The 136940-nt window shown below is 41.5% G+C and overlaps 1 protein-coding gene across 3 annotated transcripts; it reads right to left on the reverse strand.

Moving 5' to 3' along the window:
* Positions 1 to 23201: 23201 nt before the first annotated feature.
* On the reverse strand, positions 23202 to 120315 carry LOC118596204 (regulator of G protein signaling 7 binding protein). Of its 3 annotated transcripts, none has more exons than XM_036206948.1 (6): positions 119532 to 120315; positions 118428 to 118594; positions 54885 to 55015; positions 44080 to 44224; positions 38468 to 38538; positions 23202 to 28767 (listed from the first exon to the last, which is right to left on the reverse strand). In XM_036206948.1, exons 1-6 carry the CDS (start codon positions 119694 to 119696, stop codon positions 28676 to 28678), a joined length of 771 nt encoding a protein of 256 aa, XP_036062841.1. In that variant the 5' UTR covers positions 119697 to 120315; the 3' UTR covers positions 23202 to 28675. The 3 variants fall into 3 exon arrangements, with proteins under 3 accessions (XP_036062841.1, XP_036062842.1, XP_036062844.1); XM_036206949.1 differs by lacking the exon at positions 119532 to 120315 and adding an exon at positions 119283 to 119355; XM_036206951.1 differs by lacking the exon at positions 119532 to 120315 and adding an exon at positions 119043 to 119122.
* Between the last annotated feature and the right edge of the window lie 16625 nt (positions 120316 to 136940).

Genomic DNA, 136940 nt, shown 5'->3' on the forward strand with positions numbered 1-136940 from the left:
AGACTAGCAAATGTTTATAGTGAGACAAATTAAAACACAATGTGATAGAAGTATGAAGGGGTAAGAGCTTTGAAGTGAATTATATAAGAGACAGACTTGGGTGGAATACAGTCTGACGCATATTTGCTGTTTTCTGAAAGTGTCCAGTTCTAGACCTAGTCAGTGGAACCCTAGGTTCACATGACTGTTGGACATTGTCGTCCTGTTTCGTCTTTCCGTCACTCAGCTGGTGCAAACCTCCTCGAGAGCCTTTGTTGGTTGGTTGGCAACCACTCACAGTGTACACTCTCTCAAGAACTGTACTGTGCCATCAGGAGCTGCTGGCCCACAGTGTTTCACACAAGGGGCCTGGCCTGTTGTTTCCTGTCAGATCAGCTCTGTGATGTTATTCTTGCCCTAGGGTTCCCCATTGGATCAAGCAAGAGCTAGATTTTCAATTTCCACATCCCCACCTGGGTTACAGCCCTCCATCTTGCTTTCCTTCCTCCTCCTTTGGTTTTGCCTGAGGCCATTCTCTGTGTGAACTGCTCACACATTAATTCCCACCTCAGCTCTGTTTTCAGGGGCTCTGACTTAAAGGATCTCATAGTAGTCTGACTAAACCAAGACAGTCCTCCCCTTGCTTCTGTCTGGAGCTGTGCGTGCTCCCCAGTGGTGGCTGATCCGTTCACCTTCAAGAACAGTTTTCTTCTGAGATTTTTTTTTTCTCTCTCCATCTCATCACGTATGTGGCCCATTTAGCACCTGGCGCTAGGATGGTTTTAGGGGGCCTAAAAGGTCTTTGTTCAAGAAAATGACTTCATGAGCTGAGGGAGGGCTGAAAGAGCAATCTTCAGGGCAGGCAAGGCTCACATTAATGAGGAGGATGCAACACAAGGTTGACCTGCATAAGAATGAGTACCCACTTGGTGCTGAACCAGGAAGGGTACAAGGATCAGGAAGAATAGAAAACTCTGATGTGAAGATGTGAGAAAATTACCAATGGAAGAATTGTAAAATGACCCTAAAGCCAAGAGTGCTCAAGAATCATAAATTGTGCTGTTCTGTTGTTACCCAGAGGGCTCCCATTGAGCGAATTTAATTTGCCAGCACAGATCTGTGGGGGTGACAATGGGGAAGGTAAGGGCTGCAGGAACTCCAGTTTCATCATCACCATGTTGCTGACTCCACAGCATCTTTTCAAGGGGGTAATAGCGCAAGGGTCCTGGCATCAGCTCATAGAAAGTAAATGATTTACCCTGGAGAAACTCACAGAGGCAGAGAGAAGCAGCCCCGATGTGAAATGGACTCAGGGCAGGTCTGCTACAAGCCTTCTTCCCCTCTAAGTGGACTAGGAAAAGATGACTGAGGAGCAAATAGAGAAAAGCTGTCATGTGAACACAGACAAACACATAGACACACATCACACATCACACACACACACACACACACACACACACATTTGTGACCTCACAGTATTAGATGAAATTCTGGTAAAATGGAACATAAAGCATCTAAATTTCCAACATGGTTATATAACCTTTATTTGGCTTTCTGTTTTTTTTTTTTCTTTCTCCTTCTCTCTCTCTTTTTTCCTCCCATAATAGACAATATCAGTGCCTATTAGTGCTGGCCTTGGGAAGATTAAGTGCTTTTAGAACGTGTACCCTGGGATAAACAAAGAACGAGCATATCCTGGTAACAAGTCAGTTTCCTAGGAGGACAGACTTCGTTGTCTACCCAGTCCTCTAAGGTTTGCTCACTTTCTCACACCTCATCTCAAACGCTTTCCTCATAAGGACTCTGCTAGCCTCCTCCTGGTCTACACGAGCTCTTGGCTCTTTGAGCCCTCTGTAGCTTACTATTGGAAGAGATTTTAGGATTAGGTTGTGCTATCTTTCCTGTTGTTATATACAATTAGAAACCATTTTGGAAAATGTAAATTAAGACAGATGGTTGACAGGAAGAATTCCAAGAGGTTTCCCTGGCCATATCAAAGGAAAGCAGTCCAATTCATAATGACTTTATATGTTCTCCAAATAAAACAGCAGCATAGCTTGTATCAATACGTAAGCCCTTTGCTCATATTGACTCATCTAATATTCACTATGGCCCTACCATCTTTGTTGCTAAAACAACTGAATCACAGAGATGCTAGGGAATCTCATCTAAGGGAGTGCAGAGGCCAGATGTGAACCCTAAGCACTTATGCCAAGTTCAGAGTCCATGCTCTTGGCAGGGAAGATGACCAGTGGGAGGAGGGGGAAAGGGGATGGGAATGGGAGGTTGAATACAATCAAAATAGAATGATGTACATGCATGGAAGTGTCATGATAGAACTGTTATTTATTTATTTATTTTTGCTAAAAATTTTTTTGATAGAATATAAAACTGGAAAGTCAGGGAGGAGTACAGTTTCTTAGCTGGTAAGTCATATAGCCTGGTGTGAAACTTAAAAAATCGTGGTCTACAAATTCCATTCTTCAGGCAGGCAGTGGTGGCTCACACCTTTAATCTCAGCACTTGGGAAGTAGAGGCAGGTGGAGCTCTGTGAGTTTGACGCCAGCCTGGTCTACAAAGAGAGTTCCAGGACAACCAGGGCTACAACAGAGAAACCCTTCTCAAAAAAACCAAAAACACAAATAAGAAAACAAACAAAAAAACAACAAATCCACAACAACAGAAACAAATTCCATTCCTCTCCCAATAGCATGCCATAATCCCTCATTACTAATAATGATTTATTGTCTTTCCTTTTGTCCTGGATGCCTCTACTTCTATAAACTCTGCTTTTTTAAAATGGGAAGTTTATGTAATCATAAACACTAACAGACCCAGGCCTTTAGCATATGTCTTATTACTCTACATCAAGCTTCAAATGCCTTAAATATATACCACATGGGTGCCGGAATGGGTCTCAGATTCAAAAATATATTTAATAAGGTTATTGTTAAAACCCAGCTTTGACAAAGGGTAAAGCAACCATAAGTGCATTCCGTCACTCCTGTGAGTAGAGACATGAGTGAAAAATGGGGAAGGGGTCAACTGAAAGTTGTCTGTTGCCTTTCAATTTGTCTTTTTATTTTAGTAGTTTATGTATTCCAGGATGATCAAAGTTCCTCTGTATAGTGAATATGTCATTCTGTGCATTTCTTCTCATTGTCCTTCTTGGATGTTCTGGCAACTAAAGGTAAGAGTTAATTTTTCTTTTTTTAAAATTATCTATCTATCTATCTATCTATCTATCTATCTATTTATTTATTTTGAGCTGAGAACCAAATCCAGGGCCTTGTGCTTGCTAGGCAAGCGCTCAACCACTGAGCTAAAGCCCCAACCCCAAGAGTTAATTTTCATAAGCTTAATCTTTATGTTGCTTTGCATGGTGTCCTGTATGTACTGTAAAGACTCATTGAATTAGCTTGACTAAGAATGCTAGGTAGACATTACATCTGTTTCCATGTGAGCAGGAAGTAGAAGAAAAGTGAAGAAGGATCAAACAGTAACGGAAGCAATGTAAAGAGAGAACTACTTTCCAACCTGTGGATTCAGAGAAGGTGGTAAGGCATGGGTGGATGCCGTGGGAAGATGTGTTTGCTTCCTGGCATTCGTACTGAAATCCTGACTTCAATGTCATGGTATAGGAGGTCCGATGAGTGGAAATAGTGGAAATGGAATCTTCATGAAAGGGATCAGTGCCCTGGCAAGAAGGGAACTTTTGGGGCTGGGCATAGTGGTGCATGCCTTTAATCTTTGCGTTTGGGAGGCAGAGGCAGGAGAATCATTGTGAGTTCGAGGCCAGCCCTGTCTACAGTGAGATATGTGTGTGTGTGTGTGTGTGAGAGAGAGAGAGAGAGAGAGAGAGAGAGAGAGAGAGAGAGAGAGAGGAAGAAGGAGGAGGAGGAGGAAGAATAGAGTAGAAGAGGAGAGAGAAGGGAAAGGAAGAAAAGTGGAGAGAAAAGGAGAGGAGAGGAGAAGAGAGAGGAGCAGAGGGGACAGGAGGAGAGGAGAGGGGAAGGAAGGAGAGGAGAGTGTATGATTTCTCCTCCCACTATGTCCCTGCAACCCTGTAGTCTGCAACCCAGGAGAGGCCCTTCACCTGGACCTGACCATATTATACTCTGACCTTGAACTTTGAGCTACCATAACTCTGAGGGGGGAAATCCTGTCATTTTTAAGCCTCCTCATCTATGCTGCTCTGTTGTAGCAGCCGGAATGTGCCAAGACAGAAATAGGCAGACTGGGAAGCTGTTAGCTCTCTCACTTCAGAAGACACAAGGACAGGGAGTTGCTGCTTTCATCTGGCAAGAGTCACAGCCCAAGAGGAAAGAGTGACTTGGAGAGAGAAGGCAAGAACTGGTAGAGCAGATGCCTTGACCCTTTCTCTTCCTGGGAGTCTGTCTCCTGGAACAGCATCCCTTTGGCTGGACCAATGTGAGATCAAACGATGGAGCAGTTCGGGTTGGAGGGTAATTCAATGGGCATGCAGAGACTGTGCCATAGGTCCATATACCTCAGTTTAATTATTCTTTGAGTGACTGCTGACGGTCTAATATGTCCAAAGCACCAGATCCTCTTATGTGGGAGAAACAGAGATGAAAATGATGTTGCTCCTGTGGGAAGTAGCTATTTATAGTTTGGAAGGGATTCTTAATGGGTTACAGTGAAGAAAAGGTTTTACCTTTTCAAGGGTTCCTAATTGTGTGTGCACATAGTCAAAATGGGCAGGCAATGGCAAGTGACAGTTTGTTCTTCTGTGTCCTCCCACCGGTCCATTTTAGAGGCTACCTGTTTAATTCTACAGCTAATCCCCATATCTTTGAACATATGCTTACATGTGCACATTGGCTGAACAACTGTAGACATTATTAACTTCCTTCAGATGATTTCTCTGTGGAAAATAGCCCCAGAGAAGACTTGAATTCTGCAACAGTTTTAAACCCACCTCTAACCTATAGTCAAGATCATCAGCCAAGAGCCTCCAGGCAGTGTAACCTTCTCACAGTTTTGTTAAAATTTACTGTTTTGCAGCAAGGGACAGAGAGTTTAAAAGTCAATTAGTATTACAGTAACTCACAATGAAAAAAAAAATAGCCTGTGCTCCCAATCCCAGTCCATCTCCTTCATCTCCAGATTCTAATTTTCAGCCTTTTATCTCTTTCTTCTCCTGTTTATATCCAGGTCTCTATGTACTGCAACATTTTTATATAACATGTACCAACACTGCTCATAATAGTCATATGGATAAGACGATGCTTGCAAAATAGTTTGTCTCTTTCTTTGACTCTATTCCTTTTAGGGTTAAACTTAGCCTGGTTGAAGTTTCCAAAGAAAATTCTATACATTAAAGGAGGCCTCTTAATGGCCACAAGAATGTAATAGGTCTATTCTTGAGGTATGTACCAACTGTAAGTGCTAACTGATGCTCTAAGTTTCTTTAAGGAACCTTGGGTTCTTACTACTTAAAGATGGTCCCCACCAGGTGTGGGCACATGCCTGCAATCATAGTATTATCGAGGCTGAATCAGATCATAAGTTCAAGAGCAACTTGGGATACACAGTGAGTCCTCATCTCAACAGACAGAAAAAGAATCAAAATAGACAAGTCTATACAGGGGCATTTCACAAAAATGATTTTGTTTTCTGATCTTTATTTATTACTGTATGCTCTTTTTTATTTACCCAATATCACATTCAGTTTTTCAACAAAAGAAAACACCATCTAAACCAAACCCACCCTAAGCCCACAGCCTTCCACACCAGTTTTCTTGCCTTGAATATTGTCATTTCCCCCTACAAGGACAGGTGAAAGTGTTTGTCTTTAATAGTTCCTTTAGAACTCAAATATATTCCATAATGTAACACTAATTTTTATTTTTTCTAGAACCACATATTGCTCTGAGTCTGTGTGCTGTGTCCAACAAATTGGCAAGAATATTATGTTCCAAAGTTGTTTTTCAAAAAACCGATTCAGTTCCATTTCTGAATACCATACTTCCCCATCATTACAAAAAATCCTTTTGAAAGCATTCTTTCTGCTAAATGGTTTGGTGTGGTGTCTATTTTAAGCATATGAGCAAGCAAATTATTTCCTACATGAGAGCAAAATGTTTAAATTACAGATGAAAATTCCATCCAGTTCCATAAACCTTTGTCAGAGTGGATGTGGGTTTACTCATCACAGACAAGATGTTGAAATATAGAAACATCTAAGGAGGACATTTCAAGATTAGAAACTCATGGTCTTTGGAGTGACACACATATGGAATAAGTAAGATATGAGGTATGTGGAATTGAAAAAGGTGGGATACGGGCCATCAGTGTTTGTAGTTTCCAGAATATGGAGACATCAGTGTGGGCTGAAGTAGTGGATACCTGGTTTCATGTGGTTGTTGAGGTCAGAGAAGCCTGAAAACAGTCAGTTGAACACAGGGTTGTGAAAGCAGGATCCAAAAGAGAAAACTGAATGAACCCAGCAGAGACACTATGGAGTATGGCATTGCAGTGGTTTGGGTTATAAGGACATTCTATGACCAGTGTTTCTGATGACACATTAGCTTGAACCTATACAAGCACACTTAAAAAGTGTACCATGTGCCAACAAAGCTTAGCCACAAGAAAGCCTTTTGTGCCAAGGAAAAATACAAAGTGATTTAAAAGTAGAGATGGTTATCTCCAAGTGAGCTCAAGGCCCTTTAAATGCGCAAGGCTTGCACTCTTCCTGAGAATTTTCTACGCACCAACTTGGGCTTATTTGTATTATTCCATTCCCCCTGCTTCTCCCCACAACTCTATCTCACTCATTTTCCTTCCCCTTTACATTCTGGCCGTTCCTCCAGGCACTCTGGAAAGACTGGAGGAGCTGTATGTGGAGAGCCACTCATTTCAGACTTGTGTTTCCCCATGCGTGGCTTATTAGATTTCATGCTTTTGCCAAAAGAGAAGCTGCAGGTGCTGATCTGAAAATAATGTAGGTGTATTTTGAAGTGTTCCCAACCAGTGCAAGATTTGAGCTTTGAAGACTACCTAGAGTCCAAATAAATACGGGGGAGTAGTGAGTCTACATTCTCTTATCGGTAGGCGGAAACAGATCCATTCATGGAAAAACAATTTATCAAAAGACCAGTTTGCTGAAAAACCAATTTGCTGAGCACCAGCTTACCCAGAAAGTGATTTATGGATGAGCAATTAGCTGATTAAGTAATTTATCAAAAGATCTATTTGCTGAATTATCAACACACCAAACATCATTCTATTAACTCCTATGGCAGAACAACGAATGTATTCTTCCTATCAACCAAAGTGCAAGTGTAATGTAGCTATTTAATTTTTTAACCATGAATGTAATCGCACCTATAGGTACATCTCTTCCATATCCAGTCAGTCTGAGTCATGTGGACCGGGGAACCTCAGGCAAGGAGGATTTCTCTCTGTTACGATTTTAACTTAGAAGTAGGTGCTTTGAGTTGTTGAGAGGGTTGCCCCCCTCCTCCTCCCGCCCCAAATTGTAGAATGCAAGGCTCAGCAGCCACCTCTGGGAAGGCTGTCGCTGTCGCTCCACTCTGTCTACTTGTCTTTCTCCCTAGTGACTTTAGTCCAAAAGGCGGTGGGTAGACACAAGTCTTGCCTTCTGGAATTTTATTTTCTCTCTTCATAATTTCCTGGAGGCTGAGATCACCGCCGTCTCACCCACTCTGTCTTGCGAGACCTTCCCTTCTCCCTGGTCCTTCATGTGGAGGGGGCTTCTCACGCCCCTCCACCCTTCAGTGGGGCTGGAATGGCAGAAGCATGGCTCCCTGCCCGAGAGCTTGATTGATCGGGGAGGAGAAAGACCAAGTAAACAGAGTTTCATTTCGTTTGTTTCCTATCTAGTGTCTTCTGTCCTCACCTCAGTTGGACCTGCGACTTCCTGTACGGCCTTGCTTCGGGGAGCAAGCAGGAATGGTAGCTAGATTTTTAGGAGGTTACATGGGGAAAGCCGACGTGTGACGGAATCAGCGCCAGTCCCCCCGAGTCAGGCTAAAGAGGATCCCACACAAATTCATTAGCCGCCGACTTCGTCACCGGGAGGCAGCAGTACAACGTGGGGGGAAGGAACTTGTGGGTGAGAGGGTCACAGGTCTAATCAACTCCCCAAGGGGTTTGTGTGGTGACGTCATGGGGGGGGAGGAGGATGAGCCCGAGGAGCTCTGAGCCGCAGCGTTTGCGAAAGGTGACGCCGCCGAAAAGAGATGGTTGAAACGGAAGAAATGAAGACCCGTCCCAATGGAGATCAGACCAACAAACACTCCCTGGGTGCACCTGCGCAGTTCCTTTTACACTTTACAGCCACTGGCTCCTCGCAGATGCTACTCAACAATCACTCTAATTCGTGGGTGTTTTAATTTTAGGTGTTGTATAGGTCACAAATATCAAGTGTTTTTTTCTTTAATGAGGGAATGGGGTTCTTTATTTCAATTTATTTTCCATCTAGTCTCCTTACTTTCTTTCTTTCTTTTTTTTGTCCTTTTTACCAGTAGATATTAATTATGCATAATGGCTCTCATTGTGAGATTCTCATGCACGTAAACAGCATTTGAGCGTATTCATCCCCATCCCTCTCTTGTTTCCTCCCCACCCTGCCATTGTGCTGCTGCTGCTGCTGCTGCTGCTGCTGCTTCCCAATTAGTCTTCTGGTCCATGTCTTATCTCTCTTTTTCTGCTGTTGTTTTTGATGACCCAGTGAGTCGCGTCAGGGTTGCCAGCATATTTCATTAGTAATTTTGTTTCTGGAGTGTGACAGAATGAGGTAGAATTACAAGGGCACACAGGCAATTGTGTCCAGAGCCATTTCCCCCCATCTGTGTCCATGCCATCTGGGCAAGCCCATTTGTACACACAAATGGTTCTTCTCTTTACTTCAGTTCCTCAGAGACCCCATTTAGCTTCTTGAAGTCCAGGGGTATATTCCTCTTCTAATGTCAGGCTCTTTCCAGGGCGAGGAGGTGAAGGGCTGTCCACAATAGTTCCACCACTGACGAAGAACTGAAGTCTCTGAAATCTGAAAAGGCTTGCTGCGTTTTATTCTGTTTTAGACTTGAGAAGAAAAAGGCCCTCTTCCAAACACGCTGTATGCCAGCTTCCATGTTTTGCTTACCCCTTTCAGAGAGCCGCCTCTGAAGAGAATTGTAAAGCCAAAGAGCTTGAACCCAACTGAGGCTGGGTTGGGAAATGATGCTCAAAGGGCAGAGTTACAGAGCCTAGAATCAAGAATGATTCTCATGATTATGTCTTATCTAGGAAACAGTGAGATGGACTTGCCACTGTCCCTTAAACACAGCACTAATCCGAGTTACTATTTAAAGAAATACTCAATAGTGTCAAGCAAAAGGCAGTTTGGTGGGGCCACTTTCACAGACCACTGGGCGCCACATGTGACCAATGCGCACACCTCCCTCACCCTCATCACCAGCTGTCCTGTTGTACTTGCGACCGAGGAGCTTTCCAGGAACTAAACAAATTAAATTCCTCAGAAATATTCAAAATCAAGGCTCACAAAGTTGCTAGACAACCAGGCTTGGCAGATCATCATACTTTTCAGACAACTTTAGTTCCAAATTCTGTGATTTTAATCCCAAATGCCTTCTGGTTCATAATGCTCTGTGAAATATAAAAAAAACTGGACATGTAGATAATTGCTTTCTGCTAAACAGATGTGTGTTGGGAAAAGAATTTTGTGTTTTGGGAAACTGGCTCTACTTATTTGCTAGATGAATAGTGTATAATTAATTTTGAATTTGAATTAGTGTGAATTAATTTCTGAACTTATTGTTACACAAAATGAAAATAACCATCACATAGGATTGTGACAGGATTAAGTTATATGAGTTAAGATACTTTACATGCTTTAAAATATTTTGAATATGTGAGATATTTACTTAGACATTCCTGTAGCAATGATGGAGTAACAGAAAGTTATATATTTTTCATTCTATCATGGTAAAATTTCTCCTCAATATATTCTATAGTTTAGCAGAATTAGAAATAGTTGCAGTTATTAATAGTTATGCTCCATACACTGGAGCACAAAGTACTGTACTGCCATCTTTTGGCCAAACTGTAAACTACCAAGTGTAGGTAAATAGATTTTCAAGATTGAGAATAACAGGTTATTTGTTAAATGGTTGAGTAATATGACTATGGCTCCTGCTACATAGAATCTGGGGGCCTCACGACAAAGCTACCAGCTAGCTCAAATGGAAGGAATTGAGTCTAAAATGAAAAATACCCCCCAAAGATCAGTGCTTACGGAAGAACTGGCTGCTGGAACGGTTTCTGTTAAAGTTGGAAGGGACATTAGAAGTTAATCCTTGCAGATGGCTTCCTGTCTGCATCCCCAGAGGAGAATTCAGCCTGGGGAGTTAGTAGTGGGAAGAATAGCAGATTTCAATTCTGGAAGCTGTGTGGAAAGGAGATAGAGTCAATCCTTGGCACAAAGGGAAGACCAGAGACATCTGGGCTGTGCAGAGATCCGTTCATCCTCGTGTGAGTCAGCAGCCATGTGGATGGACACAGGACACTTGTGTTCAAACCAGTGCCTTTCTCATCCTTGGCTCTGTTTCTGCACTAAGTAGAAATTAGAGGCACAATCTAGTTGTTTCCTTCACATTCTTTTAGGAGTAGGAGTGCTTGCCAGTATCCCTCCACTTAACAACGCATCCTTCCGCCAGGCAGGACCATTCAGAAGACCGGAATTGGAGGAAACCTTTTAAAAGATCCTGTCTTTCTTCCCCAGGCTGTGCAGGTTGTACCTGCAGCGGAATCTGAGCAGATGTTTTGTGGATGGATTTGAGCAATATAATCAGGACTGATTTGGGAGCGTGTGTGCAGGGGAAGAGAAAGAAGAGGCCGGAGGCGAAAGTCAACAGTTGCACTTTATACCTCCAATTTTTGTGCTATTTCCATGTCACTGAGAGCTCCACAAAGATCCTTTGCCTCATCAAACTTTAGTCAGGGTTCTGAACCTTCTCCCAGGTGTATCTGTACACCCCCCCTTACAAAAACCCACTCTTCCATCACTTTCAGTGGATGATCAAGTCCTCCATTTTCCTTTGATGTCTGATCATATTGGCCTGTCTCTAGCAAGAATCTCAATAGATTGGATTAAACAGACCCTTCCTCAGCCCCGATGTTGGTTGTTAGTAATTTTCCATCTACTGACTCCCTTCTCCGTGGCTAGACGTAACAACTTGCCCTTGTAGAAGAAACTGAGGCCAATCTCTTGTCCTTATGCAAAGTGCTGTTCTCGGGGCTCCTATACTCACCTCAGGGTCCTGAATGAGGTGAACCTTATGCCACGTTTTAGCAAACATTATTGAACAGTTTTTTGCTGTATCAAACTCAGATGATACAGCTGACATTATCCCCAATTCTTCTCCTTTTTCCAGTTCACACGCTGTCTCTCTTTAGTGTCACCTCCTTTCAAGACACACAAGCTGGCTGTGTGTGTATCTTGGGACAAAGGTTCTCAGGGCCAGCCCTTTCTTGTCCTCAGACTCTGCTCTCTTAGGCCTTGGCTGAGCATCAGTGGAGTCACTTCCTGTTCAGGGTTTGAATGGTGGAAGGGGTGAGTTGTCAGTAGGGTTCAAGTGTAACTCTTTGGGGTTGGCTTGGGAGGTGGTTGTCAAAATTAAGCTTATCTCTAAGAGTTGGCCGTGGGAGGGAATGTGTATTCCTCTTTATTCTTGTCACTTAGACCCTAGGAGACACTTAAATTCATCCCCTGGCCTGGTTAATGAAAAATGTCCCTCCCACCTGGAGAAGGCCTCTAATAGCTTGGCAGATAGCCTTAGAAAATCTGGTGCTATGGTAACAGATCCTCCTAAGGCAAACTCCATTTTATCCCAGAACAAAAGCCCTTAGGATGTAGCAGCTGCTAAGTGGGTCGTCCTGTTACGACAGCTCAGGAACCTTTCAGCTACTGCATCGAATTGTTGAGCTATGGATTAATTTAGGACTAATGAAGACAAGACGCTTCTTAAAGTCTTTAGCAACATTCTTTGTCAAACCCACAGAAGTCTTAATTGTTAGCCCCCCCAAATATACCTTCACTTCAGTTTGGCGTGTGAGGTGGTACAATCATTGTCCATGGGTTCAGAAATGATAATATTGATTCTTTAAGCGAGGTATTAATTTGAAAGGACATGAGGGTAACTTTTGTGACATGATAGCCTTATAGATTATCCAGGGTGTTCACACCTTAGCGTACACAAATGCACACAGTACTGTGCTAAGATTTGCACATTTTCACTCTGTGTAAACTGTGACTCAGTGAGGTACTCTTTCCCACCCACCATCTGCCCTTCCGACTTGAATTGCATTTGGGTTTACTAGCATTTCTTTCAAAGATTATCCCTTGGGGATTAGAGAAGTCTGAAGCATCTTAGTTGAAAGGAACAGGCAGGCGGTAGGAACTTTCCGAAGGCAGCCGCCTCCACTTTGTAACTGTACTCAGGCGTCAAGGAGTGGCACTGTTTCAAATGTCACAAAAGTACACCTCCACCTACTCCTTGTCTGTGCCTGGCTGGAGCAAAACCCAGCTTAGCTACACAGTGTCACATTGCATCTGTTCCCACTAGTCTCCAGTGTCCCCTACAAATCCTTGCAATTCTGTTACATTTCATGAGGAAATTTGGTTTTTACTTCTGGAGATTATTTCATACCACAACCCTCTCTCTTCTAATCCATAGCATCTTTCAGCTGGCACTTTACTTCTTATTTCATTAAGAAAACTGGGTGAATTGCTTCATGCCACTGGTGGCTTGACCTGACTACCTGCAAAGTTTACTCACATACTGGCCTTTTCTCCTCCTGTCTTGAACTGTGAGTCATTTCCAGACCTGGCTCTGTGGACAATTAACAAACATACTAGCCAGGTATTGTGGCTCACACCTGCAATTCCTGCCTTTGAGAGGACGAAGCAGGAGAATTGCTGTGAATTTGAGCCTAGTTTAGCTACCTCATGAGTTTCAGAGCAGCCTGAGCAATAGAATAAAAACCGTTTAAAAACATAAACAAAAATAGCTGGGCAACTGTGGCGCACGCCTTTAATCCCAGCACTTGGGAGGCAGAGCCAGGCAGATCTCTGTGAGTTTGAGGACAGCCTGGGCTACAGAGCGAGATCCAGGACAGGCACCAAAACTACATAGAGAAACCATGTTTCAAAAAACCAAAATAAATAAATAAATAAGAAAGGAAGGAAGGAAGGAAGGAAGAAAGCAACAAAAATGTAAAAAGTCAAAACAAAACAAAATAGCTTGATGACCAAGTCTCACCCTCAGTTATTGCAACTCAATGATTCTTGTGTGGAACATGTTTATTCCCAATCCTTTTCATTAAAAAACGCATCTGTATAGATTATTCTATCTACCCTGTGCCACTTAACACCCCATACCCTGGATCAAACCAAGGGTTTCTTGTCTTGCTAGGACAGTGGTGTACCACTGAGCTCCATCCCCAGCTTTGCGGGGCTTCTTTGTAACTTCTTGAGTGAAGTCTCCTCTCTCTTTACTAAACCAGTCTTAACAGCTCTCAAGCCTGTTCTGCTGTTTTCCTCTACCAACACCTCCTTCCTTTTAGCTGCTCCCCTTCCAGTAAAACTCCAAGTACTTGTCTGTACGGGTTTCTCCATCTCGGAGTCTCTCATTCACCTACACGAGCCTCTGTCGATCAGTGATGTTAAAGTCATCAAAAACCCCAACATGTCTCTCACGACAGCTGACTGGTTTTGCTTTTTGTGAGCATTTGACACATCATGTTTTGCTGACCACCTTTCCACCAGGGCAGGGCTTTCCATTCATCCTTACTAGTCCTTTTCAGTGTTCTTTATTAGCTCTTCCCTTCCCCCGAAACTTTAAACCTCAGATGATCCCTCTGGCTCGCTCCCTGCCCCCAGTCTCCTCCAGCCACACTCCTTCTCATGGTGAGACCACATGTGGGCGGCCCACACTGAATGTCTTGAACTCACATCTCTTTTCTAAGTGTCACACTTGTATTTCATTGCTTTAAAAAACACATGGAGGGCATTCCTCTCTTGAAACTCTCACCACTCCTGGGAGTTCTCACTTTCCTGTAACAAACCTGCATTTTGTCAGCTTAAGACGAAACAAAGCAAACAAAACATTGATATAATCCTTATCTTACTCTCTGTTTTTATAAAAGTCAGACAAAGACATTAGGTACCAGAAGGATCCTAGGATGCTGATTCCAAGGATGGGACTATTCACTAGACAAATGGCACTAAGATTTCTGGTCTTGATAGTAGGTGAACACCAAACGCTGCTGTGTTGTAGCACTGAATGGCCATGATATTCCTTTCTGGTAAAATTGAAAAGGATAACAAAAAAAAGAGAAAGTGCTTTGGCTTTGGCATGGGACAACTAGCAGTTAGGAGGACTGTGGAACTGGGTGGAGATGAGGGAAAAGAACAGACTAAAGGCAATCCATCCATCCATCCATGCATCCATCCATCCATGCATCCATCCATCCATCCATCCATCCATCCATCCATCCATCCACCCAGTCCATCCATCCATCCATCCATCCATCCATCCATCCATCCATCCATCCATGCTTCCATCCACCATTGAAAGTGAAGTGTGTGAGTCGGTGGATCTTTTGGGAAGAATGTAGAAAGCCTCATTTTCTGTAGCTGGAAGGCACACATGCCAGAGTACAAGACACTATAATTAACTGTGAGAGTGACAGAGTTCAGAACAAGCTGATTTCCCAAACACAGTTGGAGCCCCAATGAAGATGGAGAGATGGAAAAGGAACTACTGGGTATTCCAGTGATATTTTGAATCTCCAGATTCTCCTAAACCTGCACATCCCCTCACTTTGTGGAAGATTAGGTCCACACATACCCCTTTGAAGGCAACACGCTTGTCTATTGAGACCGAGGTCATCTTATTCAAGGCATTTCTGGGCTTCCTTTCTTTCTGCAGCCAGACCGATAACTGGGCTGGACTAACAGTGAACACCTGTTATGCTTTTAAATGGAAGTACTGGGTTGTTCTTCTAAGAGATGGCTTACAGGCACCCACTAGAGACCAGAAAAACGCATCTAGCAATACATTCGAAGTGACGTAGATGAAGGAGTGACAGATAGATATATGGGGAAATTTGGGAACAGTGTTCCGTGACACAGGGTTTAGTACTTCAGTTAAGGTCTTGGAAGATGGTTTCAATATGCTATTATTACAGCACTTATAACAGTGCCTCTCAACTTTCCTAATGCTGTGACCCTTTAATACATGTTCCTCATGTTGTGGTGCCCCCCCAACCATAAAATTATTTCATTGCTACTTCATAACTGTAATTTTGCTACTGTTATGAGTTGTAATGTAAAAATGCAGGTATCTGATATGTGACTCCCCAAAGGGTTGCAACCCACAGGTTGAGAACCTCTGACTTAGAAGCTTGGAAAGAGTGATGGCTGGAAAGTGCTCCTTGGTATACCAGAAGTACCCTGGCAAAGCACAAAGGAAGGGACTGGAAGGTTCGGGTAGCTGAACTTGCTGAAAAAGATTTTGCTATGACATTGGAAAGCCTCTTTTTCTTGGGAGTGCCCAGGGACACTTTATTTTTCCAGATGATAAAGAATGTGTGAGGGAGGGGACAGCAGCAGCAGGAAGGGACAAAAAGGTGTCGATCTCTGTAGCTCAGGGATGATCGGGCTCCTTGGAATGGTGAAGATGGAGGCATCTCGGGTTGTTAGCAAACACTGAGTGAAGATCTAACTTTCTGAAGCAACGTGGGCATAACTCCCATAATGGGCATTAGTGTTCAAATACATCAGGAGAGACAAACCTGGGGAATCATTTGAGGTGGCTTATGATGATCATGGCATTCACATGGGCAGCACAAGTAGGCATGCCCATCTGAAGAGCTTAAAACTCAATAACGATAAATAGAAAGCCGACATCACAGTCTCTTCTCAGTTTTTACCCATGAGCCTGTATCAGACCTAGAACTCCTCCATGGAAAGAGGGGCTACATGGTCCCCACAAGACTCACAAAGTTTATACAGCAGTGCCCTTGCTTCCCCCAAGTCCTTTCCCAAAGAATCATGTAGCCATTTGTTCTGGAAACCATACAATAGGAAAAGGTGGTTTTCTGCATTTTTTAGGGCCTTTGGAGACATGAGCTGAACTGACACTTACGTCCCAACACCTGCTGGGGAAGAATAAATCGGGTTCTGATGTGGACCCGACTCACAGTGTGACAGTTGTTTTTACAAGCTTTCTTCTCCTTCCAGTTCTCCAACTTGTCATTGGAATGGACGTACTTAGCAGTTGGCAGGACCAGCACATTGGTCCTTAGCCTGGAGAAGAAGAGTTAATGTACTTGGAAAAAAAAAAAAAAAGAAAGACCTAATAAACATTCCAGAAATCTGTTCTCAGCAAGAAGATCCAATCTGCTACCCAAGGGTAATGGTGGAGATACCTGTATCTCCTTTGGTAGATCACAGCAAGGTCAGTAAATAACACTGCCACAAGCTGATCCCAGAAGCCCCACTGGTAAGCGCTGTGCCTGTGTGATCTCTCTACTACAGCTTAAAACAATGTCAGGTACCTACATAATGAAAATCTAACCAGGCTACAAACATCCCTCTTCATTGTAATGATAATGCCCCTGTTATAGGACAAATAGGAGAATTTTGAAGAGGATCAGGATTCTAGAAGTCCCATGAGTCCTTAGTAAGAATTGCTGCTTTTACCTTCCCACCAACAAGTAAATGGGCTTTAAGAGTCCTCTGCAGAAGGTTTCCTGAAAGCAGGTGAGCCAGAAACTCATCAACTCACAGACAGACTTTTAATAACCGGTAAGTGTGTGTGTGCAAGCTCACGTTTCGTGCCTTGGTGCTACAGGCCCTTGTCCAACAGTGAGGACAGAATGTGCCAGTCAAGTCCCACGTGTGCCTTTGCTCAGGGGACATTTTTTGGAACCAGGTTTCTTGACCTCTAGTTGACCTCATGTTGACAGCACTCTACATCATCACTGTATAACATTTTTAAAACACAGATTGCATACCTCAGATATGTTGTATAGCTCCATGTCTTCAGAAGACCTTTTGGGACAGTCCTGTCCCTCTCTGGAAAACCTCACTATGGTTCATAAAGGCACCATAGAAGTCCATTAATCAGAGTGACTTTCTAGGGAAGGTCACATTGGTCTATTAACTGGATGTTGTGTTCAGTGGACATGATGAGCCAGAGTGCTCTGAGTTTATGGATGAGATGCATGAACTCCAGGGAAGGGGTAAGAGTAACCACTGTAAACATATGCTATGTTAGTCAGGTCATTAGGCATTGAGCTGTTTGTGGAATGCTGGGATATTCTCTCAGAAGAAAAAGTTAGTTCGTATCTCTTGATCTTCCTGCCAGTAATGAGGAAATATGAAGCCTGATGAGCTAAGGACTGTAGGAAGCTTTTTAGGATCTATAAAGGAAATATATTTAGTTCCAGAGGCTTTGGGCCTGTGGACTCCTTGATTTAAGAACATTGAAATGGATTTATGACCTCTAGAACAGTTAACATCATGATTTGTTTTAAGCCACTAAGTATGTGGCAATTTGTCACCAGGCTGAAGAATGTCTACCCTATTGTTACACAGACATCAGCTGCTGTGCCTTTGACACAAAGAAACAACTTGGGAATGAGGACACCCACCCTGACTGGAATTAACCCTTTTTCTGAAGAGCTCTGCCTTTACTGTCTGTAGCATGTCAGCCAACTCCACTCTCTATGGACTCACAAGGTCTCATCTCCATGACTGTGGAGACCTTCCCCTCCCTCAGCATAGGCTGTGCATCAGTGAAAAGGGGCTGCCTCTCCTGTTTCATGCCACGGGTCGCATCTGCAGAGGCTCCATCTAGTGGAGAAATTTAGAACACAAGCCCTCTGTTCACTGAACAGCCACGCGGACCTAGAGGCTGCACCCCTAAGGGCTTTCGGTTTTTACTGTCCTAACTCCCTTCAGGAGATGGGGCATTTACAAATAACAACCCTCAAATGGAGAAGGGCTGCATAGTGGACAGGCCCATCATTCTTTTAGTTCTTTACAGAAATGTACAGAAAAAAAGAAACAAACCCCAAAACACCCTGTTCCCCAAACATAATGTCCCTAAGTCTAATTGGGTGAGGTTAGGAGATGAGGGTCTCCTTCCTACTTTCTCTCAAGGGACGTTAAAAAGGAGTAATTCTGCTTTCTCTGAGCCGGTTGAAGCCTTTCTTTCCCTCTGCTGCTCTCTAACAAACCCCCAGTTTGAATGTCAATCTTAATCCATGAACCTTGCTCCTTTTTCCTTAACAGTAATGGCATGCCTTTTAAAGGAGACCCTTGCACCATTAGTGATCTTTGTGAGGCTTTGCATTCCTTCTGTCAAAGCCCATTCTATAGTCTATGGCTCTCATAGGGAATAGATGGAGCTAAAAGGCAAGGCCTAGAAGTAGAAGAGGCCTTTGACTCACTGAGGAATCCATGCTTCTTCCTACGTCTTTCAAGTTTGTTGGTTTGATGTCCTGGACCTCAGAGAGGAGAAAATGAGAATCTTAGTGTGCTTAAAGCCACAGATAGTCACTTTAGCTTCCTCCTGCCAATAAACTGGTGAGTGACCCTTGTCTTCATGATGGGAGTAGAGGTGGCTGCTACTGAACCATAATGGGAACACAGAGTAGTATGTTGGGCACACAGGAGGCCCGTGGGTTCATTTGTTGGTGTGCCCAGGCATAGATTTAATGGTGAGTAGAAAATTACAGCAAATACAATTCAATAATTGTATGGTGACGAGGGTCCCAGAGCCCAGATGTGATGGAATGAAGGGACTCTAGACTGGATGGCAGAAAAGGTAGCCAGCAAATACCAAGTCTATAATCTTGGGGCTAAATATGTGTATTGGGGCTAAGGATTGTTCTCTTTTTGTATATTTCTCCAAGAACTATGACAACAAACTTTAGAAACAGCTATACCTAGTCGGGATAAATACACCTTGAAGAGTGAATGCATCTCATCAGTGCAAGGATGAGCTGCAGAGATGCTGTGGAACCGGTCAGAGACCTTAGCATTCATCTTTCAGCTGCTGTGCATGGTGGTTACTAATAGCAGTAAGCATTCCTTACCATCTAGTCTTTGTCAGACTAGCATTAAAGTGGCTACATTATTTTTAAGACTTTAAAACGTTTTATATATATATATGAGTGTTTTGTTTTCATATATAAATTATGTACCATGTGTCTACAGCATCCACAGAAGCCAGAAGCAGGCATTGGAACTGCTGATACTGGAGTTTCAGACAACTATGAGCCGTCATGTGGCACTGGGAATCGAACCTTGGTCCTCTGAAAGAACTGTCGGTGCTTTTAACTGCAGAGCCGTCTCTCCAGTCCTAGGGGTTATGTTTTTTCATACATTTGTATGCAACTGTAGTGAATTCAACTTCTTTTATTGTCTTGTAGTGTCCAGTTGTATGAGTACATCACAGTTTACTTTATGTGGTCTGTTGGTGGGTCTTGGAATTATTTTCAGGTGTTGGCTGTTAGAAATAATGCATCCCTCTACCTGTCGCTGTTCTGTAGATTAATACTTCTGTACACTGTGAAAATGTGTGGTTAATAAAAAGCTGGCTGATCGCTAGGTAGGATTTCTGGGGCAGAGAGAATGCTGGGGGAGAAGGGCAGAGTCTGAGGTGTCATGAGCCAGATGCAGAAGAACTGACATGAGAAGTCCATAGATGAGGTAAATGAGCCTCAGGGCAGCACACAGATGAATAGAAATGGTTTAATTTAAGTTGTAAGAGTTGGCTGGAGACAAGCCTAAGCTATCGATCAAGCATTTGAAATTAATAGTAAGTCTCTGTGTGATTATTTGGGAGCAGCTGCTGTGATACAGAAAAACTTCCTCCACCTACATCTTTGCCAGCACTAACAAATTTATTTCTGATGGACTTAGACACAGGCATGAAATTATTGTGTCATATCATACATGAATGAGTGTTCTAGGACAGTAGATGCTAAAAGTTTTCTAAAGTGTTTCCTATGTGCCAAAATACTCCTTTATGTTCTCATTATGATTCAGCAGCCACCCCTACCCCTGACATGAGGACTGGGGGTCAGTGTAGTGGATAGCCATCCCAGCATTGGCTGGGAAGTTCCAACCCCCATTGAGGCTTCGGTAATGGTTGCACCCACAAGGCGGGGCTGAGAAGGAAACGGAAGACAGGAGATCGGAAGGGGAGGTGCGCTTGGTCCGGGGACCCTGGATGGTGGAGGGAGACCGAGCAGAGTTCTCCAGAGAACACCGCCGGACTGCCCTATACCTTTGCCAGACCCTGCAACCTACCCCTTCATTGTAAGTTACCCCACAAAATAAACCTCCCTTTTAACTACGTGGAGTGGCCTAAATAATATCACCAATAGGTCAGTCACCCCCATAAGTAAGGAAACTCTTTTCATTGCCTGCCAGTTTATTGGCATGAGGTGACCAGCTGTGGTAAAGTACACTGATACTCTCATCCTCTCCTCTTGAAGACCTAGGACATTGGAGCTGCTGTTCTGTGGATGTGAAGATGATTTTGTGTTACCTGCTGGGAGCATCAGTGATTTCTCTTTAACTTTCTGTGAGGAACTAACTTGGGGTTGATTTTTGCATATGGTAAGAAGCAGGGGTCAAGGTTAGCTTCTTTCACTGGAAACTAATAGATATGTTGATTTACTCTCTCACATTCTCTTATGTTTTTGGTTGTGAGCCTAGCCTTTAAGGGCTGAGCCATCTCTCCAGCCCATCTCATACATTCTCACACGCCTTCCTCTTTCTCTTTTCTTCTGACCTCCCCGCAACCTCCTTTTAATATCAGGCTCAAGTCCAGGGCCTCATGCATACTAAATATTCTGGTTGTCTTTCTGTTGATGTGATAGAACACTGACAAAAACCATGCTGGGCTGGTGGTGCACGGGAGTGTGTGTGTGTGTGTGTGTGTGTGTGTGTGTGTGTGTGTGTGTGTTCTTTTAGCTTACAGGTTAGAGTCCATCTCTCGGGATGCCACCCACGAAAGCAAGGCAGAAGCTTGATCCAGAAACCAGAGAGGAATGCTATCTGTTGGCTTGCTTCCTTCAGCTTTCTTAGCTACCTTTCATATACAACTCAGGCCTACCTGCCACAGTAGGGTGGGCCCTCCAGCGTCAGTCAGCAATTAATAATCCCAGGCCAATCTGGTGGAGTCACCATCCCTGGTGACTCTGAGTTGCTCCAAGTTGATAGTGGAGGCTGACTATGACAGTAAGCAAGGTTTCTACTCTACGAAGCCTTTGTTTTAAAAACGGTAGGTAAAAGTTCCTTCCTGCTCCCTCTGGCCTCCAACAACATCATTGAAAAATTTTTTTAAATTTATTTTTTAAATCATAGAACTTTGGTCCTAAGCAGATAATTAGCTTGTCATGTGGCTGAAGTTCATATGATATTGGTATTATCCATTCCTTATTCTGAGGAAACTGAATGTTTAACAAATAGGTTATTCTTTTATTTACTTATTCATTATTTATTACTTTATTTTTATTTATTTAATATTCATTTATTTAGTGTTTTTTTTTTTTTTTTTGAGATAGAATTTCTCTATATAACAGCTCTGGTTGTCCTGAAACTTGCTTTGTAGACCAGGTTGGCCTCAAACTCACAGATATCTGCTCACCTCTACCTCTCGAGTGCTGGGATTAAAAATGTGTGTCACCACCGCCCAGCTAAGTGGTTCTTCTACATACAGGTTCACTTTATTAATGTATAAAGACAGATATGGCTTGATTGATTTTCATAGGTAACAGTATGGAGGTAAGTGGTCTGTAGTGGGTAGCCCTTCCAGCTTTGACCTGGAAGTTCCAACCCCCACTGAGGCTTCAGTAACGGTCACGCCTACAAGGTGGGGCTGAGATAGGATGCTGAAGACTCGGGATCCAGATGCATGGGCTCTCTTGGTTCCTGGACCCTGGATGCTGGAGGTAGACCTAGCAGAGTTCTCCAGAGAACACTGCTGGACTGAGCCATACCTTTGCCAGACCCTACAACCTACCTATCCCTTCACTTGTAAGTTACCCCACAAAATAAACCTCCCTTTTAACTACATGGAGTGGCCTTAATTATTTCACCAATAGTGGTCTAAGCCTGTGAAGAAACTTCTGAGGCTGGGCATCGAGACCCAAACTTCTAATCTTACTTACTTGGGAGTTTGAGGCAGGAAGTATGCCATTTCAAAGGTAGCCTGGGCAAACCAGTGAAGACTCTGACTCAAAAAGTAAGCAGAGTGCTGGAGATGGAGCTCAGTGGTAGAGCACTCACTCACCTGGTGAAGCCCAGTACTGCAGAAAAGAAAAGCAACAATAAACACACAAACTTCTGTGATTCTGTTGTGGATGCATTTCTGGATCTAGGTGATTACTTAACCACCACACTGTTTCCAGAAGGAATGGAAGATGGGCACCGTGTCAACAGTGTGAAGGGCATCACTCCTGTGGAAGGTGACATGATTTTGCCTCATCCTATTGCTAGGCGTTCAGTTTTGGGGTCGTGCTCATACCCATGAACATCTGGGAAAGCCAGCCTTTACACGAGGCGCTCAATACCTCTCAGAAATGTGGATTTCTGTTACCAAGGGAGAGAGGGAGTGGATGTTGGAACATTGGTGAGAGCACCGTTCTTGGTGGCAACATCCTGAGACGTAGTAGGCAGGGTTGCACAGCCCACCAGCGAGCCCAGCACTTTGCCCTTTGGAAAGCTTCTTGGGGTCCATTCCCGTTGGAATTTGTAGCTCTTTCTTGGGATGTGTGGACACTTGCAGGGGTATATGTGTGCGTCCAAGCACAGACTTGTATCCTTTTATTAGAAAAGAAAACGATCGAACGCTGTTTCCTTTGGTCTTCCTGTGGCGGTCAGATGAGTTGGGTTTAGAGACTGTTGCTAGTGAAACGGCTCCCGAAGACCTTTCATCTCTCCTCTGTGGGTTCCACAGGTTTTCTCCCCCCCCTTGCTCCCTCCCTCTCTCCCTCTTCCCTTTCATTCCCGACCACCCTCTCCTCTATCTTCTTACGTTGCCCTGGCACTCTGTCTCCACATCCCAGTGCTCACTTGTGCCAAGGAGTAAGCCAAACGAGGTTGGAAAAGACGGGAGGGAGGCGAGGACAAGCGACGACTCTAAATGTTTGCTTTACATATTTTTTGAACTTTTATTATTAGTTTTTATTACACAAGTAATACATGTTCATTGTAGAAAAATTAGAAAACACAGAAAAGCAAAAAGAAAAATAATCACCCATAATCCCACTACCCATGGTTAACTACTATTAACATTGTAGTGTATGGCCTTCTAGCTTTCTTATGCATATGTATATATATACATACATAGATATATTTATATGTGATTTTCTTTCTTTCTTTTGTTTTTTTTTTTTTTTACAAATATTGTATCATACTATACATACTGTTTTATAACATGTTTTTCATTTAATATATATTGTCAATATCAGTGTTTATTCCCTGAAAAAATTATACAGATACTACATGCTCACTGTGAAAAAGTCAGAAATCACAGATATGCAGAAAGAAAATACAAGTGCTCCTAATCTCACCTCCCAGAGAGAAATCCTGCAGGAGAACATCCTTTCAGCCTCTATACGTGCACATGTGTAGGCATGTTTGTAAGAGGGTACTTCTCCAGAAATTCCCCTACTCCCTCCTTTTCTCCCTTTAACAACACAGACTGCACATTTCAATAAATACACACGGTGAGCATTCTTAATTAGTGCACAGTATCCATTGAGATAATATACCATATTTAACCATATAAATGTAGGAATATTTACAAAACATCTTTTCTTGTATGACTTTTAAAATAATGAGTAAATGCATCTCAGCTCGCTTTTTTTTTTTCCTGAATGTTAAATAACATAATTGCATTTATTTAGTGTGTATGCAGATTAGAGGCTAACCTGCCGGGGAGTCAGTTACCTCCTTCCACCATGTGAGTCCAGGGGGTTTCTAACTTGTTTGGCGGCAAGAGCCTTTCCCTGTTGAGTCTTCTTGCTGACCCATTGCTGAACATTTAAAAGGAGAATTTTCCCTAATGTGAAATTACTGAGAGTGCTTGAAAAATATATAGTACCAAAATATTTTCTGGAAAGGTTGGATCAGTTTATACTCTTGTTGACTACAAGAGAATGTTTATATTCTCTTCCTATGTTTATAAGAGAACTTGAATGATTTATACACGTGCCTTTCTGAGTTGTTCATATGTGCAGTTTTTGTTACTAGTAAATCCAAATATGTTCAGTGTTATCAGTGGATTATTTTAGCTTGTGGTATATTACTTATTCCCTTGATTCCTTTTCTCGATTGGAACCTACTGGAAAGTTTGATTCGTTCTCTGAATCACAAAATAGTTTTTATGCCATTCATTCACTATCCACTCATTCAGTGACTATGTTTTCATTATTTGGTTTGGGCACAGCACTACGTTAGGAGATGAGAGAACGGTGATAAGCAAAATGTGTGTGATGGTTGCCATTCATACTTTCAGTTCAGTGGGATGAACCAACAATCATACAAGCAGTACTGGAAAAAGCACAGGACTTGTAAACCATTGAGACCTCCCCAAAGTGCTGTGGCCGCTCATATAGTAGAGCTCGAATCTCTTCCTTGCATGGATCGCAAATATTATTTTCTCTTAATTTGGCTTAATGTTTACTGTATAGGACTTTTACATTCTTTTAAAAAGTAGTGTCAGTCCAACCCATCCATCTTTTCTTTATCACTTCTTCCTTTGGTATTATGCTTAGAAAGGCTTTTATCTCCCACATTAAAATGACATCTTCACAGATATGATAAGTCTTTTTCATGTTTGTTACTTATTCATACATTTTAAAACGTGAACATTTATTTCATCTAGAATTTATATTGGTTAAGTTATGGATCCAATTTTGCTCCCAGGAGAGGTTAACTAGTTATTTCAAATAACTTACTTAATTATCCAAACTTTCCTCATATTTGAAGTATAGTGAACTCAGTTATTTTCTGTTATTGAATGTACTGTGGGTGCTGTAGTTATTTATAGCCATTTATTGTGAGGCTGATATAATAGCACTGTTCTTTCTCATTCTACCTATAGTTACAGCAAAGGTAAGTGTTTTCTGTTGTGCTATTCTAGAACAGATGGAAAACGCAGATATTGTTTAGGAACAGATGTGTGGAGAAGGGACTTAGGCTGCATGATAATTCTTAATTATTTCAATCCTGAGACTTTCACAATCTGGAAGTCTTAATGGACTCATTGTTAATCTGGTCCATTCACAGGTTTTCTAAAATAAAGGAGATGCTTTGAGTATTTGCTTTGTGTCAGTTTGAAGCTTAGCTTCCACTAGGTGGCAGTATTGCTTAAATCTGAGCATCCTAACTTTTCACTGGAGTAAGGAGGGACTCTGTTGGGGTGGGGCTTGAGAATTTTTCCTGGCATTAGGGCCCTGCTGCTTCTACAGCTGTCTTTGTACCTGAATAATGAATGGCACAACAGGGCAGGTTGCAGCAAGTCTGCATCTAGACGCTAAACATCGGGGGTGGGGGGTGGGGTGTCAGACATTAAAGTGATACTTTGGCTTTAAGGCTATTTCATATGTCTTCTCCAAAGGAGGCTTTGGGCCCAACCCCAACTGATTTAGAGCCCAGGAACTTGGTTTTAAACAATACATTTGTGGTGGAGTCCAGATGATGTTCACTTTGATACATGGTGATGTTTTACAGGTTTCCCACAAAAAACAAACAAACAAACAAACAAAAAACCAAACCAAACCAAACCAAAACAAAAACCCAACATGTATTCTTTATCATATGCAGGAAAAATTAAAAGAGGATATAAAAAGTATGGTGCTAAAATGAGCGTGCACCACACATACACACACAAAAAAAATGTCATCCTTTTCTGTCTGATGCACGTGTGTTTGTTTGTGAGACAATAGTCAGTGTTTTCTTCTACCCCACGTCAGCCGGTTGCTTCTGGAAGTGCAAAGGCAGTTTCCTGCAGGGAGTGGAGGCTGCAGAACTTTATCTCATGGAACCACACCTGAGAAAGTCCACTGGCAGGTGACAGGAGAGAGGGGCAGCTCCTACTGGATGCACTTGGCATATCTAAGGGGAGGTGGTGAATCACCGTGGCAACCACTCACCAACATAGTTATCAGAACGTTGATTACTAAATGTTGCTTTAGGACCCGCTACTGAATGGTCGTCTGTAAATCTTGGAGTGTGTCTATGGGAACTATAAAACTGAGCAAAGGCTGGGAAACAGGCACAGAATAAAAGATAAGGTGCTTGGGCTATATTACCTTAGATACGGAAGTCTGGCTGGGTAATTAGACAGTTCCTATCTCCATGAATAGCTACCATGACCTTCTCAGACATGGAGGTGAGACCTGAATTTTTTGTTTTTTAACAGTCTTTAGTTGTACAAAGGACAATTGCACAGAAGGTGTTATCACACTGAGACTAGAAGAACGAGCACAAATGAACAAAGCAGGAGCGATTTAGGTCAGGCCTCAACAAGGGTGTGCAGCTCACAAGGGGATTATCAGTTAGTGAGTTTGCAGGGATTACTAGGAATGAGGCTGAAGTGTAGGGATCAGTGCTTTCAGAGTGCACAACAGAACAGAGATGGGAGCTGAGAACATGCCATTTAGAAATGATAGCTCATAAATGAGATAACCTCAGGGGTTGTCTCATTTGAGATGAACTGTATTCGGGAGCGAATACTAAGCTTTATTCAAGATGGCGGGCCAGGTGAGTCAGGAGGAGTTCCTTGCTTTGTAGAGTCTTTAAGAACACATTCCTTCCATTGTTTCATGAACATTTCGATTAAAAAAAAAAAAAACTATAATTTTCTCACACAATTTGTCAAAAGTACTTCTTTTACTGAATTGATTCATACTTGTAACGATGCATTAGTTACCAGCTTGGTGGAATGTAGTGTGGGGTTCCAAGAATATGGTCAACAGTAATCGGTGGAATTGAAATACAGACCAATGATAGACTTTGGAGGCCTTTTCCATCCCTGAATTCTTGGATAGGAGAAAATCAAGTGCTGTATGATTTCCTTTCTAGATATTAGGTTGAACTACTTGAAATTGCGATTTTTTTATATAGGTCAAAACAGTCAAATATCACCCATTTCATAGAATTCAACCCAATACAATAGTTATCCATGCTTTCCATCTTCTGTAAGGTGAAAGGCATTAGAATATTTTGTTCTTAGGCCAGGGCATTAGTGTACACATAAGTGCCTGCCTACTCAGGATGGCTTTAGAGCCATTTGAAGTTAGTTTGATCCTCTCAAGATTGGACACTGGTACCTCCTGTCTGACATGAAGATTGTCCAGAGAATGGAAAACAAAGCAAGAAGTATGAAGATTCATCTTTCAACTCATGGGGAATTCTGCCTGGGAAAAGTCAAAGGGAGGATAGAAGGCAAAACAGGATTGTACTGGATAACAGGTCCAGTGGAAGAAGCGCATAACAGAGCCGTGAGCAGAGAAACAGAGCATGTGGCTCCCTCTTTCCTAAAGTACAGTATTGCTTAACGTGTCCTGCTCTCAAGATGCTAAGACATTAAGACAAGACACAGAGTAACACTGGAAAAGCCATATCTGCATAGTCATCTAAAATGAGACAAGCTAAGCTTAACTAAAACATTTTTCATTAACAATGTAAAATATTAAAGAGTTTTATGATCTGAGCTAATTCCAGCATGCCCTAAAAGATTTAACATTATGCTGATGTGCGGACTCCATGCTTCAGATTTCAATTCAAACAAAATGTGATAATATTCAATTTTACATCTGAGGGTAATTGTATATGTTACTACACCATTTCCTAACTGGATAACTTCATTTTCCAAGAAGCTTAAAAAGACACCATTGGATTAAAAGAAAATTAGTTGCCCATATGCATTGTACGAAGATATTAGGATTCCTGTGTATTTACAAAATGTATTTTTCACATGTGGTTTTGTTGCATTATAACTTAAGATTTTTTTTATGTTGACACTTAGATTCTGACAGAATGGAAGACTATATGTAAATGAGTGCAGAGAAAGCAACACATGAGGTGGTGTGTGTTTGGTTATAGTATTTCTAATGATACTCATAGATCACATTTTTAAACAGTTTTGCTGTTTTAAATAGATTTCTATGTTTAGAGACATCTTTCATAGCTGATAAATTGTTAACATGAAATCAGCAAGAGCTACAGATATACTATTATATGTGAAATATTTTTCTCTGTATAATACATTTAAAAAACCTTTAAATAATTTAAAAATCATAATTCTTGCATCTGTCATGGCATGGTTCAGAGCAGACATGCACAATGTCAACTTTTTAAAAATCCCTTTAAAAACAGGCTGTGCCTTTTTGAATCTGTTCTTTTTTTTTCCCCACGATGGCAGCTGCTTTCAAGTGTAAAATCATTTAAAAGGGCAGGGAGAGGTGGATAAAAGTAATAAGGAAGCATAGAAAAGGTGGCCAAAACCATTCTCGGTGTTCCGCTGTATTCTCGGTGTTCCGCTGTGTGGAGGCTTCCGGCTCTGGAGTGTTTTTCAGGTGATCTTGGCTGTGAGTTTCCAGGGGGAACCACCTAGCTTGAGACAAGACAACACAACCCGAAGAACCTTCTCTTCCGTCTTCTCACCATGGGGTAGGGAGTTAGATTCAGAAGGCTGCTGTCATCTGTGATGGACAGAACGTACATAGGAGTAAGGAACAGGCAAAATAAGCCGCTACTTATCAAGTGGCTTTAAAAATCCATCACCCTGTCTACCACACTCCAAACCTCAGTGATGTTAATATTTTCGACCAGTGAGAGGCTATCTCAAGCACTGAAGAACTTAATCAATACTTTGTTCTTAGAGGATATCCCTAGCAGTGCTGTTAGAGGCTATCATCCCCAGAAGGACTGAAGTAGTGTCCTTGGCCTTCTCTCATTAGGTTGCCTCCATCAGTTGGGGCAACCAAATACATCCCCAGATCTGGCCAACTGTCCCCTGGGCCAAATATTCTAAGACTGAGAATCCCTGTTTACAGTTCAATTGAAACTGCTCAGAGACAACCCTTCAGTTGGGAGAAGTTGTACATACCTTAATAGAAGCAATCCAACATCTGAGTACACTTGGCTGGTTTTGTAAGCTTGCCTTCTGTGACCCTCATCCATCCCTCAACCTCACTAAACCTTGATGTCCAGTGTGTGAATTTGGGTTTAATAGTGAACGATATTTAAGTGAAGATTATAATGAACTAACTCAGTTAAATAGATAATTTAACTGTTTTCCTTTGCATTGGACCATTTTCTTGATTCCATTTTACTTCCTTCATGTCTTGGGAAGAAATTTCAGCTATTTTCTGTTATGTCTTTCCATATCTATATGTGCATATGTATGGAAAGGCATATATGTATATATACACACATATACATAAGACATATATATACACACATAACACACACATGTGCATTAGGTTAGATTGATAACTACTGAATCAACACTTGGGGGTGTGTGTGTCAAAGTTTTAGCATAATAACAAGCAGAGGAAGAAATGAACCAGAAGGCTAACTGGCTTTCCCGAGCTGGGTTCTTAAAACCTACTGCAGTCTAAAAGGAAAGGAGTTAGGGAGGTTCTGGGAGAGCAGAATTGGCAAGCAAGGGTCTCAGAGACCAGAGGACTGCAAAGTATTAGCTGGAAAGCATCAGCAGGGGCAGAACTAGCACATGGTCTTGAGGTGACAAAATGGATGGCTGTCAGGTGGCTTTTCAGAGTGTGTGTGAGGGGTCCCCTTTCCCATTGCCAACCTCAAAGGAGATGGAACCTTGGCCAGGGGCACTGTCCAATGTTAGATGGTGGCATGGATACAGGGAGGGGGCACCACAGACTGACTCTTTTGGGCTGGTTTGTGGTCAAGGTTTGCATTTCTTCATTACAGAGCCGGGATGCTTAGGAAACCGTTGAGGACAAAAATAAACCCTGGCTTCCTGATCCTCTCCTGAAACGGTTTTCATCCAGGTACCCGAGGGCCCTCATCTTTCCTAAAGTCTTTTAAATGTCAACATGTTATGCTTATTAGCAAACGAATACTGTTCACCCAAACTGACAGGGATCTTGGCACTGGTTCAATTTGTGATAAATTTAGCTGTACCCTGAGATGCATGTTTAAAGCAAAGGAGAAAATGGACATCCAGCTGGGCACAGCAAATGACTCTAACACAGCCCCCTTTTTGTCTCCAGTGATTAAAACCCCCATAAAACTCAGATTCTTTAAATGTGGAGAAAAATAGGTTCATTTTTATCCTTTTAATTGTGAAAAAATAATTTGCAATAATCTGGGCATCAAGATTTTGAGAGCTAAGACTACAATCTCTTTCTTCTATATTTAACTTGTTTCAAAAGAGTTAGGAGGCTGGAGAAAATGCCAGGCCCTATGCATGAGCATGGGCATCACCGTGCAGGGAGAGCTCTCAGAGGCCAATCATATTTTTAGAAAAGAAAGGAATCATACATAACTCAGTCTTTCATCATTTCTGGGACTCTTATTTTAACTGCCAAATGGTCAGTGAACTTAACCTAACTGGATGGGGCTTTGAAGAGTAGCTCAGGATCTCTTTAGATAATGGCTACACTTCCTAAAATTCAAGTTGACTGGCAATTCAGGACTTTTTGAGAGCAGAGTCATCAAAGCTAGGAAGATATTTACAGACAAGAATGATCTCTCTTTCTTACTGAGTTATATGATTCTATCATATAAATTCCTACATCTTCCTTCATTTTTCATGTGCACTGTTCACATCACATAAAGAAATGTCTACTGTACATTTATAAAGGAAAGTATGTATGCATGTACTGTTGCCATAGGCTATGTCTTGCTATCTTTTTTTAATTTTAAAAGCACAGAGGTATCATACACAAATTTGAGATTTTCACAGACTGTCTTGCTTATAGTAAATAAACACTTCTTTCTGTAGATGAGCCTTTTATGCTATTGAAATTCTTCCTATTCAATCTTCTCTGTAGGGGTGTGTGTTTGTGTGTGTGTGTGTGTGTGTGTGTCTGTCTGTCTGTGTGTTTGTGTCTTGTGCACACTCGTATGTCTCAAACACACACACACACACACACACACACACACACATGTATATACATCGTATCTATGCTGCATAGATATGTTTTGCTCACAAGTGGACACAGTCTTAAGATGGGATGGGAAAATGCTGACATTAAGCAAAGGTCATGTTACCTATTAAGGATGACTACTGGCTTGGGGGTGTCTTGGATGTGCGTTTTTCTCACCTTTGCCTAGAGCTTGTCTGATCATCATCTAGGGCTGAGGAGAAACAAGAGCTTGAAAATCCTTGGCACAAATCCAGACCAGCTTTCTACAGCCTAGGAAAGCCATACATGTAGCAAGCTCTACAGTTCATCAAGCAGCAAAGGTTCCCCAAACCCTTTGAAGCTAACTGGACTCCAGGTAAGGATGTCTCAGCACTTGGACTAATCCTGTCTCTGAATTTTGAAGGGCTGCTGAAAGAATGTGAGCAAAATGGAATATTTCCTGACTCATTGTAAAAATCTCTGGGCAAATCCAGTTGAACTTGTGAAGAAATTGTTGATTTTTACTGTAAATATATGTTTGTTTTGTTTTTCAAGACAGGGTTTCTCTGTGTAGCTTTGCACCTGTCCTGGATCTCACTCTGTAGACCAGGCTGGCCTTGAACTTACAGAGATCTGCCTGGCTCTGCCTCCAGTGTGCTGGGATTAAAGGTGTGTGCCACTGCCACCTGGTGTATGTTTGGATGTGATGTGCTAAAGCTCCTATTAGTTTTTTTTTTTTTTTTTTAAATACACAGTTTCACAAAACTGTAACTAAAGACAGATTGAAAATGAAAAGTGAGAAAGGAAATGGAGGAAAAAAAATCTAGGAGAAAGTGAATGGAAGGATAGACCAGGAAATTTAATTGTCAGTAACTCCAAGGACCCTGGAATCTCTTAAGAAACGATGATGCTGTTTCTCCATTATTCGATTTCTATTTGCTAATATTTGCTATGTACATGACATTTTGAGAAAAAAGGCAGACATAAAACTGAGAAATTTTCAAATTATAATCTGAGTTTAAAGCTGTGTTCTCAGACACAAATAAGATAAATGATTAGAGAGGAACTGTGGTTGTCATTGTCCAAATTCTTCTAGTCATATATATATATTTTCATATATACAAATATGCATAGGGAACACATTTTGGAGGACTCAGTATAACAACTGTAGTAGCATCATCTGAGCCCTTTGAATGTACAGATTATTGACTTCACGCTGCATGTTTCTCAAACAGTGGGTGTGGTGTGGAGCCAGAAAAGCAGATTTTCCTTACACGTTCCTAACGCTACTGATTGTAGTAGTACTTTCTCGTTGGGACCACCAGCCCCCAAATAATGATATGGAGATTTATTTTTGATTATAAAATCTTGGTCTTAGCTTAGGCTTGTCACACTAGCTCTTATAACTTAACCAGTTTCTATTAATCTACATTCTTCCATATGGCTTTCTACCTTTCTTTCATTCTGTTGTCTGTTGACCCCTCCATGTCTCACTGGCTTCTCTCACACACCTAGATTCTTCCCAAGTTCCTCTATTTCCCTGGAAGTCCCACCTAACCTCTTCCTGCCTACCTATCGACCGTTCAGCCCTTTATTTAACCAATCAGAAGGTGCCCTGGCAAAGATACATCTTCACAGTGTACAAAAAGATGAGCCTACAACAACCAATTTTGCAAGTCCTAAGAGCAGACATTGAGAGCTAGTAAATTAACAGAAGACCTACTAAGTGCAAGGCTCTAGGATATGCTTAATTTGATTGTCAACTTGATGGTGTGTAGAATCATCATGAAAACAAATCTCCAGATGAGTCAGTGAGGGTTTATGTGGATGTCATTAGTTTGGGTGAGAAGATCTACCCTATAGGTGGGCACTAGTCCTCCATGAGGCCCTGGACTAAGTAAAAGACAGAGATGAGCATCCTACTCATTGTTCTCTTTTCTATGGGATCAACTTGACCAGCAGCTGCTGATGCTTAAAAGTTACCCAAATACGCCCACTTTCTCTAGCTTCCCCACCTTTACATGTGCTTCCTGCCCTCTAAAGCTTTCCCGTCTGTCACACTTCCCTGCCCTTATGGACTGTATCCCCTGGAACTGTAAGCCAAAGTAAGTTGTTTTGTCAGGTGTTTTTAGTACAGTGATGAAGTAAGTAACTGAAATACCCTGTCCAGAGTAGCGAAGATAATACCAGATGGGTTTGAAAAGAAACATGGCCCCTGGCCTTAAGGAACTTTTCTTGTCTCTCACTGTGAGACTACATTTACAAAAGCACAAGAAAGACCCCCAATACAGTGCTATTTGTGTGTGGGTGTGGGGGGCAAAGGTGTTACTTCCATTTAGAGAAGAGCACCACTCATGGAAGATTCATGTAGGCCTTGGTGATCACTCTTGGCCACAGGAATGAGAACTTGTGTGTTTGTTCAAGGGGTAGGCATTCTGAATAAAGGAGATAGTATGAACGCAGACACAGGGCACCAATGGCAGCCTAGTTCAGGTTTAAATAAACAGTCTAGTCAGGGTGGACTAAAAGGGGTAGTGTTGTGGGAATTCACTCCACCAATGACCTTGGAGTATCTAGCGGGATAGAAAGGCCTGAGGAGGGGCCGCATGCTTACTCTCTTGGGGTGGTCAGAGACCGGAAGGCTGGTTCCATTCACCCCCAGGCAGAATGAAGGACAACGATGGCTGTTTACTTTGTTCTGTATCCGTGAGTGTATTTCTCTCCATTTTAAAACCTTAATAAATCCTTGATACCCTTTAATGGACCCGTGTGGATTCGCTTACCAAGTGGTACCCAACATTAAATTACCTACATTGGCCCACAGTCTCTTTCTTCTCTGTGTTTACATATGCTTCCCTTCCCCCACATTCTCCCCTCTTTGGTTGATTGGTCATCTCCCCTTGGAGATTAGCTTCAGCTGCTTATTTATATGCATTTTCTGACTGCCCCGTGCTTCTGACTCTCTTCCTGTTCCCATTCCTTCTATAAACAATTATCTGGGTAGATTAACTGCTTCTGACCCCATCTTCTTGCCATGCTAAAAACAACTGTTGATGAAAATCTACATGTATTTACCCTTGCTATCTCTTTATCTTCTGCTCATTGAATAACTCCCCTCAACCAGGCTTCCCTGTCCCCAACTCCAAATCGGGTGCTTTGCTGTCACCATCAGTGACTACCTTTCTTCCAAATCCTTCAAATTTTGCAGTTTTTATTCAGCTTAATCACCCTGCATAATTAGCCATTCCTTCCTCGCAATTTTTTTTTTTTTTGGATTCATTTTGCAGTGCTTTTTTGAATCTCTTCTTCGGATCCCTTTGTGAACCGCTCTTCTTTCCCTTCAAGCCTTACATTTTTGCATCACAGAGCATTCTCTTGGCAAATTTCCCGTGGACAGTTGCAGACGTCTCCAATGACCGCTGTTCTGAAGATACTCAGATCTGTTTCCGGTTTCCCTGGATCATGTCTTCCTTCAACACTATTAGTCATTGAGCATCACCCTTACCTCCATCTCCAACACTCTGGTTATGGTCTACCTTGAGGGCTCTTGCTTCCTTTTCTCCACTTAATGACCGATGCCGTCATTCACTCTGCTATCGAAGACTGAACCCAGATTCATCCTTGATTCTGCTTGCCCTCTTATGAATCATATCTGACCTGCCATCTCATCCTCCTTAGTCCCCTGACATTATGTAATATCTGAAGCATGTCTCGTCTGGAATACAGTGCTTGCCTCTTAACTTAATTCTATTCTAGAGCAGATTCCGTTCCTATGGATTCGAATGCGTGCTACCAACAACTGGATTCCACACACGAGTGAAGACACCACCACATCCCACAGACCTCATTAAGTCAGAATTGGAGCAAAAGTGAAACTGTTTTTCAGGCTTAATCTATTTCTGCTGATTTGTTTTGTTTTATAACAGTGTGCATTTAGAAGAGGCTCGCCCTTCACTCCCCAGCCTCCTTCCAGCCTTTGTCAGTAACCTTGTGGGCTCCCCACAGGTGGTTCCATTTGTAATCCATTTGACACAGCAAGCTGATCATAATTAATGAAGCTCCCTGCAGTACTGCCAATGACCCAGAATGGAAGACAGGAGAGGCGCTGAAGCAGCCTAAGGAACAGCTGAGCCGGGAGACCTGGACATTGCCTGCAGCCAGCCATAGAGGAGACACAGAATGGGGGGGGCATTCTCCTCCTGGGTACCCTTGTCTCCAAGCTCAGGACAGAAGGACACTGACAGAGAAGGCAATGTATACAATGAAGGTGCCTGAGGGATGACTTGAATCCCTGCCCTTGGCCACTCTGCTTTCCTTCCCATTGAAAACCAACTTCAAGTGAACCTTTGTTGAGTAGAAAGTCGGGGAGATATAATCAAGTCTTGAAATAAACTCAGGGCCACTTCTAAGTGGAGAACTGGAGTCTGAGCTGGCAGGGGTTCACATGGCCAGCAGTCCAAGCATAGGAAGCCAGGACCATGAGTGACATCTTCTCCCCGTTTCTGTTTCTAACACACATGCAAATGGAATAAAAACAGAAAGGAAATCAGCCAGAAAAGAAACAGATGGCTTGCTATAATGGTTCTCAACCAGTTAGAACCAGCTTTTGAGAACAAGGTTCTACATGAAAGAGCTGGAATAATTTTTTCCACACATCACTCCATTTCCTGCACACCTTAACTCAGACCCGCAGAACACACAGGTTGTTGGTACAAGGAGCCTCTGTGACCATCTCGGTTTCTGCAGTCAGAGGGAAGAATCTGGATGGTTTCTGAAATGAATTGAATGGCACTGCCATATGTGTCTGTCAAAAAGTGTCTCAAGAGACTGGAGATCCTTCCCTCGGGGCCTGTCTGGCCCCTTCCTCTATTCTCACACTCCTCTGCCCACTGACAGCATGCTGGGAGTGGAGGCCAGCTTGCTAAGTGTTTGAATTTCTCCACAGAATGAGATGCCTGCATTTCCAAAAGCCCTTTGCCTCAGCTATTCTTTTGATTGTTAGAATACGACTGAATCACTTCCCGAATAAATCGCTGGATTTTCATTTTCCAGATGGATTCATGATTTAAGACCTGGTTTTATTTACTTGGGCGATTATTCCCTTTTATGTTTTCACTAGTAGTACCAACACTTACTGCTGTTGCTCTTTTATTTTACAAAGGCATTGAAAAGTCCAATAATCTTTCTGTTTACAGAATATTAAAAATATTTATTATTATACCTCTTATGATTTTTGAAAATTACCTAATTAAAATGAAATTTCTGTGTGGTTTTTTTTTTCTTTTTCTGTCAGCACACAGTTCCGAAATGGCCCTGTGAACTAGCACTAACTGAGGAAGGAAGGCTTAAGACGGGTTCACATAAAATAGAGACTTCGTGGCATCCATAAAATTCAGACTGGACACCTTGGGAAGTTACCCTCTTGGAAAGTTGAATACGTGGTTCAGTAAGAGGACAGAGTAGTCCACAGGGGAGCTTGCCAAACCTATTGATCCTAACATGTGCTCCAAATGTGAAGTCCCAGAGGCCTGTGCTCTGGCCTGGAGCTCAAGATTTGACATGGACATGACCCGTGGTCTTTGCAAGCTGAGTTCTGAGCAAGTCTGGGTAGACAAGCTAGTCAATGGTAAGAGCAGTTTCCACAAACACGGCAACAGCAAAGCGTCCCTTGAGTGTCTGCTGTTTGTAAGATTGGTGACAGGCATATGGCATACTGCCTCTTTAATCCTCAAGCCACCATCTGAATAAAAATTTCTTGTCCCCCACTCAGGGACAAGAAATCTGAAATTTCTAGAAGTCAAGCAGCTTGCTCTGGGTCACATGGTTGGACAACGACAGAGTCAGACTCTGAACTCAAGGCTGATTTGAACTAAACCCTTCATCCTAACCCCATGCTTGCTTCTCAGCAGTTTCGTGCGTGTGGTCAGAGAAATCCTCTGTTACTACATGTCTACTTTCTTCCAGTACTCTGAAGCACACTGCCTGGCTCTGCGGGTGGGGGGGGGGGTGGTTGGCCTCCTGAGCAGGCTCTTGGGGCTTACTTGGAATGACCTGCCTCCTCCCCTGCCCCCTATTCTGACCCAGGCCGCCAGCACAGTACAGCCTATGCTGCTTCTCAGCCTTTGTCTGGTGCTCTCGCCTGCCTCCACCTCTCCACCTTCTGCTGAGATGCTCTCTGAGCCAAGAGGCCCTTCGGCTCTGCTGCCAAGTCCTCCTCCTCCCCTCCTCTTCACTCAGCTTCACTGGCTCCCAGGCAAACAGGGTACCGTCCTCTCTCCTGCACAGGCTTTGTTAGCTGGAAACAGGGGGGGTTTCTTTCTCGCCTCTAAAGAGCCTTTCCCATCCTCTTGGTACCACTTTCTGATGCTAATGTTTCGCTCATGGCTGCTCTAGCTAAGGATGCTTCATGTAAAGCACTTATTATTTACTTTTGGGCACAGCATCAGCCCTAGAATCTCGTAAAGCTGGGTGAAGATTTCACAAACATTTATTGTTTATGCCAGGTGGTATTCTAACTGTCTTCCAGGCTCCAGATACGGGGGATCCAAGAGTTTACAAGATCAGGACCACCCCTCATTCTGGTGAGTATCCCTTTCTATGTCTGTGTCAGGCTGTATTCTCTCAATCAGCTCTGGAGATGGACTTCATGAGTTCAAATCCACAACCCAGTCATTCTACTATAATTTGTATGACACTGAAAAAACTGACTAATCCCCACATCTCAGTTTCCTGTAGATTAGGAAAACTATAACAGAATCTTCCTACAACATTATTATATTTAAATAGGGAAGTGGAGATACAGCTTGTGGTAAGGACCTTGCTTTGACTTCTAATATGGGAGAAAAAAAGCCCAAAAGATTACAAAAGCCAGCAAAGCTGATATATATGAAGTACCCAGGGTAGTGGCACACTGTGTGTTCCTAATATATATTAACTCTTCTTATTATTTTTATATAATTGAACATGTAAATGGAGAGATAGTCCTCCACTAGTCTATAAACCTTATGCAGGCAAGAGGCATGTTCTTGGTCCTCTTGTGGAGACACATCTGGTGTGGCGCTTTTTACAGTGCATGACAGATCTGGCAGGGATATGGACAGCCTCTTTCAGATCAGTGTTTCTTTCTACCTCCATCCCCAAGACTGACGTCCCATCACATTCTCTCTAAGGAAGAGAAATGTCTGAGGCCTTCCTCTCTCCGTGGAAAACACTTGCGTTACCTGGCTAAGAAGCAGGTTCCAAGTTCCGTGTGTTCAAAACGTCCTCTGCCTCAAAGAGACATCCCAGGACTCACCTTGATTTTTCAGCGGTAAAGGCATGGTTTCCCTGAGTTTGCTTAGGAGGTTTTTCATTTCTCGTATGTCTCTGTAAAGTCAATAAAGAGAAAGAAAACTCAGCTGTGCATTTCCCAAATGAAACCTCAAGCGGTGTGTTCTACTGGATGAATACAGGGTAGGTACATCAAATCATACCAGTTCTAGTTTCTAGCTGACACAAATTGAAATTACTTTGCTTTTATAAGAATATCAAAAAGAAAAAAGAAAAGAAAAAAAGGCTTGGGGATTTAGCTCAGTGGTAGAGGGTTTGCCTAGCAAGCGCAAGGCCCTGGGTTCGATCCTCAGCTCAAAAAAACAAAAGAATATCTGAGAGGGTGGGCTACAGAAGAAATGGAGTTTCTTGCCCAATGTTTCCTCAGGAGGGATTCTGTTCCAGTCCTCAGCATCTCTGCCTTTGGTCCTACCTAGCTGAATTCAGTGGAGAGTCTTTATATTGAGGACAGTACTATGGATCTACCGGGAGAGGCCAAGGACACGTAATTGGAACAGTGGGCCCCTGGGGGAGTCAGGCTTCGGGACACACCATTGAGGCTTACGGCCAGATGGCAGGGCTTCTGTGCAGATTCCTTGCTGTCTGCTATTTTAAGACTCCCCTTGCCAAGAATTGATAATAGCAGGACAATAAATTATTATTACTGTCATTACTACCGTTGTTGTTGTGTGGTACTAGGTATCAAACCCAGGACCTTGTGAATGCTGGAAAATCTCTCTACCAGTGAGCTACATTCACAGCCCTTGTTTCTTTGAGAAAAGTTCTCGGAGGATGGCCTTGAATTTCTGGCTCTCCTGCTTCAGCCTCCTGAGTGCTGGGATGGGCTTATGCTACCAGGCTTGGCAAGGGATACATTCTGAGACCTCCAGAGAAGAGCTCTTCATAGTAGAGATACTGGGAGAGAAGCCATTGGGGACCATTGATGACTTGAAGTCAACTCCCAGGACCCACATGCTAGAAGAAGAAAATTGACTCTTGTAACTTGTCTTCTGGCCTGCGTGCGCACACACACACACACACACACACACACACACACACACACACACACCACTTGTCTTCCCAACTTCATGTGTACAATGTAGCACGCCTGCATACCTGAGTGCACATAAATAAACAGATAGATAGACAAATACATTTTTTAAAAACATGTTTGTGGGGGAAGAAAGTCCTAAAGTTGAACTAAAGCTGGTTGAATAAGCCTATACTTACAGCTTCTCATGAGTAGAGGCAGGAGGATCAAAAGTCTGAGGTCTACCTGGGCTACAGAGTGATTCAAGGCCAGCCTGAGCAACTTAATGAGACCCCGTCTCAAAACAAAAAATTGAAAAAGAAAAAAAAAAGAGTGTGTGTGTGGGTGGTGGGGACTGAAAATAGAATGCACAAGTAGAGCATTTACTTAGCCTGGGTGGGACTTTAAGTTTAATATCTAGTACAACGAAAGAGGAGAGAGATAAAGGAGAATCCCCAAATTAGAGATTTTATAGCTACTATTTTTCATTTTATGTTGAGGAAAGATCCATCATGCAATTTCCAGCTTGAAATTTTCAGTTTGTCTCACAAAGCACCACTGTTCTGTTGAGTAGCGTTGGAGGACCACTGTTGGGAGAGGCCACAGACCCAAGCTGACGTTCTCTCGCTCAAGGTTAAGATACAAAAGGGAGCTCCAATCATACCAAAAGCATATTAGCTAAGTTTTGTTCATAGCAGCTCTATTCATAATAGCCAGAACATAGAAACAACCTAGATGCCCCTCAACCCAAGAATTGTTAAAGAAGAAAATGTGGTACATTTACACAATGGAATATTACTCAGCTGTTTAAAATAGTGGCATCGGGAAATTTGAAGGCAAATGGATAGAACCAGAAAAGATCATCCTGAGTGAGGTAACCCAGACCAAGAAAGAAAAACATGTTTTGTACTCACTCATAAGTAGATATTAGCTGTAAAGTGAAGGATCACCAGGCTACAATCCACAGACCCTGAGAGTCTGGGTAATAAGAAGGGCCCATGGTGGGACACATTTATCTTCCTGGGAAGGGGAAATAGCCAAGATCTCCTGGATGGACTGGGGACGGGTGGGGATGGGAACTTGAGAGATCAGATTGGGGGGTGGATGGAGGTGAAGAGTACTGAAAGAGATAACTAGAAGCGGAGGCCATTTCAGGGTCAGATGGAAACCCGATGCAAGAGAAACCCATGAATCTACAAGATGACTCCAGCTAAGACTTGTAGCAATAGTGAATACATAGCCTGAACTAAGCCTCTCCTGTGATCAGATTGGTGTCTACCCCAATTGTGATCAGAGAGCCTTCATCCAGTAACTAATAGAAACTGATGCAGAGACCCACAGCCAAACATTAGGCTGAGCTCGGGGAATCCTGCTGAAGAGAGGGAGGATGGATTGTAGGAGCCAGAGGTATCAAGTACATCATAAGAAAATCCAAAGAAACAACTAACCTGGCTCATGGGAACTCGAAGAGTCTGAACCAACAGCCAGAGAGCCTTCATGGGACCGACGGAAGCCCTCTACATACATGTTACAGTTGTGTAGCTTGGTCTACTTGTAGGACTCCTAACAATGGGAGCAGGGCTGTCTCTAACACATGGGCTGGCTCTTGGGAATTTATTCCTCATATTGGATTCCCTTGTCCAGCCTTAATTCAAGGGGAGGAGCTTAGTCTTACCTCAACTTGATATGTTTTGTTGACACTCATTGGAGGCCTGCCCCTTTCTGAACAGTGGATGTGGGGGTCGGTTCGGAGGGGAGGTGCAGGGAGGGAATAGGAGGAGGAGAGGAGAGAGGAGAAACTGTGGATGGGATGGAAAATAAATAAATAAATAAATAAATAAGAAAGAAAGAAAGAATAAACAAACAAAAGACTCAAGGGAGCTCAGGTCTCAGGCAGCACTGACTGGAAAAGGAAGGGAGAGGAACCTGGTGAATGGATAGAAAGACCGCCCCCCCCCCCCAACATTCAGAATGGCATCCAAGGGTGTGAGGCTGATGGAGTGTCATGGGCACTGCATACAGATGAGGCAGCAGGAAGAGGTGGCATCTGGAGGCAGGGCCACCCTCAGTCGTGTTAAGACTGCCAGGCAGGTTGAATGGGAGGGGAAGGATGAAGCAAGGATCCCTGGGACCAAGTCCTGCTGTCACCTTGCACTGGATGATCTCTGGGCCTTCCCTGCACCCAAGAGCAGAATCTGATTGGGTTGGCTTCCAGAAGAGGCAGTTGCCAGTGACTTTTAAAGAGCTCTCCTGGTGAGTTAAATGCCAGACCAGTTTGAAAGCCATGGAGCGCTGGGCAGAGAGAAAAGGAACACCAAAGAAGCTCATCTCAGGCTTCCCTCTCCCTTGACCAAAATCTGGACTTCCGTTCTAGCCAGCAGCATTGTGAACACTGCAGGCTATCCTGCTCTACACTCACCGCCATGTAACATTGCCTTTCTCTCTCTCTCTCTCTCTCTCTCTCTCTCTCTCTCTCTCTCTCTCTCTCTCCCTGTTTCTCTCCCCCTCTCTCTTTCCTTTCTCTCTCCCTCCCCATTCCTCCCTCCATCTCTCCTTCCCTCCCTCCTCCCTCTCCCCCTTTCTTTTCTTTCTTTCTTTCTTTTCTTTTCTTTCTTTCTTTCTTTTTATTTTTATTTTTTGGTTTTTTGAGACAGGGTTTTTGTGTGTAGCCCTGGCTGTCCTGGAGCTCACTCTGTAGACCAGGTTGGCTTCAAACTCACAGAGATCCATCTGCTTCTGCTCCAAAGGGACTAAATGTGAATGCCACCATTCCCAGCAATTTCTTAGAGCATTGAGTTATGGGATCTAACTGCTATCCAAGGTGTAAGAAAAGGAAATGGCTTTGCAGATGGCTTCTGCCCTGACCATGATATTCTGACAGATGCACTCCTTTTCTCTGGGAACAGACCAGAGAATTTTCTATTTATTTCTATAAAATCATTTATTTCTATAAATTAAGATACATGACTCTGTCATCATTTGTTCATATTTCTATAAAATGGAGACAAACAAGCTTTACTGTCTGAATTATTGGATATTGAAATGTATACAAGTTATATTAATAGCACACAATTACCACATGCTCCAATTTCCTATAAACACAGAAATTTGGTAATTAGTGTTAGAATTATATTACAACCTGAAAGTGGAAACACAATGGCTATAAATGCCATTGTGTGTTCCATTTCTAAAAATAAAAAAATAAAATGTTCATTATCTTGTCAGTGACTCATGCACAGAGAGGAACATGGAGTAGAATCACCCCGTTCATTCAGCTGCTTTTTGCCAGCTCTAGGGACGTTCATAGCAAAGGGCATAGGCATTACTGCAAAGGCTACATCTTTTGCTTCACAGAATAGTATTTTCAACATGTTGATGGGATGAGCCCTTGTTCTTTTATCATTATTGTTTCCTCAATGAAACAGAATCACCATAGCATTTTTCCTTCCTAGAGAAAGTCCCTCTTTAGCAGTAAGCTGTGTAGGTCAATGCATTAACTCATTCTGATTCCTAACATGCCATCAGCTGTATTTCAGGAGAGGAAAAAGAGGCTGTGAAAATCTGTGAATTGGTCAAAATGTTAAGTAGGACATTCCAAATACCCCAAATCTAAGAATCTATTGGAAGAATCTTTGGGTAATTTAGATTCTTTTCTCTCAAACAAAAGGGTGGTTTAGGAACTGGCCATTGGGTCAACTGTGATGGAAATAGGTCTTCCATTTTCTCTTCTAAGAAGTATACAGTTTCCTTTTCTTTTTGAGACAGAGCCTCCCAAGTATTGGGATTATAGCTGTGCACTCCTGGCTTGTTTTCATGGACAATGGAGATGTGATGTGTTAGATAGAGGTAGGAGGAGGTCTAGGAGCCTGAAACTGCTGTAGATCCTGCTAATGCCCCCCTATAGGTTATAGACTACTTACTTACTGCAATTTGATCATAAAATGGTCCCAAAGGTTTATATGTTGAAGGCTTGGTCCCTAGCTAGAGGCCCTGTGAAGAGGTGGTTGGACCACGAGGACTCTGACCTAATTGGCAGGTTAGTGCATTGATGGATAGATTATTTGACATTATTATTGGGAGATAGGGCAAATGAGGAGTTAAGGCACAGTTGGAGGAAGCAGGTCATATGTCACCAGGGGTATGCCTTTGAAGGACACATCTTGCCTCCAGCCCCTTCTGCTTTCTCTCTGCTGCGGGGTTGCCATGAGCTGAATACTATCTTCTGTTCTAGGCTCCCCTGTCTTGTCTCAAGCTTAAGTGCAATGGAGCCAGCTACTCCTAGACCACAATCTCTGAAATCAAGAGTCAAGACAAGTCTTTCACCTTTGAGTTGTTTCCTCAGTGATTTTGTCAGAGTTACACAAACACAAATACCACCTCGCCCTCTCCCCAGGTTTCCGGCTGCAGGTTAGGCAGACTCCAAGTTCCTGTCAGACTAGCTGCTCTGTCATACCATAGTGAGCCTCGTTTCTCCTGAACCTGGAATAGAAAGCCCTGCACTCTCAGTGACCCCTGAGAACACTGACGGCAAGAGGGTAGGCTTCTGTCCAGGGGAGTGTCCCACTTACCTTTCAGTATTCTCGATGTCTGTGGAAACCTGCCAAGACTGCTGCTGGCTATCTAGAGGGGATGAGGAGTCCTCCAGGGCAGGTGTTTCAGCATTCTCCTCAATTTTGTTGTCCAAACTCTTCGTTCCCCCACTAGCTTCCTTTCCTAAGGAAAAGGTATTCAATAAGGAGACGTGGGTAAGACATTAGCAATGCAATTTCTTTACTCAGGATGTCATTACAAAGATTGGCTATGCTTTGAGTCAAATGCTTCATTAACCCTAATGTCTCTCTGAGTGTTACAAAGCAAGTGTGTGTGTATGTGTGTGTGTGTGTGTGTGTGTGTGTGTATGTGTGTGTGTGTGTGTTGTGTATGCATGTTTGTGTGTGTATATAGTTTGTGTGTGTATTCTGGACTGACAGTTGAGGTCAACATCACCTAAAGGTCAAAACAAAATTTAGGGTCTGACCTTTGATGAAGAGTTGCTTTGTAACCTGGCTTGAGTGACTTACATCTCTGTCTTGGGAGCAGGAATTTAGCCTGTAAACACAAGCTGGGTTTTGGTTTTAGAGTCAAGAGTGAGCATCAGGGTCAGGAGCAGGTAACACTCAGCAGGGAGTGTGGGAGCTCCCCAGTGTTCTGTCTGATCCCAGACACTGGCTTTGTCAGGCTACAGCAGAGCGTGGACTAGCCTTTCAACTGCTTGGCTCTCCAGTTTCCTTTAACACAGCAGTCTATGTGAAGAAAACCCTATGATGCAGCCCTGGGATCTCCTTTAGACAAGGTCTTGTTGTATAGCCCTGCATGTACAACTGGACACTATGGAGCCCAGGCTGGCCTCAAACTCATGGCAATCCTCCAGCCTCAGTTTGCTGAGTGCTGAGACTACCAGCATGAGCCACCAGTGGACAACAGCAAAATCTCTACCAATGACTGCAAAGCTGCTGTCTAACATTAGGCAGTTTGGAGAAAAGGTATCTTTTGTGTTTTATACTCTTTTACTTAATTTTACTTTTAGTACACAGATATAATGCTGGAGAAATTGAAATTGTTGGCTGTCATTGAGCATGGATGATATAGAAGCTTTACTTATTGCTTTTTAGTTCAGTTTTTCCAATCCTTTAAAACAACAACAACAACACCCTCAAACCTGTGAAGAGAATGGTTGCTCATGGGGAAAATCAACCTTTTCTGTAGGAACTGGTAACAACTCTGTCTTCCTCTGTCTCCTAAGTTAGCGACACAAGGAGAAAGGTGCACACCCTGACTCGGGATCTGTGAACCCTTCCTCAAAGCACAGCAGAAACTTGGAGAACTCAGCCAGAGCATGAATAAGTTGCCAGGTGGGTGGGAAGTGTTGGTCCTCGGCAGTGCGCTTTGTGCACATTGATCCTGGGGGATGTAGCTTGCCTGAAGAATGGTTTTTACAATCTTAGGGTACGCTGTTGTGTGGAAATCAATTAAGCACACGATTTAGCATGTCATCCTTTCACAGTCAGAGGGCAATGGGCTCTTTAAGTCATTTGCATTTATTTGTCTCCTGGCCCAAGTCTCCATTCACCACCCACCTCTGGGCAGAATTCATCTGTGGACTTGAACCTGAGCTGGGTGATTTGGGAGAGGGCCAAGAGGGACTCCCAGGAAAAGACCTCTGCTTTTTAAACTTGGAAGGCTAGGTACCATGAAAGCATGTATGGAATGTAACTTTTGCCTGAAAATTTCAGAGGGGATCTGTGGAAAAATAGCCTTTATGTGCCTCAAAATACATATCCTCTCCCTTCTTCCACTGTGCTCGCACCTACGTTCTATTGGCTACACACAGAAATCCATGTTCAAACTAAGTTTCTCTGATATGTTGGATGGCATTGTTCTCTCATTTTCTATTTATATCCAGAGGTGCTTTTGTATGTCGTCTATTTATGGATCTCTGAAAAGTTTTAGGGTATAATCTTTCAACTTTTGAATCTGAAAATGCCTTCTAAATATGTCTCTCTGTGTGAACTCTTTCACGTTATCTTTCCTTGGCACTTGATTAGGATTCATCCTTTATTTTGAAAAATTGCAAATAAGTTGATATCTAAAATTACATATGAATTTTTACTTGTATTTTTGTGATGAACCATTTAAATATAAGTTGCAGGCCTTACTTCACAGGGTCCTAAATACTTTAGTATATATTTCCCGATGAACAAGGATATTATGAATGGAAGGTGACTCAGTGGGAAAGAGACTCTGCTGCGTAACGCATAGACCTGAGTTCAAATCCCTAGCACCCTGGCAATAGGCGGGCACGGTTGCTGAGTTACAGTCTTACACTGTTCTTTTGCCTGGTCTATCTCAGCATCCAAGACCACAAAGGAGAGAAGAGAGCAATGTATGTTCATCTCAGGTCTGAAGGGTAGCCCTGAGCCATGCCCAAGGGTCAGGTACTTCAAGGTCATAGGTAGGTAGGACAGTTACCTGCTACATCTCTAGGGATGGTGCTTCAAGGTCATAGACAGAACAGCGATTCGTTATACCCGTGATCTGCAAGAACAGGTAGGCAGATCCTGGGAGCTCCAGGGCTAGCCAGCCTAGCCTGACAGTGAGCTCCAGGTTCAGGGAGAGATTCTGTGTCAAGTGAGTAAGGCAGACAGTGATACAGAAAGGTGCTCAACACCCTTCTTTGGTCTCTGAACTCACAGGCATATACACTCACACCAAACATAAAAAAAACTGGAGAAAAAAAAAGAATAAGGATGTTTTATTGTATTACCCACCCAAAATGATGAGACCAAATAATTCTAAAACTTTGGTTGAATACAATTCAATGTGATTTGATACATATAATATTATTAATACCCAGTCTGTATTCAAACTTGTCCAATTGTTCCAATAATGTCCTCTTTAGCTTTATTTTTAAGTTGAGGAACCTAACTAAAAGGCTATTGACAGCATTTACTCTTCATGTTTTCTTAAATTCTTTTCATTGAAAGTAGCACTCTTTTGTTTTTATCCTATGAATATTTTTGGAATTATTTTGCAGAATGCCTTTCTTCCTATTTGGAGATGTCTGATGACTTCCGTGTCTAAACATTTTCAGCAAGAATATTGCACAAGTGATACTGGGTCCTTGGTCAACCACACTGGGAAATACATGTCATTTGATCCACTGTTAATGATATTCATTTGGCTAGGATGGCTAGTGACAACTTTTATTATTGCATTCACTACTTTCTCTTTGTTGCTATAAACTATTGGTGATTTGTTGAGATAGCACAATAGCTTTAATTAAATTATTTTTGGGGCTAGGGCTCAGTGGGTGAAGTGCTTGTCATTCAAGTGCAAGGATGGGAGCTGGGATCACCCTAAAACCCATGCAAAGCTAGGTGAATATCATGACTGTAATCCCAATCCTGGAGAGGTGTAGTTGGCAGATGCCAGTGACAAGATGGTTAGTCAGATCACTACTTCACCCAATCACAAAGGTCCAGGTTCAGTAAAAGAGTCTGCCTCACACTGTTTCCAACTTTGTGTAGATAATGATTGTTTTATGGATATGGCAGACTCACGAATATAATGATTCTTTCCTTTGCATATAATGATCACACACATTTTAAACTTTTCATCATCTTAATGGCTCTTCTTCCAATTTTGGTTATTTGTTACATTTAGTGTCTCCCTTTAGCAGTGTTGATTTTTTTTTCCGTTGAAAATCTGGTCATTCCTGGATGACTGTTCAGATGTCTTTGAGCATCTCTGTCTATCCTTCTACCAACAATGTCCTAGTAATTGTGGAGAAGGGACAGGGTGGGTGGGTGGCTGGACAACATGTTTGAAACTTTTCTCATGAGTGCAAGATGTTCCCATCCCAAGGCCATTTGTCCTGGGCTCCCTGTCAGGTTTGTTTCCTGTGACGCATTTCCTGCCACGTGTTTCTTGGGTGGAATTCCTGCTGTAGAGAAAATTGCTAAGAAGTTTAACTTGGTGCTGACTATAATTCTGAGTTCACTTTCTATTTTTGGTCATTGCTTGCCCTTGTGCAGGCCCAGCATTATTTTACACAGAATACTGCTTTGGTCCCCAAGACCAACACTGGTAGCTTCTGCTGGGAGTCAGCGGTAGCCCAACTCTTCTAAGTGCTATATACTAACTCCAACAGTTTTAGACACCCTTCCAGTGGTTTGCGTTTCTTGACTGGGTTTGAAGTGTTTCTGGATTTGATTTCATTTGTTTAGAATTTCTCTACCATGTGAATTTTGTTTGTCTGTTTCTTCCCGAGTTTCTTCTCTGCCTACTTTCCTCTCTTGACTTATTCCTAAATTTCACCAAATTCAATCCCAAGTGTTTGTCTGTTTGGAGAAATTCTTTAAACTTTCTGGTTTGATCAGGTGCTCCTTGTTTGTTTTTCAGAGTTACAGGAGATGTTCTGTGTTTCCCAGCCTCTTTCTTCTTTTCCTTACAGTTGGAAAGGGCCTTCCAGACCCTTCCTAAACGTTCTCCTGGAGACTCTCCTACTCTTCCTGAAAGCTGGATGAATGTTCCACCCTAACTCTGACATCATTTGACTGTGCCATAAGTGAATAAACTTACTGTTCCCATCAATTGAGATATGACATTATCTCATAAAGCAATTACTCCACCCTGACAAACTGATATGGATGTATTCTTTTCCTAATATGCTTTTCTGTTATTTTGATGAAAATTTTTTTTCTTAACTAGAGAGGGAAATATCCATAAGTTTAGGTCAACATTTCTGTTAAGTTTTCCTCTTTAGTTACATTCCCTTTCTGCTGACATAGGCTGGAGAATGCAAACAATTAATCGACTGATCCAATAATCATTACTTGAATCTTTGCTCCAGGCACTACATTAGATGATGGGGATACACTCCAGACCATCAAAGTCTACAGAGGACAACAGACAGAAAACCATGTCACAAATGACAATCTTACATAAGGTGCTATCTTCAGCACCATGGGAATGCGTGAGAGACAGGGACCAGCTCAGACTTAGTGTTTCAGGAGCAGTTTCCTTCAGGAAATCATATCTAAATTATGACCCCCCAATAAAGTTCAGAGATGGTTTAGGGGGAAGGGATGAATGTGGAGCTGGGTAGAATGGTCCATATTATCCCAGGCAGAAGGATACACAGAAAATGACAAATCTCTTGGGTTTTTACAAAGTAGTTCAAGATATTTTATGTGTGCCAGCGTTGGGTGCCGGGGGCAAGTATGGGGTATTGCTGGTGGTCTCTGTGAGACTAGAGAAGTTATCTGGGTTGCTTCATGGATGTCCTTTTGAGCTACATGAAAGACTTAGCAGAAAAGATAGTGCCCTACACACCCTATTAGTAATCAGTTCGAGGTCTTTGCTCCCAGCTTCCCTCCTTTGACTTGTCTGTCCTTGGAATGGACTCTTGTCTGATACCAGGTTGGGCACCCTGCCTTGCTCTTAGGAAAGGGATCAGCATGCTTCCAAATGGTGACTTTAAAGCCATATTTTGCTTTGCCTAAGAGAGTGACTGTGCATCCAAAATCATTTCCTATTATGAAATGAAAAGTTTTGTCCCCTGAAAATCAATTTCAGGCCTCAGTGAACAAATATTTGCTTGGGGGAGGGGACAGAGACGCAGATGAGAGCCCGAAGAGTACCTTGAAATCATGCTAAGACAGCTGCATCACTGTTTGCAACTAGGTCACTGAAGTTTTGGCCATGCCCCTTCGGGTTGTGCAAAGCCTTTGCTTTTGGCTCCTTGGGGATTTGTATGTATTTTTAGCCTGTTTATGGATAATATAAGAGGCACGTTTGAGGGAAAGTCAAGAGACACCAACCATGGAAAGGAAGGTTGGATATTCTCACACTCCTTGCAAGTGGTGAGTCTCTCAGGAGGAAGAAGCCTCATCAGGTATGAAGCATCTCAGGAGAGCCACAGAGTCCTCCAAGCTCACAAGTCCCAGGCACTGGCTCAAAGGCTGGGTGGGGATCCTTTGGTCACACCTGCCTCTAGAGACCTCTTCTCTTCTCTTGGCACGACAGTCCTTTGTCCCTACTTGCATTTTTCACATATTCCCCCTTCCTTCTCCTTTGTCTTCCATTCTTGGTTTTTCCCCTTTCTTCAGCCACCCAGTGAGAATGGGAGATACAGTCACTGACAGGGTCTCCTTGTGGGTCCTTAGTTTGGCCTCCACAGTCCATCAAGTCCATATTATCCATGTGGGTACTTCTGGGCAGGAATCAAAAGAAGTCATTCTTCCCTAAGCTCATTCTGCAACACTGTCCTGTCATTTCTTTGACGGCAGGGGCAAGTTTCCTACGTCCCATGTGCTCCTGACAGATCATCTGTTGGGACAGTCCTCCCTCCCTCCCTCCCCCTTTCTTCCTCGGGCCTCATATTGTCTCCCCTTCACCTCCCTCTAGACCACACACTCCTTGAGTGCAGGGCCATTGCGATCCTCATCACTGCAGCCTTCCAGCACCCAGAGGGCTACCTCACATATGATGGATGAACAACGAGCATTTGCTTAAAGAATGAATTCATGTTTTCTCTTCGAGTTTCAATCATAGTTTCTATTTTAGGGTTTATTTTTGCTTCATTTCTTCTAACTCGTTGTTCTATTTTAGTATCAATTGCTCCTTCTCACACTGGAAAATAAAGTATTTACTTGTGGCTAAATTCTATTTTTGTCTTTTTTTTTTTTTCTTGTTTCTTTCATTTGTGTGGATCATTTCCTTTACATTACTCAGCATGACTTTGAATACCCTGGGCTCTCTCCTGCCTGTAACCCATTTCTGTCCTGGGTTCATTCAGCATTTTACTGCATCTAGACCATGAATTCCCATTAGTACATTTTGAGTTATCAATTCCCAGGCTCCCAATCCACTTTTGTAAGAATATTTGTCAATTTTTAACATCTCCCTCTTTTCCTTTTGGTGATCACATCTCTACATATTTTTAAATCTGAATTTACCATGGCAGTACATTTCAGTGGAAGAATCCATCTTACCCCAGAATGATGGGGCTGGGGTGTGTCCTATGCCCTCAAATGACTTGGGGGGGGGGACACTTTTTCTGTAAGCTGTGGCCGAGAGGCAAGGAGAGCCAGGGAGGGCAACATGGGAGCAATGTGAGACAAGGAAAAGGGCGGAAAAAGCAAGTTCACATAAAAAGGAGCTCTTTTTAGAACGGGCAAGTTCTCAGAACTGATTGAGTGGGGCAGAGAACGTGAGAAGAAAAGAGTGGTCAAGAAAGCAGGATTTTCCAGGTCTCTTCTTAGCAGGCCGCCTCCATTTTCTGCCAGCCGAATGAATGAAATCTGTGAGCTCATTTCATCCCGTGGCAGGAAGCAGGCATTAGCGGTCAATATAATGCATGCAAGCAGTAATGGGAACAGATTTCTTACCTAACTAGGTGTGAAGAGATGAGAACAAATACTTTTCACTATAAACTCAGAAATGAGATTATAGGAAGCAGTACTCCAATTTACAACTTAAAAGTGTTAGACTATCAAGCTACGAAATGACTAAAATTATTCCCATCTGTCATCATCCTATACAGCGTTTCAGAGCTACACTCTACCTGATATAACCCAATAATGTTTATTAAATGTAGGGTTTTACCTCACATAGCTGTAATTTACTTTAAATTTGTTGGCTATGAAAAAGGAAAATCATTTTAGGAATATTTTTCTTCATTTCTTTGGCAAAAACATGATCTTGCAAAGCATATAATATTTCCAAATGCCTTGTGCCAATCAGACATATGAGATAGCAAAAATTTCTATACACAGAGAAAGAATATGCAAGAAAATCATTTGAAATGCTGTTGTGACCAAGGATACAGAATTTGATTAATTGGAAGAGGACAATCTTCATTATTAAATACAAGCTCACTGTGGGAGCTCTAAAATTATTTGGAACATTTTTTTCCCAGAAAAAAAAAAAAAAAGCCGTACTCTCAACTCCTGAAGTGACCTTGAGTGCCCTTTATCTCTAAAACGTAAATGTATGCTCTGACAATACAATAGGCAAACTAAGTGAGATGTACAATAATATATGAGCTTCTGGTAGAGCTAGGGAGGTGCACAGACATAAGAATGAACTACATGTTCATATATCTGTGAAGCAGTACAATTTCAGTATTTAATCCCAGCCCAGCACTGACAGGGAGGCGTTGATATAAAGCTGTTTAGAAACTCAATTGCAATGATATTTCCTTTCCTTGATGGAAATGAGAAGCTGAAGAAGCGAGCAATGGTCAACCATGGGCATCTACCCAGGGGGAAAAGAAAGGAGCTCACCTAAACATTAGCAAAACATCAACTTTTCTGATAACATTAAAAGACACAAATCAGGTAGAGGGTCCAAGCAGGAAGCTAGTATGAGTACTACAAACCTCTGGAGCCTCTGGGGACTACCTGACTTCTGAAAGAGATGAAGGTAGGGTGGAGAGGAGAGGCTATAAGTTAAGGAACAGTATTAGTGGCGCTGGGGAATTGAACTCAGTGGTAGAGCATTTGCATAGCATATAAAAGCCCTGGATTCAACACCCAGTACTGGAAAGGAGGAGGAGTAAGTGGAGGAGAGCAATGAGGTGGGTGCAAAGATGCTTATGGGGAGGCTGGAGTGATAGCTCAGCAGTTAAGAGCACAGGCTGCTCTTCCTGGAGGACCTGAGTTTAATTCCTAGCACCCACATAGGAGCTCATAACTGCCTGAAATTCCAGTTCCAGGGTATCTAGCCCCTCACACAGACATGCATGGAGGCAAACCACCAATGCACATAAAATACAAATCAGTAGATTATTTTTCAAAATATTAACAAAAAGAGATTCTTAGTGGATGTTCTCTGTCTAGATCATTTCTAGCCTGAAGGTACAATAGAGGTACTACTGTTTGGATAAACAACATAATGTCTTGGAAAAGTCATCTGCCATCTGAACTCTCAGAGTAAGGTGTATAAATGGTCCCTCTCTGCTGATACGTGATACACATATCTAATTATATGTAAAATGCTATGCATATGTATCAGTCCTGGGAAAGAAGAATTGCCTCCTGATAGTTTTCCCGTGACTTCTCCCACTGCACCTGAAATTCATAGGCACCTTTACTCCAGTCTCTACCTCATGGCTCCTTCAGGTCTATCCTCACCTCTCCATCCGTCCACATATCCGTTCAAAGGCCTGGTAGGATAGAGTCGGCCACAGTCTCAACTACTTCTCCAGCACCACGCCTGTCATGCCTGCTGCCATGCTCCCCACCATGATAATGGACTAAACCTCTAAAACTGTAAACAAGCTCCCAATTAAAGACTTTCTTTAAAAGAGCTGCCTTTGTCATGGTGTCTCTTCATATCAATAGAACAGAGGCTAAGACACTAACCTACCCAAATAATGCAAAGAATGCATTGCCCTGCATGTGTATATGTGAGGCTGTCTCCTGTTTGGTTATCATGTACTTAATTTTTAGATAAGTGTCCTGAGGCTGATCTTTCCAAACCTACTCTCTCTTATGAGCCACAGACATGAAGATGGTAATCCTTGAAAGATCAGCTTTCAGGAAGATGAAGGAAAAGAAATAATACTCATGTATTGAGAGAGTATTATCCCGCATTTGGAACAATGCAGCAAAACACCTGCTTTTAGCTCTGACATATATGTGTATGTATACACATATATGCATATGCAAAATTTGGTGTTTACTACTACATTATCACATCATTTTTTTTGTCACTAAGTGACAATACTCATTTGATTTCAAGTCTTTAACTGCTTGTCATCCAAAGCCTCCCCCCCCACGCCCTCCGGCAGCTCATTGAACTTGCTTATCTTTAAATTTAAACCATAGGCCCTGATTACATTCTATGTATCCTTAGCTCCCATTTTTCCTGGCCTAAAGCACAGAAAGTTCATGCTCAGGAGGTTTCCAAGGAGTTCTTTGATGAACCAAAACAAAACAAAACAAAACAAAAAAAGATAAGTCAAATACTTGGTTAATGGGAGCTGAGGAGCCTTCCACCCTACCTCTGCCAATTACATTAGGTATAGCACTGGCTGGCTGCAGCTGAGTCCATTCCTAGCTTCATGGACAGACCTTAACTGCATAAGACAATCAGAGCCCTCCATGACTCAAGAAAGAAGTTGTTTCAGTTAGAATGGAGCCTGGATCTTTTGTTTTATAATTAGGAGAAGTTTCCCCTTCTCTATGAGTCAAATGATGTATACAGCTGATGACCAGGGCCGTGGCAGTCAGTTTCCTAATGTGGGTGAAAGGCAGCTTGAGAGGAAAGTTGGCATCTCAATGACAGAGCCTCACTTAGAACAGCGATCATAATATCATCAGACTTTGCTGAAGCCACAGCTACCAGCTACTTCCATTGCTGAAGTCACTACATTCCTTGTGTAGTTTAAGGCAGAGAGTGAGTTTACCATTGCTCATGCCTCTATACAATTTGTTAAGTTCCCTTTTTTTTGAAGTCAGTGGGACACAGTATGCAGTTTACCTGTTTGCAACATTTCGTTTAGAGAAACAAGGCTCTCGGAGAACATTTGCTACAACCTTTGTATGTCTTAACCTTTGTGTATCTTTGCAGCCTTTGTGGATTCTAATGAAAGTCACACTCACAAGTGGTGAATGAAAACATTTAAGGACAGTTCCTACCATGGTTTCAGTCCTGATGCACTTAGACAGCAGTGATGTGGGCTTTTTATTAATTCATGTATCCTGCAGTTTGGGAATGTTTAAATTCCTTCTGCTTGTGTGCCTGGGCCTGTACATGGACACTAGGAGAAAGGCCAGCTTTGTTTTCTGTTTCTCTGTGTGTCTGGCATCCTATCACACGTGTGTACCTTTTCGATGAAACTGAAGAGACCCCAGCAGACAAATGGATTTCAGCATCTCCGTTGTGTACATCTCGAGGCAACACTGCAGCTGGATGTAAAGCCGGCAGATTTCGGGATGGATCTCACCGTCTTCCGGGCTGCAGCAGAAAGAAAGAACAAAGCTGTGGACAGTCTCAGGACTCCGTCATCAGCCATTTGTCTCAGCTCTGGGAGGAGGCAAGGCTCAGTAGAGATTCCTTTAACCCAGAGTCTGAAATGCAGAGTTTCCTGCTTTCAAGCCAGGAACCACCCTGATGGTTCTTACATAAGTGTCCTTCTGAGCCACCGCTCCCACCCTCCCTCCTTGGCAGTGGTTTCTGCTGGGAGCTTAGAATCATAAATGCTTGAAGTAATTGAGAATATCAGACATTTTCAATTTAGCCGTAGGAAGAAATTTCCCAAATACACTTAAAGCGTAATAATCTCCTAGCTACAAAGAGATCGAAAACCCCTGCTACTAGACAGACTAACACAGTCCATTCAATTAACGTTTAGCAGACATCTCTAACATCAGGGCCCCAGCCTAATATGATTAGAGAGCCAATTTTCAAATTATTTTTATCCAGGCTTTTTGTCTTAATCTAAGATATATTCTTTTATTGTTTGCTATGCCTAATTTATGAAAACCCAAATGTTTTTAATGGTAAAATAAATATTTTATGATAAAAGAGAAGAGTAATAAAGTTACAATAGCTATGCTGGGCAATCTAATTCTGCACAAATGCTGAATTTATGTTTGAAATTATAACCTAAAGTCCTGGAGGTTTTCTTTTTAAAAGTAATATGTAAATATGATAAAACATGGAGTGATCACTTTTGGCTTTTGAAGGAGAGGATTCATTTGTCGATAAAATTATATTACTTCATTCACAACCAGAATTGCATATATCAAATGATGTAAATGAAAGGGATAGGTTTACAGATTGATTTGAACTTAAAGAAAGCCTAGAGGTGAATACCATTAAATATCCTAATGAGTGCTCATTATTTCTGCCCCCACTCATTTAAAATGCAATGAAATCTGATTAAACACTGCAGAATGTAGATTCAATTTCTTTGTAAAGTGGGCCAGTAGCAAATTTCAGGGGTATTTAATCAGATTTTTTTAAATGTTCACTTTGTTTTACTTCTGGAATTACAGGTTGTTTTTTTTTTTTTTAAACAAACAAAACAAAACAAAACAAAACAAAAACTATGTACCAAGAACTTGACAGTGAAAATTAGTTTTCATTTCAATCCTTATTTTGTCGATGAACAAGAGTTTATCTAACCATATAGCTTATATAACTCAGAAAAATGCAAAATTCTCAGCCTCCATACCGTGACGCCTGCACAGTTATCCTGGGTCTTTTGGGGTCAAATAGAACAAAGTGTATCCCAGAACTGCTGTGCAAAATTTGGCTTTATCTGGAGGTTAAAACACCACCTTACTTCCATTTCATTTGCCTCACATGGAGCCAGCCTTAAAGCATGTCTGAAGCAAGAGAAATGTCCCATAAAAACCTCAGGTACCTTCAACCTTCAAATTGCCAGAATTTTCTCCCATTGCACACGACTCCATTACCTCAAAACACACACACACACACACACACACACACACACACACACACACACAATATTATATCACCCTTAGTCTTTAGAAATTTCTCGGTGTCCCATTTCTTAATGATGCTGCTAGACTCTGAAGGAATACTGCAATTAGCAGTTCCCTAATAAAAGAAAAAAAATTCTGTGATTCTGGTGTATTATCTGTTAATACACTGCTTTGCATAGAAAAATCTGAAGGCAATGTCATATTCCAAACGCAACCCAGAAGGAAAACACTCAAAGGCAAATGGATCTTTTCTGTGTTGTTTAACTGTCTCAATCACAGTTCCTCATTTTCATCTATTTATGACATTGGTCCTGGTGCCTCATGGGCAGATGAAAGGAAATCAGAAAAGAAACAAACCTTAGAGGAAATCTGTCACATGTTCTGCACATTTCATGAGTGAGACAACTGGCTAACACAGTATCCATTTCAAGCTGTAGGGTCTTCTTATATTTAAAGGAGAAAAATATATGCCTAGGGGGCTTAGTTTCCCAAACACTACTATATTAAATATCTCTTGAGCCAGCATATTTTATTATTTTGCAACTAGAAAGCAAGGCATTATGTTCTTGGGAAAGGCAGGTCAGAACAGAGACTGGGATGTTTAATTCAAATTGTTTCCAAGCAGGTCGGGCACCTGCCAGTGTCTCAAATTCTTGGAGGCCTTCTAGGAATTGGCATCCTTGTGCCCCTCACAAATATTATGGGAAGAGGCTGAGCAAGCGTGGCAGAAAAACAATATGCCTGTTAAAACCAATGCTAAAGCTGCGCGATGAACTTCCTGGATAAAAAGTATACAAATTCTCACATATTATCCTTTCATAACTCACAAACTGAAGCATAGAGAAGAGAGCGTCCTAAAGAGCAGAGTTTAAAAAGCTAAGGCTTTGCTTGTGTTTGTGTTTTGCGCTGCCCAGAGCAGAGTGCATTAGCCTCTGCACATGAGCGATTTATTCCTTCCATTTCAGAGCCCTTAAGGGTATTGCTCTTCCTGCAAGTGCACAAAAAGACACATTGTCCAGTTGTTAGAATGCGGCTAGTGTTACAGATAGCAAATTAAATACTGCTTCAAGAACTAAACAGGGTCTGAGGTAGCCCAGGCTTGCCTCAGACTCTCTGTAGCTAAAGCTGGCTTTGAACTCCTTACCCCTCTGCTTCTGCCTCCCTGACAGGCAAGCACCAGAACATCTCATTTCATGGGAAGCGTGGGATGCACCTAGGTTATTTTCATAACAAACACAAATTGAAAATAAATAAATAAAAATATCCCAACACAACAAGTAAAAACTCAAACAAAGAGCTGTTCATGTCCTTGAAAATTCTTAAGGATAAATTACAAGACCTAAAGAAGCATTGACATTAAAACTAAAAATGAGAACTGTGGTCCCTCCATGAGCTGGAAGCAATTTACCTTGGTGATAACTTTTCAAATCTTACAGTGCTTACTCCAAATGACTCACTTCCTATCAAAGTTTAGGTCAGGAGAGGCACCCCTTGGTGATGTTTACTTAATTCATCCAAAGAAACTCTATGAGTTAATGGATATATTGTGATTTTTTTCTTTTACTGAGTTTAAGTCAAGAACCAAACTGATGAGTGTGATTAATCTGAAAGCCTTGATGCTATTTAAAAAAAAGTCCCTAAGATTTAGTTCCAACAAAATATCAAGAACTCAAATTTTGGAGCTCCAGTGAAGCCCAGAACCATCTAAAATAGACACTAAATTATAAACCTGTTTTCATTTGACTGGCAAGTTCACTGAAGAAGACTTCATTGTCCCAGTCCCAGGAAGACTTGAAAGCAGACATCACTCAAGGAATCTTTTGAAAATGGAACTCTCAACTGCTGAAGATCCTTGCCTTATAAATAAAAGTAATATGGTAAAAATCTACTGGGATGACTAAAATTAAAAAAAAAAAACATTCTGATAACTTCAAAGTTGGTGAGAAACAGTAAGGCAACAGAAACTCTGGTATATTGTCAGTGGGAGTCAGAAAGGAGCAAGTGCTTTGGAGAAAACTCTCTGGCAATTTCTTTTAAAACTAAATATATATTTATCCTATGACCTGGCAGTTCCATTCCTAAATATTTGCCCAAGACCGGTAAAAACATTTACAGATAGATCCATACAAAAGTGCTTGTAGGATTTATTTGGAAGACCCCAAACTGGAAATGGCCTAATTTTCTACCAAGAGGAAAATGGTTAAAGAAATTAGTATATTCCTAAAAGATATCATTATACCCGACAATTAAAAATAGCTAACTCCTTGTGCTCAAAACAACATGAACGTATCTTAGAAACAGTATCTTAACAGAAAATCCTTGCATGGAAAAGCAAATAAGTCTCCATTCACCTGAAGGTGTAGCAAATGAGAAAATAAGAGATGGTGGATGTCTTAAAATGGTGGATGTTAGTCTAAGAATGCAGGGCAGTCTAGAGCAGGCTGAGACTCCACACCTACAGTCTGAGTGAGATGATGTTCACATTGGACAAAACCCACTGAATGGCACACTTAATATTTGTGTATTTATTGTATGCACCCTTTAATTTCACATTGAGCTGGGTAGCTCCTGAAATGTGTGTCGACTTATTTAGGAGTAAAGTTGACTGATAGCTGCAATTTCAGAAAAGTGGTATGAATTGTTGGCTGGGAAGAAGGATAAACAGACAGGTGTTTAATAAAGCAAATGAATACAGAATAAAATGTTAATTGTGGGCTTTAGCTGGTGGCTGGGTTTTTATTTACTCTGCTGAAGATTTTCCTGCCCCCAAATAGTCACATGATATAAAGAGAGCTGGACAACGAGGAAACTTCAGAGCTGTTCAGGTCAAACTCAGGAGTTACACTGGGCATTTGGATGAAGAAATATCTTGGCTATCAATTTACCTGCTTTTTTTTTTTTTTTTTGCCTGTTACCAGACATTGATGGTCTCTGCAATTGCTAATAACTTTTGAAAAACAAGCAAAAGGTTTGTTGTTTTGGTGGTGTATGTAATGTAATGATTTGCACACGGGATAGAAGGCACAAAGACAAACCACACGAGAGAGAGTTTGGAGTCAGAGAGTGTAGATTGACACATACCTTTGCCTTGTAGAATTGTGATCTGAGGAAAATCACTCTAATTTTCTTTGAGACTGTCACCTTCACTGTGAAATAGAGGAACAAAGATAGGAAGCAATTCAAGGTCACTGCAAGGATCCAGTGAGACTATGCGTGGGAAAAGAAGTAAAGAATGTGAAGTGTAGTCAGAAGTTGGCTGCCATCCATCTTACATCAAGGTTATGTTTACTTAACCGTATTCCTTAGTCTGTTACATAATCGTCTTTATTTACATGCAGTTCCCATAATGGGCTGTGGTGTAATGAATGTGCCATTAGACTGAGGCAAGAAGGTGACCCAGTGACAACTCCTCAGTGTGTCACAGATTTTAGTGAGGACAAATAAACTGACGCTTGGGGAATCACCTGGCACAACTGGAAAGCAGAACCTCCACAGTAGCGTATATGCCAGTCTGTCTTTTTGGAATTCATTCTGGTCTCGGCTCTTAAGGTAAATAGCAGGGAAAGTCTCAGGAAATTGTGTGGGACCAGAGGAGGGGGCAAGATTCTTCATTTTGTTTTCCAAATAGTGGGGAGAAGGAATAACAGACTTAAGTAAGGAGAATGCCCTTCTGGATATCTCTCCAAATATCCCGAGTGGTTCCTCACAGATGATTATCTCTTCATGGATATACCTTATTTTTATACCAAATCAAACTCTAGGCTGGGAGGTGGTGGTGCATGCCTGTAATCCCAGCACTTGGGAGGCAGAGGCAGAGGCAGGCAGATCTCTTTGAGTTTGAGGCCAGCTTAGTCTACCAAGTGAGTTCTAGGAAAGGCACAAAGCTACACAGAGAAACCTTGTTTCAAAAAAGGAAGAGTAAGAGTGTAATTGTCTGTAAGAGTGTGAATTGTTGAGACCAAGATTGGAAAAGCACAGGGACAAATAGCCAAATGAATGGAAGCACATGAATTATGAACCAAAGGCTGTGGAGCCCCCAGCTGGATCAGGCCCTCTGAATAAGTGAGACAATCGAATAGCTTGAACTGTTTGGGAGGCACCCAGGCAGTGGGACCCGGACCTGTCCTTAGTGCCTGAGCTGGCTGTTTGGAACCTTGGGCTTACACTTTGCTCAGCCTGGAAAGAGGGGACTGGACCTGCCTGTACTGAATCCACCAGGTTTAAATGAATCCCCAGGGAAGTCTTGGCCCTGGAGGAGATGGGAATGGAGGGGCTGGGGGGGAGGTGGGGGTGGGAGGGGGGAGGACAGGGGAACCCATGGCTGATGTGTAAAATTAAAACACAAATATAATAAAGAAAAAAAAAACAACAACAACAAAAGCCCACAAAACCAAACCCTAGTCTTCACATAGCTCAGTGAAGGTGATTTCCCAAGATGGTTCCCTAAGTCTAAATCACAAAAAGCTGGTCAGTCAAATTATAAGAGCTAACAGATGTATATGATCCAGTAATTATTTTAGGTTTCAAATTTTTGAAGGTAATTATAGAGTCTATTCATGTTTACAAACACAGAATAGATGCCAGATACCAACTATCCAATGAGTGACATTTTATACATAATGGAGGTCTCCATAAAAGAGAGAAACCCATTGATGCAGGAGACCAGAGACAAGAAACATTTCCAGTGTCAGGTCATCTCTCTCCCTTTTGCTCACAAGCCTCCTCCTGAGAATTCTTACAAACTTGTATGTTTGGTGGAAACCTGTATTCTTACAAACTTGTATTTGTAAGTTTGGTGCCCCCAGGAGCCTTTGGAAGAGCAATTGCAATATTTCCTCTCCTTCACAGCATGTTATTACATGGGGACATATGGCAGGCTCGGCGGCTTCCTCCACAGTGAACAGAACCTGGATCAAACTCTATCCTGAGGCAGTGCAAGTCAGTCATAAATGAGACTTGACTTTTAAAGGCAAAAGAGACTTCAGTGTGCAGTAGAGCAGTCTTTTGGAAGCAACTTTGGATTCCTTTTTGTAAAACGCTGAGGTTCAGAGGGGTGTCACCCTGTGCAGCTTCAGCCCAGATTCCATCTTCCTGTGGCTTTTTTCTTCCCTTTACCAGAATCTTGGCCATTTCTTCATGGTGCTTTGGAGAGCTCACAAGTAAATAATGAGTAGCATTACCATGTGCTTTGGTCTTTTTTTTTTTCCATTTAAAAATGAAAACTATATTTAAAACAAGTAGCCATTACTTTCCTGACATTACAATGCTTATGTTGAGATAAAATGAAAATATTACTATTGAATTGCACCTGATCTCTAACTCACCTTAAATGTTACTATCACGGTAAGAATGGGAACTGGGAACATGTGGTGAGTCTGTGGAGAATAGTCCTCAACCTTCCTAACGCTGTGACCCTTTAATACAGTTCTTCATGCTGTGGTGACCCCCAATCACAAAATGATTTTCGTCGCTACTTCCTAACTGTCATTTTGCTACTGTTATAAATTGTGACGTAAATATCTGATATGTGACTCCTGTGTGGGTTGCGACCCACAGGTTGAGAATCACTGTTGTAGTGACTCTGCCGGGCCTTCTGGGGATTTCTCAAGGCCTGAGAGGTTGGAGGAGCTCATAGGCTGCACACCCTCACTTCTGATTCTTGTTACAGGAGCATCTCTTCTAAAGCTCAGGCTCAAGAGTCTAGGACACTCTGACGTTCACAAGATAGCATTCTTCAGTGCTCAAAATAAAATGTGTTTCTTACTCGGTGTGGGCCTATTTCCCTACCCTACACTTTTTTTGGCTTGAGAGTTTCTTGGCCTCTCAATTTTCCCTCTGAATTTCTTAGCATTTTCCCCTTTACAGTCTCTGGCAAGGCATTATATGGAGCCCAAAAATAGGTCTGTAGATCCTGATCTTACTTGGTCTTAGGATTCTTATAGCTATCAGAGGCCATTGGCTGAGGGAATCTAACTTTGTGTTCTGCAGACTCTGCTGGAATGAACACAGCACCAAAGACTACATGATGAGAACATAGCTCTTTCTCACTGGATACAGCCAGAAATGATTTATTTTTAAACATATACACATCCCTATTAAAGATAGGTATATATAAAGATATGTATATAAATGTGTGTACATAATACTTATACTAACTAGAAGTATATAATTCTATAACTCCATAAATATATGCACACATATATGTTTAGATAGGCATCTATATGTATATATTTTAATTTATATATACATATTTGCATAGATGCACGTATTTTATATTTAAATATAATTTCTTACAGTTAGGGTAGTTTTATTTTTAAAGATATAAACTTATGCATATATATGTTGTTTGAAAAGATACATATTTAAATCTTTCAACATTGTAATACCTGAAATATTTTTGGTTCTGAAATCAAGTTCTTCCAGCTCTGGGGTTCACTGTTTCCTCCTGATTTCAATCATCTTCAAGCTGATACCAGCAATCTTTAAAGGTTGGTCATCATTCTATGCATCTGTTGCCCTGAAGAGATTCTCATTCACTAAATGGCATTATATCCAAAGTCTGGGCCAGTCTTTGCAGCATGCAGTTAATTCCTACCTTAGTCCATCAGACTTTTCGGGCTCTGTATATTAAACTGTGGAGGCTTATCTAAACAATATGTAGGTCTCTATTCTTAGTTATGGCATTAAGTTTGCCAACACTTAGTGAAGCTATGGAGTTAATCAATATTGTCTAAAACAACATTGTCCAAAACAGTTTTCATATGAACTTTGATAACTGGGCTGCCCAATCTTGACCTAGATTGTTAATGCTAAAGAGAGCTTTGGATAGAAGAAAATAAGTTTTTATTAATTTATTTTCTCATTCAACTGTAACAGCGCAAAACAGTGATCAACACTTTCATAGTTAATTGTGGCCTATATACAGTCATGGAAGAGCTAGTAATCAAATCTGTTTGGGTTGTCTGTTCTTGTGGCCTTGTTACATGTGAGAGATTTCACCTAGAAATCTCTTCTAAAAGTGGGAAGAGCAGTAAGGGTCCCAAACACATATCACATAAGGTTTGAAATATCATTTTCTAGACTCACTAAAGGACTGATCCAGAAAAGTTCATCCGAAAGAGCTTAGGATGAGGGCAGAAAAGAGGAATCTGCTTTTCACAGTTAATGATAGCAGCAGATACTGTGCCTTCTCCCCTGTCCCAGAGCTCTTGTTTTAATTTCTATGAAGAACAAAGAGGAAGATCAGTGGTTTTGTCTTTTTGTATTTTTCCTATTCCAGCTTCCTTTTACAGCTTCTGATTTTATCTAGCACTACAAAGTCTGTATATACTCAGTAAGATTTTGGATTGATGAGTCAGGGACATGGCTCAGTGGGTTAAGGTGCTGGCTGCCAAATCTGATAACCTGCATTCCAGCCTAGGGCCCCACATGGTAGAAGGAGACAATGAAGTCCCACAGGTTGTCCTCTGACCTTTGCACACACTCCCCTCACCCACTATTGACCATGTACATGATACATAGATGCAATAAAATATTTGGTGGTATTATCGTGTCTTTGTTTTGTCGTGCAATTAAAACTTACACATTTTGCGTAACTGTCAGAAGATGACATTTTATGCTAATATGGAAATGTGCATTTCTGGGTAGATATGAGGGCTATTTTGTATAACAATGTAAGTTCCTTATGCAAAAACAAGAGGCTACTATCTGTATACATGGGAAATATATTCCACTATGAGTTTCTTCACTGGATTATAAAGGTCAGGAAACTTACCTCACGTGTCTATAATCCAGAGCATTCACTAGATTATTTGCTACACCACAAATCTCAAAGAAACATTTCTGAGGCAACTTACAAAGGTAGTGGCCTGGTGCAGTAGGAGTCACATGTCGGGCTCATGGTGTTGGTGATACCATCACCAACTCAATTTAATCATTACAGATAGGTTTATTATTGTGTGTCCTTCTTTATCTTCTTTAAAAAAACGATTGGAATTTGTATACAGCTCAGTGGTAAAGGGCTGTCTAGTGTTCACAAGGCTCTGGGTTAGGACCATTGTACCATATACACACAAGCACATATCGTTTCATAAGAGTATGATAAAGAAAAGATGACTTCGGCCAGTTCCAAAGCTTTTTGAGCTTTGGTTTTCCTGATCTATTACACTGGGACAACCTTGCCTACTTGGTAGTGTGGCAAATGGAATTATGCTTGGAAGGCTCAGCACACAATCAACATCCATGAGTGAAAATTCCAAGGATGAGTGGATCGTAGTGCTTGTCCAAATTTCTTCTAAAGACTTAATGTGGAGTCTGTGATCTCTGGAATGTTCCAGGCTGCTTAGAAACTTGCTTTGCTTGTCTGACCTTGCTCAACCTCCTGTTTCTGAATCCACATTAAATACTAGACTGGTGTAGACAACCATTAGGTAGAACTTCATCTTTTTTAGGGCTAACAAGGTTAGGGGGCCGCAGAGAGCTGCAGCTACCATGAGCTCCAAGATCCCGAGGGTAGAGAAGAAACACCTCACAGTGTGTTACATTGCCAAGGCAGCCTGTTCAGATGAGGAGTGCCAGAGCACTTGCTCTTCATAACTTTTTCAATTAATGATGGGTTTATTAAGACGTATCCCCATGGCAAGTTGAAGGCCATCTGTGAGAAACACACTTTCCTAGACAAAACTACTTTCCTTGATAGGAAACAAAATCAGAGATCTAGAAATCGTAATTATTTAAGGATGTATAAAAATTTTACAACAGGCTGGGCGGTGGTGGTGCACGCCTTTAATCCCAGCACTCGGGAGGCAGAGCCAAGCCGATCTCTGTGAGTTCAAGGCCAGCCTGGTCTCCAAAGAGAGTTCCAGGAAAGGCACAAAGCTACACAGAGGAACCCTGTCTTGAAAAAAAATTACAACAATGTGTACCTTCCTAATAAATTATGAATCATGCTGGAGCAATTATTTAAAACCTTCAAAGGCTCTTGAGCTAAATCATGAATCTGATCATGAAATAAACTATATCATTGAGGAATAACAAAGTCAAACCTACTGAAAAAATGTTTATCACTTAATGAAGAAGTATATACTTTAAAGAAAATGAGTAAAGATCTTTGAAGGTCAATGCCCATCTTCAGCAGCTCTGTAAACAGAGCTAAGGAGATATGTCCATGATGGTTACCGACTGCCCCTTTGGGTATACTGAGGAAGAACGTGGCAAGTGCAGAATGGCGGGTGGACTGTACTCAGAGTGGTGTGGGGTCAGGGACTGCATGATAGCATGAAGTTATGACTCAGCCTCTCCTTTTAAAATAACCTCTTCAACTTCAGCTAATTTAATTCTCCAATTCAAAGTGTAAAGACGAGGGCATGAACTCCCTTGACTAGTGCTCCACCAAGACACCATTGTCGGTGTTCTGATGCCCTTTGGGTGAAGTGCAGTGTAGACTGTTCTTTGAGGTCAAAATGGAGCTCAAACACACAGTCAAGCAAGAAGCAAGCAGTTATGCTTGGACCACATACACAAGCTTGAGGCCCGGCATTAGAGTAAATATCCCCATGACAGACACCAAAGAAACATTTGCTCCTGTAGTCACAATTCCAAAAATTCTATTTAGTTTTACAGTAAACACATTTGGAAGACGTAATGTGTTGGCTTGCTAAATGTCCACTGGGAAGAGGCAGGGAAGAAGACAGGAGCAGGTCAGGGTTAATCAGCAAGCCTGCACGTGCAGTGGGGAGTGGGCAGCATTCATGCAAGATGATGAACTAAAAAAAAAGCCAAGGAACAGCAGCAGCAAAAAACACCAAATTCCAAACTTGAAAACTGTCCATCCCAATCAGAAACTCTTCTGAAAGGGAACAGCAGTCTTAGGACATCTGTATCCTTCAAGTTACAAAACCACTGTTGGAAATGACACTGGTCCATACACTTGAGTCCATGGGGCCCACGTCATGTCCCCCAAAAGATCTCATGGGGTAACTGGTAAAAGAAAGTAATAGTAACCTGAGTGCAGGAGGAGGGGTTCTGGTCCACTGCAGTCAATCATGGCTCCCTCGGGGGCAGGTCACAAAAGGAATCCTAATAGCCAACCTCTACACGAAGCCCAAGTGGAATAAAGTACTGCAAATGCCACAGCCATACCTATTTTATAACGCTATTGAAAAGACTCACAGGAAATACTACATGGGACTTATGGGATCATAGCAAATCCAAATGAACAAGGGGAAAATTGCCAGCAGGCAATTCTGCCCATTAGCCTAGCCACCCTATGCTTGTGTTACAGGCTTTCTCTTGCTTGACCACAGATGCAAAATACATTTGGTGGGTTTCTTCTACTCAAAAAAAAAAAAAAAAGAATACATTTGGAAAAAATGAAACAAAATGGCATTCATGACTTTTTCTGGACTCCTCTTAAGAGTTCAAGGAAATTGAGGGAGTCCAATTGTCGAGGAAGAGGAGGGGCTGTAAGAGCGTGAATTGTTGAAACCAAGATTGGAAAAGCACAGGGACAAATAGCCAAATGAATGGAAGCGAACCAAAGGTTGTGGAGCCCCCAGCTGGATCAGGTCTTCTGGATAAGTGAGACAATTGACTAGCTTGAATTGTTTGGGAGGCATCCAGGCTGTGGGACCAGGACCTGTCCTTAGTGCATGAGCTGGCTGTTTGGAACCTTGGGCTTACACAGGGACACTTTGCTCAGCCTAGAAGTTGAGCTAAATCCCCAGGGGAGTCTTGGCCCTGGAGGAGATGGAAATGGAGGGGAGGAGCTGGGGGGAAGGGGGGGGCAGGGACGGGAGCGGGGAGGACAGGGGAACCCATGGCTGATGTGTAAAATTAAAACATAAATAACAAAAAAAGAAAAAAAAAAGAGTTCATGGAAATTACCATCACCCCAAGGTCTTTTTATTTGATGATGGGGTGTTATAGAATCTCATCGAAGGCAAACTGATTCCTTGTGAGCACTTATAGAAAGCTTGAAGTTCTTTCTTCCTTCCTTGATGTGGTATCATTTTATTGTCAGCAAATTTTCAACTAAATAGCTCCACCATAGAGTTTGACATATGAATTTCCTTTCTTTCCTGATGATAAAGCCTAATGTGCCATTAGGCACCTCTGCCAATGGTTAGCTCAAGAACAGAAATAGCTCCTCACACAGACAGACAGAAGAGCATGAGGAGGGAGCTGGTAGCAAATGTTTAGATCAGTCTCTCCAGTGGGGAGCATTGCTTTTGGTTTTCAAAGCTGTGTATGTTATGTAAGCTCATGAGCACTCAGCCTGGAAAACAAAACAAAAATAAAAATGGTTGGTGGGTTTCCCTGATGAGGGACTTGGGACAGGACCCTTTTTGGGAAGCTCTTCGGCATTAGCAAAACACAGTGTGATGTTTGTTGGGAATTTACTACGGTCCAGACATTGTCCTGAGCTTTGGCTTCCATAGTGAGTCGATGAAGTGGACTCCTCCATGTACAGTGAAGCCCAGGAGAGGACAGGGGACTTGGTGAGGGTCACTCCAGAAGTAAATGCAGAGTAAAGATTGAAGCCTATGTTTGTGCTTTCAGCTCCTTCACGATATTACTAGGGCAGGTGCACAGGAAGGCACCATCCTTATGTGCTTGTTTTAAGTCTTACCCCGAGTTACCAACAACATGCCTTAGGCAAAATGTTGGATTAGGAAGAAAATAAATATTTCTTCCGACTTTTTTCCCTCCTAGATCCCCAAACAGTCTGGCTCAAAAGTCAGCTCTACTTCTACTTTTCCATTTAGAATAAGTGTAAAATAATCTTTTCTGTCCATTTGTCTGGCATAAGAGGCCCACTGGGCTAATGCAAGCTGGTGTATACTGGGGGACTTGGAGAAACTACCAAGGAGAACAAGGGCTCCACCCTGCAGAGACCTTCCCATCTAAGATGAGCCATAAGAAAGAGAAAAGGACATGGTGAGACTTGGCAGAGAAGGCTCCTTTCTACTGTCTGAGTCGTTTTCTGCACACTAGAACATAAATGCAGTGGGAGAGAAAAGAAAGATGGCGTTACTGCAGTTCAAATGCCACTATTAAGCTTTTTTCCTCAAGGACTGGATGCAGTGTAGTGCCCCTTTCTTACCATTTTGTTAGAAATGTGGGGATTCTCTCCGTCAGAAGAGAAATGTGTACTGAAAGTGATTTGTAAAGCATTGTAGAAGCAACAATTGAAATAAATATATGAACGCAAAAAACATGTTGGTGGCTAATGGTCTACTGGGTTTGTAGAGTAAGAGTTTTAAAATATGAGAGAAACAGTAGCCTACCTTTGTATTCCCCATGGCCCTACCAATAAAATATAAACATGCACTTCCGACATACCACATTGATTTGATAACTATGGTATATTTTGAACACACCAAATAGAAGTTTAGAAATGAATATGAAGTATGAAGTTACAGTATCTTCTGCCAGCTCATCTTGCCTATGCCCCTTCAATGTCCAGAGGCTTTGGCTGGAGTTTTCCAAACTTTAGTATGCATCATATATATCATCAGGAGGGCTTATCAAGTCACAGAGTGCTGGGCCCTCTTCCTGGGTTTCGGTCCTGGGTTTGGGATGGACTCTGATCATTTAATCTCTGTTTTGGGAGAATTGTTCTCACTGCCACTCTGCTGTGCCAATAAAGTGTAACCTTGGATCAAAGGACAAAGTCGTCAATATGTTGACTGGAATTAGCCATAGAGATGTTGGAGGACTAGGGAAGTTGGATAGAGAGGGACAGGAAAAGTGAAGGAAGGGCTTGGGGAGATTTTGTGGGCTTTTGGATCTGGAAAACTTAGAGTAGGGTCAGCTGGTTGTTCCTCTGCTATTCCCTTTTATCTCAATTCCTGACTCCCAAGTTTTTAATTAATGCTGGAACAATTAAGGAAAATGTTATAAATCTCTATTAAATCTCCAGCTTCTGCTGGGTGATGGTGGTGCATGACTTTAATGCCAGCACTTGGGAGGTAGAGCCAGGCAGATCTCTGTAAGTTTGAGGCCAGCCTGGTCTACAGAGTGAGATGCAGGACAGGCACCAAAACTACGTAGAGAAACCTTGTCTCAAAAAACAAAAACAAAAACAAAACCCCCAAAATAATAATAAAAAAAAACCCAGAAAATAAATTCCAGCTTACTCAGGATCCATATTTGGAGAAGCTTTGCGTTAATGTATTACAGACATACCCTTGGTAGACACGTTAAACTAAAATGCTAGTTAGACAGGATTAAAATTTGATGTTACAAATAAGAATTTCAGGGTGTATTTATGTGTGCATGTAAATACACACATATTTTCATGTAGATGTACAGGCATGTATGTGTTCATGTGAAAGCTAGAATTCAATATTGAATATCTTTATTACTCTACACCAGTGGTTCTCAACCTGTGGGTTGAGACCCCTTTGCGTCATCTAAGACCATTGAAAGCATATGTATTTATATTACAATTCATAACAGTAGCACAACTGTAGTTGTGAAGCAGCTACGAATATAATTTTAGGAACTGTATTAAAGGAACATGAGGAACTGTATTATAGGGTCACAGCATTAGGAAGGTTGAGAACCACTGTTCTACACCTTGTTTTTTTTGTTTTTTTTTTTTCTGAGACAGGGTCTTTCACTGAACCCTGGAGCCCAATGACTCTACTAAGCTAGAGTCATTGGTCAGTGGGCTCCAGGAATCTACCTATCTCCTCAATGCTGGAGTTACAGACTTGCACCCTTGAGCCTCTTGTGTGTGTGTGTGTGTGTGTGTGTGTGTGTGCTGGAGATCCAGACTGAGGTCCTCAGGTTTGCATGGCTTGTATTTTACTACTGATGAATCATCTCCCTAGCCCTTAATCTCTCTCTCTCTCTCTCTCTCTCTCTCTCTCTCTCTCTCCCTCCCTCTCTCCCTCTCCCTCCCTCTCTCTCTCTCATTATTTGTGTGGAATAGGCTGTGTAATTTTTCTGGTAGGGCATTAGCATGGGATTAATGTTCTTAGGTAAGTGACTTAATTTATATAGATTAGAACTCAAAGGTGTCCAGATGATGATGCCTAAAATACGGACCTCACTTCCAGTGTGTCTCTGCCCATCCACTTCTCTACAAGGGCATCATTCCAGCCGGGGCTGGGGGACTTGCATCATTTTCAATTGCCGAATTATTTCTCTTTAAAATCCTACCTATAGGCTTGATTTGTATAAATAACAAACGAATGCAGGTGTATCCCAATGAGACAACACAGCAGTCAAAGAAAATTGAACTCTCGAGTGAGGCTCAGGGCCTCACATAGCTATTTGGGTGGCGTTTGTTTAGGCTGTTTCACATCTTCACAAAAACTCTTGCCCCCCCTTTCTCCTAGTTTCCCCCCACGACTTCTTTTTCCTCTTGCTGCCTCTCTGATTCTGTTCTGTTCTTTTATTTCCTACCCATCACCACTAGGGTATCAGTCTAGAATACAATGTATCAGTGTAGTTTCTTATGCTTAGGAGGGAGTTACTGAGGATCAGAAGATACCCAGCACCCAAGGGGAAGAGGCAGCGATGTTGTCATGCAGCCGTACAGTTGGTGTTTAAAGCCTCAGAGACTCGATGCATAACACACAATCCCCGCGCTTGCTCCACTCAGTAGAGGATTCTGAGAATGCGCAAGAGCATTCCAAGGGAACGCAGGGAGAGAAAAATGCTTTCAGATGTCACTCGAGACACACATTACAGAAATCTTAGAAATAGATCCAAATCCACACCTCAGCTCAAATTCAAGCAGATGGAAGACCATAGGAGGCCCCAGGACCACAGAGATATGACATCCTCCATGACAAGCACTCCTGAGAAGCCAAGCATTTCTTGGCAGGTTATTCTACAGGGCCCCCTGAAGACTGGAGACTCAGGTTGCAAATTGTCTTTGGTTAGCACTCCAGCTTTTACTGGGGAAACTTTTATGCTAATTTAAAAAAAAAGTCGTGTTTTAAAACTTCTGCTTTCATTTCTTATCCTTGAACACATGTCACAATTATCTTAATATGAACTGACATCATGTTGTCAATCAAAGAAAATGTGACAAAACCCACTTGACAAATGAGTAGAGGTATCATAAAGAGCCTGGATTGTGAGATGGCTGGGAAGCATCAGCATCCTTGGCAAGGGCAAGAACCACAAACACAGAGGCAATCTGCTCAAAACAAATTGTTTGCAGAGGTGTTCACTTGGAAGCAACTGGGAAAGGCAGAGGGCACGCAAAGGCACACTCTGGCTCGTGCTATGATAATCTCAGAGCTGCAAATAGCCAGTGTGTCCACAGCTGACGAAGATGCTAAGGATTTCCAGGCTCAACATCAGCTAGGTCCTGTAATCTCCTTGAAAAGGTGTAAAGATGGCTGCGGTCTGTTTTGTTCAAATTAAAACTCCTATCTGCATTTTCTGTTCCTGCTGCTAAGAACACTTGCATCAGGGTCGAGCAACATCATTCAGCAGAGAGCAGCAGGGCATTTGGATAAGATGACCCACAGCGGTGAAAGAGACAATGGGGAGAAGACTTGCCAACAATATGCAGAACAGGGACTAGATCTGCATGAGGGAGCTTGGCTACATTTTACCAGAGGAGGTTCGAATGTGCTGGCTGCTGGCACTACAGTGAAGATCTTGCAAAGGAATGCTGTCCATTCTTTTCCAAGAATTTAGACTTTCTATTTAGTTTTTAAATTACGTAGGTTTTATTGTATATGAGTGTGTGTGTGTGTGTGTGTGTGTGTGTGTGTGTGTGTGTGAGATCGTGTGCTCACGTACCTGTGCACATGCACATATCATGATTCCTATAGTGTAAGAACTTATTTGGAGATTCAGTTTTCTCCTTCTACTATGTGGTTCTCAGGTTATCAGGCTTAGTGACAAGTGCCTTTACCTGGTAATCAATCACATCAGTCCAGATTTCTATTTAATTTCAACACTACAATTTCTGGTTAAAAACAAAACAAAGCACTAGTACAGTTCTACTTTTAAAGATTGCTATTCTTTTCTGGGTTGGTTACTTAAGCCAGGCACCAGTGTGGACTTAAACTTCATCTTCCAAACACAAGTAAGCAATGTTCACAAATTCCTTTCTTTTAGTTATGAGTTACAAAACATGAACTCTTCTGTAATTCAAACACGCAGTCTAATTAAACATACAAATCTTGAAATGTTTTTCCCCCTCATTGCTCTCTCTTGCTTTTCATACACAGAGACATACAGAGTTGTTTTGTTTTGTTTTTTTTTTTTTTTTTAAGGTCAAGTACACAGTGTTCTACCAAAAGGGAATAACGTCAAATAAAAATAATAGCAGGGATAAAGAAAAATAAGCACTCAGTCTACATGGAGCCAAGGGAAAGGCATAGAAAACAAAGAGTAGGAAGTTGTAGGACAATTTCCCAACGCTCAAGTATAATTGTATTTGTCTTGACCTTTGAAGATGAGAAAATGGTATTATGGCAACATTAAAATAATTTTTAAGAGAAAAATAAGTTGATTCAAATCCCATGGCTTAACTATCATAACATCTAAGAATTTAAGCATATGGATATTTTCTTTCACTTAATTAATGTCATTGTAGGCCAAGTTTTTAAATGGAGGAGTCAAAATTGCTTTTGTCTTACTTCTCAGTGCATCACAATCATTTTCCATTTAAAATTATTTCAACATGGCAATGTAGAAAAAATAAGATATAAACAAGAAAGCCACAGGATAAGAGTTGTGAAATATTAACACATTATAGCACATTAAAAATTCTCAACCTCTGGTTGACAGGAAAATGCAAATTGAATTAAGTGAGATACAGAATTTCATACCCACTGGATCAGAAGAAGATGCAGTAGTGAATCTGAAGAGAAAATGAAGCAGTGTGCGACCAATGGGAATTTAAGTCAACACAGTGACTAGAGGCCATCTTGAAATCTCAGTTAGAATGAGGCTTGGATATACCCAGCGCATTTCAATTTTCCTCCTCTGTCTATCCACAAAGCAGCACCATTCAGTACAATTTTCACCAAGGGTGAAGTTATTCTTTTGTGCCCAGCAGGTTGGTAGGCACTATGATTCTTTTGAACACTTAAAATGGCTAGTGTGAGAAAGCAACTGAGCTTTATAACGTAATATGTAAATTCAAACTTCATCTCCTTTAGTAGTACATGTACAAACACATGTAAACTCCCAATTCTCCTGGACTATATGCATCTGTTTTGTGTTTCCCTCTTCACATTTTCCCTCTTATTTCCAGCCTTCTGTCTTAAAGTTTTCTGTTTCAAGGTTAAAAAGCAGCTTTAGTTAAAGATCAGTGTGTTCAACAACATAAAAACTAAACCACCATTGAAGCGAAACAAAATGTAAATACTGGGCTGCCTGGGGAAAAGATAGCCAGCTTATCTCACAAGGAACACTCAGGTGAGAGATGCTGCAAGGTTTATTGAGCATTTATTGGGTACCAGGTATCTGCTAAATAGATCATTGTCACCTGGCTTCTGTTTTGTCGTGGAAAAACTTGCTTTTGGTTTTTAATGGCAGTTGCTTCTTGGGCAAGGTCCTTTCTAGCTTCCATTCTCTTTGGGATTCTGTGGTATCCATCCCTGTTTTAGCTTTTTTTTTTTTTTTTTTTTTTTTTTTTTTTTTTTTTTTTAAAGAAGATTTATTTATTATGTATACAGAAGAGGGCGCCAGATCTCATTACAGATGGTTGTGAGCCACCATGTGGTTGCTGGGAATTGAACTCGGGACCTCTGGAAGAGTAGTCAGTGCTCTGAGCCATCTCTCCAGCCCCTATTTTAGCTTTTGTAAACATGTTAGGAATATGTTGGGCCATCTCATATTAGTCTCAATATCTTCTTACCCTGTCATTTATATTTTTATGCATTTATCTTTGCTATATTCTGAGCATTTCTCTAGAGCTGTCATCCAGTTTACTCTATTTAGCTATGTATAATTCACAAGTGAGACTTTAATTTTAATGATCACACGTTTTTTCCACTTCTGAAACTTATTTGAGTCGTCTTCCAAGTATGTGGCATATTTTCACACGCCCCATTTTGTCTCATTTTCAAGACATCTCTTGTGTCTTTAATAATTTAAGACACAAGACATGTTTCCTTTAGGTTATTACCAAGCAGTGGTATCAACAAAATCTCTGAGAAGGCTGAATCCTCCCACTTACTCTGTGTTTTCTCTTGCCTTTGCTAGCCTTTCCCCCGTGTGTTTCAAGGTTCTGTTCTGTCATCATCTCACACTCAGCAGGACTTTATTTGCAGAGTCCTGAGGTGTGCTGATTTGGGACTACAGTGAGTATGATTATGTTACCTCCCTTCTTTGTGTCTGTCTGTCTGCCTGTCTGCCTTTTATTTAAGTGCGGATCTTACTACACAGCTCAGGAAGGCCTTGAACTTGTAATCCTCCTACCCATGCCTCTGACTAGGGGGATTACAAGTGTATGGCACCGTATCTGGTTTAGTTAGATTCTCTGAGGAGGCTGAATCAGACACACATTATAGTTATTGTTTTATTTTCTTCCCCTGGGATTTCTCTTCACTAAGCATGTAAAACTTTAAAGGTCCTGGTTTGAGTCAGAATCTTTTAAAAATAATTCTTAAAAATTGTAATAGAATTATATCATTTTCCCCTGTTGCAACTACACAGCATTAATTGATGAGCTAGCACACTCCTTCCAGGAAGTTATGTTAACGTTTAATCACCTTTCTTTCCCTCTCTGACCCTCTTTCCTACTTTCTCTTCCTCCCTTCTCTCAGAAAGGGCAGCACTGTGTGGCTTAGGCAGCCCTTGAACTCACAACCCTCCTGCCTCCACTTCCACAGAGCTGAGATCACAAGTGTGTGCCTCCACACTTGAGTCTCTTTTAAATTAGAATTTGAGGATTACATGTATACTTTTCTAGAAACCATGTGCTTTATATGATTCATGTTTTTAGATTATTTTAATTTCCTGAAAAGAAGACAAATAATCTTAGACCTTATTATGTAGACAGTGTTGAAATTTTAAAGATGAAGAGTCTGAGATTGTGAGAAATCTCAGTAGTCATGGAAAACTATTAAGGCCATGATTACAGGAACATTGACCTTGGGCCCAGGCTCTTTCTATTTTACAACTCAGTAGATATAAGCATGCTATCAGAAGAATAGTGAGTACCATTTAAAAAAATAAATAAAGGAAGGAAGGGAAAAATGAAATCCTGTATAAATAAATAATACTTAATTATATGAAAGGTTAGCCATAAAACTGCAAAAGACAGATTAAAGCCAAGAACACTGGAGTTTCATTAATCATGGCTGACATTAATATATGCCGCAGGTTTTGAGTATGAGTCCAACAACACTTTTTGCACAGAAGTCATTATAAAAAGATGGAAAAAGATGAATCCTGACCTTTTCCAAATCTTGTACAGATGATACTATTGAGGAAGAATATTCTACTTTTGTTTTGTCTGAACTTCTACAACTGCATTGTGCTTCTTCAAAACAGGACTCAAGCCCTCAAGTTGACAACATGTCCAATAGATGCCACAAAAAGAAAATAAGCAATGTCGAGCACTACAGAAAATAATAATCTAAATTTTGTCCAGGCTTTAGGAGCTGATGTCACAAACATCATATTCCAAATTCTGCTGTACCAGGGTCGTGCAATTGTATCATGTGTAGATGCAACTGTAAATGAAGATGTGTTAAGTATATGGAGTCAACTCTAACCTAAACCTCTGGTTCTGCAAATGCAAAGAAAAATTATATTGTATTGAGAAATTAGTCCAGTGATTAAAAAAAAACTGAGAATGAAATAAGATAATTAGCTGCTTAAAAGACAATATCAGAAGTAGCTAATATTATCTAAAACTGGTTAAATGTTAGAAAGCTAGAATCATTGACTTTGGAAGAAATAATAATCATAGAAGAAAAATGAGCAAGCAGTTCTTAAAATAATAAAAAAGAAATTTTTCTCATATCCACCTTAAAAATATTATTTTGGAAAAAATTCACTACTTTGCCTGACCAGCAAACACTCATTTAAGAGAAACTGTATAAACCAGATGATGTATAATTGGGACAACTGAAAAATTGTCTTAAATTTTAATAAGCAACAAATTTTAGATTGACTATCAAGAATACATGAGCTAATTTATAATGGACTAAATGTTAACATATGTTATATGATATATATATATATATATGTATTTGTATATGTATATATACATATATAATTATGCAACGGAGTATATATGTGTTAACATACAATAAAAACACAGCACTTAAAAATACAAAAAACACAGTACTTATGGAATTTAGAAAAAGGAATAGTATTTTACTGGCCCAAAGGATTAGAAGCTGCATGGAAAAATCTCTCCAGTCTCATTACTCAAATGCTGCTCTGAAATATTTTTCTGAATATTTAATGTCTAAAAATAAATTGAAGCGCGGTCGATGCACCTGATGTAGGTTGAATCCTATAACAATCCTTAGGGCAGGATGCTTCTATCGGGAGTGAACATATCCATTTTAATATTTTGTTGGCAGAAAGGGGTAATTTCGTTCACGACCAGCTTTTTCATTGAATTTGATTTTTGACTATTTCACACATGTCTGATTATTGTCACCTTCCACCCTCTCCAGTCTTCTCCCCACCCACTACCCAACAAGTCTCTTTCCTGAGCCATACTTGTTTTTCTTTTTAACTCACTGATTTTACCAGGATTGTCTGTATGACTCTGGGTTGTTCAGTGGTACCTGGTGGGCTCGTGAGTAGTGGGCACACAACTGAAGATGACTGCCTCCATCACAAGTCAGTTCAAAAGACTGCTGTAGGGCCATGGGAGCCAGATCCATGGACTGACTGTCCACATGTGCACTACAGACACCGTAGCTTCTGTGGGATCATAACTGAATTGGTGTGGCCTTGTCTAGAAGACAGCATCTCATAGCCTTTCTCCGTCTCTTCTGACGCTTGTATTCATTCCATCCCCTAGAAAGGGGTACATTATGAACAAGGATGACAAGCAGAAAGACTACTTTCAGAGACTCAGTCTTAGTGGCTGGCGTTTCAATGAATTTTATCAGTTAGTTCAGTCAGCATTTAATTTGGGAAATCAATGCTACCATTTTATTTAGATTTCAAAGTTTTAGAAAACACTATTTTTATTACACAGGCCACTTTGTTATTCATATATTCGAGAAGCATTTGTTTTGCAGAGTGAGGAACATTCTGTGCTATGGACTGAACCTTGTGTTACCCATCTATCATTCATATTTTGAAGCTGAAACCCCCAATTAAAACCCCCATGTTAGAACAGGGAATGGAGCCTTTGGTCTGATGGGATGATCAATGCTTTAAGGTAAGACAACAGGGAATTTTGAAGATGGTAAGAAGCTGTTTGCCTTCACCAGGAAGGGAGCCCTCCCAGCAGTTCACAATGCTAGTTCACAATGGTGAGATGTGTACAGTAGGTATCTATTAACCTTTGTATTAGATTTCTGCAATACACTTGTTAAGTCTAAAATTATTTCTAAAGAAAAAATAGTAATTATTTTGTTTGAAAATTCCTTTAAAAAAGAAACCCAATGCTTTGTTGGACTCAGGCCAGTAACACTGATTTCACTAGTCCATCCTTGAGAGAAAGAAAGCAGCCACACCTGACCTTGTTAGCATGGTGTACTTCACACATAACTGCTTTGAGAAAGCCTCTGGGGGTCTGTGGGAAAAGTCAGTCCCATCTCCCTGCAGCTTTCTTTAACTGACAGACAGAAAGGGACCGGATCATCCCCCAGACCTTCCCTGTTTTATCAGGGAAGAAAGCGACCAGCCATCTCAGACACCTGGGAACTTACCTCACATTTCTCGATACAGATTTAAATCAGACAGAAATTTAGCAGGAGCAATCTGCTAAAATCAAGTAGGTTCTAAATATATATATATATATATATATATTGTCACAAGAGTAAGTGGGAAACAGCAACAAGAGCAACAACAAAAAAATCAGCTGATTTTTTTTTTCAAAGTCAATCAAGGCCACCTAATCCATCACTGTTTAGTACTGTTTTCCTCAGTAAGAAACTACGTTATACGTGTTGGAAAATACCCGTAGCCTGAGGAAGAAGAACGACAAAGCTGTGATTCTACAAAGCAAAGATTTCCTCTTATTCTGTTTTTAAATGTTTCCCCAAGTGAATATATGACTTATAGAAGTGATAATCCTAGAATAAATGACTAATAAATAGCGTTAGTAACCAGCTCTTAGACAGTGTTGTATCATGAATACATTTTATATTAGTAGACTGCCAGTATTCCATTTTGAAGAAAACTCATCCATGAATTGTTTCAGCCATATGATTTTTTTTCCTTAGGATGAATATTACAATTGGAATTTTAAAATCAAAGGTAGAAATATTGTTAGGATTTTTTATACAAGCTTGCTTAATAACATCAAGTTTGACTTATTCTCTACCAAGCATTTCTGAGAAGACTTGACTTTGCACACCATTTTATTCTTTGGTAATCTTTGGTTACCAGTGAATAGAGAAGTCTCTGTAAATCTTCGGCCATTTTACCTTTAATGAATTTGAGATTTTGTGTCTTTTTTAAAATTTACTCATGAGGTATTTTTTAAAGTGGTCTGTACAAGTTTTAAGGTAATTTACTAGCTTATTTTGAAGTGCTTGATATTTTTCTCAATGTTTATCTTTAAATTACTAAAGAGCTATAGGAATCAATTGATATTGCAATGAATTATGTAATATATACAAAAATGTTCTATCACCTGATACATGATTTAAATTTACTAGTCATTACTAAATGTCTTCAAAAATACAAAAACAAAGCAAAACAAAACCAGCCAAACAACCACACAGGAATTAGTTACATGTTTTGCTTCTTCTGACTGCTTTGAATCTAGAACATCCCTTGCCTTTTTCTACTATGCTGTGGACATTTTAAAAGAGAACAGATGAGTTGCTCAAAAAAGTACTTCAATTTCTGAACTTAGATTTCTGTGTGGTGTGATCAGAAACCTTAAATTACTTGGGCAACCATGCCAACCATTTTCTTTATGATCACTGATTCCAGCATCATTCTGAGAAATCCCTTTCGTGTATAATCATAGAGATGTATAACTCTGTTATTTTTAGTGCATTTTTAAAGGAATTACACATAAAATTTATAAAAAATTATTTTGGTGAAGTGAACGAACAGATTCTTAAGTATTTGAAGTGACCACTTAGGAGTAAATGATAAGGAAACAGTATTGACAAGAAATTTTGTGTGGGATGTTAACATGAATAATATTGACTGCAACTATAAAAAGCTTATTTATTTTCTTTGTCAGGCTTCAGATATTGTGCCAAATGGACACTGTGTCAAAGATGGGAATGACCATGGGTGAAATATAAAATGACCACCACCACCACCAATTTTATGTTAACATCTTATTTTATTTTATTATTTTCCCCCAAAGAACCACTGACATTTTTCAAAATGGTAGAGACTGTGACACAGAAAGGGACGGTTTTAAATGCCACCTGTTAAAATAAAAGTGAGGAGGGGAAACAGAGTCATTATCTCTAAGCTCACTGCTTGTATCAAATGTGAGTTGGAGTAGTTAGTTGTATCAGGCAAAGGTTTCCAACACCACAGAAACCAATTTGCCTCTCGGTTTTTGTGTATATAAGTATAGAGATTATACTGTAGGGAGGGCAGTATTCTCTACACGTTCATAATCAGAAGCACAGCTCTTCTTGACAGGACTTCCCTGCTCACCATGTTTCAATCCAGCTAACTGCAAAGGAGAATTTAATTACTTCTTTCACATAAGACCGAATTTGTGTATGCATTCTTAAAGGCAGATTTGGTTTACCAAAGGACAGTAGCCACTGATGGGAAGTGCTTAAGGCAGGAAGCTTTGAAATGTTTTCAAGTAACAACTGAGAAGCTGTGGTTTATAATTTCAATCATCCTAACTTTCAGACGTCTGCTCACCAGAAAGCCACAATTATAAAGTGGTAACATGAAGCTTTTGTGAGAAGATGTTGCATAAGTTGATCTGGGAGTGCAATCAATGCTATTCCTCCTTTTAAAATCAGCTGAACTTACTCAAGGTCCCTAACCAATGACTCAGTATTTTGTTCTGAGATACTTACCCAGGGCCTCTGAGGAACTGTGCCCACCAAAAGACAGATACAAGAATGGTGTTAGCAGCCTCATTCAAAATAGTTCCAGACCAGAAACAACCTCAGTGTCATCCAATAGGAAAATGGATGGATTGTATAGCCACACAATGAAGTATATAGTAATAAAGAGCTGTTTGCAACACATGAATTAATTTCACATATATCCTGAATGATTTCATTTGTATGGAGCTTACAATCCGGCAATCTAATCTTCAGTAAGGAAGACCAGAGTTATTTATCTATAGGGATTGAGGTTCACTCAGAAAAGACATGAGCAAACCTGGTGAATGTCATCCAATAGGAAAATGCATGGTAATTATACAGGTGCACATACATGTAAGAATGAAATGACTGCACACTTAAATTAGATACAAACTTACCTTGCTGTGTGCACATTCTATTTTATAAGAGAAAAAAAATCTGCTATTGATGGTTTTAGCTTAATGAAAGTTGGAATACATACATTTGCGCTTCTCTGTATTAACATAAAATCATCAGCCCTTAGCTTCTTCACAGTATCTGCCTCTGTCCTTACCCTTGGCGGCTTCATTGTATCTCTCCGTCCTTACCCCTGAGAGGCTTCATTGTATCTCTCTGTGCCCAGCCCTTAGCGGCTTCATGGTATCTTCCCATCCTTCCTCCACAAAGTTCTTTTGATGACTGTGATCACTCTCTAACCTTGTCTTCAAGCATCATCCCTAGTGGTTCCCTGAAACAAGCTGCTCCAAGATCCCTAATACCGTTGCTATTAAATTTAATGAACAATTTTCCGTCTATTTTTTTATGATCTGTCTGGAGCATTTCATACTTTTGCCCTCTTCTTCCTCCTTGAAAATCTTCCCCTTCCTTGTTTCGCTGATGCTGCTTTTCTTGGTTTTCCTCCTGCCTCTCAGGGAATTGCCCTGTGGCCTTCTTCGCAGCTTTCTTTGGGCCAGCTCTGGACTCCGGGCCACTTTCCCCACCCATGCCATCCACTCCCTACACTTCCATTAGTTCTTGAAAGGTTTGTTTTCAGCCTTTGGTTGAAGCCTAGATCTATTTATCCCGCAGCCCATTAAACATCCCTGCTTTGATTTCCCCCACACATACCCAAACTCTGCATTACTGTCCCGGCCCACATCTTCTCCTCACGTGTATTCTACCTTAATGGATGCCATTGCCATTTACTCAGAAGACCGAACCAAAAACGCATGAGTTAGCCTTAGTTTATTCACCCACCTCTTTCCTTAGATGTACTGCCGCCTGATTCTGCCTTTGGAGTTACACTTGGTCTTCTCTACTTTTTTCCGTTCTCACTACACTATGAAGTTCAGGTTAACTTCACCCGCCCACATAGCTTTTCTCACTTCCCACTCATTCCCACAGTATAGCCAGAGAAAACGTATTTTAATTAAATGAAATTTTTTTTGCAAATTTGATTGTATTTTTTTGTATGAATGTTTCTTATACAAAGAGAATGGAGAATCCTTGCTTAAGTTTCCAAAGTGTATTTCTCATTTTTTTTTCCTTTTGGTTTCTTTTTTTTTTGAGACAGGGTTTCTTGTGTCACCCTGGCTGTCCTGGAACTCACTCTCTAGACCAGGCTGGCCTCGAACTCAGAGATCCTCCTGCTTCTGTCTCCTGAGTGCTGAGAATAAAGGTGTGCACCATCACTGCCTGGCATATTTTTCATTCTTAAGTGTACTTTATTTTTAATTTTTCATTAGCATAAAAAGAACTAGTAATCACTGTCATTATGTTAAACAAAAACTGTTTTTGTTGTTTCTCTTCTTCCCTTAAATCTACTTTCTGCATATGCTCTCTTGCATATGGTATATGTACTTTCAGCATTTAAATATGAAATATCAATACTGTATCACTTACAAAATACAGAAATGCCTCCTGTTATGGTTTAGTAGACTGTGAATACATTAGCAAGAAGACTTCACATGGAAGATCTGGGATGGTGCAAATGAGTTTCTCTTTTACATTAACTATTGATCAAGTTGTGTGGGAACAAAGGAAATGATGTATGTAGAAGAAACAAGTACCATGTGTTTAACAATTCTTTATATATAATTTTCATTTTTTAGGTGCTGGGCATAGAACCCAAGGCACCATGCATGTGAAGCAAATACTGCTACTTAACTGTTTCCCCCAACATTTATTTATTTATCCACTCTTTTTATGAAAATGTAGTGTCAAAAACAGTGATGAATATTAGATGCAGAACTCACCGAGTTTATGATGCTGAGACATAATACAGACACAGAGCAAAATCATGGATATCTCCATTTATTGGTGGGTCAAGTCATGTCCACATGGGAAGGAAAGAGTTAACAGAAACACCAGACTCCTTCCCTGTGGCTGGAGATGATTGACCTCAACAGGCCCCTTGTAAACATGCTAATAGTATTTACTAGTGGAAAGATACCAGAGTCCCCATCTAAAATGATGGGTTTTGGCAGGACTGATGTGTTCTGTCTAGACTGTGTATTGTAAATAAACCTGCAGTGTATGGATTTATGGGACATGGCTGGCTGGAGGTTGGGAGGTACTCATGTAAGCATTTTCTGTCTAACTAGAAAAAGGAGAGTGGGAAGTCAAAATTAAAGTGGATCTTTTTTTTAAAGAACACTGTGTTCACACGAACTGTTCAGAACTCAGCTGTTAACTCTGAAACCCAAACAACATCCTAATATAAAAGAGAAGGTCAGTTTTGACTGACAGAGTCTGACTCCTCCTCTGAGGACTCCCTCGTCTGTGTTAGATGCTTGTTGGTAAAGTCTAACTTGATGACACTCAGGAGTCTACTTTGAGCTTTCAATGCTTCAATCAACACAGCTAAACATACCCACGAACTAAGAAACTGATAAATAAGACGTAATCACACCGTGAGAGAATATCTTTAAGGCAGTGTTGTGAATCTTAGTTAATATTTAGAAATAAATGGATTCCTACCTAACATTATATATTAAAACAAAAAATAAATAAAAAGGGAAAATCATTTAAAAATTAGACAAGAAAATGGCTGATGCTATTTCTGACTTTTAGAAAGAAAAAAGCAAACCAAAAAATGAAATAAATATAAAATAAAGTCAATCAAACATCAGAAGAACAATTGAAAAATGACAGACAGACAGCAGGTGGGAACTATTTAGGACACATTTGAGGGAGATGTGTGTAGTGACATATCAACATACAATCCTGTCCATTTTCCTGGCTGGCTATTCAACCTGCTGTGCAGAAGTTTTATAATTGCATGTTTTCCTGTTTATCCATCTTGGAGGCTATTTTCTGTGCTCTTGGGATCCTATTCAGAGAGTTGTTGCCTACGTCTATATTTTGAAGTGTTCTCTGACAGCAGTTCCAGTTTCTCGGGGTTTAATTTAACGTCTTTGGTCAGTTTTGAATTGACTTTTGTGAAGAGGGAGATAATCTTATTCTTCTATATGTTAGTATCCAGCTTTTCAGGATCCATTTGTCAAGTATTTCCTCCCCTCCATCACACCCCCTTCCCCCTGTCCCTGCTTCCCCCTTGTGTACGCTTTTGACACTTTTACCAGTTATTTAGGGACCATGGTTTATTTCTGGGTCCTCTTCTTTTCCTCTGGTCTAAGTGTCTGGTTTTGTGCTTTGGTTTCTTGGCCTATAGGTCTCTGTAAGTATAATTTGAAGTCAGGAGGTCTTATAGCACTGTCAGTGTTCTGTTTGCTTAGGATGGCTTTGATTATCTGTAGCATTTTGTGTTTGCATATGAACTGCAGGATTGTTTTTCTGTTTCCCACTTCAATGAAAAATGCCGCTAGACTATTGATGGACAGGGACTACATTAATCTGTAGATCCTTTTTAGCAATACAGCCATTTCATAGTAACATTCCGCCACTGTAGAGGCATAGAAATCCTTTCTATTGTCTTGTATCTTTTTTTCTATTTCATTTGCCTCACTGTTTTCAAAAATAGTTTTTCATTTTATTTTCATTTTATATGTATGCACGTTTTGCTCACTGGCATGTCTGTGCCACAGGCACACCATGCCCTTGGAGACAAGAAGAGGGCTTCCACCCCTAGGTCTGGAGCTGAAGTTGGTTGTGAGCTACCATGTGGGTTATGGGCATCAAACTCAGGTCCTCTGAAAGAGTAGCCACTGTGCTTAACCACTGAGCCATCTCTCCAGCCCACAATTTCTTTTTCCGGTACCTTCAGTTATTCTTTGTAAAGGTCTTGAACATTATTCTTATTAAGTTAATTTGTAGGTACACTTTCTAAGCTGTTGAGAACAAGATATTTGCCTAATATTTTCCTCAGAAAATTAGTTGTTGGTATGTGAAAAAGGTATTGATTTTTGAAAATTCATTTTGTATCTTGCAAGTATATTGGAATGTGGCCTCAGATTCACATGGAGGCACCAATCTCTGCCTTTCAAGTTCAGAGATTAAAGGCATGGGCCACCACACCCAGCTCTCCATATAGTGTTTAAAGTATTGTCTGCAGACAGGGAGAATTCACCTTTTCCTGTCTATGTCTTTTCCTCCCTCCCTCCCTCCCTCCCTCCCTCCCTCCCTTCCTTCCTCCCTTCCTTCCTTTCCTTTTTTCTTTTTTGTAGTCTTTTCTTGTCTAGTTTTTCTATGCTGTTCAAGCTGAAGTGCAGTGACTGTTCACAGGGAGGGTCATGCAATCAAGTAATGTGAGAGTGTTGATCTGATTCATTTCTGACCTGGGTTGGCACACTACTCCTTAGACCATCTTGTACAAGCCTTAAGCTAGCCTCTGGACTCATCCTTTAGAGTAGAGAAGACAATAACTGTGTAGTAGTATGTTCTGGGAAATGATAAAAATTATAAAAGGAAATACAAGAGAAGGTCTTACAGGTTTGATTTAGACATAGAGGTCTTAAGGTACCAAAAATATGATTTATAATAGACAAAGATCGACAAACTGGTATTCATTGAACTTAAAAAATTGATATGTAGAAAGTACTATTAAGAAAATTAAAATATGAACCTTGAATAGGGAAAAATATTTGTACATTACGTATCTGACAAGGAATCATAGTAAGAATGCATAAAAAACTCTCTTATGCCAGGAATTGTGACAAATGCTTTTAATCTCAGCACCTGGGAGGTGGAGGCCAGCTTGGTTTATGTAGTGAGTTCTAGGACAGGTAGGGCTATGTAGAAAGACTATGAATATCCTTCTAAACTGTCAGAAATACATAAAAATGAATTTTACTATAAGTTAAAGTTTAAAGAATTAAAATTATAGAGAGATATCAAAAGATAAACATCTGGGAAATGATTGTTGCATCTGAATTAATTAAGCTTTATAGAAATGTTCAATTTTTGTGATAATGTTAATTAAAGTTGTCCTTATTATTTTAGGCTAATTAGATAAAAATTGGATATTTACTGCATTCACCAACTTTTTTTTGTTTTATTTTTTTGAGACAGGGTTTCTCTGTGTAGCTTTGGAGCTTTTCCTGGAACTCACTCTGCAGCCCAGGCTGGCCTCGAACTCACAGAGATCCGCCTGCCTCTGCCTCCTGAGTGCTGGGATTAAATGCGTGAGCCACCACTGCACTGCTTGCATTCACCAACTTTTAAAACCCCATAAATCTATAAGAAAACAAGTCAGAGCAGCATATAGGGAGCCTTATATTTAATTGGTGGAGACACTAGTTATCTCCAAGACGAAGATTCCTCTCCTCTTTCTGAACACCCCTCCAACCCTTCCAGTGTTTCTCTGTGACTGTGTGTGGTGGCATATAACACTGAGAACAATGTCACAGAGTTCTTCATGTACCAGGTTTTGGATAGAATAATGGAAGACTTAGATGCCAGCTTAATCAAATATTGTTTATAAGCCAGGCTCTTTAATGGATCTTCAATAAAAATCAAAAGTCTAACATCAACACCACATTTCTGTGATGGGCTTTCCACTGCTTTCTGAAACTTTGTCTCAATCTAGAGATAGAACTTGGAAGAGCTCATCATGTTCTCAGGCCATATATCTTGAGTAGTATTAGTTTTGTTTAAGATTCTGCAAAGAGGTAAAGCTTGAAGTGTCCAAAAATGACTTATCCCTAGCAGGAACAATGGAAGTCTCCTTATCTTTTGTCATTGAGACTGGTAACTGGATGCTTAATAAGGTAGGAGTAACTATATTCTGAGTGGTAGATAGATGCACAATTATGTCCTATGGTAACAGCCTGAGGTCTTTCCTGAGTGTAGATCCATCTACTGGAGTTTGTTCTGCATCTGGCTCTCAGAATACATTAGCTCCAATTTCCACTTTCGGTTTCTCTAAGTACTGCAAATGCTGAAAGTCATTTGTGATGCACACAAAGTATAGAATCCCTCTTTACTTTTATACCTTTCTATAATTTTATTATCCACACTTTGTCTACAAGTAGCTTGCTAACCTGGTCATGATTCAGTAGGCTTCACAGAGAGAAAGGAGTGTTGTTTAAGATGAAGGCATGTTTTAAAGGAATACCTAGAAGATTTGTCACTGACTGACAGTGCATGTATGCTTAGATATGTTTTGAGAAGTGAAGTGTGTGATATGCACATAAAGCTGGATCATGAGAACACATGAATAAGGATAATATTTCCATCCTATAACAAAATAACATCTACGCTAATGATGAGGCACAGTTGGATTTGCATTGTGAATGCCAATGGCAATAAAGCCAGAAGGAACATAATTACACTGGGTAGCATGATTTCTTTTTCTGCATGTTTCTCCCATCTAGGATATTAGGTACCTGCTGGATTTTCTACACAATCCCTTACAGAGTTTCCTACTACGACCACCTCTTCTTGCTCTCAACTGAAGTTTACCCCCAGATCCCAGATCCTTTTCCCATGGCCACAGGATTTTGCCTTCAAACTCAGCTCTGCCTCAAAATGATGAGCCATTCTTTGGCTGTTCCTTCCCCAAAAGACCTCAAGACTCCAGTTCTGAAAGTCCTGATATGCAGAACAAGTTTGACTTTGAGGCTTTAAATGTTCCTTCACTGCAAAACAGACTTAACTAGCTACTTTCGCAGTAATTTATTTCAATTACTTCTGTATCCCAAAGGGATAACTCTTTCTAAGATTTGTGTTATCCATTTGTATTCCCCAAACTCTCTTCCAAAAGAGGAGATTTGTTTTTTAAAACTCATATTTTTAAAAACTTGAAAACTTTTCTTCTAAAACCATCTGGCCAAACATGCATCTGCCCCCTCAAAGCTGACATCTCAAAGGCACTGATAGGAACATTTACTATCCATAAAGGAGGAACATTACTATCCATGTGTCTTCCTGTATGCCCCGGAGGAGAGAATGGTTCTCACTCAACTAAGAGACAGATGAATTTACCCAGGCTGTAAGAGCAAATGACTAGCATTCAAGAAGGCTGGACTTGAAACTACTCATTACTGCAGTGCTCTGTGTGGAGAAGCCTTTCTTGACGGTTAGTTATTGCTCTTTTAAAGTGGCTGTGTATTTTTTCTTTGACTCTTATGGCTAGCTAAAAAAAATGGAGCTTCTAAGATGCATGCTTTCAGTGGTTATGTATACATAGAGTGAGCACAGAGCCAATCCTATCTTAGGTTCGTGGTGGCAGATAAAGCAAAAGATGAACTGAGTGGCCAGGTATACGATATTTAAGTTGAGAGTAGACATCTAAGGAACCCACCTGAGCTCTAGCAAGAAAAATGTGCACACTGGAGCAGATCTGTTGGTTCAGGGCAAGGAATAAGCCCAGGCTTCCAGGAATAGCACATCTATGCAGGCATATCAATAGCCTGTGTCTCTACTTGACCATTTGCCATAATCTCAAATCTGGATTTATCCCAGTGACAGCTCATGTCATGCTTACCAAGAAAGCCTTTCACAAAGTCCACTGTCTCCTAGGTCCTAATCTTGTTGGACATTTTAGTTTCATTTGGCATGATTTTTATACTCTTTGTTTTCTTTTTTGAGACAAGGTCTCTTGTTTTCCAGGCTAGTCTTGAACTTGGTATGTAGTCAGGAATGAACTTGAGCTTCTGATGTTCAAATGCCTATCATCATGCTCTGTTTTGTTGTAGTCCTAAGGATCAAAAACAGGGCTTTGTGCATCATAGGCAAGTACTGTATTAACTGAACACATTCCTGACCACCCCCTCCATTATAATCCAACTAAGAATACCAGACTCCTAGAGTCGTGCAGTCCCAGATTCCTGGCTCCCTCCAGACTCCTTTACTAGATTATTTTCTCTTAAACTTTGGGAGTGCCTCCATGCTCAGTCCTCAGTGTTCTTTCATTTCCTATCTCTATATCTTCTTGGATAAAGTCATTTGGCCGAAAAGTTTTAAATATCACCTTCTTACCAACATTTTCCAAATTTGAATCTTTAGTCCCAATCTTTCCTTTGAGTTTCAGAGTTGTCCTAATAGGCATTAACATCTACTAGATATTAATGTATGGCTAAAGGACTATCTAAGTTATTGCAGTCAAGCAGAGCTTTTGAGTTTCGCTTTCTCATCTTTCAAAGTGTGCTTCCCTTAGCTCATTCAGCCTGATGACAGGACATCTCCACAGAGTCAGTAGGCCTGACAAATCAAAGGACTCATTTTTCTTTCTTTCTTTCTCTCATGACCAGCTCCATCTCTCTTCCAGCTTTCAGCCCATCTGAAAGTCCTGCTGGCCTTATCTCTGAAATAAGACTTTAAAATAAGCTACTACCCAAGCAATTAATTCCTCTCCGGACCCATATAGTCTCTCTATGCACTTCAGAAACACAAATCTCATCCTCTCTTAGCTTTTCCTTGCATTTCAAATCAGATTCATTCTTCTCTGTGTCCTAACATGGACATGCTGGGTTGGCGTCTATCTCCCACTGACCGACCTTGTCTTGTCTTGGTCTCTCACTGCTCACCACAGTTCCATCTGTCAGGCTCCAGAAGCCACCAAGTCTGCTCCTGCCTCAGGGCCTTTGTACTTGCTCCTCCTGCTGGCATGCTCTGCCTAAGATCATCACATGCCTAGTTTCTTTTTTCATTGAGCTCACACCACAATGGTAACTTCTGTGAGAGGACTTTCCTGCTTTCCTAAACCAGCTGCCCTTTCTTGTCCCCAGATTCTATCCTTTGTATATGACTGTCTTCCTACACATCATGTTTCTATAGTGCCTTATTTGTTTGTTTTCTCATCATGTCTCTGGTGGGAGATCTGCATTACATAATAGCAAATCACACTTTATTTATTTACTGAAGCACATCTCCAGAAACTGGCACATAGCAGATGTTAATGGACAATTATGATTCACAAATAGACACGGGGTACAAGAGGAGATCAGCATAACCCTTAAACTTGTAAGTACAAAACAACATAAAATTTTTAATGCATATGAAATGGTTCTTAAAATTCAGGCCTCAGCCAGGCAGTGGTGGCGCATGCCTTTAATCCCAGCACTTGGGAGGCAGATGCTGACAGATCTCTGTGAGTTTGAGGCCAGCCTGGGCTACAGAGTGAATTCCAGGAAAGACTCCAAAGCTCTGAAGAGAAATCTTGTCTCAAACAAAAAAAAGAAACAAATAAATAAAATAAAATTCAGGCTTCTTATAGTATGGCAGGTCATCTGTGGTATAAAAAGTATCAAGTGGTGGTCTTTTTGTTTAATTCTGGTTCTGCCATTGTCTCAAGCAGTTGCTCCTACAGTTAGACTTACAGTAGAACCCCAAGAGTGTTTGACCCCACTCCATAGATGCTGATGTTGTTGATGCTCAACGTGTCCTGAGTGTCAAGTGTTTTAATAGCTTTCCAGGTACTCTAATATGCGTCCACTGCTCTTATTCATTTCTTATTTCCTCTTTTCTGGCAGATATAAATTACATGATAGAAAACAACATTTGCTTTATTTCCTAGGGTGTCCCTAGTGTCTATTGTAGGGGATATTTTCGGACCTCAGGAAGTACACTTTCCAAGTCCCCTGGAATCTGGAAAAATATAGCCACTGTGAACTATGTATCATAGGTTTTCTTATTCGGCACAGCAGACAGGGTAAAAAAAAGCCAAACATCATGGCTGGATTTCAGCATCATCATCACTAACTGCATTGATCTCCTTAGAATGCTCTGTGGAGTTAGCAAAGAAAGGAGGCTGGTGATGTTTCTGAAGCAACAAGAAGCTGAGTACAAGCTTGCAACAGAAAGACATGGAGGGATCATCTATAAAGTTCAGTCAAGGATCAGGACTGTGCTTTGCTGGCTTTTTGGGAACCTGGGTCCTGCCTCAACTTGATGTGCCATGCTTTGTTCAAACCTATAGCAGGTCTGCCCCTTTCTGAATGGAGGTGGAGGAGGAGTGGATGGGGATGGGGGTAGATAGGAGGGCGGGACAGCAAGAGAGGAGGGAGGGGGTCCTTATGTAAAATAAATGGAAAAAATTATTTAAATAAAACTTAAAAAGAAAGAAAGAAAGAAAACCAATTGAGCAAGCATGGAAAGAAAGCCCATAAGCAGCATTCATCTGTGGTATCAACTTGAGTTTCTGCTTCCAGACTCCTGCCTTGAGCTCATGCTTTGCTTTTCTTGATGATGCACCACCATAAGCTGTATGATGAAATAAACCCTTTCCTCCACACAAAAAAAGTTCAGTCAGGGAATGGATATAGTTATTCCATAGGCCATACCAGTAGATGGGACAGTTCTCAGGGATGTCCCTTAGACCAGTGGTTCTCCCCCTTCCTAATGCTGTGACCCTTTAATATAGTTCATCATGCTGTGGTGACCCCCAACCATAAAATTATTTTCATTACTACTTCACAACTACTGTGGTCCTTATGTAAAATAAATGGAAAAAATTATTTAAACTACAATTTTGATACTGTTATGAATCATAATATAAATATTGTTGAGGGTGAAGGTTTGTCTAAAGGGTAGTGACCTATAAGTTGAGAACCACTGACTTAGAGTCTACTGGGTAGAAGGGAGGATGAGCAGGTTGTAGTAGCCTCATGTGATCAGTGCCTTGGCAAATAGAGGCAAAATATTGGAATCCATACTTCCATCAGAGGATGAAGCTTAGAGTAGAGAGGGCCAGAGACAGAGAGCAGAACTACAGTGGAGGGGGCAGGGATCAATATATCAATGATCCAGGTTGAAGTGTTAGCACGTTCAACAGCGAACCTGAAGCCAGTTACCTGCTAGCCAAGTATACTTCCTGAGAATGCCAGACACAAGGGTATGTGGGGCACTGGACTCCCTGAAAAAGGAGGGGTATCAGCTCATGCTGTTTTCCTTGGGTAGCTCCTGGGGGTGAACATGTGATAGGCCCTGAGTCTAATCACTCTTTCCCCAAATAAGAATAGCTCAGTCCCACTAGCCACATCTTCAAGGCAGCCTCCCTGCACCTAAGGCTCAAGGAACATTTTGGGAAAGAGACAGGAAAGATCTTAAGAGACAGAGAAATAGAATACCTGCTAAAAGAGTGTGTCTTTTAGATATGACAGGGAAGCTGTATAAACTCTCAACACTATGGTTTCCCAAACAGGACCTAAAGCACTGATGATACCAGTTGAAATGTCAATATGGATGGAGAAAGCTCATGAGACCCCCCATTCCTAGTTGAAGAGCCATAGGCAATTAACTAATGCTCAGAGAGGGAGATGCCGTCCGGAGATGAGCCCCTAACTGGTTATCCAGTATCAAATGGTCAGTCCTAAGAACATATACACACATGCAACACTAAATTGACTCATCCAGTTCGTGTGTGTGTGTGTGTGTGTGTGTGTTGCATGTGCATGCCTGTGTGAATAGTAACTAAAGAAAAAGAGGCCATGAATTTCAGAGGGGACAGGTCAGGGTGGAAGGTGGGACAGGTGGGTTAGAGGAAAGGGACAAAATGTTCTAAACACAGCACACACATATAAAAGTAAATAATAATAATAATAATGATGATGATGATGATGATGATGATGATATAGGCTCCCTGGGGGTGGAGTGGCTCACATCAATAATTTCAGCAACTGGGAGGCTGAGGCTGAGGATTGATGAGAGTTCAAGGCCAGCCTGGGCTACAGAATGAGACCTTTTCTCAAAGAAAGAAGGGAATAGCCCCCTGTAACTGAAGCGTTTCAAGAAACTGCCCATTATTTCCAGGGGTGTTTGAGCAGCCTGCGTCTGTCCTTTTTCCGTGAAGGAGGAGCCTAGATCTGTTTTTTGCTTGCTTTTCAATGAAAATGGCCTTCGAAAATATCTAAAAAAAAAAAGCCAACAGTGACACTCCTACCTACATTCAACTCCCAGAAACAAAAAGTTATTATTTTGACACTTGAGAAGGTATTTACGCAATTTCTTCCCAGAATGAATGCTTCTATGAAGGGAATTCTGCCTCTCCAGTGCCTCGCGATTAAGACTCATTGTTCCAGGAGCCGGTTCTGTTTGGGTTTATGAAAATAGACACTAAGTTGATACAACCCAGGCACTGCTCTGGCTCCAGAGGAAAGGGATATTGCAACAAATTGTGCCTGTGCTAGCTCTGTTTAGAAAAAGATTTAGGGTGGCATTAAGCCGTTGTTCAACTCTTCCCGTCTACAGCTCTGGCTTGGTTTTTAATTACCTAAATTAGTTCAACTTTGAGAATAACTCTGTCCTTGCTGACCTTCTTTTTATTTTTATTGAAAGGCAGTAAGCGAGTAAGAAAGATTTATGAAACAGAATCTCTCTTAAGACCTAAGTTATTCTTTGAAGATAGCATTTACCATGTAGGTTTTTTTGTTTGTTTGTTTGTTTTGTTTTTTGTTTTTGTTTTTGTTTTTTTGTTTTTACCATTTACTTTTGTGTACGTATACAGCAGAGAGAAGGGATAATGGTGACAGAGCAAGGGGTTACTTTCCACATCAATGACATATTTGAACATTGTCTACATACACTAGTGTCTCTGGCATTCCAACGAAGGGGTTTCTAAATTACCTAAATTCTCCACGTGCTTTGAAAACTTGATTATAATTCTTGCAAAGCAACATACACGCTTTCAAACATACGTGGACGAGTCTAGCACATCCATACCTGCATACAGGTTGAAGATTTTTTTATTTGGAGGGGATCTGGATCTGCACATGGTTGTCTTCATAGTCCAAGAAACAAGTGCTGGAAACATCCTGGCTAACACAGAGAAACATGTAACAGATGAAGCTAAACAAATGAACAAGAATGTGTTTCCAGACTCTGCTTGGGAGCAGCCATGACTCCATTGTGTGTGGTGACGTATGTGATGGAGCTGGATAAGAAAACTAATGATGATATGACCGACCGCACTGGCTTCCTCATGTAGGACATGACACATGAAGTCTCCAGGGGTAGAATTTTGTGTTCTGCTCAAAATGCACATTGACTGATGTCTCCAATGACTTAGTTATCAGCCACTGATATTTTTAATAATAATAAAAAACTATTTCCATAATAGCTTGTAAATTTTGTTGGACTCATTTCTGATAAGATTTTTTTGGCACGACAGAAAGACAGAAGAGTGTAGATCTTAAACCAATGTTTCTTAAGAGATGGTTGTTGGCTTTCCAACATTCAGCATTCTGAATCCTCTTCTTACTGGTAGTGGCCTTGAGAGTCCATGATGTCACTATAGAAGTTGGGTGGAATTTGTACCCTCTTTTTCCTCTCATTTCTCCTCCTAATTTTCCTACTCTCAGAAGCTGGGACACTTCACTCAACTGACTGGTTATTCCCACTGTGCTTCATGGGATGCGATGAGTGGCCCCAAAGGAAGGGAGGCTTAAGACTTCTTTGGAGCAGCTGTGCACACCAGTCACACTGCGGGGAGCAATACCCTGTCATTTCTCTTCTGCTATGTAGCCTGTGCAGTTCCTGGGCTCAGGACTGTCTTCCAAGGCATTTCCCCCTCTTTCCATTTAATCCCATGATCCTCCTGCTACCTTCCAATGAGTTCTTCTATTTGCTTAAGATAACACAGTCAGCTACTCTTTGTTGGAATAAAACTGCTACACATCTCCTCATTCATTGCACAATAAGCAGAATTGAGCCTGTGCCCGGCACTTGTATTTTAAAATCAAAAGAAAATAAAAAATCTACTTGTGTTCTAATAAATTAGACACACATTCAGGCACTATTCCTGTTCTTCTAGTGGTGGCATAATTGAGAGTCTGGTGGTCTTTGAATCAGAGGGATATGTGTTCAAGCACTGACCCTACCATTTATAGACTATGTGACCTTGGGCAAGACATTTCGTCTCCATCGGCTTCCCTTCTTCACTTATAGACAGGAATAAAAACATCACACAGATAGGTCCCAAGGACAATGTAAGATATTTTTATCATGAAAGAAGTTTTAGGCATTGAAGCTCCATTTTCATCATTTCAGGCCAGCGGGACCTCTTCTATATCATCTCTCTTCATACATCATACACATCCATTATACATTCTTGCCTTCTCTTTTTAGATAGAACCTGGGAGGTAAAATGCCTTTGGCTTTAAACTATCTTTAAAGGGACATTAGAACATTGCTTTCACTGTAAGCAACCGAGCTGCAACTATGTTGGAGGCAGATGACTTCCCCATTTCTCAACCCAAAAGCTAAATTTGTATTTGACCCAACTTACTTTACTCTCCTACTGGGAGATATGTACATCCAGGCAAAGGGAGCTGCATTTAAAAACCCTTCTGGGCTTAGGCATGTAGTTCTGTGCTAGAGCACTTTGTTTGATCCCCAGCATCAAATGAAGCAATGACAAAAAGAAATCCCAGCTCATTTGCTTGGCGATCCTTTCAAGTTGCCCTCCAAACATGTTGGCTCCTAGCTAAAAATTTCTGCGATCATCTTAGTTTGGTGATGTCATATAGCATAAAACTAAAGTCTCGCTTGTGGAGGGTTTTAAGCGGACCTTTGGAAGTTTCCTGGTGGTGTGATTGCTGGCATTGTCAAAGGGAGGCTGTGAAAACCGAGGCAGAGATGCAGAGAGCAAAAAGTGGCATGATGCAGCCAAAACAAGGCTCACACCCATTGTTTTGGATGATGTAATTTGTTTCCTGGAGATTGAGGTGATTTTTTCCCTACAGAGAGTAGGGGGACAGAAGGAGAAAGTAAAGGGGTGCAGTCAGGCTGCTTTCTACTGCTCTTCTCTGGGAACTTCTTGAGGAAAGAGGGACAAAGCCTTCCTTGACAGCGATACTTGTTCAAACGGACTCTCTGCCCCTGCCACTTATGCTCAAATTTGTCCACACACCAGAACCAGCTGGTGAAATACTTAAGAGATTCTGGAGTCCAGGCTATGTCCCAGATTAAGTGAATCAGCCTCTGAAGCTGGAACTCAGTCACTAACAAGTGAGTCTGGTCTAATGGGCGTCACCACTTTCAGAACTACTGGTCTATGCTCACTCTCATAACCTGTTTATTGTAGTAAAGCCCATAGACCAGAACCATCAATGGCTTAGTTTCCGTTGCCTGGTGTCTTCACTGAATCCTGGCGCTCTTCAACCTTGAGCCCAGCAGTAAAGTTAAAAGCAAGATAGAGTCATTATCATATGTGTATCTATTTTGTTGTTATGAAAACATTTCTAGGGGCCTAACTTTACAAGATAAACCCTTTTCTTTTTCTATGTGTAGATGAGTATTGCGTGGTATTTGCAGTGTGTGTGTGCAGTTACATGCTTCTGCCAGAGGAGAACTTGGAATGTCTCGCTGTATTTTTTTTCCATCCTAATCCCTTGAGACAGGTTCTTACTGAACATGGAGCTGGGCTTGTGACCAATAACCTCCCATTGCTTTGAAATTATAGCGCTCTCTCTCTCTCTCTCTCTCTCTCTCTCTCTCCCTCTCTCTCTCTCTCTCTCTCTCTCTCTCTCTCTCTCTCTCTCTCGTGTGTGTGTGTGTGTGTGTGTGTGTGTGTGTGTGTGTGTGTGTGTGAAGGATTGAACTCAGGTTCCCACACTTGCATGGCAAGGACATTACTAACAGCCGTCTCCCTAGCCTTACCCAATCACTTCAATCACTTTTTATGACAGAGAAACACTTGCCTTTAACCTGAGGTCATTTTCTAGTGTTGTAGCCTTTGTTGGTAGTTCATCATTTCTCTAAGGCATTCTTTCTAAAATGAAATATTCTATTCTTGGTGCCAGACCTCAAAGGAATAGTATTTTCTTAAAACACTTAAGGCAATCTTTTCCTTTTTAACTTCAAAGTACTGAAATGGCAAAAAGTTAGAGTCTTCTAATTAAAACGTAAATTTCCCAAACCATCTTCTATCATTTGTGCACATATCTCTTTTTCTGGCTTACAGTGAGAATGTTCTCAATGTCCCAGGTGTTTCAGCTACAGAATACTGAGATAATAATAGCAGGTGGCACCTACTGAGCACGTGGCATAGGCTTGAGGTCTTGCTTAGTGCTATAACTGTGTCACGCCACTCAATTCTCATGGCAACTGATGCTGTTGAGGTCTTGCTTAGTGCTATGACTTTATCATGCCACTCAATTCTCATGGCAACTGATGCTGTTGAGGTCTTGCTTAGTGCTATGACTTTATCATGCCACTCAATTCTCATGGCAACTGATGCCGTTGCTGTCTTACTTATTCAGAAGAAACCAAGGCTTGCAGAAGATAATACTCTGAGGTCATATATTTGTTAAATACCTGGCATGTCATATATTTCCTGGGGGCGAGCAAAAATGAACAGAAATTTATCAAACAATTGTGTGCCAAATGCATCCTAACCCTTTTCCCCAATACCCCTCATTTTATCTCCATACCCATGAATACACCAGGCAGTAAGCATGGCAAGATGCTCTAGGGGAGCAAAGTAGATCAAGAGCCTCTTTTCCTAGCTGTTCTGCCTTGTGACTTTCTCACCCTTGCTTCCTCTGGCATTATTCTCTCCAATAAAATGAGGGCAGCTCTGCCCAGGACCTGGACCGCATACTGCTGGAGACAGGCCTTCATCCTCCCTCCCACTACCCCCTTGATTTTCAGACTCCAGACAGAGAAACACGTCTAAGGCTGGTACATCTCTGTAAGGAGGCAGAGGGCAAGCAAAGCAGCAGTTTTTGTAGCTGGCTGGCACAACACAGATAGAGGAGCTAAAGTTTGGGGCCTGGGGATGCAGCTGAGTGATGGACTGTTTGCTGAGTGCAAGGAAGACTGGATTTGATCCCCCGAAGTGTAACAAACACAGCACAAGTACACACAGATGAAGCTCTGCATGTACAAACCTAGTCAGTTTTGAAATTTTCTGCAGCTGGAGTCAACACTGGTGTTCAGGCCTTGACATCTGTGAGTAGAGTTTTCCTCCTTAATATTGAATACAGAATTAGAAATATAGACACTCAAAAAGAAGAATATAAAGTCCGTTTCCAGAAAGGGAAACCTATAAAGATTTTTGTGTATATCCTTGCAAACACACACACACGCACACACACACACACACACACACACACACACATCTGTTTATCATCTGTCTATCATCATCATCTACACATACTCATATTTTGTTTCAAAACTCAAATCAGAGAGCAAAGCTGTTTTATAAATTGTTTTGTTTAATGTCATTTGTTTGTCTACTTAGCGTTGGAGCCTTGAATTAAATCCCTATTACATATTCAGACCATTTGCCCATTTCACTCTATAAGCAATACTCTAATGTATATACAAAATTTTGCAGCCTGTCTGTGGCAAACTGAGAAATGATATGAAATCTGCTGCTCAGAGTGATGGGAGTTTATTTGGTTAAAGTCTTCGCTCTCCACCAGATATTCTCAATTCCCACAACTCACCTGCAAAGACTTTTTTACCCTCCATGCCTGTCCTCACCTCACCCCAAGTCATTCTGCCTTCATCTGGGTGGAGCTCAAGAGCTCAGTTATTTTCAAAAACTCCCCTGGGGGCCACAATGTGCAGCAGGGTTAAGAGCTATGGCTCTGTAACAAACTCCGTTGGATTCAAGATCTCTCCAGCAGGTGTACTGGGACCCTCTCGACATTAGCTCTTGCACACAAAAGAGGGAACCAGATTGCAGAGCCTCTCAAAACACCCCACAATTGCTCTGCCTTAAGCTAACAGCACCCAAGTATATCACTCTGGTGACTTATTAGTCAATTTTTGTGGTGTATTTGGTCTTGAAAGCTGGTTGTGAAGTGTGTATTTTTTGTAACTGCTCAGATTTTAGAGAGCTCTGAATGCTTGCTTTAGAGCTGGTACAGAGGAAAGATGAGGGCAAATAAGGAGCTGCAATTTACGGGAAGCTGGAGAATCTCAGCCTTTCCACTTATACCCAAAGCTACAAAACCCTCAGTCTGAGACCGCAGATCTCACCAATTCTGGCCCCTCCCTCATGCCTGGCTTCTAGTGGTCCCTCTAGACATTTCCAGAAACCCAACTTTTGTATTTATTTTCCATACTGCTATGGGTATAATTGACCCCATTAGCTGCTCACTAAACTGGCTGGAACATCTATATGTTAAGATTCTAATTGTCCACAGAAATGTCAATTAGAGTAGAACTTGCCCATTGCAACCATTACCCCTTCCCTGGCTGCAGGGGAATGGGAAGTGCACTGTGTACTGAGGTAGGGGAAAGTGAAGCTGATCCATCGTTGTTTTTTTTTTTTTTTCCTAAGCTAGAGCTTGCAAGCTGGAAAAGGACAACTTGACTTTCAATTATGGGTAGAAATGTCTGGAGGTGGGGTAGCCTGGACTATATAGTCCTGGGTTTACTGATGCAGTGCTCAATTCACACTGATGCATTTTTTTCCAAGACTCCAGGTGGGAGGGATCCAGGTATACACAGAATCTCCTCTCTAGACATCTCAGTGAAGGCTGGATTCTCCCCCACCCCACCCACCCCTCTCAGATTTGCTTTCAGGGACCTCTTGATGTCCCTTCTGTTATCAAGGTTCTTCAGATCTACATTATCTATCAGAACAATGCAGGGAAAGAAAGAGGAAAAATAAAAATAGGCATTTATCCCAAGTGACAAAAGAATCTGCTTGATCTTACTGCAGAAATTCCTTAAAGACAATGTCATAAAAGGGTCCCTGTGGACTAGTGGCCAAGGATATAAGCTGAACATAAGAATCCATCTTCCCCATTCCAAACACCCAGGTGGTGTAGTTGAAGATAAGTGTCCTTGTTCACCTCTCTGAGATTCAGTTTCCTCATAAATAAATAGAAAGGACTAAGAGCCATATTTTATGGAAGCATGTTGCTCCAGGAAAGCAGTAGGATATCTATCATTATTGTGTGGTCTATTTACTCAGTAAAGGATAAGTGACCTTTTAGTTCCACTGGGTTACCAAGAAATCAAGAATATCACCACGTATCCACTTTATATCTGTAGTTGTAGATTCAAACACCCCAGGCATCTGTTAGATGCCTAGGAAGAGACAGGAGATCAGTAGCTGTTTATTATTCACTTGACTCAGCTGGCTGTAATGAGGTGGTGATGGTCCCAATCAAGGACACACTTCTTTATCTGTGGCTCTTTGGCTATCCCTGTCTCTACCTCTGTCCATACTATTTGCATCTATGGATGGGCTTGATAACATCCTACTGGTTTCAGGAGAAGGAGGAAGTATTGTTCAGGAAATAGACTAAGGAAGCTGAGCCAAGGGGCTTTGTGGGCAGTTAACACAGATAAACCAAGCTGAAGTAGGACAGCAGGAGTAGGACTCAAAGATGCTGCCTGGTGCCTGTGGTTGCCAGTGGTAAGCGGGCTCATGTGTGCTGTTGCTTTGGTGACTAATATGATAGCAAACATTGAGAAGAACAGCTGCAGAACCCTCAAATCTTAGAAGAAGGGGACCTTTATGACATTGAAACGCCCTGTAGTATAATTATATTAGCAATAGAATATTGATACTTGAAATACATATGCTAATTACAGATACGAACACTGAATCCCTAACTAGAAGGAGCTACCAAGGTAAAGTAAAATTTTATAAAATTCAATTCATATTAGTTTCATGAACTTACAGGTCACTTGTCTCACCCAGCTTTCCTCTAAATGTACAAACTTCTCTAGTCACTTTCCTCCTTTGCTGGTCACATATGCCTCTGTAACCCTAGTTCCTTTCTCTACAGCAGTGATTCTCAACCTATGGGTTGAGACGCCCTTGGGGAGTGGCCAATGACCCTTTTACAGGGGTCTCCTGAGACCATTGCAAAACATAGATATTTATATTATGATTCATAGCAGTAGAGAAATTACAGTTATGAAGTAGCAATAAAGTCATTCTATGGTTGGGGGTCACCACAACATGAGGTAGTGTATTTATTAAAGGATCACAGCGTTAGGAAGGTTGAGAACTACTTCTCTATAGCCTTATCACACTTGAAAACTTTTTATTGGAAGAGGGAAGGGCTAGAGAAGAAAGGAGGAGCCCCTAAACCACATTCAGTTGTGAGTTACAGAATTCAGGGAAAACTGAGTACTGGAACAGAAACATATTCCACGAGTCTCACACTTATTAGCAGAAGAAACTGTTCCTAGAGTGGACACACTCCTGAAAATGCAGAAAAACCTATGCAGAAATAGCCATGACTCTTTTGCATAGAAAGAAATTTGTCACTATTTCATATTCCTACTACTATTAAGTCATATAAATATCAAAAAATCAGGCTGAGAAAAAAATCCTCTTAGGGCCTCATTGAGACGAGGTAAAATACACATGTCTGGTATTTGGCGTGTATACAGACCCCGGACTCTGACATTTGACAGGCCGTTTGTCTTGATCTTGATCATAATAAGATTTTTGTCCCCTACCTAAGATAAGAGACTGGCCAAGCTCTATGATAACTAAGTAGTTTTCCTCTTTCTTTCTTTCTTTTTTGACTTTAGGAAAAATATATACATACCTGTTATTTATTCTTTTAGGGTCAATTCCGGGAGTGCTTAACAAGTTTCATAGACTAATTACATAGGTTGCCTTTTACTAGCTAATTACTCAAACCTGAAAATATATATCCTCCCCCTACCTCCTTTTAGCAGGAAATTTGATGAAATGACAGATATTGACAAGCTTTGTCCCCCTTCCCCTAATCCTGTGCCATTATGAAAGCAATAGAGTGTGATAAAAGTCAGTGACAAATGAACAGGCTTTTCTGAGTTGTTCACACCCAACAACCTGCACATATTCCAAGAAAATAACAAGGTGATAGCTAACAGGTGTTTGAGAACTCCTTCTCTCAGGACATTTCTTTTTAGCACACACACACACAAAAAAAAACATGATATCTCACACAGAGATCTGAAGTTTGGAGTCTCTTTTTAAAATATTTCTTCTATTCTTATTTATGTATACACGTTTTTGTCTATGTATGTTAGTGTGCGTGTGGGTATCCACTAAGGCTAGAGGAAGGGACTGGATCCCCTGGGGCTAGAGTTACAGGTACATGCCAACAACCCAACCTGGGTGCTGGAAACTGAACTCACAAGTACTCTTAACCACTGAGTTATCCCTCTAGCCCCAGGAGTCTCTTAGAAAAAAACTAACTAGCCAGGCTTGGAAGTACTGTCTTGTTAATCCCAGCTATGTGGGAAATTGAAGCACAAAGATAAAAATTCAAGGCCTTCCTGAGCCACTAGATCAATTCAGTAAAACACAGGCTCAGAGACAGATCCTGTCTTACACTAAAATGTGAGCGCTGAGGATGTAGATCAGCGGTAGAGCCTTTGCTTCGAGTATGCGAGGCCCTGGGGTCAATATACCATGATACAAAAAGGAAAGATTGGGGAGAGAGAGAGAGAGAGAGAGAGAGAGAGAGAGGGAGGGAGGGAGGGAGGGAGGGAGGGAGGGAGGGAGGGAGGGAGGGGGAGGGAGGGAGAGAGAGAGAGAGAGAGAGAGAGACCACAAAAACACCACACTTGGTTCTTGTTTCATGTGGAAATTAGCAGCCAATCAGGTCTGCCGCCCACTTTAGGTGCACTGTCACGTGATCTCATCTCACCTCTGCCCTCATCCCCACTGATTCATATCAGACCCGAGTTTGGAGACCCTGTGTACCCCGAGTCTCTTTCCTGAGCCCGGCTATTCAGCCCTTTTTGTTTTCCTTCAATTCCACCCTTCCTTTCTTGGCGATCCTACCCTTTTAGTCAGCACAATTCCCAGAGAGCAAATCCGGCCCTCCTTCCCATTTTCCTTCTTCTTTTCATCTGAATCATTCTCCTTCTTTGCCTTGTTCCCCCTCACATCCCACAGAGTTTCCTCCTCAGAAGCAGGAGAACGCCTTTATAAAGCTGAAGCGATGAGCCAGAGTCTCCTGGAATGAACCTAGATAGGATGGCTTCTACAAGACACTAAATAGACACCAGCTCGACTCAAGCTCTCATACGTGAGCTGCAGCGGTACCTGAACAATAACGACCAGGAAAAATTAGGGAATAATTTAAAGCCACTCCAAGTCTGAACAGATCTGGTAGCTTAAAACATACTTCAGCCTGGGCAAACAAAAGATTGAATCTATGAACATAAAAAGAGTTGATAGCGCTTGTTTTGTGGAAGGGACATTTATAGAGCCGTTCTGCCCGATGGTGGATGCTGTGGCCTATAATAATCTGAGCAATTTCCTCATGATTCAGCGATGGTACAAGACTCCACCAGATGCTGCCATTGGAATGAAAGCCTCAGACAGTGAGAAAAAGTAACTTGGGGAGAGGAGAGAAACTACAGGACTCGCCGGGTTTACGAGACCCGTGGCTGTCATATCCTGTCTTCCCTATGCAGTTGCTTAGGGGAGGGATGAACTGAGTCCTACATAGTGCCACCTTTGAGCAGAGACTACCTCAGTCCTCCCCCACCTAGAGCTGCACACAGTGGGGGCTTTTCCACCATTCCCGGTGAGCTTCCCAAAACTGGGGTTCTGGGTCATTTGTGGAGATAAGAACCCACACATTGGGAGTGGTGTGTTCCACTCATCTTCCATGAGCAAGCATGTTTCTCTTCTGCAGAGGCAACAGCTGTCCTCACAAAAACATCCATCCCCAAATTACAGTTCCAGAAAGATTCTGGCCATTTGTTTCCTCGTCTAGTTTATTTAGGGAGGGAGAACTTGGAGTCCATCCTACACTATGTAACAGGAATCTTAAAAGGTCTTATTAATTAACTCAAACCCGAGGCCAGTTATGGGAGTGATTGCTGGAAGATGAGAGACGCAGAACAAGCCACAGCTTCCTCACCTCACCAGTTCCTCAGCTGGTCTCGTTTCCTCTGACTACAAGCTTCTGAGTCCTCATCCGAATGAATCTCAGCTGAACTGTGTTGCTCCAAAGCCTGAATGCTTAGCCTGCCAAATGCTGCTAGTTTCTGGTCTTCACGCCTTATATAATCTTTCTACTTTCTACCATCACTCCCTGGGATTAAAGGCTGGATTTCTGGGATTAAAGGCGTGTGTCACCATGCCTGGCTGTTTCTAATGTGGCCTTGAACTCAGAGATCCAGAAGGATTTCTGCCTCTGAAATGCTAGGATTAAAGGCGTGTGCTACCACTCATGCCTATGCTCATGTTTAATATTGTGGCTGTCCTGCTCTCTGACCCCAGATAAGTTTGTTTCGGGGAACACACAGTATTTCAGGGAACACAATACCACCATAACATTATGTGTAATTGATGAGCAAGATGAGGGTCATGACAGCCTGACAAGTGGAGTGCTGTAAAAGCTAATAAAGTGTCAGGAAGACAAGAGCTTGAGATTAAGATGGTGGGTATATCTGCCTCCCTGTTCACTTATTGACCCCTTAGTCTGGGCATTCCCCAAGTGCTTCTTGTTACAGACAGATGGGATGGACAAGAATTGACTATATTTTATTAAATAGAAAAAACAACACAACTCCTTGACTATCTGAGATGTGCAACTCAAGAAGTTATTAGGGACAATAAGTTACTGTACATTAGCGACAATGTTAGGATTGAATCTCCTTTTTCTCCCTTGAATTATTCCTATGGAAAGAATATTTTTGTAAGAATAAGGGGTATAATTTGCTCTTTGTAAGATCAATGGGAATGTTTGTGGCAGTGAAAAGTTAGGAATTGATATTCAAGGTGACAACGGGAAATTGTTTATTAATGAAGACTGCATGAATGGAAACATAAAGAGTTCATATACTTCTCCAGGGAGTGGGTGGCAGGAATGGAGAAGTCTGTCCTGTGAGGATTCCTGTCACTGGCAGGAAGCTGTCTTGTTGGAGCCCCCCCCCCCACACACACACACTTGGCACCATTTCCTTTTTGTTCCTGTGGCCCATGGTGTTCTAGAAGGGAGCTGGGTGGACAATGTTGTTGCAATGATGGGACGTCCAGCTTCAGCTAAAATGCCTTGCACTGGAATGAAGCAAGCTTCTCCCTCAAATGACCTGGAATTCCAAGTTGGATCAAAGTCTCATCCTACAGGGTCATTTTTAGGACTTGCATAGTTGATCAGCCAAGAAAGAAGATGCCAGATGGAACAATTTGAATAAACATGATTATGAGGGGGAAAAATTCTGGAAAATTTGGGGTCCAGAGAAAAGTGCTGAGGCTTCGGGAATGCAGAGCCAAGATCCATTTTCATGTTCCTGACAGCTTCAATCAGGGCATCATATTGTGAGTTTTCTTTCCTCTTGTTTTTCTCTTCTGGGAAACTTTAAAAACCTCATATCAGCAATGTGCCTGGTGAGGAAGATCCTCAATTGGAAGTGTGTCCAGAACAGGGGAGAGATTCTGAAATAATAGTGTGCAGCAGAAGGGAAGGGCTTCGACACTGGGATTAGGAAAAAAAGGTTTGGTGGGGACAAAAATAGAGAAACCAGCACCAAAGAGACCAGTGTTGAAACCCCAACAGGCCACACACCTCAACATTTCAGGCTGCAAATTTATTACAAAATGGAGATTTAAAGGTCTCTAACATGTCGGGTGCTTGGGAAAGCTTGTCTATGTGCCTCACCTAGAATTCAGAGACAGTCCTGAATCTTGCTTACACTGTGAAGGGTTGCCATCTTGGAACAACAGGGCAAGTTCTACATTATACCGGAAGGAACTCAGCCCTGGAAATAACCCCAAGGCCCACGCAATACAGAGCTTGGTTCTGTGAGTAAGTCACTGTCAATAGGTTGGTTGGTCTGCCATATACAGGTAAAAGCACTTCCCACTCAGCATGAATGTTTGAAAATACTAATTTTCTATATCATAAGTGTCTAAGTAAAAGTATTCTATTGCTGTGAAGACACACTGTGACCACGGCAACTCTCATAAGGACAATATTTAATTGGGGGGGCTCTCTTACAGTTTCAAAGGTTAGTCTGTTACGATCTTGATGGGGAGTCTGGTGGGCAGATGTGGTGCTGAAGCTGAGAGTGCTACATCTTGCAGGCAACAGGAAGCTGACTGACTGTCACATTGAAGGAAGCTTGAGAAAAAAAGGAGACCTCAAAGCCCACCTTCCACAGTGACACACTTCCTCCAACAAGGTCACATCTCTTAATAGTGCCACTCCCTTTGGGGGCCATTTTCTTTCAAACCACCATAGAAAGCAAACTTTTTTTTCACCTGAACTCATTAAATCAGAAAACAATGTGTGCAAAGGGTGTAGGACATGTAGTAAACTACCTGAGAGAGAAACCACAGCTTTACATCTTGTAACATATTCAGATTCCTATTCCTGAGCAGGTGTGATGGTGTAGGCATGTGGCTTCTGCTGCTTGGTAGATAGACTGAGGAAACATTTAAGCCCAGGAGCTCAGGCCAGCCCAAGTAAGATACTGAGGTTCCCATCTCAAAAATTTAAGTAAATAAAAATAAAGTCTTTTGAGTCCAAGACCAAATAGTATCTCCTGAGGTTTCCCATGGCATCATGCCCAAGACCACACACAAAAAAGAGAAATTTCTATTTACCTCTCTGAGCATCATAACCTTTCCTTAGCTGGTCCCCACTGATCCAAGCTGACTGCTGCTTCCCTTAGGATTCAACTTTGACCCCTGGACATTCCTACTGAAGCACTGTTCCCACCATTTTGTAATGAGTTGTTTATGTCAGCTTCGATACAAATGCTAGGCATCCATCCTCAAAGACGGAATTATTTTCATTCATCTTTATACTTCTGGAGCCTAGTACACCATCTGGCCCGTCATGGAGGAAATGTGAAGGAAGGGGAAGGAAATACCGAGGACTTTCTTCCTCATTTCACTTACAAGCTCCTTTCCACCAGTTTTGCTAAATGTCTTCCCCTGGGGCTGGGGAGATGGCTATGGCACTTCTCACACAAGTGTGAAGACCTGAATTAGGGTTCCAGATCCCATGTAAGGTCAAACATGGTAGTTCATGCCTGTAATTCAATGTTCTTATGGAAAGATCGGAGACAGAGACAAGAGGATGCCCAGAAGCTCATGGGCCAGCCAACCCGGCATGTGTAACTCTTGTCTCAAGCAAGACGGAAGGTGATGGCCCATGACTGAGGTTAGCCTTTGAGCTTCATATGTGTACCCACATATGTACACATCTGCATTCACATATGCACACACACACACACACACACACACACACACACACACACATCACAGACACGCACACACACAGAGTGAGAGATCCTGCCCTTGACTTCAGGGGAGAATCCCTTTTGGCTGGTAAACCAGGAATGTTTATTCTTCCTGGGCCATGGGCACAAAGAGAGATGTATACATGAAACTTGGTATCATGGAAGCCCCATGTTATGTTCCTGGCCAATGAGGTATTCATGTAAATTGCTGTATGAATCTCTGTGGGAGTCTTTTACACAGGAACACATGTAATTGACTACTATCTCCATTGGCTGCCTAAACTTTCCAGGACACAGATGCAATTTCTGGAGCTACAACAACATAGGGAAGGAATGGCCTGCAGCACGAAGTCATTGTCTGATCACGTGACTCAACAGCTGAAGATAATTCTGAATTGACAATAGTCTTGTCTTTCTTTCTTCCTTCCTTCCTTCCTTTCTTTCTTTCTTTCTTTCTTTCTTTCTTTCTTTCTTTCTTTCTTTCTTTCTTTCTTTCTTTCTGTCTGTCTTTCTGTCTGTCTGTCTTTCTCTCTCTCTCTCTCTCTCTCAACCTGCTAAGGCTAATTCATTCTTAAGACAATTATGCTTGCTTTCCCCTCAGCCTTGAAATGCTTTTTGCTCAGATTATCACAAGATTGGTTCCTTTTGAAAGTCAGATATCAAGGCAGAACATCACATCAGAAGGGCCTATTTGACCATGCTGTCCAAAAGTCGCTCAGTGCCTTTCATTGGTAAATCTTTAATGTCAAGATCTTGTTTTGATTTTGCTGCTGCATTTACCACCATCTGAAATGCTCTCTCTAATTTGCATTTCTTGGTCTCCCTGGTCACACAGTGCGACTGCTAGGACCTTAGATGTTTCATAGTGGCTGGAAGACTGTGTGGCTCCTGGGGGTGCTGACTTCCGAGTAGGACAGGAATGAGAGAGGGAGAAAGGGTTGTAAGAGCATGAGGAGTCAGAATCACGATGGGAAAAACCACAGAAACAGCTGATCCAAGCTAATGGGAGCTCATGAACTCTGGACTGACAGTTGGGGAGCTTGCATGGGACCAAACTATGCCCTTTGAATGTGGATGAAAGTTGAGTGGCTTGATGCGTTTGTGGGTCCCCTGGTAATGGGACCAGGACTTATCCCAGGTACATGAACTGGCTTTTTAGACCGAATTCCCTATGGTGAGATGCCTTACTCAGCCTTGATGCAGGAGGGAGGGGCTAGGTCCATCCCCAACATGATATGACAGCCTGTGTTGACTACCCAAGGGAGGCCTTACCCTCTATGAGGAGGGGATGGTGGTGGGATAGGGATAGGTGGGATGGAAGCAGGAGAAGAGGAGGGAGGGGGAAGAGGGGTTGGTATGTAAAAGGAAAGGGAAAAAATTTTAATAAAAAATTATATATATATATATATATAATGGTGTGTTAGAGGTTAGGAAGATAGCTCAGGAGTAGAGTATTTGTCTGGTGGATGCAAATCTTTGGATTCCACCCCTAGCACCAAATAAATAAATGAATACAAATTTTAAAACAAAAACAAAAGAAGATATTGCCATATACATCGGATTACAATTTAGGGAATTACTGGATAAACGAGTTTATGACTTAACTCTACAATGCTATTTATGTAAGCTATTACACTCTAAGTTCAATGTCCTTTGACAAACTCATTACAGTCTTGACCTCAGCTTATCTGGTTGTTGTATCATGTGGCTCCTGCTCCTTTCATTCATAACCGCTTACCATAGTTTAACTTTTCAGTGAATCTCCGTTTACTAAAGGAGATTTCAAATGCTTCTGTTTGTTTGTTTTTGTTTTGGAGGCCTACTCAGTGTCAGGTAAAGTTTTAAGAACTAACTTCTGGAGTGCCACTCTCCAAACTCCCACCTGACCTTGTCTGATTTCACATTCTGTCTGGTGAAAATTATCCTCAGATCATTTCAAAGGCACTTGGCCTAACTCCCTGCCCTCCAAAGTCGTTTCTGAACTTCATGTATTTTACGTTGCTAAAAGGCAGGAAAAGATTCTTAATTTTTTTGGGGGGCCACTGAGGGGGGAGCTCATCCTTCTGTTCTGGTTTTCAATGTAAGTAGTCTGGCAGGCCAAAGTGAGACTAGAATTACAGTCTTGATATTCAGAAAAGTGGCTTCTTTCTCTTTTGGCTAAACATGCCTCTTCATACAGAGAGATGTATGAGGAGTGATGGGGTACCGTTCTCCCGCTGTCTGGACTCAAAGAATAAAAAGTGTTTAGAAGTAGTAGAAGACAAGGCTAAGGAATCGTTGTGTATGTTCCAGACATAGTTTTTTTTTCAAAGCTCCAGCTGTCCTTTTTTTTTTTTCTTAGTAATAATATCTTTATTTTTATAAGAAAGAATACTAAGAAAAGAATACATTGTCCATCCAGAGAGTGTATAGGGGCTATGTGACCATTAGATAAAGTTCCAGACCAAGCTCTGTTTGGAACTCTTGAATGGCCCTGACTCTCTTCTTTTCTTCCTGGGGTCTAGGGCTGGCACTCCTATCAGTCTTGAATCATAAAATGAGGTTGAGGATGAACCCCAAGAACTAAGAATAAGGGTAGAGTCATGGTTTCCTGAGCCTCTGTTCCTAATTCTGAATTGAATTGTCCATTCTAAGGCTTTTCTGCGAGGGAACAAACCTCTGGTGTCTTTGAAGTTTTTTTTTTTTTTTCTTTTTTTATGTAGGCAAACAAAATCCTTTCTGATGCGCCTGTGGGAAGATTTAAAAAAAAAAATTCCAATGCCTAGGCTGCATCCCAGGCCTACTAAATCAGAAATTCTAGGCATGAAAGTCAGGAGCTATGAATGTTTAAAGCTGCATCTGTGGTTCCCCTGGGTAGCTCAGGCTGAGAATCTCTGTGTAAGGCCAGCAGGTCTCTATGTAGTATGTTCCAGAGTCTCTTGGGGAATATGATGATGCTTGTTAACAGTCTGGACTTGCGGGCCTCATGCCCAGAATGTTTAGATTTTTCAGACCTGAAGGCAGGTGATTTCCATAGGGATGGTCCAGGGATCCCATTAGAAAAACACTGCTTCAGGCAATGGGGAATCTTTGGAAGTCTTCAAAGCACGGAGGTAAGACGATCAGAAGGACTTTTAGGGAGGCTTAGTTTGGAGCCAGGAACTAAACCGAAGACAAGGGGTGAGGGACTGAAGGCAGGCAGATCAGTTGGGAGGCAGAGAGCAGGAGATGTCCTGGGTAGATACACATCTGAGCTCAGCATGGTTACAGAGATATAGAAAAAAGGAGGCTCAGCACACAGCGAAAACAATTAACACTATAGGAGGCTATTGGTGAGGGGAACTTCAAGGTAGCCGTAATGACTGAAGAACAAACTAGGTTGTGGCTCCTTCTAATCCATGATGTTAGTGTTCATTCTTAGCTTAATAAGTGTCTGTAGCTGAGAATGTGGGCTTTTTGTTGATCTGACTGCATCCATGGTCTTCCATCGGTCAGAAACATTTGTTTGTAAAACACTTCAATTTAAAGGCGTGGATACTTTATCCAGCAAGATCTGATCTCACCAAGTAAGTGTGCTCTGTGTGTGTTTAAACCTGTATGTAACTGTATATAAACAACTGAATTTTTCATAAGGTTTCATATATATATATTGTGGAGGTTGAGGAGATGGGTAAGTCAGTAAAAATGAGGACCCAAGTTCAAACCCCAGAACTCATAATAAAGAGCTGAGCAAGGTGGTACAACATTGTAATCATAATGCTGGGGAAGTGGAGGCTAGACTAGGGATTCTGGGACCTCCTGACCAGACAGTCCTGCCAAATCAGCCAGCTCGAAGTTCAGTGAGAAACTGTCTTTCTAAAAGTAAAGTGGGCAGCAGTTGAGGTCAACATCCAATGTCAACCTCTCATCTTGACATAAGTACATTCACACAATCTTATTTTCCAAAGTAGAGAAATAAATAACCAGACAATTGAGTTACCACTCTGGCCATGTCCTGGTATCTCCCTAGCAAGCAGCACAGCCATGCTCTCAAGGACTAAAGGTTTAAAGAACAATTCTAAAGGGCCATCTCAGTGACTAGTAATTATTTACTATCCAAAATGAGGCCACAAGCCAAGTTTTGTGTAATGACCTAAATTAAATATTACCTTACACTATTTGATGTAATGATGAGGGAGTAAGCCCCAGGAATGCTTCTTTGTCGTGTTCCTCAAATTAGAATATTAGTTTTAAAGTTATAACACAGAAAAAAAAAAATAGTCAACTCTGGTAAAAGTGGCACACAGTAACTAATCTCTCCATACTTACTAAAGTCAAGTTAAGAATTCAAAATTTTAAAATACCCGTTAAACTTAATAAAAATAAAAGACACAACACAGTGGACCTTGCTTCTCAGGATGCAGACATGAAAGAAACCTGACCTTGTTCTTTAGCACTTTATTATTTAAATAATGAAGTCATGGTAGGTCTTCTAAAGTTCATTTTAGATTCAATTTTCTAACGGGAACATTAATTAAGAAAACACTAACAAGGTGAAAGTCGTTAGATCTGTTTAACAGGTAAAAAGGGGAAACTTCACAGGCAATAGGAGATCACTTTCCGTGAGTCCATACCACACTGAGTTTAGTTACTAATACCGGTCTCTTATAAGCAGGACATGGTGGTGCAGAACTGTAATCTCAAAACTTGGGAGGTTGAGGCAAGAAGACAGAAAGTTTGAGTGTGGCCTGAGATGCAAGAACAATCAGATTCACAAACAAACCAACTAAGCAAGCACTCTTTTCAACCCGATGTGTGTCAGTGCCTTGTCACTTGCTGGGGGTGTTGCCTACGGTTCTTTGGTAGCAATGTTAGTACCAGGAAGGGACCACTGCTTGCTCATCCTCCTATGCAAACTGAGGAGGGAAAGTGAGTGATGCTTCACGTAAAGGACCGTTGGGTGATCTTTTTCCTATTTTCTTATGATTGTGTTTTTGGTTTACCTTCATATACCAACAGTTAAATCAGATCAAACAAGGTGCTAGCCATATTGGAGACTTCAAACAAATCCATTTCTTTCTATTGTCACGAATTTCACCCCTAAAAGAAACTGCAGCTGTGCAAATATAAAACTTTTCATCTTGGGTTGTCATTTTGTGAAAGTGGAGGGCATATAGAAAGTTCTGAACAAAACTCTACCTTCACTGTCCTCCTCCCCTTTAGAAAAAGCAGAATCAAGAATGTTTGTAGTGTGTTGAATTGTGTCCTCCCCGAATTTACATATTGAATTCCTACCCCTGAGTACTTCAGAATGTGACCTGGTTTTGGAAATAGTGTCCTGCAAGTATGAGAAGTTAAACTATAGTAAGATTACACTGGACTTCTAATTAGAGTGGACTCCTAATCAATATGTTGGGTGTCCTTGCAAAATGGGGAACTTTAGATATAGACATACCCATAGGGAAATGCCAAGTGAAGATGAAGGCAGGGATGCTTCAACAAGCCAAAGAACATCCAAGACTGCTAGCAAACCATCGGAAGCTAAGGGAGAATCTTGCTTATAGCCAACTTGGCTCAACAGTTTGGCTTGGCCTTCTCACTTCCACAGCTCTGAGTCCACATGTTTTTGCTGTTTCAGCCACCTAGTCTATGGGCATTTTTTTTGTTTGTTTTTGTTTTTTTAACATCACAGCTCTTGCCGTTGGATCCAGGGTTGCGATTCTGTCGTCTCTGAATAGCATATCCCTAACTTGTCTCTCACTATCTGGCCAGAGAGCTACTTTCTCTTTAAGGGAAACACATATATAGGAAGGGAAGATGAAAGTCGGAGTACATGTCCTGGCATGCCTGCCAACCACAGGTCTCTTAGCTGACAGCTGAGGCTGCCACTGCCCACTTAGCACATCCTCCATCACAAGACTCAAAGAAAGCTGTGGGAACTGCACCCATGATCACCCCGTGCTCCCTCAGTCTTCCACCCCACGTAACTGCTGCTGTCTCAGCCAGAGTGTCGAAAGGGACACTGTGAATAAATGCTGTTCTCACCCCTCTCCCTCACACATCTCCTTCTGAACACAGAGGGTAAAGGGATAGAACAGAATCGGCTGTAAATGGGGCTAGAAAATATGGAATTAAAAGAAAAAAAGTCAGAATAGAAAATGAGCAAAACAGAAACACACTGAAGGGGGCAGGGTGGGGGGTGGAGGGGAGGACACTGACCTGGCAAGGAAAACAGTGTGGTTGAGAGTGTCAGCACAAGGAAAACATGGCTGGGGGCCGAGGGACTCACAGACCCTGTAGTTAAGCCCTCTGTGATATTCAGAACATTGCAGCAGATGGCCATCAGGGAATTACACAGCTTTATTGTGAATGGAGTATATGTTCAGATCCCCCAACTTTTTTCAGGTTCTGTCACTGAACTCTCCGAGTGTGTTAACGACTTCCATAGCTCAGTTCCATAAACGTATGCCCCCGTGGTTCTACTAATGTAGGATACTGGAATAATGAGGTCAGGAGGCTGAGAGGTCATTCAGCTCAACCCTGTCACTTAGGTATACAGTGAACTTAGCAGACATGTCCAGTGTCATATAGCCCACAAAGAACCATAGTAAAGATTTGGTAAGTATCCTATGATTTATGAGAGTTCTAGGTTGACTTTATAAAGAAAATAATTCTAAACTGACTTTCAAGCCTTCACATCTCCATATCATTTGTGAAGTAATCGAGATTACTTTACATTAGACATTAGACAGCTCTCTAGGGGCATTTTCAATATAGAAAATACCTCAGAAGATAATGTAAGAAAGAAAGGCAAACAAAATTTATTCCAGCTAAAGCATTTATTTGAAAAGTATTTGATGAATTAATATAAAAATTTCAATAAGTGTTTCTTGGCAATCTGAGTTTTCGATGTTTAAGTAGTTATAAAAACACTAACCTGAACATAACAACAGCACTCACTATATGATAGCCAGTTTCTTCACAGCGCCATGAGATTTGGTCCTATTACTTATTGACCTTATTTGACTTAAGAACCTGAGGAGAGGGTGACAATCCTTCTTCCAAGGTCATACCATTTGTAAAAGGCACGGACAGTCTGGCCCCCAAGTCTGTGTTCTTAGGCCCTGAACCAGATGGCCACTGGCCACACTGTGAAGCAATCTGCTTATTGACTGATACGTGTGTCCTTAGTGAGCAGTGAAGTGAAGATAGGACTTTATCCAGATCTAATCTACTTTAGAGTCAAAGCTCTTCCTAATCTTGCCTCTCACATTATCCCATTGACAACTCTTTATAAGATCCGGCCTGGTCCCCTCTTCACTTTGACTCTGCAAGAGCCATTAAGATAAGGTAGAGGTGTGAGGAGGTCTCAGTCCAACACAGATACTATAGAAGCCGTGCTAGGGACGTGATCCTCACCACAAGCCCCTAGTCACTGAACAGCTCTGGAGCTTTCTGGAGGAGGTTGGCTCATTGGGTGTCCCCCTTTTGTCCTTCCAAGAAAGGACTGTGGTTGATGGGGTCAGCACTAAACAGGAGAGACTCAGTTTTAGTCTCAGAGCAGCCTCTGACGGGGACAGGCCACCACACAGGCTGGACCCGTGATGCTTACTCTGTCTACTGAGCCCACACAGTTGTCTCAACTGCCTGGGATCAAGCATGACCACAAATTGATAGATAAAAACTGAGTGAGGTTTAGAGCATGAATTCCACAAAAGTCTTAAAAGATAGTAAACATCCCAATCTCCATATGCACTCTGTTAAGTTGCATCCAAAGTCCCTTTTATCTTCCTAACCTCAGAATCCTAAATATAAAGTTCCAAAGAGCCCCAAGAATTCTTTGAAGTTGTCTCAGAAGTCATTTTGGAAAGGAATTCCAATGAGACAGGGTTTAGATTGTTGCCTTCCTCTGATATGTGTATGTGTACACACATGTAAATCACACACACACACACCACATATTCATACCCCCCCCACACACACACTGCATAGTAATGCTATTTTGACCTGCCTATTAAATCAGTTTTCCATATTTTGTGCCTAAAGAAGTTTGTGGACCATTTTCAGTATTGATCTTTAAACATTCCACCCCACCACCACCCAAGGTGTAGTAGCTAGAAAAGGATTCGGGTTGTAAAGACATAATAGCTTGACACTCCTGTCCGAGGAGACTTTGCAGTCACCGCTCAGGGTCAATCCTTACCAACCTTATACTTTGAAAGTAAGGGACATGCTGGGTCAGCCCCTGACCCAAACACAGTAAGAGATAATGTGTAATCATATTGGTAAAGATGGCTTTCCTGCCCAGAGCTAGTCTGTGAGAACACTATCATCCCCAGAAGGCTTCAGTTAGTTGGAGATGAGAGTCATAATGTATTTGTTGGCATCATTCTAAATTACTTTTGTCTTTTTGCCTTCTGATCTTGCTTCATTTTCTTTTTCCCTGTCTGCTTTTAATTGTACCTCCTTCCTCCCTCCTTCCAAATTCAGCTCCTGGACTGGGAGGAGGTGGTCTGTGCTGTAAGAAATAAGTAAGTTCAGTTACTCTCTGAAGTCCTGCCTTAACAGTCTCTGTGGTCCTACAAATAGCAGAACGTTAGTGGTGTGATGGCAGTTAATGCACAGGCATCTTGACAAACGCAAAGAGCAAGTTTTATGTTTCTCTGTTTCCGACAGTGTCGACTGCTTTTTCACATGCTATATGAGTAGGAAAGCATGGTGTCAACAAATAATCGAGTGTTAATCACATTGATGGTGACAGCATCTTTAAAGAAAACTGATTGAGGTATCCTTTACGTACTGCATATCAACTTATTTTTAGTGGGAAGTTCAATGAGCTTTAGCACATGTGCAAAGTTCCTGAAGTACTGCTATTGTCTGATTCTATAACATTTCTATTATACTGAAAAGAGATACTCTCTGCTCCCATCAGTCTCAGGTAATCACTAATTAACCTTCTGTCTCTATAGATTTGCTTTTTTTTCGGAGGGAAAGACATTCAATATAAATAAAATGATATATGTGTGACATTTTATGACTTCTTTTAGTTAGCTTATTCTTTTTAAAATTCACCCATATTTTAGCACTAATTAAAAAAAAAAAACCCTTTCATATAACACCCCTTTGTATGGCAGCATTAGGTAGAGAAGAGAGTAGGATTTCAGAGGACAGGAAATGTGGGGTTCAATCCAGTCTGTACTGAGTCTTTGCAGAGCTCCCTAGTATCTCTGAGATAGAGTTTCAGACCAGGAATAACAATCCTTCTCTCAGACAACAGATAATAGACACTCAATAAACTCAAGTCTCTCCTTTGTCCAGCAGTCTGTACTTCTCACCCCCTGCCTCAAACTGTGCAGTGAATCTTACAGCCTCCCTACAGCTTCCATGTCAAGTTTGGAATGAGAGCCACATAATAAAGCAATATCAGGAACAGGATTCCACCAAAGGGAATCATGTCCTTCATTAGTGGAGCCCAGATGGTAAGGAACTAAGGGGATTTTCTTCAATTATATACTGCCACTTCTTATAAAGAATGTTAAATTGTATTGAATTATTGGGAATGTGTCCAATTCTATGCTGGATTATTGTGCAATTTATGTTTATAGAGCTCTAAGAATACCCTTGTTGCCCACCAATTCTTATAAAACTGCCTCCATTAGCGTCAACCCGAGACTAATAGGTAAGTAAGCAGTGAAGGGTTGCCAGGTTCAGGGTAAATCCAACCCACTTCGTATCCTCAACTCTCAACATTTATCCAGTGTGGTCAGATCTTCCCTAAGTGATTCAGAGAGCTCAGTTCACAAGGACAGCAAAATCAACTGACTTGAACTCCTGATCGTTTCTCCAGGGCCCCTCTCTGTTTGGAATATGTTCTCATTTTGAGTGTCCACTAAAAGGGGTTCTGGATATGACACCATCTTGAATTTATGGAGATGCTCACATGTAGCTATGAGCATCAAGTGCCTGTCCAAACCTGCTCCCCTTCCCAGTCAATGTTTCTCCACTTTTCAGTTCATCATTACCCCATGTCACTCTGCACGTTGCTTTTTCTTGGTGTTTGTTATTGCTATATCCTGAAACACATCCTTCCCCACTACTTCTGAGGTTTACTTTCTGTTAAATACAGCGCAATAGAAAAGGCTACAGCTTCTCCATAGCACTCCTAAATAAAACAAGTTTGCATGGTATTTTGTGTGTCCCTCATTTCAAGTAAATGAGGAAGGTTATTGAAATAAAATTCCTATTGTCAAACATAAATGAGTTATTTAAAAAAATTAACATGATTTTCTTAACTTTGTATGCCATTGATGTTATTGTATATCGTTGGCATTGAAGATGGGAAAGAAGGATATTAATTCTGTTTCCTAAATGATCGGTCTGCAGCATCATCAGGTGAATAGATGCATCTACTCTTGTCTTATGATAAAGCCACACTCAGAGAAAAACCAGACCAAAGCTATATCAGGACTCTTCAAGCACTTACAGTATCTCTGAAGGGAGTTTCATAACGCCTCTAGGTGTACCTAGTTTGAGCACGGCAATGTCAAATCGCTTGTTCTTTTCCAGATCCTGAGGTTCAGATGGAGAAGATGGGATCCCAGAAAGGGAGTTTTCACTTACTCCATTAACATCTCCCATGGATTTGAGAATTCACAAATGTGATTGAAATAAATAAAAATGAAGGGTGGGGGATACATCTAGCTGATGTTAACTCAAATTTGTCAGTATCCCGATGTGCAAAAACAAAACAAAACAACAACAGCAGCAACAAAACACCTTCACTTGGGTCAAAACGTCCCTTTCACATCTAGTAAAAGAATATACTTTTTGCCTAAGATTTGATTTGACTCACTTTAAGCAGCACCATAGGAATATATCACGTGGCATAAGTAGTTTACTAAATCGGAGATTTAGCAGAGATTTTCTCTCTCCAGCATTGGCCTTTTGTCCGGCAGCAGATTACAAAATCATCTTCAGACAGGATAATGTAACTTTAATGGACAGACATCTCCCTCCCTGAAATTGTTAAGTTCCCAATTCCAGTTAATTAACTGAAAGTTAACTTTTTAAAACTCAGTTAATGACCAAAATCACACACGTGTATACATTTGTGTTTGTCTGTCTGTCTTTCTTCCTATGTATCATCCCAATCACACAGCTTTCATATTAAGAGCTCTCTCATCTCGGGATGATTGGTTAAAATCAGATTTGCTTTGCAGCGATCATTCTGAAGCTCCGGTCACCCCAGAATTCTGCCAGCAGCATCCATGCAGCATGTACACGAATTACCAGATAAAGTCAAGCGTCTCCTACCCTGAGATGGCAGCCAGCTTCTGGTGTGCCTGACGGGCCATTTCACAGCCTTTGGCTCTTGTCTTGTGCATTTCCGCCCGGAGCGAGGGGCAACTGACCGAGACGTCCCCAATAGAAATGACCAACTCTCGGTACAGGGCCACTTGTGTGTTGAACTCTTGGACAAGCTGGAAAACAAGCCAGTTTCTTTCACTCAACATTCACTTAACATCAGACACTTAACAGTTTTCGTGTACTAAACAGATTTCGCTGACCTCTGTCTGGGCTGGTACCCCAGATCTCCAGCTAACGAACCTGTTTTAAAGCTCAAGGCGCAAGGTGGCGAGTCTCTTTATCCAGCGCCAATGTTTATTTTCCTCAGCAAGCTAGCCATGGAAGCTCCAATTGAGGTCCCGATTGCCCCCACTTTTAGACTCGGTTTCTGAAGAGCAAGAACATCTTTGAAAAGCTATCAAGCCACTCCCAGGCCACCAGAGAATGCTGCAGGGGGCCCTGCAATACATGCTCTCCCTGCTCCTGCTAGGATATTGATTTGAAGTCACACACACACACACACACACACACACACACACACACACACACACACACACACAAAGTAGGACACAACAGGCAAACCTTTCCCTTCCCGCCGGGCCACTGAACGCATCTGGTTCGGACCCTGACAGAAAGACTGGCCACCTCTTGTCCTCTGCGCTGGGACCCTTCATCGCCTCTGCAGCGCTCTTGGGCTCTGTTTGGGTTTGTCTGTGACTGTGTCACCGCCAAGCCAAGCCGCACCCCCACCCTCTTTCCCTGGCGAGCCAGCCTCTTCACCCTCCTGCGCGTCTACCATTCTTCCCCGGGTAGAGGCATCACCTTTAGCCTCTGACTCCCAGGATCCAGACCCATGACTCTTGTCTTGGCAGGGCCATTTCGACCTGGGTGTCACCCCGCATCTGGGGGAGTGCAGATTTAAAAATAGTACATCACGCACGTGATCGGCATGGCGAGGCTGAGGGTGGGGAGTGGTTAGCACTCAAGCAAACGATTAAGATACACGACTCCCACAACCCCCCAGGGAGAAAAGAAAAAAAAAGGGGAGGGGGAGGCGCAGTTTTCACCCACCATCTTGCAGTCGTCCAGGGCTCGTTGGGTTTTGTGGGCGCTTTCGGAGCCGCTGCCCCTGCGCTCCCAATCCCCGCTCTGCAGCGGAGGCTTGCTGATCTGGAAGATCGAGGAGCGGGTGGACCGGCTGGGGCGCTTTTTGCGCCCATTCGGTGCAGAACTCATGCATACACATCCACCAAGCCGAAGCCGCTGGTGCAGTGCGCCCCGGCGGGCGCGGGCGGCCCGGTGGTTGCCCCTGCACGCCGCCGCGGAGCAGCCGGAGCCCCGACCCCGAGGCGCGCGCGGCTCACAAGGTTGCGGCTGGCTGCGCGGGTGGGTAACCTTCAGCTTGAAGGAGAGCCGGGGAAGCGCTGCCTGTGCGGTGCAGCATCGCTCCCACTAGCAGCGACGAAGAGGCGCGATCAAGTTCTGCTCAGCAGCATTGCCGACCCTGTCCCGGGAGCTGGACGCTGCTGGCGCGGGCTTGCACCGCCTTCCTCTCGGCATGGATTGACAGGCTGAGCGAGGAGGAACGCGCCGCCGGGCGGTTCCGAGTTTCCATTCAGAGATGGGGGAAGCAGCGTTCAAAAGCCTGCGCTGCAAGGTGGGGGGCGGGAGGGGGTGTCTCTCTTGCTTCGGTGTCTTCCCGCAGCCGTGCGCGGTTCGCCTTTCCCCTCCCTCCACGGTCGCCAGGCCTGGAAGGGGCAAGCTGTTATGCAGAAGGCAACTGGCGCTAATCTGCGCCTTGATCCCTCGTCTCCGCTGGCTGCTCTGTGTGAGGATCCCAGATGAATCCGTGGCGGGACTGGCAGACGCACGGAGTCGGTCCGGCTGACGTTGGTCGTGGCCCGGCACATTGATAGGACAGGAATACTAATGTGATCCGTCCATACAATCTCCTTCCCTTCCACAGTTTATGCACTTATCCAATCAAATTCCCGGGAACATCAATTGCAATATTACTTCATCTGCTCTATTATTAGAAGGGAAAAGTGTCATCAGAGTGGAGAACATTGCCACATGCTGGGACCTAAACATGGATTTCAAACAAACCGATTGGGGCTTAGGGCGGTTGTCATCTGAGAGGAGACTTTTCAGGGGCCATAGGAAGCAGAGAGGTATTTTGTTTCGAAAGGAAGCTTTCTTAATTAAGTCCAAGGATAGCCTTGTTTCCCTGAGTTGCTTTTGTTTGACCTTTATTCCTGTGAGGGGCAGTGGGGTGAAGGAAGGCACAGCCTCATTCATTCAAGTCGGTACTCATCCTCACCCCATTTCAAGTGGTTGCGTTGCAGAGTCTGCAACACAAACAAACCTCCAAGAGTTTGCCAGCAGAGATTTGAAAAAGTAAGAACAACAACAACAACAAAATCTCCCTAACTCACAAAATGACCCTTTTTTCCTTATGCCTTATGTGAGGTCAGAGTCAGAACCAATGTCAAGAAAAGATTATCTCCAGAAAGAGGTGGGGTTAAGTCCTCAGCCAATCTGTTTTCCCCTGACCACTGACTTTGAAACAGTCCCCTTGGAAAGAAGAGGGAGTGGCAAGGTCCGATGCCCTGAACATTTGCTCCCAGGAGAGGAGTTAGAGGATAACTAAGTAAACTTGCTATGCAGGGGGAGTTATGTGCTGAACAAACCTTGAAGAACGGATCAGAGGTTCCTGGTGACAATCTTAGGTGAATGTGGACAGTACACAGAGAGAAACTAGAAATGGCCAGGGAGGCAATATCGTAAATGGATCTTTGAAGTTCCTCCAGACATTTTTCTTTAATTATTTTTGAAATCAAAATATAATAACCCTTCCCTTTATTCCCTCCACCTCTTCCCATGCACAACCCCCCTGACCCTTAAATTCATGGCCTCTCTCTATTTTTCCTTTAATGGTCAGATTAACACATTGAGGTGGTGTGGGATAATATAAAGAAGCATGTTAGGCTGTTGTCTCTGGTCCTGACACAGTACTCCTAAAATTTTTTGTACTATCTGAGTGAAAGGGGTAACAGGAATGTCTTGTTGTAAGAAAGACCAATCCTTAAGTAGCTCAGGATTTTCAACCCTACTCCCAGCTTCCAGAGAAGGAAGAGAATTCACCATCAGTGACCACTTTTTTATGTAGTCTTATAAAGAAACCTGTGAGAAACCCTTCACCCAGATGGCACTGGGAACTGCCATGTTGGGAACAACATCTAGGTGCTAGGAGGATGGCATGCCCAGCACAGATGTAAAAACAGCATCCTCTACCTCGTCCTTCTAAAAATGTTTTATATATATATATATATATGTGTGTGTGTGTGTGTGTGTGTGTGTGTATGTATGTATGTATATATATATACACACTTATATGTATGTATATATATATATATACATATATATGTATATATTTCAGAATTTCATATATGCACAAAATGTTCCTCCATTACCTCATCTCTAGTCCCTCTTCTACCCCCCCACTACTATTCCCTCTCACAAGTTCATGTGTTCTCTTTTTCTTTTTAAACCCACTGAGTCCACTTACGACTATCAGTATGGGTATGGGTATCAGGGCCATCTTCTGGATCACAGGTAGCCTCCTGGGGGCTACATCTTTGAAGAAACTTACCTTCCCTTTTCTAGAAGCCATCAAGTGTCAATAGCTCCTGAGCTAGGGGTAGGGCTTCAGGACCCCCTTCCTTGTCCACGAAGAGTTTTTTGTCCAGGCTGATCTTGCTTAGGTCTTGTTCATGGTACTACAACTGCTGTGAATTTATATGTAGAACTGTCCTGTTGTTTCTGGAAAACACTGCTTCTCTGACGTCATCTACTGTCTCTGGCTCTTACAATGTTTCCATCCCTTCTTCCATGATGGTCCTTTAGCCTTGGAGAGGAGTGATATAGATGTCCCATTTAGAATTAAACACTCTGTGGTCTCTTATTCTTTGCTTACTGGCCAATGGTAGGTCTCTGTGTTAATTGAAGAAGTGATGAACCAACCTGCGTCCATCTTAGATTTGAAAGCCATGTTGTAGTAAAGATGAACTAGGTTCACTCCTGTTTATGATTAAACCTGTTTCTCAAGGATTGGGCTATGCCCACCTGTAACCTTCTCTACAAATGGTTCTGTACTTCCTGTTCCAGGAAATGGCAGCCATAACTGTGTTTCAAAAGGTTATTATGACCACCTTGTTATGACCACCTTGTTATGACTACCTTGTTAGCACTACTCTGTTTTGACCACCTTGCAACCATGTCTTTGTTTCAGGAGGATGTTATGACCAACTTGTTATGATTATGTTTTACTTCTGTAACCCCACCTATTTGCCTGCCAAATCTCACATTGGAAACCCCCTACTCCTGTTATATTATCTTAACCTATGTCCAATTCTGATCTCTTGAGCCTCATTTTTAAGGAGAGACAACCCATGTACATGAATAAAAAAAACCATACTTTAACTAATTGGTTGCTTTAACTAATCTGGCTATGATGTGAGTCAGTGGTCTTTGTCCTCAAATCTGTGGGGTTAACAAAAGTTTCTCTAATGAGAGTGAAAAATGCACTTATTTATGACTATAATGATAAGTTGTAAGCAGTTGGTTTAACACAATGACCGTTTGGCAAAATAATTGTAGTAGGTCCTTCCCTAGGGCCTATGACCTACTTAGTCATAGAATCTTGGCCTTTTTAATATCAGACATGAGTTCCGTCTGTGAAACTGTTGTAATTGGGTGTTAAGTCCAATCAGAAAATGGCTGATTATTCCTACTACATTTACCCACTGTTACATATCTTACCTGGCTAGTCTTTATTATAGCTCATAGGGTTCACAGATGGTTAAGAATAATGATTATATATCTTCTTCGGTATTTTAGATAGCATCTTCCAGTACTGTGAAGCTGGCTAGTAGGAATAAAGCTTCCAGGTAGGACACTAGTTTGATTTCACTATGTCTTATGACTCAAAAAGAGGTGTCATCTGCAACAGGCCCTTATGATCAAGTTCTGGAGGATAACCAAAATCAATAACAATAGCCTGCAGTGTTTGTGGGTCTATGGGACCCCATTGACTAACAACTCTAAAAGAAATAAGCCATTCCTGATACTGGGCATTTTATTTGATAGTCTATGCTGTCTAGGAGAGGTTCCTTATCCCATTTTAGGATTACTCCATTTAAACTCTTTTTATATCTCTATATGCATATATTTTGGAAAACTTATACATCAGTAGGATTCCATATGGAGTTTTCTAAGGTCTCAGGTCATCTTGAATAACATTTAAGATTGTCAAAATTTTAAAAATTTATTTTATTTATTTATGAAGGGATTGGGGTGTGTGATGTATGTGGAGGTCACAGGACAACATTTGTAGGAGTCATTTCTTCTCTTCTTCCACTATGTGGGTCCCAAGGAGGGAAAACAGGTCTCACACATGATGACAGGTATCTATACTATATTTTCTGAGCCATCTTACTGACTCTTCCATTTGGTGTTCCAGGATGATATATGCTTTTCAGTAATAACTGGAAATCATTCCTGAGTTCTGTGAGTTTTTGCCATGAATCTAGGGTCATCTCTAGGTATTGGGTGCTATAATGATTTGAATGGTATGACACCTCATTGTTCTCAGTGAGAGTAGGATTGGAAAAGACATTACTTATTTGGTTGTGGAGGAAAACTAAAACCGAGCAGTTGGCTATCTGAATGAATATCCAGGTTTATTTTCATATTATTCCACCGAAGACAACAAGTTTTGCCACAGGCACTAGAGAAAGAAGGTCTCGGTGATTCTTTCCCATCTCTGTGTACAGCTACCTCTAGGCACATCAGCGTATATAAAAGGGCTCACTTGTCTCCAGTCTTTCCCTCAATACAAGAAGATACAAGGTTAACCTTCATCCAGCCCCTGGACTTTTTCTGTAGCTGAAATCTCAGTGTGCTGTCTGCTTCACGTGTGTAGGGAGGAAGGGCTGAAGAATTGATAAATCACATAACTGGGGTTTGGTGGGCGATGAGGCTGAAGGTGGCGAGGAATAAGGCAACAGAGGGACTGTGGAACTTTGAAAAGACTCGGGCAATGCCCATTTGTTCATTCGTTAAGTAAACTCCACTTGTTACCATTAACTTATCGTCATACAATCCCTGCACACACCGAGGAGACCCCGCTGTAGCCCATGGTTGATAGGGTTGAGGAAAATAAAAGGAATGGAGACTGCCTTTTCTGGCATGTGGCAAGAGGATGGAGATCAGGGCACTGACACTCGGTGGTGTGCTGGTAATCTCTTGCCACTATTCTGGAATTTCACCCCCTCTCTTTGCAGGAAAGTAGTGACTTCCACCAGATTGGAGTACTTCAAGCTCCACAGTAGTGTCTTTCTACTCCAGCTCCGGCCATCTGGTTTTTACCCTCCCCATTCTGCCTAGAGATAATTTCAGCAGATTAAAAGGAAAAAAAAAATAGGCAACATAATTGCATTACCCTGTTTCCATGCAGGAGGTGGGAAAAGGGGGAAATGAGACATTAAGGAGTCAAATGCAGTGCCATATCTTAAGGACTACAGACTTGCACACCTGCTGAGGATTAAGCAGAAATTGTCACTTGCATGTGCCCTTTGCCTTTCCCTAATAGAAGCCGTTTTCCTAAAAGGGGGAAAAACAGCATCAATTCCAGAGCTTTCTCTCCCAGCTACAAATGCTGTAATCAGAATAGCAGCAGGCAGGCTTAGTTCCCTCACCTTCCCCCACACTCCAAACAGCAGGAATTTACATTCCTGGGGCTGTCTGACTTCCAAGCAGAAGGATAAAGTACAGTTGAAAATCTCAGTAAGAAGGACATGTTTTTCTAGTTACCTAAACCTAGGTTGGAAGGCTGTCTGGTCACGAGTTCCCTACGGGTCATCAGGCTTTGACAAAGGTCACATCATAGATTCAAACATAAGACACACTTTACATTTCATGTCCTCTCTATCGGAGTTTAAGGGGATTCATTTTGACTTGGGAGCCAGAAAAAAGAGTATCAGAGACCATCAGCCTAGAGTAAATACAAACAACAGGTACATTTCTTCTGATTGGTGCTTTAGGGAAACATGGACAGAGCTAGCTATGAACTGACCTGGGCTTTCATGGAAGGAGATGCTGAAGGCAGGTTTTACCTGGAGGTCAAAGGAAGTGCAGAAGAGGTGAAGGGAAAAGCTTACTTATCGGAGAGAGTCTGTGACAGAGACAGACAGAGAAAAAGCACTGAGATGTGGATTTTAGGAGCTGGAAAGACATGTAGGGGATAACCATGTTATTATTATTATTTTTGGTAGTGCTCAATGATCTGATATTATCATTATGATGAAAGTAATCAGTAAGTTACATGACAAATGGTTTACTTCTACTAAAAATAGGACCAACACAAAGTAGTTGAGACATTTATCTATTGGTTTTATAAAATTTGTTTTTGATAGGGCAGATACAGATTTTCTTGGTCCAGAAGCTTATAGGACCCCAGTTATTTTTTAACGTTTTGAAGAGAAAAACAAAAACAAAATAAAACCTCAGAATCTGAATACAAAAATCACATGTCTGATCCTACAAGGAACTTTATGGTTAATTCCCATCTTTGATGCATCTCATGTGCATAAAGGACATGCAGCGTTTGGCTTATTGGTATAGTTGTTGCTTTCTCTTTTCTGATGGTAAAATCTTAAATTCCCATTGCACAACCTGTCTTCTCTTAATTTCCCCATATGGCTTTGAGTGTGAACCCACATTTTCAGCTTGAGCAACAAGAGTACTATACCCCAATGGCCACAGTGATTGGTTTAATGACAGGAGTGAGATTTCAGTTGAACCAATGAACTTGAGCCTTAAGGTCTCTTCTGTTCACTTTGATTGACACACATGAAGTTGCAATTTGAAAACTGTTTTGGTGGGCTGGAAGGTGTCTCGGTGGTTAAGAGAGAGGATTGCTTCTGCAGAGGACCTGAGTTTGGTTGCCAGCACCCACACTGTGAGGCTCATGATTACTCTATCAGCCCCAAGGGATTGGAAACTCTCTTCTAGATTCCATGTATGTCTGCAATCATGTGAACACATCCGCACATGGCTATATGCATATCTGCATAATTAAAAATAAAAATTTGAAGATCCCATGTTTGGTTTATGTACGTGACAGCTTTATGTTTTAATTTTCCATTGGAGCAGTTTACTGCTGAGGTGAAAGCTACAATTACTGGTGGCTGCCTTTGTCATTCATGGTCCCACAATGCCTCATATTTAACCAGGGGATCAAAATGGAGAAATATACAAAGATGTCATGCTAAAACGTAATCTAAGTGTGTAGATCCAGAACCTTAGAGTTCAAATTGCACTTACAACCTCAGCTAGTTGAACAACAACATTTTAAATGAAGTCATTTGGGTTTGAGATACTATCATGGACAATCAAAAGAGACTGGGTTAATACAATATCTAAAGAACCATTAATCAAAGATATGGGATACCTCTGACTAATCCACTATAAAATACTTACTTGTGAGCAAGGAATGGTAGACATACAAAAGTAGGACAATTGAGAACAAGATAGAATTCTTCCTGGCAAGGAATGTATACTTGAAAGAGAAAACAAATCCACGAGGCCACCAAGAACAGGAAAATGTATAATAGCATTACTCTGTGTTATGTATAAATACTACAGGCATTTAGAGATGAGATAGATCTCTGGATGATGTCATTAAAAAAGACAACCCAAGATAGTTATCAAAGAAGAGGCAGATGAGGAGAGTGCAGCTCTTAGAGAGCACATCTAATAGCAGAGAGCAGCTTAGAATAAGAAGAGCAATCTGAATAGAGATATAAAAGGGAGGCTCATGTGGTAGCATTGTGAGTGAGGTAGCCCGAGTAGGATAGACTGTCTGGCTCCTATGATTTGAGCAGCAGAGAAACTGTAATGATTTACTTTGGATGCCAAAACACACATGATTTGAGGCCACATTGGGAAATTGACATACACAAAGGACTAATCTTTCTTCCACCATTGACTTCCCAAACGTCTGCAGAAGGGGTTTTGAAGGCTGAGCGATCAAGGATAAGACTTATATGTAGATGGGAGTTGATGGCAGCCAAGAACGGAATAGTTCACTGTAGAACGTTCAGATCAGAACAGTTGGATCCTGACACTGGGTTGGGAAAGGTCATGAGCAAAAGAGGACTGTTGCCATTTTTCAACTATGTGAATTAATAAGAGGCCAGTGTTATTTAAAGAAAATTAATTTGGCAGTGAGGGGTATCATACATCAGAAAAAAGAAAAAACAAAACAAAACAGTGAAGCCAGTTATTAAGCCATATGATAACCCAAGTGGAGGAGATACCCAGCTGTGTTGAATAAGAGCCACAAAGAAATTAAGAGTTTTAAGGTCAGAGTATCATTTTGCAAACAGAACTGACCAGAAAAAAAAAATATGAACTATCCAAGGTAACAAAAATTTCATTCTTTCATGGAAACATAAAAAGCCCACTGGCCATTCTCCCTGAGATTTGCATCTAGCTCTGACTCTACAGAGCCTTTCCTGTTTGAAATGGACCCGGGATATGTATCCATTAGTCAGCGTCTACAGGATGCTTTGTCTGTGGGTTCTACTGAAACCTCCAATCTATTTGACTAAATGTTTTGTAGCCAACCGCAGCTCTGGCCTACCCCTTGTCTGTACCATACCGGGCTGGCCATTTGTCAGCCACTACTTTGCTGATGCTCTTTTCTTCTCCTGGCCTCACTAACCTTGTCTGGAACAGCCACTTCTCCAGCAAAACTGGGTTCCTTTAAGGACACTTCTGGGCCTGCCAAGTATGCTAACACGTACTAGATTAATCCCGTAGGGGACAGGATGTCTACAGCACCTGAGCCTCAGTTGTCCTTTGACCCATGTGTGTGCACTAACTCATGCTGGCTATCTGGCTATTTTATTTACTATACATATGCTATTCCTCTCTCTCTCTCTCTTTCTCTCTTTCTCTCCCTCCCTCCCCTCCCTCTCTCTCCCCTCTCTCTCCTCTCTGTCTCTCTATCTCTCTGTCTTTCTCTGTCTCTGTCTCTCTCGCTCTCTCTCCCTTTCTCATAGCCCACACAATTACATTGCTGGTAAGAATAAGCCCTTACCACCCCAGTCTTGATCTTCTCGTCCTGTACATTTGGTGCTTAGTCTTGTACATCTCCTGATAGGTAACTGTATACATGAACCTTCCTGAGAAACTATACAGTACCTGGGTGTTTATGTATACGTAGATTTTACATGGAAATGAGAGGCTGTTTATCATTCTGCAAACTGACTTTTTGCTTTCTCAACACTGTGTTCAAAGAAGCATCAGCATCAGTGTCCATCTCCCTCCATATTGTAATTCTGCATGATATTCTAGAATAATAGACATAGTTATCCAAACTGTTTCCCCAGTTGGGGTATTTAGATTATTTCTAGTGTTTTAATACTATATTAATAATACTTCAATGAAAGTCTTAAGATGGTCTTCTTCATATGAGAACGTATATACAACTTTAGAAAGTTATAGGAAGAAATGAAGTTGCTGGGTTGAAAAGTAGGTGGATTTACATTATTTATTTATTTATTTTTAATTTGAGATGGTGAGGATAGAACCCAGGGCCTTGCACATACTAAGCAAGCACTGCTCTTTATGACAGAGCTTTATTCCCAGTTCAAATTTACATATTAAAGATGCTTCAGAATTTCTGTCCAGAGTGGCTTTACCAAATTACATGCAGGCTGACTATTTATGAAAGTGCTTGTTTGCCCAGGTCCTGGTCAGTTTGACATCATTATGCATTTAGACGTGTTTCAACACAACTTTCCCATTTCACTTCGGTATTCTTACTTCTCAGTCTTCAGTTTCTTTTTCCAGGCCTCAGGCGGTTTTAACAGAGAATCTCTATGAACATGTGCAAGACAGACAGACAGACACACACACAGAGACACACAGACACACACACACAGACACACAGACACACACACACACACACACACACACACACACACACACACACACACACACACACACACACCCACCTCAGCTCTTATGGTTCCAAGACTTTGCTCAAGTTCATCACAAGTGGATGTAGCCCCTTTCTAAAAGAGCAGGCTTCTGATTGCATAGAGTGGGGTAGGAGAAGAGTGGGGAGGATGATTCAAAGCTGGACCTGGTGGCCTAGGAGGCTGAGGCAGGAGAATTCCAGGTCCCTGAGCAGCATGTTGAGTGAGCCCTTGTCTCAAACTGAAGAGTGAAAAAAGGGTTAGAGATGCAGCTGAGTGTTGAAACACTGCCAGGTGTGTATCAAGTCCTCCTAGGTTCAGTCCCCAGTACCACGAAAGAAAGAAAAAAGGAAAGATAGAAAAGAAGAAAAGAAATAAAAGTGATGAATCCTAATTTCCAAATCTGAGAATTTTTTTTAAATTTACCTTTCTCTGATAGAATTTAACCATTAGAAATATTAGACTAGTGATAGATCAGGGACAGAAGGAAAAATGTAGAATTAGAAGTCAAAAATTGTTAACAAAGCCGTGAGAATGTATGTGTACCTAGGCAGGAGTAAACGTACAGAAAACAAATACATGAGAACGCAAACTGCATGCTAATGCAAGTCCACAAATAAGGGGTGGGCTGGGGTAAGGTGGGCAGGGACATGGAGAGGAGAGTGTCAGAGGGCAGGAGGAGCGTGTGGCATGTCTCAGAAAGGAAGGGCATGGTGGCTTCTGGGGAGTGACCTGTGTATTGTCTCAGAGGTATCAAGAGTGAAAGGACACATTTGCATTTATTGTGGAGTGTCGTGTATTGATTCTGACAAGGTGCGAAACCTAAGTTATAAGTAGGCCGTGAGATGAAGCAGTACAAAGGAGGGGCAAGGACCAAGTCTGAGGGTAAGGAGAGACCGAGTGATAGCCATTGGAAGGGACTTCTCATCGATGGTTTTGTTTTTGTTTTTTTTTAAAGAACGTGCTTGGCAAAGAAAGGAAGAGTTAAAGAAAAAGCTAAGACAAATGCGACTTTTGTAAGAAGTTATAATTATAGGAGAAAAGATATTAGAGATGAGATACTGTGATCCCATGTACCAATGAATGGAAATGTACTGATTTTTTTTTCCTCCAAGCAGAAAAGTCTTGAATAACCTTCACAAGAATCACTTAAAGGAACACTGTCAATAAAATCTAGAGTTAATACGTTTAGGTCCTACCAGACATGGTGGTGTGTAACCACAGCACTTAGGAGGCTAAGGCAGGAGGATTGCCAGTTCAGTGTTAGTCTCTTCTTCAAATAGATTTTAAATGTCTAGGTCTTTAGAAAATGCAAACAAAAGCATTTGACTAAATAAAGGGGTAAAATGATAGGAGCAACTGACACTGAACTGAGGTGTAACTCTCAAACTTCTATTGAGTTATTGAAATTCTGATGCAGAGGGTGGTTGTAGCAAGAATCTCTAGAGGTCTTATTATTAAAAACAATCCTGAGGCCAGGTATCGGGGTGAATGCTGGAAGATCAGAGAAGCAGAACAAGCCACCCCACCTTGTCAGTTCCTCAGCTGATCCTGTTTCCTCAGACTGGAAGCCTCTGAGTCCTCATCAGAATGGATCTCAGCTGAACTGCTGCTAGAAGCCTAAAAGCTTAACCAGGCTCTAGTTCCTGGTCCTCACACCTTATATGCCTTTCTGCTTCCTGCCATCACTTCCTGGGATTAAAGGTGTGTGTCACCATGCCTGGCTGTTTCCAGTGCGTGTGACACCATTTTTCTGGCCTCTGTATCTAGTGGCTGTTCTGTTCTCTGACCCCAGATAAGTTTATTAGGGTGCAGAATCAGCAGGAAGGTGCTGCTCCAAAGCTGCCTTGTGTTGTTTCTTTGAAGCTGTTTCTGAGTAGTGATTCTACAACTTTCCTTGCTAACCTGTTGCAGCATCAAGAAAATGTAGCCAGTGAATTCACCTTCATGTATATTTAAAAGACTTGAAGAGAGGTAAGTTAAAAAAGTAAACTACCCCCCCCCCAAAAAAAAAATAGAAGTTATGTATCTTAAACTCTGACAGCAAAAAAGAGACAATGAGAGTGGGAGAGTCCTTTTAACTCCATGGTAGGAAGGACTTTTGGCTTCTGTTTCCCTGAGGGGATTGGAAAACAAAAGGACCCTTCTAAGAGACTTTGAGATACAGGGTTTGATACAAGAGTAGGATATGGTCCAAACCCTTCTCGGCTTGTTCTGGCCTCTTACCACTTCTGTGGAAGTTGGAAGGTGTTATATGATACCTAAGTTCCGGTAGTCTGGCAGAAGCAGAGGATGTCTACTTCCTGTTTGGCAGCCACTGCAGCCTCAGGACCTCTCACTTTTTCAGATGCCACTGCAGAGTCCACTACCAGCTCCTCCAGTTTGTTAGCTGTGACACAGTCGTTGAGGCCCTATCCTCATCATGCTATTTCTTGCATCTGCAAGTGTTCCTATCAGGTCAGGTTCCTCATCCAGGCAGAGTGAACTCAGTTCCTTCGTCCTTCTTCAAAGATGTGCAAAATACTTTCTGTCCTCCCCATACACTTGAGAGTCAATCTCCATGACAGGGTCTCTGATATTACCCAGATGAAGTAAACATAACTTTAGTGTACCTTCATAGCATATGTAACTTCCACCTCTAGTGTCCCATTTAAAGTCAAATGGCTGCTTTAATAATCAATGTTGCTTTTATTATCTGACTGAAGGAAACAATATTCTTTACACAACAACATTAACAAGAGAAACGATGTAGTAATACGCTTTTGATCAAGTTTAGGAAGAAATGCAAAATGGATAAGACAGAGTAAAAATTGATGAACAGAAATGCTCAAAAGGAAATGCCTCTGGGGTATCAATACTTGACTATATTTTGTGTATGTTTAAAGGAATAACTCTTCCTTTTTATACATTTAACTTTTCAAGTTATTCTATAATTATAATTGCAATGAAAATTATGAAAAAATAATCTTATTCATGTAAACTGAGAAGAAATAATTGAATCTGACTCAATCCATGAACATGTTGCAGAGCCATATATTAATATTGGTAGCAAATAGATAATTCTTTGCTGTAAGGCTAACATAGATTCCAGTGAATTTCAGTGCTGAAAGGTATTTAATTTTTTTTTTTTTTTGTAACAAAGATAGGTTGTCATTGGTAAATCTTAACTGATAGCTGGCATCCTCAGGAGACTAGGTTATATGATTTAAATGGGCCCAAGAAATTAGACATGTTTCCCACTTGTGTAGATAAGGCAAATGCCAAAGTAAGAGGGCAGTGTCATAATAAAGTAGGACTAGGTTGAGAAGAGCTAACTCTCTTAGTGGCAAACTGGCTGACGGTGATGCTTTTTGTGAAGAGACCAGGCAAATTTTGGAAGGTTTGGATTTGTCCAGATGCCCAAGGAAGCCTTATCATGTTTTGGGTTGTTTTGTTGGGGGGTTCCAAAAACATTGCTTCTGTTTTCAGGGGCTAAGTATTTGGGAGACACTGGTCAAAGTATTCAAAATTTGGTTAGACAGTAGAAGTAAATCCAAGAGATCCATTTACACTTATGTTGACTACAATTAATAACAATGTATTATATTTTTAAAGAAAATATATTTTAATAACTTTTTATTCTTTTAAGGTTCCTTACCTATTGTGCTCATATGCACTCTCCTCTCCTCTCAGATTTACTTCCACCTCCTCTCCCTCCCCCGCTTCATGCCCTGTTTTGTTTTGTTTTTAATCACTCAGTTCAGTGGGTGTTGGCCATATACTCATGGGTGTGGGACCATTACATGAGTGAGATCAACCGTCCAGGGTCTAGACCCTTCAAGAAAAGTGACACTGGGGGAGGCCCCAGAAGGCATCAACTGTCACTAACTCCTCAGTTAGGGCTGGGGGCTCATGAACTCCTCTCTGCTTCGTGTTAGAATGTCATTTGTCTTGATTTTTGCAAGTCTTGCGTAGGCAACCAGAGCTGCTGTGAGCTCATGACTCCAGTGTTTCTGCCATGTCCAGAATGTTGCTTTAACCCGACTCTCCCTGACCTCTGACTCTTACAGTCTTTTCCCTCCCTCTTTCTTGGTGGCCTCCGAGCATTGTGAGTATGTGTGGGATGATGCAGACGTTCCATTTGTGGTCGAGGACTCCACTTATGCTTATTCTCTGCCCTTTGACCTGTTGTTTCTTTTCTAACAGCTATTCACGACACAAAGAAAATTCTTCAATGAGGTCTGAGACCTCCACTAATCTTTGAGCACCAAGATATTAATTTATAGAGCAACTTCAAACCATGTACATTTAGCAGAATAATAGTGGTAGATTCACCTCTGGGGCCTGTGAGCTCCCAACTACAGTTCTCAAGCAAATTAACAGGACAAGGCATATATTTTCTCCTTTGGAGCCAGCCATAAATCTAATCAGAAAGCAGTTGGTTACCCTGTAATATTCTTGTCACTATAGTACCCATGGGCAGATCTTGCCACACTGGTCATTATTTTAGTTCACAGGGGTCACAGTGGCTAAGACTATTGGTGACTCCTTTGACCTCCAGCAGCCTACATAGCACTTTTTGGTACTAAAAAAGAAAGCAGATTTTTAAGTGTTCTCACCATACAACAATAATAAAAATCTGAGATAATAATTCATGTTAATTAGCTTGGTTTAGGCATTTTGCAATGTTAAAAACATCATGTTATACTGATAGAAAAATACAACTTTTTGTTTTGTTTTGTTTTGTTTCAAGATAGAGTTTCCCTGTGAAGCCTTGGTTGTCCTGGAACTCACCGTGTAGTCCAGGCTAGCCTTGAACTAAGATTCACCTGCCTCTGCCTCCCAAGGAAATACTTTTATGCTGAGGGAGGCTGAGAAATTGTCTTAAGTAGTATAGCCATTGGTAAGTTGCCTATATTCCTATAAATAATGCTCCCATGAGTCCTTGTTAAACTCATAAATACACACACACACACACACACACACACACACACACATATACACACACACACCCACACACATACACGGTGGTGGGGAGAGAGAGAGAGAGAGAACAATAAAAAGAAATAAAAATAAGAGGACTATTTGGAAAGAGAAAGGGGATCAGTGGAAATGGAAGAGGGACAAGAGAGAGTAATAAGGGTCAGATGTGATTGAAATAAAGAATGCATACATGAAAATGTCATAACGAAACCAATCATTATATATATTTAACATATGTCAATAGAAAACTTAAGAAAAGAAGTACAACTTCTATTTGTCAATGAAGAAAAATAGGAGAAGAAGAAAATATTAGACAAAGTTAAGCTTAGGGAACGTTCTGCAAAATCCTTATTGATTTTCTTCCAAAATTCTGGAAAAGCAAGGAAAGACTGAGAAACCATGGAAGACCTATGGAGGCTACAGAGACACACCAATTGGACCCAGTGCAGCACTTCTGGGTGAACCGTAGCTCAGAAAAGGAACACGTCTGAATGATCTGTGAGTTCCAAGTCTGCACTACTTGAATACTATTTGGTTTTCATTTAAACAAGACCACTATGGCTGTGTGAGAGGGTTGCACTGGGGCAAAAGGTTTACAAGAACTTTCTGTGCTATTATTGTAAACTCTCTACTCATTGAAAGTTATTCAAAAACAAAAAGCTCATTGCAAAGCAAAAATCTGGCATGATTCATTTACCTATACTATCTGCTAAGTGGTTGAGAATGGAAAGACAAATAAAACAGGTCCTTGCTGAAGAGGGCTCCAGCCCAAAAGCAGAAATAGCAAGTAGCATCATACACTATCTGTCTTCTGAGGTCAGAGAGGAGTCGATTACAATTTAAAGTGGGGCTCCATTTTCTAGAAGGATCTAAAGATCTGAAGAAAAAAAAAAAAAAAGAAAGAAACAGAAGTCCAGTGACACAGAGCATGCCAATTACTTTTGGGAACAGAGAACAGTTGCAATTCAATGACTTCATTGGTGTACAAACTTATCCACTCTAGGCTTGCGGTTTTGGGCAACAAGAGAGGTTTTAGGTCTGGAGCTCTTTGTGTGCTATGTCCTTTAGAGGATAGTGTCTAGGGAGGAATGAGTAAGAGCTGGGCAGGCTTGCAACATGCACACTGATGTACTTGACTATTGGAGAAGAGAAAGGCTTGTATTTTGCTACTGAATGAGTAGTGAATCAAAGTGATGTGAAGGCTTCAAAGGAGAGAGGTATCAAGTTGTTGAAGTTATAAAAATAAAATAGGGAAAGTTTAAGTGTTCTGGAGAATGGAGGTTGGGCTCAGATAAGGAGAAAAGAATAAGGAAAACATTCAAGGCAAAGAAATTGGAAAGTACCACAGCACAAGAAGAGGGCTCAAACACACACACACACACACACACACACACACACACACACACACACACACACACACACACACACACACACACACACACTAGGTATGGAGAATGGCAAATGCATTGTTTGGCTAGATAAGAGGCTTTACATAATCAAAGAATAATCAAGAAGATTGTAAAAGTGTTTTGGAGCCAGTTTGTAATTGATGTTGAAATATCAGGCCAAGTGTTTTGGATGACTGCCTTCCATAAACAATAGAGAAAATTGATTGGAAATTTTAGAAGTGAAAATTTAGCAGTATTTTGAGAAGGACCATGCATAGAATGGATACAGTAGAGTTTAAAATGGGAAGGATTGTTATCTTAAAACAAAGGAGCCTGGAATTAAACAATAGTAATAATAAAGGAAATGTATGTGGTAGGTGGTGGAGACTTTAGGAAGGAAGACTTGACAGGGCTTTGACGGGGAAAAAGGATGTGTGAAGGTCTATGGAGTTCTATATTTAGGAGACTGAATTTCATCTACAATATCTAAATAGAGAGGCTGGTTTAGTAGGAAAAATTAGCTGAGTGTATTAATATGATATGATAATGAGACTTAAAATTATGCAGGTCACATCTGAAATCTAGGATGTAAGTGATGGGCTCAAACTCTATATCTGGGAATCTTCTTGGTGAAAGTACAGCTTTAGCTCCTTCAGGAGACTGGATTGAGTAAGAATTCCCTGAGCAGTCTGTGCATCTCTGACATGATGTCAGCTTCTTCAGGAGAGTATATAGAGCAAGAATTCTCTGAGAAGTCTGACGCAATGTAATGATGGCTTTGCTTTTTCCTGCCTTCCCTCTCGCTGAGGGAGCTGTCTTTCTTCCTCTTCATGTGATTCTAGTTAGAGGGAATGAAGTTATGGAGTGCCACTTTGCATATGATGGAGAAAGGTCTGAAAACAGTCTGGACAATCAAGGCTTCCATCCCTTAGATATGGGGAACATGATGATTAAGATTCCTAACTCCTTACTCTAGAATTAATGACAAGGTAGATGGGGGGAGCCAGAAAGGGCCTCATGTCCACAATATAGAGACAGCCTGCCTGACGATGAAGCCAAATGAAGTAGTGAAAAGATTCCAG

Source organism: Onychomys torridus, chromosome 15 (assembly GCF_903995425.1).
Source record: "Onychomys torridus chromosome 15, mOncTor1.1, whole genome shotgun sequence".
NCBI classification, from domain to species: domain Eukaryota; kingdom Metazoa; phylum Chordata; class Mammalia; order Rodentia; family Cricetidae; genus Onychomys; species Onychomys torridus.

Coding starts and splice junctions, on each gene's coding strand:
- LOC118596204 (XM_036206948.1), bottom strand. CDS start 119,696: ATGAGTTCTGCACCGAATGGGCGCAAAAAGCGCCCCAGCCGGTCCACC. Junction 38,539..44,079: donor GACATCGAGAATACTGAAAG/GTAAGTGGGACA, acceptor TTGACTTTACAG/AGACATACGAGAAATGAAAA. Junction 28,768..38,467: donor TTTACCGCTGAAAAATCAAG/GTGAGTCCTGGG, acceptor TGTCCATCACAG/ATGACAGCAGCCTTCTGAAT.